This window comes from Onychostruthus taczanowskii, unplaced genomic scaffold (assembly GCF_017590055.1).
Source record: "Onychostruthus taczanowskii isolate IOZ18803 unplaced genomic scaffold, ASM1759005v1 scaffold43, whole genome shotgun sequence".
Taxonomy (NCBI): Eukaryota; Metazoa; Chordata; class Aves; order Passeriformes; family Passeridae; genus Onychostruthus; species Onychostruthus taczanowskii.
This window is the reverse complement of record NW_024501792.1, coordinates 4,400,804-4,544,316: the sequence shown is the minus strand read 5'-3', so window position 1 is coordinate 4,544,316 and position 143,513 is coordinate 4,400,804. Positions and strand designations below refer to the sequence as shown.

Genomic DNA, 143,513 nt, shown 5'->3' with positions numbered 1-143,513 from the left:
AAATGAGAGCCAGAGAAAATGCAGAGGTGCTTTAGCAGATCTGGGATGTAGGATACATTCTAATTCAGAGTGCCAGGGGCAAGCAATACCCAAAGCTTGCTGCTGGCCCCTTTTTGTTGTTGTTCTACTCATCCCATGGGAAGTCTCGAGTGAGCTGCCTCCTGTTCCTTCTCACCATCTTCCTCCATCTCTCTTGAAGTGGTGGAGAAAAGGGATGAGGGAGAATTGTTTGAGAGAATGCTGGTGCATAATTTAAAGGTTCACACAGCGGTGGGGAAGTGGCTCTCAGCAGTGCTGCTTGGGACAGGCTGTGCCAGCACTTTGTGTGCCAGGCACAGCCGCACCAGGAGCTGAAGGACCGGTCCCCGAGCCGACACTGGTGAGTGCTGCTCTGTGCAAAGGCACTTCACAGGTTTTATGATTTCCTTGGCACCTGTGAGCACGCAGTGCACCTCTTGGTGGGAAATGGGGCAAAGAAGAGTGTTTGCTCACCAGGGAGTGCATGGGCAGGCCTTTCAGAGGATGCACACCGAGAGCAGCCCAGCTCACCAGTGACTGATCTCACTTGAGACCCTTTGCCAGCCACTCCAGGCTCCTCTGACTGCTTAGCTCTTCTGTCTCTGCTCCAATGAATTTGCATTCAGTGGCTTGGGCTGGTAAACTCTGCTGAATTTGCCTGCCTGCAGCTGTTGCCATGTTCTAGCAGTTGTGAAGCCCATTTTGGAAGCTCTCTTTGGTTTGGGGGCTGGAGGAGTTCCTGCAGCTGGGATGAGGAGACCAAATTCATGGTATAACTCAAGAGCTCGGTGAACCTGAGCAAGAGAGTTTTCTGCTTCATATTTTGTGAAACGCAGGCATGCTGGCCTTGTTGGTGCCTCCATCAGCTCTCAGACCTTGGTCCTACCTGTGCCCATCCTCATCCTCCTGCATGAACAAAAGCGGGCTGCTGGCTCTGGAGAAGTGTTCTGTGAGCCTGTGGCCAGCCCAAATAAGGTGTGATACAGTCTGTCTTCTGTCCCTCTGCCTCACTTCTCTCTGTCTTATTTTATTTCTCCTCCCAGTAATGCTGTATTAACTCACAGCAACTCCTGTTAATGCAGATGAACAGACTGAAGTGGAAAAAAAGTGAAGCTGCTGGAATCACAGCTTCCTCTCCCTCAACAGAGGAGGCTTAACAGCTTTGAGGCTCTGTCCTGGGCTTGGATGCTCCAGCTGGCATCACAAGTACCAGCAGAGCTGCCAGGCACTGGGGCTTCAAAACTCAGCTCTCTGAGACTGCTGTGAGGTACCAAGATCTGGCGTGGGATGGGGAAGCTCCATCCCTTCTTGGCACCCCTGAGGGACCCAGACCCTTGGGATGGCAATTAAGAGAGGCATCTTGGGGGTGAAAGGAGGTAGCAAAGGAGGCAAAGAGGGAGAGAATTACATATATAACAGTGGCCTGGATATAACACCTGGCATGAAGGCAGCAGCATGTGCCCAGAGGAGGTAGAATTTGCAGAGACCTGGACTCAGAGGTCTGAAAGGCAGCACTGTGTATGCCCATAAATATCCATTTTGCACCCTTAGGTGCAGAGCACGTCTGTGTTTCCAAGGCTTTGTCTGGATTAGAGTCCCCAGCCTCGCGGTGCCGATGCTGTCTGTAAACTGCGGCGAGGTCTTCTAGTTAATAGCCTGGTTTTGGTCACTCGGGTGTTTCCATAGTTACTGGGCTTTTTATTTATTTTTGGGGGGTAACTGATGTTGTCATGGCGATTGTCATATTGTCAGGCCAGTTTTCATCTCTCGGTGGATGAAGGCTGGGATTTCTTGGCTGGGAAAAAGCACAGCACTCTGGGCCACCAGGCTCAGGGTGACGCCAAGGCACTGGCAGAGAGAGTAGCACCACGTTGAGCTATCCAGGGGATATTTATCTGTGCTGCAGACACAAAACTAGTCATGCCTCCCATTAAGCTTGGGAAATGTGCCAAGGAATTGAAGTGAAGGATCTTCCAGGAGGAATGAAGGCTCAGCAGCCTCTGTCCCAGGAGGAGCAGGCACAGTTTAGCAATAATGATGAAAAGGGCTGTGTGGGCAGACAAGTGGGGTTATTGTGCCATGGCAGGGCCAGAGGCACAAGGAAAGGGTGTAAACTGGGTGTGTGCATGCAGATCCCTCCACTGGCTCATCCAGCACCGCTCTGCCACACACAGACATCCCGAGCCAGAGGCTGCATCCAAGTCAGCGTCCTTAATGACCCTTGATGGACTTTTCTGCCATGGTTCTATCTAATTGCTTTTTGATTATTGCTGTAGTATGATGGATTCTGGTGTGAGGCTTAAGACAGTGGCTGCCAGGGTAGGAAAACATTATGGTTTGGCTGATGGTGTATTTACTTGTAAGAGGTCTGATCGAGAGGTCTATGTGGTGGGAATCCCTCATTAATCTCAGGATTAAGCTGGGTGCTGAAAGCTGGATCCTGTGCAGAGCTGGAGTCCTGAGCTGAGCCCGAGCTGTCATTTGTGGGGCAGGTGACACCTCAGTGTTACAAGGCAGAGACTGGGGAGATGCCTGGAGATCCTAATGTGGCCATATCCAGGATATCCCCCATGATCAGCCCATTTAACCTCCGTGGCCTCCCTGGAAGAGGAACAATCGCAGTCCCTCGTCTCACAGAACTGCAGGAGGGTAAACACATTCCAGACGTGAGGCACTCAGACACAGCAGTAATCACAGCTCGTATACGCACTTAAGATAGATGAGACACGGTGGCCTGATGTGGCAGAGGTCTCATGAGATCATCTGTCTATACATCAGCAGCAAACCAGCAAAGGGACTCTGGGAGAAGTCTGGTATATTTGGATATATTGATTCTCTCTGGCTCTTGGCAAGGAGGACAAACATCTGCAAAAAATATCCAGCTTGAGGAGGTGCTTGTCCCTGGGAAGGGGAGGCATCCTCTGGTCTCAGAGGTTTGTCCATTAAGCACATTGCCTGTCATCTTCATCCTCCCTGGAGAGGAGGCAGAGGATATTTATAGGTTGGAAATCAGATCTGGAGCCCAGCTGAGAGGCACAGGGAGAAGGGGGATCCACTTGGGTGGGAAAATCTCTGCCTGCTTCTGTGCTGCCTTGTTCCTCCCCAATCAGCTGCACATGCTGTGATCTGCTCCCATTAGCCTGTCCTCACATTACCTCATTAATGGAAGACCAGAGAGCCGTGTCCTCTCCTGGCCCTTTTAGCAGGGAAATACCTCTCAGAGGGAGCAGATGGTTTGTGTAAGGCTCCTTCTGTGTTCATCCTGGGTCTTGTGTCTCTGCTCTGCCTCTTTTCTGCTTTGGAGATTTGCTTTGAGCCAACATGAGTGGTGTGTCAAAGAAGGGAAGTGAGTGGTCCTGCTGTGTGATGGAGCACAGAGCCCAGCCTGAGCTGCCAGCTTGAGATGGGATGGGATGGGTTGGGATGGATTGGGATGAGTTTGGATGGGATGGGTTGGGATGGCCAACATGTTGTACATGCTGTCCTACCTCACTTTACTGTGTGTGTCCCTCCTGTCTTTCGGTGTCTGGGTGACTCAACAGAGGTTCAACTGACACACTTGATGGCCAAGCACCTGATTCTCCTTCCTAGAGGCCTGGGTTCCACTGTTTTAACTGGAGCATTTCAAGTGGCTCCAATCCTGTTGGCAGCTCAACCGTCCCCTTGTTTACTGTTGAAATAATTACTGCTTTGCCATAATATTAGCTCTGAGCCGTGACTCCATTACCATTATCGCCGGAATATTACCCATTTATTATCTCCCAGCAACCCTGGAAGATGAACACTAGGCTTCAGAGACCAATTGTTTTACAACAGACAGGATCTTGGTGTGCATTGTTTAATGAGGTAAACTACATTATGGCTGGCATTAATTTGGCTGCGGTGCTCTCCACTAAATCATTGTTAACCTGTAAATCTGCCACTACTTTTGATACTCCTTTAATCAACGTGTGCCAGACGGAGCAGCTGGGCAGAGGGTCAGCAGTGGTCCAGCTCTGCTTGTATATGTATACAAATAGGAGAAATAAATATTTCTGTGAAGTGACCATGGAGAAGCAGAACTTTGGGATGGACGCTGTTTTTTTATGTGGTTGTGGTGATGGAGGCAACTGGCATTGCCATGGGTTGCTTGAGAACAGTGTGGACCCATATGACCACCAGCAGGATCCTGACAGGGATCAGGGGAAATATTCAGCCTGTTGAGTGCCAGCAGCTTCCCCATCGGCTCCCGTGGGGGAGGGATCTGGCCCAGCAGGAGACAGAATCTGGTGGAATCATCTCATGGTCTCCAGGTTGTTTTTTTGCCAAGGAATGACTAGAACTTGGTTAGCATGACATGTGGGGAGCTTCTTTTAGCATTTCCCTTCCTGATGCATCCTAGCTCCTCCTGCTTGTTCAAAGCAATGGGAAGATTATGTACTTTTATGTGCATAAAAGTAATATTTTTGGTTCCGTGCATGGTGGAAATGAACTCTTGGAGTTGATTTTGCATATTTGGCATAGCTACCTCTAAAATACGCATCTTGGTACAAAAATAACAAGACCCCTTCCAGCTACAAATAAGGCAATGTCTTTCCTTTAAGAAAAGGGTGGGAAGAAACCCTCTTGGTTTCAAGACATTCCCTAAATGTAGCTTTGCAATGTCACACTTTCCCAGTTTGCCAGAGGCAGAGAGGGATCTGCTCCTCATCACAGTTTGGGGAAGCAGCTGCCTGCTGCTCTAATAGGGGGCAAAACCAGGAAGCCCCCTGCCTGCATCCCAAAATTTTATCCTGTGTCTTATTCCCTTGGTCCTTGACCACCTTTCCCACAGAGTTGAGATCCACTGAGGAGTTGCAAATGCCCTGATCTGTGCTCTGCATGGCATCTCCCTGCAGGAAGAACAGGATATGTTAATGGTGTGGTGGGACAAAGCAGACAAAGCCCAATGCACCAGCAATGTCAGCTTGTTGGATTTTCCATCTCTTCTTTGCTGCTGAACACAACTCCCTACTTCTCTGATAAATGCGTGGCTTTGTGCCGCTCCCTGCCTGGGACTCTCCTTTCATTCAGCTGGCCTGGTGAAGAGCAAGGGACAGGAGTGTCTGAGATTCCAGAGATCTCCACGCAAATTAAAACCTTTTATCAGCCCCTAATAGCTGTGCAAACTAATTATATTTGGGCCAAACTTTGCCAGCGACTCCCCCGAGGTATTATTATAAAAATCTGAGCAGTGGATATGCGTCCCCATTCTGTCAACACCAGGTCGCTCCAGCTATAGAAAACTCTGCTCTGGCTCCTTTTAGCTCCCGTGATGTGCTTTGCATAAGCTGCTGCTGTTGTTTTCAGGAAGGAGAGAGCCTGGCTGGACTGTGTCACACGTGGCCCAGGTCTGCTGAGCCAAGGACAGGATTGTGTGCTGGGTAACAGCACTGAAATATTTATTTGCACAAGCCCTGCTGGCCTGGCTCAGTTTGTGGCCATCAACATGGCTTTGGGGCTGTGGATGCACAAGTACTTCCATCCCTGGAGAAATGGGATGTGGTGATGAGGGGTGGGAAGGATGCTGGAGAGGTGGGGATGCTCAAACGCAGCAGGCAGGAGATGGGAATGAGCAGCCCAAGGAGAAAGCACATAAGTCTCTCTGTGGATGGTTTTCCCAGTGCCAGTTCCTTGCTGGGTGGTGTTCCTTGCTGGAGCCTTGCTGGTTCCCAAGCTTGCATGGGGTAGGGCACCAAAAATAACCCCGATGTTCACCCACCCCCACTGTCCATAGATGGAGGCAGCACGAGGAAATGCTTTGAGCCAAAGTTCCCAGTGGGAATGAGGTTTTTGCCCTGTGCCACCATTCCCCCACCATCCTTGCACTCTTCCTGGGGCGCAGATTGCCAGCTAATGGGGTGGAGCTACTGAGAGCACTCTCCATTAATGGAGCAGAATATAAACAGAATAAAGCCTTCATTTCCCGGGCTGTGATTTCATTATTAATATACTTTACAGTTCACAGGTTGTTCATTTGCTTCCATGTTTTCTCAGCTGGTGTAATCTGCTGCGTGGAGTGAGAAGAGTCATAAAATTTCCATTTCCAGTTGAATGTGCGTCCAATTCGCCATGAAATGTTTCTCTCTGTCGTGAATATTAAGTGCCCAAGGAGTCAGTGGCCCTGGGATTAAGTAGGGCAGGTTGCCAGCCCCTCTCTGTGTCCTAGGGGTGCAGCAGAGAAGTGGGTGTAGGGAAGGAAAGGTGACAAGAAAAAGTGAGGAGACTGAGGGAAAGACTATGTGGCAGAGGGAGGAAGAGGGAAAAGAGGAGGAGAGAAAGTGAGGATAGAGGGAAAGGGAGGAAATTGAGTGGCAAAGAGGCTTTAAGTAGGGATGTGGTTGGTGAAGGATGCTCCGACAGGACTGACCTACACTCACCTCCTCGTTTTCCTGTCCCATCACCTTGACACTTGTCAGGGAAGATGTTGCACCAGTGTCTGCCCCAGTTTGTAAATCAGTTATTGATGTCTGTGCTCAGTCACTGCCATGGGCCTCGAGGCTGTGCCCTTCCCCTGGCCTGAATATGGGTAGAAAAAGAGTCTCCTTGTCTCTGGTGAGGCTGAGAAATGCTGCTGTGCTTGTAAGGGCAAGGAGCTGGAACGTGCTGGAGAGCCAGAGTGGCTCAGCTGCCCCCTACCAAGCTGGAGAACAGCAGTGAAGCTACAGCCACGGAGCTGTGACACCATTGCAGACACAGAAAAAAGGCTTTTCACATGAATTTGGGGAGAAAAAAAAATCACGTTCTGCTCATGTTAAACAGCCAGCAGGAAATTTGTTGTGTATTTAGGGTATTTAATGGCTTGTAGCCAAGCAATGGGTTTCTGGGACAAGGAAACAGAAATTTGGGTAGTTGTGGCAGGTGGTCATGCCCCAAGGCTGGGAAGGTGGTGGGACCAGCAGTGCCATGGAGGGGTGCCCACAGCTGCAGTGCCACTGGCAGTGCGCACATCTGGTGGTACATCTGGCACGTTGCTGTAGCTGGAGGTGGTGAGAGAGGTGTGTCCTGGTTACCCCTCCCTGGCCTTGCAATAGAAGCACAGGATGTTGTGTCACTGCTGGGAAAGGGGACAAAAAAGCAAATCATGGTGGCATACCCAGGCTGTGGAGGTAACTTGGGCGCTGCCCCGAGCCGATGGCATCGTTTCCTTCCGACTCTTTGCTGAAATTACTTCAGCCACAGCATTCCTCACTGCAGGGAAAAAAAATGCCTCTTCCTTTCCCATCTTCTCTCGGTTGAGTCAAGATAATAATAGTCTTTTTCTGATCCCCTGAACTTTCCCATCTGCTTGGTAAAACAATGGCAATTCTTTTTCCTCCTGGCCTCTCTCTCTGTCTTCCTCTCTTTTATTTTTATTCTCCTACGGTATAATTTAAAGCCAGAGCAATGCTGTAGCCCATGGGTTTTTCCCCTTCCTGTGACACACTGCTGTTATTTAAAATAGCATTTCCCTTGCAGAGCAATGCCTCTCGCTGCCCTCCCAGCTCCTGTAGCAGGGCCAATACCTACACAGAGGCCTGAGGAGGGGTTGATGGGCTCCAAGGAAGGGGCTCAGCCCAGCCTCCAGTCCCCCAGTCTCAGCCACCCAGCACCACACATCCCTGAAATTCCTGTCACAACCACTCCATCCCCCTTCCCGAGGCTCAGGGCATCCTCACCAGTCCCCCAGAGCCCCAAACCCATCCAACACATCACCCCTGCAATTCCCTGGCTTCTCTCAATAAGCTACAATATTGTGAGTGATCCTGCAGAAATGGAGACATCAGTGCCATAAAACACAAGGGACAGAGCAAGGCCACTGGGCTGGAAAATAGCGTGTCTGAAAAAATAAAGACGGGATAAAGATGATGGAGAGGCGACAGTGAGTCTCACCCTGCCATGATTCAGATGACTCTGGGGGGTGAAGAGTGGTCAGGGGGTCCCAGGAGAAAAAGAGGGATGGAAAATATCCCCCATTTGCAGAAAGTTGTGGCAGCCACAGAGTCCAGGCTTGCCATGAGCTGCCTGCTGCGATTTGCGTGGAGAAAGGAAAGTTTCCCAGAGCCCCATGACTTCTTGCCAGCACTGGGGATGGATTTAGCCGGCACTTGATGCTTATTTTTTTACTCTAATGCCATTATGCCACTTGCTTCCCATCTGAGGGATATTTCCCTAATGCGGCTGAAATACGGCTTAACCGAGGTTACAGCCATTTAACGCTTTGCATTGCAATTGCTTCTTAAGAGCTTGTCCTGTGGAGAAAGCCTTGGGGTTTAAATTTCCAGCCAGAGGGACCCTTCAGTCCTGGCTGCCAGCAGCTCTTTTTCACACAAATCCAGAGGAAAGCAGGGTGCCTCAAGTTTGGCAGGGTTGGGAATGCTTTCTCCTGCACAGCAATGTGGTCACATGGAGTTGTTGGGAAGGGATGTGGTGGATCTCCCATGGAATTTTTTGGGGTTCTTTACAAAGCACCTGCAGATAAACAGGCAGGAGCAACCTTGGTTCTTGCTGTCCTCACCAAGCCCTGTGCACCACAGCTTCTCCTAGAGCCAGCGAGGAAGCTGCCAGAAATGGGATGAGCTCCAGAGGAGCCAAGTTGCGACAGGATTTAATGGAGGAGCAGCGTTCCCACAAACAGGATGCGTGTTTGAGTGATTTTCTCCAGCAGCATCTGTTGCTCTCCAACGTCTTGGTAGCATTGCAACAAATTATTTAACCACTACCTACTGTACCCCATCTGTTAGGCAGCCCCTCCACATGGATGGGGCCCTACTTCCCACCTTTCCAGAGGAACTCACCGGCAAAGGCTGAGCGCCAAATAACAGGACAAATTAAATCAAAAGCACAGCTTCGGCACCCAGGGGGAAAATGCACATCAGCTTTGACTTATTGCATGGCGCACGCTTACAAGAGAGAAGCAGCGGCTTTTGTCACTGCAAGGGGCCATGAAAAATGAATTAGGGCCGCTGCTGGGAGAGGGCATGCAGGAGAATCTTTCATTCCAGCAATGCTGTCCTCTCTCACCTTGGAAGCAGCTACGGGGAAAAAAACATGGGAAGGAAGGAGGGGTAAGGAAAGGAAGGAGAGAGGACTTTTGGATGCTCTGGACTGTGGAAGAGACCGTGGCTGGAAGAGTGGTGCCAGGAGCAGTGTTGGTGCTCGGGCAGGAGCTGCTGGGAGATGCTGTCTCTTCAACAGCTCTCTGGAGAAGGCTTGGCTCTGTGGGAGCCTCGACATTGATTTTCATGTACCTTTTGCATTTGCATCTGCAAGGAGGCAGAAAACCTCCATGGGAAGTGGCTCCATGCCAGTCACAGCTTCTGCCAAGTATCAGTCCCTCCCAGTGTCACCACAAGGGTCACCCTTGCTTTTCCAGGGCCAAGGAGAAAGGGATCCAGCTAATGCTGGTGATAATGGGTGGGTGTCATTAAGAACAGCAGCCCTCTGATGAGCCCTGCACCCTTCTTTGCTGCAAATCTGATGCTGTTTAAGCTCTTTGTGAGCTGTAGCCATTGCTAATTTGCTCTAACAGGGTGACACATGCCCTCTGGACCTTTTCCTGGGGTCCAGTGTCCTTACCATCACCCCAGGAGGAGGCAGAGGTTGGGAGAGGCTGAAGACAGTCGCTGCCACTTTGCTGAGCCTTGAGCTGCCTCTGAGCTTTCCCTCTCACTGAAATAAAAGAGCTCATTCTTTATTCGACTCATTTACTCCTGAGTTAGAGCCTCGTTCAAGGGTGGTTGGTCCCTGAGTTGTTTTGTTTTGTTTCTTTAAATATTAATTTCCATAATCCATTTATTTCCCAAGGAACTACTTCTTGCAAACAAAAGGTTTAATGCTCCTCTTTTATTCCTGGTAACAAATAAGTTGTCTGAGACGTGCAAAAACCTCAGCAGCAGCGAGCCGTGTGCTGGCTGATGCCACAATCCGCACTAAGGATGTGCAGGGACAGGGGAGACGCATCCCCGAGGGATCACAGGTGCCACAGCAGCATCTCCCTGGAGGTGCTCACCCAAAGAAGGAGGGCAGCAAGCCCGGCCAACACTGGGAAGCCCCCACAACTCGGGATTCCAGTCTTTTGCATGGAGGCGTCTCTGACATGCCTTTTTGAGATGGAAGATTTGAGAGCCGAAGGCCAGGAAGCACAATAGAAGATAGACTGCTTGTACCTCATTGTCTGGAGAATAGATGGGCTGCAGGCTCCCAGAGAATAGGAGCTGCCACTCAGGTGGCTTTAATAGAACAGGCGGCAGATAGATTTCAATAAAAGAAATGAGTATAAATATTGTTAGCGGAGAATAGAGGGAAAGTGAAAAAGATCTTGTTTAACGAGTCACAGTGGGAAACTTTCAAGGACTTTTAAGCTAAAAACTCTTCACAATGGTGCTATAATGGATGGCTCAGGCGACTTGGCAGCTCTGCATAGCATCGGTGGGGTGAGCAGAGTGGGCAGGTGTCCCCGGAGCACTGTGGGAAGAGCGCAGCAGGGAGTCAGAGACTGGTTTGGGTTGGAAGGGACCTTGAAGACCATCTTATTTCTTACACCCTGACATGGACAGGGTCACGTCCCACTAGACCAGGTTGCTCAGGGCCCCAGTGCCTTGCTTTTGCTGTCCCTGGAGTTAATGCCAATAAATTGACATTTATTGTGACCACAGGCTGAGTGACCAGGAGATGCGGTGGCATCTGGAAGGTCTCTGCAGGTCACCTATCCCTGTGACTAGAGAGATGTGTGGCATGTGCCCACCTAATAGTAAATATCAGAGTTGTGTGAGATATGAGCCCCGAGGGTGATCTCAAGGATGCACTGAGCAAACGGAGCCACAAATGTGGGAGCTGTCTTAGCTCTGGCTCTGCATTGAGCAAGAAGGTGAAGAACATGCCTTTCCAGCCTTTGTGACGGCTCCATGTTGGAATGTGCCTGCCAAAATCCACGTGTCCTGACCCTGTCATCACGGGCGGCCAGAGATGGGCCCTTCAGAAATAGTCAGCTGTGCTCATGTCAGTACAAAATGAGGCCTGGGCGGGTCCTCCCTTGTATCTTGGAACAAAATTCAAGGCACCCTCAGTTCACCTATGCCCCAAAAAGTTGGAAGGGGAAGAAAAGCCACAGCACTGTATGGCCAGAGGCAAGGAGAGGCTCCCACAGTCCCAGGGAGGAGGGGACACTGATACTAGTGGAGGAGAAGGACTTTATGTCAAGGATTTTATGGCCACCCCTCTCCTTCAAAGCCTGTGCTGCCATGCACAAGGAGCAAAACTGGCTGTGAGAATTCCTCAAATCCAAGGTAATAAAGGGTCTGAGTAAGGAAAACATGATGTTTTCTCTCTGTTTGGTGACACCAGACACAACTGGTGATGGTTGCCACTCCTGGGGCATGAGGATGAGGAGGAACCTCAGACTGCGGCAGTGGAGTGAGCTCCTGCCAAGCTCCCACATCCCCTAAGCACCATGCAGTGCCAGGCAGCGAGTGCAGCATCCCCTGGGGCTCCGCACAACATCAGGCCATGGAAACATGCTAATTAACATGGAAAAGCATGTCAGAGGAGAGATTTCCTTCCTTGTCATCAGGAAACTTCAAAAACAGTGGCTTGGCCCCATGTAAGCACGACACAGACTCTGATATGCTGTGTGCCCGTTTCTGGGGAGACGGTCCCGCTTCTGAAGACTTGTGAACATGAAGAACAGGAGGTGTGGACCCCGTACCTCATGTAGGTGTGCTTCCTAAGTGGATTGCTCAACTAAGGGGGGGTCACAGATAGAAATGGGCTTGAGCCTGTGGTTCAGGGATGCAATATTCGCAAGAGGAGGAGAGGAGTTTTTCTGGGTCGATAGGGTAATCTTAAAAAAAATCATTTTTTGAATGATTGCTCTGGATGGTTTCCAGCAGGTTAATTATCCCTAATCTTTGTCCACTGGAGCATGGCAGCTTCAAGCTGGCACAGGGGGACTGAAAAGAGGGGGTGCACGGAGGAGAAGCTGCCCTAGCTGAGGTCATTCACCTGATCAAACAAAAATGGGGAAGGGAATTTCAGAAATGCCTGAACTTTGTTCCTTATGTGTTAACGAGCCATCAGGAGAGAGTAATAGTGGTTAATAAGAGGTGAAGCAGGTGCATCCCCCAGTTTGGCTGTGGCATGTACTGGAGGCAGCCTTAGTTCTTGTTTAACCACCCACCTGGGGCTGTGTCCTGCCTCCTTTGAGAGGGTTTTGTGGTGGTTCCTTTCTCCACCTCTTTCCCCTTCTGCTCTGATTCTGCTAAATCTCCTATCCTGCTCCCATCCCAGCAGCGCTTTTCCTCTCGCTGCTGCATGAAGGAGAGGTGAGGCAGGTCTCGGGTGCCAACAATTCTCTTATTACCTTTGTGTGTTTTATTTATTTACCATAAACTGTTATAGGATGGCCATCAGCACCGCATCGGGGTGACGTTTGAAATATATGGCTCTCGGGTTTAGTGCGTCACTCGGAGCCGGGAGTCTGCACGATGTTAATTTTTATTGCCAGAAGTAGCCATAAATTGATAGTTGAGAATTGCTGTAGGGACTGTAATTAACTAGTTACTATTTCACCTCCAAAAGGAGCAATGTTTCACGCTCTTACTTTTACTTATCTGGAATCAGCTGCTGTCAACATCCGCTGAAGCCCGTATAAAGATTTATAGACCTTGGAGGTAAATATTGACTAATGGGCAGCTTGGCTTAATGTTCACCTTGAAGGACAATAAATTGTGCTATTGATTGAAGCGAGATGTCAATATCTGCATTGTTGTAAACATTTTAATAAAATTATCTCCATAAAATATTCTCTTTCTTTGGCTCACCCTGGCCACTGGGATCAGTGCCTGGAAAATGCAGCAGCACAGTGTAGAGGGCAGGGCAGTGCTTCGGGATCACTGGTGGGATTTTGACCACTCAGAGACCAAATATGTTGTGGGACCACTGTTGAGGTTGTGTCTTTGGGCTGTAGAGGTGAAAATCTTGCAGCCCTGGGCAGCTGGGCTGGCTCAGCTTGATCTGAGGTGCAGGGAGTTTGTATGGACACTGGGAAGCGCCCCAAGGAAGGTTTTTCAGTGGCATCACAGGCAGCCTTCAGCCAGGGAAAGCTGTGAGCAGTGTCCTAGAGACCTGAACATGGCTGCAACAGTGACCCAGGGGACAGTGGCATGTAATTAATTTGGGAACATGTGTTCACTTTCTGGTGAGCTATTATCTTGTCAGAGGCTCAATGGAAGCAAATGGGGAGGAGGAGTCAGAAGGGAGATGAGTCAGGATGGGAAAGCGAGGAGAAGTGATGGAAGGAGAAATGCATGGAGGGAGGAATATGGATGCAGGAGGCATTTGCCCACACCTCATCGCATCCATGCTGTGTGGAACCCCAAGCACAGCTTGGCCATCTGTTGGGTTGCCTTGGTGCTCCGTGCCACACCAGGACCTCACCTCTGTGGCTCCTCCACTGCTGTGATGGTTAAACTTCCCCTTCTCTGAGGTTTTTAACAGAGATCAGCATGGCAAGTCCCAAATAGTACATGGTGGTCTGTGTGCAGCCTCCTGCTCACCGAGCACAAGGACTCAGGCTCTGCTTTTCCATCTCCCTGGCTCACACTGGGTTAGTTCATCATCCTTGGCTGATGAGCAAGGATTACACTTGTGCATCGTCCATGGCCATTCCATTTCTAGCCTGTATTATATTATTAGTATTAATAATAATAATGATGGGTGCTGGCTGTGCTAGTTTTCTAGCTCCTGAGGAGATGAGAGAGCTCTCCATTAATTCCCGCAATATTTCAGCTCCTAATTGTGCTCAAGCAGAGGCAGCCTTGAAAGTTCCCACCATCAGTTCAGGCAGAGAAGGACTGGTACCTCTGGCAGGGCTCCTGGAGCTGCAGGGCTCTGGTCAAGCCTTGCCCTGAGCATTCCCAAGTTTCAGGTGCTTCCAGGATTTGGTCCAACAGAGTGAAACAGCTTTACAGATCTGGTTTTCCTGCAAAGCCACTTGTATAGGAGAGGACAAAGGAATGTTGTGTTAGTCACCTGGTGTCACCTGCTTTACCAGGGGGCAGGGACTCTTTATGTCACCTAAATATTTGAGATGCTGTAGCTGGCACTAAGGGGGCATCCCTGGGCCAGAGCCTCTTGCAGGGATGGTATCCCTAATGCTATTTTCATCTGAGCAGGACTTACATCAGGTTGTGCACAGGACAGAAACTGGAGTCATCTCCAGCTCACAGCATCCTGTCTCAGTCCGGGGCAGGCTCTGTTTGGCTGTAGCCAAATTCCCAGATGCCAGACCCTGAGTCCCTGAAGTTCAAGCTCTGCCTCTCCATCAGCTGATTACGTGCACATATTTCAGACTTCAGTGCAACACAGGTACGGAGGAAACCTTCATCCCCCAATTTCCTGAGCTTTTGCAGGTGGAAATCTGACCCTCGCAGTTACTGTAATGAAGTCTTTTGCTGGGGAACAAAATGCACTCGAGCTGCTCCCTGATTAAACCAGGCACACAAATTATGGCTTGACTATGGCAAGTGCTAATTCTTGCTGTGTGTGAGCCGACTCTGGAACTTGGGAAAGGGCCTTTGGTAAGTTGGGAAACAGTGTTATCTGAGCCTTTGCACAACCCAGAGTCAGATTTGTGCACAGAGCATCTGAAGACCACCGGCTGTGTCCTTACTTTATCAGCAGGCAGCGCTGTGCTACAGAGAAGCTGATTCTAGGTCAGCCACAAAAAGGAATTTTTTTTCCCCTCTCTCCTTTTTTTTTTTGCAGTGCCGCAGGGCCGCTGGATGTAAAGCTGTAATTTTTGTGTCTCTAAAGGATATTGATTTTGGGGTAACGCCTTCATATCTCACCCTTCAGTTGCACTAAGTACTGATGAGCTCAGCGGTTTGCACCAGCAGCCACTCGGGTGGGAATTTCAGCACAGGGCTGAGGACACTGGAGGATGTCAGCAATTCATCAACAGGAAAACTCACTTCACTCCTTTGTAATGCTCACAGGGCTGCCTTCCCAGTTAGGTCAGCCTGGAAAGGTGGGATGTATGTGTTCATGCAAGGGGTCCTCAGTTCAGGGTGCAGTGGACGTGCAAAGTCCTGGGGATGCTGTGTGGAGGTGGCAGCTGCAAGGTCTGGTGCAGGGAGAGAGAGCCAAGGTGGGATTCCATCACAGCTGAGCATATTTGCACAAGTTTGAGTTGACAATAGTGGCACCTGGGACTGCAGCAGCAGGATCCTGGCAGGTGCCTGGGGTGCTCACAGTGCTGAGCTGTTCCAGGGCATTACAGGAAGACCATCAGTGCTGCTCGGGTCTTTCCGTGGTGGGTGGTAGAGTCTGACCACACTACTCCTGCAGTGTGGGAAGAGATGCCATAAAAGCATCAGCCGGTGGGATGCAGTGGTGTGTGCCCGGCTGGGAGCCTCCCACGTGTGGATTTTGCATGCATTTGTTAGGAGCAGGATACACACGGTTGACCGGTCAAGCACGGTGAGTTGTGGCCATCAGGTCACGCCAGCACAGACAGCGGTATCCGGGTGGGACGTGAGGGCTGGCCGAGCTCATGGCATCCCCCTGGGGACCAGGGACCTGTGCTTGGCCTCTCTGCCATTGGCACTGACTCCCAGAAACAGCTGTCCAGAGCTAATTTATTTCCTAATGCTGCAGCAATGTTAATTTATAAATTACACTGGTAATTCGAGCTATTATTAATTTCAGATGGTGTAGGGCAAGCCTAATTAAAATATGACACCAATTGCCACACATATGTACCAAGGACTACCGTTTAAAATTTATAGGAATATTAAGTGTGACACAGGGCTTGGAGATGTTCCGTGCGGTAATTACAGCATCCTGGATGCAGGAGATCCAGTGGGGAGATGTAAACAACAGGAAAGGGAGAAGTTGTCCCTGTTTTGGGACTGCAAAAAGTAATTTTTGCTGCTTGTTTGGGGGAAGAACCTGGGGAGTCTTGTGCCCCAACCTAATCCCGGCCAGCCAAGCACTGTATATTTTCCAGGAGTGTGTCAAAATAAACAGAGCTCCTGCAAGGAATGGGGGCTGAAAGATGCCAGAATGAAGAAAATGCCATTTATTGCATCTTTCCTGCTTTGAGTGGAACAAGAAGCTGCATGGCAGCCTGGATGGGGAAGAGGGGAACAAGTGCAGCCCACCCGGAAATGAACCTGGGATGGCACAGGGATGAGGTGTTTCAGTTAAAGGGAGGTGTTGGCACCACCACTAATGGGAATAGACTTGCTGTGAATTAATTGAAACTGAAAAATTAGAGAAGAGTGTTTATGTGAGCTGAGTTAGCCTGGAGGTATCTCCCAGCAGGGGGATGTGCAGAGGTTTGCTCAGGTAATTTTGCAGGGGGCAGGTTTGCCCACTTTGCACACCCTGAGCACCTCAAGGACATTATCTCCAGCAAGTGATGCTCTCAGTGAGGCCAGAGCTGCTGGGGTAGTCCAGTGTTTGCAGAAATCTTTCTAGCAATGATTTTCTTAGAATGGAGGGGCACAGGCACAAGGGCATTTCAGGCTGGGACCAGCAGGCTGGGTGTCCTAGTGCAGAGTGACATGCTCACAGATGGTGACCAGCCAGTGGGCAGGGGTTTGTTGTGCCTCCCCATCACTCAGGGCTCTCTGCCTCTGCAGCTGTGGGCTTCATCAGCGAGGATGAGTACCTGGAGATCACGGGAATCACGCGGGAGCAGTCGGGAGAGTACGAGTGCAGCGCCTCCAATGATGTCTCAGCGCCCGTCGTCCAGCGAGTCAAAGTCACCGTCAACTGTGAGTCCCTGGGGACAGGGATGGGGCTGGAGAGGGTCACCATGCTGCTCCACAAGGGAGTGGCTCTTGGAAGTGAGGCACACAAAGGCCCCAGAGCGAGACAGGCGGCAGCAGTTTTTCTGAGCAGGTGGTGTTTTGCCCTATTTTCCTCTTCTTTTCGAGCTCCATTTTTTTCCACCACCTCCTCCTCAGCTGTCTCCATCAACCTGGGTTTTCTGCCCATGGAGAGATGCTGTGCTGATAACCTCTGAGGAGAGGAGAGAAGTGAGCAGTAAATAGAACTTTTTTTTTTTTCCTCTATTAGAAAAAATGAGAGGAAGAAAGCAGCATATTTCATGTGTAGACGTACACAAAGACCTTCCTAAACCCCTCTCTGGTCACTCCATTAGCTGAACATGTAACAGCCATGAGTTGGGGGTCTGTTGTTTTTGGAAGAGAATCCCATGAACCTGAAAACCTCTGTATAGCAGCACCGGAGTGGCAGGACCTGAGCTCAGAAATGGGCTCAGAGATGATTTTGCCTCCTACCCACGTGCAGGGAGAGAAAGGAAATCTTGAGGAGCAAGGGGAAGGGATAGTGCCATAGTTGTTGTTTGTTTTTTATGTTGTTTGCTTTATTATGCATACTAGTAAAGACCTGTAATTCCTATTGCCGTATCTTTGCCGGAGAGCCCCTTACTTTCACAATTCTAATAATTCAGAGGGAGGGAGGGAGGGAGTTTACATTCTCCTTTCCAAGGGAGGCTTTTTCTGCCTTCCCTAGCAAACACATGTCTTGTAAACCAAGACAGATAGGAGTCCCAAAGGCTGCTGGTGTTCACCCCAGGTTTCTCCTCTTCCCGCAGACCCGCCGTACATCTCAGATGCAAAGAGCACCGGGGTGCCGGTGGGGCAGAAGGGCATCCTGCTGTGCGAGGCCTCCGCCGTCCCCTCCGCCGACTTCCAGTGGTACAAAGATGACAAGCGGTAAGAGCCTGGGGGGCATGACAAGGGGGAAGAGACCAACCCCTCGTGGGCTGCACACAGTGCCAGCAGCTTCAGCTCATAGCCCTTGGCACAGGTCTGGTTTGGACACTGAGGCAGGTTCCCCTGATAGCAGCAGATTGTGCTTGTCTGGGGCAAATCCAGGCATTCCATCAAGCAGCCAGCATCCACAGCTGGAACTGCCACCACCCAGGATCTATTAAAGGCTTTTTATTTAACTCATCAAATTTGTGGAGAAGGATTTTCCCAGCAACCTCTTTCAGCCCCCTTTGGGGGAGGATTGTTGCTGCCCATGCCTTTGTTTGAAGGTGTTGTGGTAAATCCCTGCTTGGGTGAAGCATAAGATCCAAAATGGATATTGGCAGTGCAAATCCAGGCACTTAAGAGTGGATGAAATCTCTGTCATCTCTTTAAATGCTTTAGCCAGAAGGCAGCTCTTGGAAAAGCAAAAGGAATGTGGTGTCAGTCAAGAGATGGGGTTTGCTATGCCCCAGAGACAGCCTGCCCTGCTTTGGGGTGCAAGTGGACCTTTTAGATCAACCTGAAACTTCTGTATCCTTCCAAAGCACAGGGACATGGCTGGGGAATGAGAAGTGGAGCAGCACAGCCTGGAGTAGGTCCCATTCTGAAGAAATTGCCTCTCTCTGACCCCAGGAAAAGTGATTTTAACCAATTTTTGTGTTGATTAGCCCAGGGGGGCCATGGTGTGGCCAAACACAGGACAAGCCACACCGGTCACTGATAAGGAGGGATGTTTTGGCCAAAAAAGATGCTCCAGAAGCTGGAGGGAAGTCTGGGTCTGCCTACCTCACCCGGTTGGAGAGGAAAGGAGCAGAAGAATGTACAAAGCTGCGGATGTTTGTGTGGCAGATGAAAGGCTCCGCTCAGAACTAGGTCAGATCACGAGGGCCTGCGGAGCAGCGGCAGGAGCGGGCTCAGCCCGCCTGATCAGCACCCAGCATGGATCATTATGGGAATCCAGCACTTCCCGTGAGGAATTAGCAAGCAAGAGCTGCAGGAGCTAAGCAGGACAGGGACACCAGTACAGGGAAGCCCGAGCACTTGGTTAATGCTTCAGCATTTGTGCTGGCTGAGAAGCCTCCCTGCTGTGGTGGGTGCCTATTGCAGCACTCATTGGGGACACACAGGAATGAGAGAAGAGGAAGGTCATGGAAGGCATTCTGCAGAGCAGAGAGGACTGAGAACATGAGAGGGAAATCAGGCTCTTCTGTCAGGTGGGAATGAGCCTTTCCCAGGCACAATAGCATCCCTCTCTCTGCACAGCATTTGGCAAGTCCCAGCACCATCCCATGACCCTGCAGCAGTGAGGATGCCTCTGGCATGGGCTGGCAGCTGGAGACCCAGCAGAGCAGCATCCATCTCCTTTATCTTTCACAATACCTTCCCCTCTCCCTCTTCGCCAAAGCTCCATGTCCCCATTCACATGCACAGCCAGAGGATAACTGGGCATGGAAAATAGCGAGCACTTCCCTTCCTGATGCCATCCCCATGACCTCCCTTTCCTCTTTTCTCCCAGACTGGCTGAAGGACAGAAAGGGCTGAAAGTGGAGAACAAAGCCTTCTTCTCCAGACTGACTTTCTTCAACGTCTCTGAGCAGGACTACGGGAACTACACCTGTGTAGCCTCCAACCAGCTAGGGAACACCAATGCCAGCATGATCCTCTACGGTGAGTAGGGCTGAGGGAATCAGAAAGGAAGGGGGAATGGCTTCACAGTGACACCACCAATGGCAGAGACATGGTGGGTCCCATGTCTTTTGGGGGAGATGTGTATTTGCTGCTGGTCCTTTCTGCCCTTGACATGTGGGCTGGAGCTTGTGGTGAGTCCTTGGGAAGGGGAGAACCTCCAAAGCTGCCTCCTGATTCAGGTCCAGTGTCTTCCACCATTCAGATGTGTTTGGCACTGTGTTTGTGACCTGCCATGAATGCAAAATTAGGACCTGTCTGCAGGTTTCCATCTTCTTGCTCTGATGAGTACCTAGGAGAGCCTCTGTGTGAAGGCATCCCCCTGTGTGGATGGGTGGGAGGAGAGATGCTGCTCAGGGTCATTGCTGCCCCATTCCCACATGAGAACAAACAGGCTCCCTGCTCCATCACCTTCCAGGTCATGTTTTCTGCTCCTGCCAAGCAAATATACCCTTATTGTAGATGCCAAGGGCGATGGGAAGGTGTAGAGGGCAGGAAGGAGGAGATTTGTACCCTGGTCCCTGGGCTGTTTTCCCTGTATGCTGGAGCTGGGATGAGAGCAATGCTGATGCTGCTCATAGATGGGAAGGGCTGTGATTGATTGACATATTTGTCAAACCTCTTAAGGTGGCACCAAAACCAGAGCAGGGGCTGTGCTCTCCAGGAGTCAGAAATGGATGACAGATCTCATCCCTGGGCACTGCTTGGGGATATTTCTCTGCTGGGCTTGGGTTGTGTGGTTCTTGCAGCTGAACCATACAGGAGAAATGAGGACTGGGGACCTCCAACCTCTCCCTGACATTGTCCTCCTCCTTGCCACCCAGTTGTGCCTGGTCGTCTCCTTGTCTCTTGTTATTTTATGGTCAGAGAGAGCAGAGCAGAGTGACAGATGAGCCTTCCTCGTCCTCACGTCCTGCAGGGCATTCTGTGCCCTGGCCATACAAAGCATACAAAACTCCTGGGATATGGAGCAGTCCCACAGTATGTTCTGGGTTCTGGAGTGTGCTGGGGAAGTGGGAGGCATCTGGAGACCCTGGGAAGTGCTGTCCATGTCTTACTGAGGGGCTGGATGGATTCCAAGGGAGAAGTCTCTTTAAGGACAGTAGGGGATGTCAGGCTCTTCCAGGGTCCATACCACAGCTGTGGCGTCAGGGTGGCACCACAGGACAGGCTTATCCTCCCCTGCCACTGGTACTGGCAGCTGTGCCACATTCCCCTGATCTGTTACAGAGGAGTTCATCCCATCTTGGAAGCTCAGACCCATTTGCTCCCCCAGTAAAGTCCAAGCTGTATGTGATGAAGGGTCACCTGTGCTAAGCCATCATTACTGTTGCTTAGGAACTATCTCAGTTCTCTTCCCTGCCAGCCTTCCTGGTAATCCAGTAACCCCATGTTTTAGGGATACCGATACCTCTGGCACTGCAAAGCCACTCAGGCCTGGCTCTGCCTGTGCTGCAGGCGTAGGCTATGCCAAGTGCCCAGCATAGCCCGAGCCACATTCTTAGCTGTGATGTTGCAGCCTTCCAATGTATTTGTGGGGTTAAATTCTTGATTAATGGAAGCCTTCAGTTTGGCATCTGCAGATCCAGGCTGGATGAACAGCCTAAAAGTAAAGATGACATCTCCCTGCTGAAGAACTCTTGGTTCTTTGGGTTCTAACCTATCTGTGGGACTCATGCTGTGAAGGCAGGGTCAGGTGGGAGATAGGGAAGCATCCCACAGAAGTCTTAAATTTATTTTAAAGCTTTGAGGTCTGACTGTGAAACCTGTCAGGGAGTGAAATCAGAGTCCTTTGACCACTCATAATTTCCATAAAGGCTGCATTGATTGAATTATCCATTCAGTCTTTAATAATTGAGTCCCCTTGGGAGGTGACAATTTCCTGAGGAGACTGTGACATGTGGGGTCCCTCATCTCCTGGTGCAGGGCTCCCCCATCTCCTGGTGCAGGGCTCCCCAGCACCCCCAGGAAAAACCCCTCCCCAATTACCAGGAATGTGATGGCCCCAGGCATCATAGGGCCGAGCTCACCCATCCCTAAGCAACCAGTGTTTTCAATCTGGGGATTAATGTGTCTTTATTTATCAACATATTTATTTCTTTAATGCAAGATAAGAGGGAAGTGGATGCAGTGGCTGCACTGACTGTGCATGAGAAATATCTCTTCTGTGAGGTTTTGGGGGACAATTTTGTGAGTGGCCCCTTTTCCCTGAAGCTGAGTGTTTTGGAGTTTTCCCCCCACACATGAAGTTTAAATCTGTGCAGGTACTGTGACATGAGCCTTTTTGGGGTTGTGAGAGAGGCTAATGTACCGTTCATCTTCTAATCCTTTTTTTAATCTAATTTTTCATGGAGGTCAACTAGTGCTTTATTTAACATGTAGCACTCGTTATTCCAGACCTGCCGTCTCATTCAGCGGCTCATTTGGTGCTGTCTGGGATGTGATAGAGTGCTCAGGGAAACCACATCATTCTGTGGAGTTGGGGAAAAAACCAACCCTCTGCTTCTCACCCATCACACAGTCCATGTTGCTCCCAGAGGCGGCTGTCAGGCCATAAATCTTTTTGGGATGTTGCAGGATTAGCAAGAGGGATGGGCCCTGAAGTACAGGGGAGAGCTGAACCTCCTGTATCCCCATATCCCAGCCCCTGTGCTTTGCCTTTTGCACAGGGTGCAACTACAGGCTTTTCTAGGTCTAAGGTCCCACATTCATCTCATCTCAGAGACGAGAGGACCATGGCCCCACCCCATGGCAGTGGGGTGTGATTTGGGAAACAGATCCCATTTCTACCCCATCCGCTGGTTTTCCCACCCCAGGTCGAGGGCAGGCTGAGGGAGGTGTCTCAAGCCTGCGCTTTCCATTGCCCTTTTGCCTTAACTGTCACTTGTTCTTTAATTTTTAGAAGAGACAACTACCGCTCTGACACCCTGGAAAGGTCAGTAATTTGGGGGTCCCCTACCATGTCAGTGCTTCCCCTGCTGTTCCCCTTGGGCCCCTCTGGCTCCCACCACAACTCATCTCAGTGGGAGCCACAGCACCCACCACCTGGATCTCCTGCCCCACAACCCCACTGCTTTCACTGGTGTAGGGATGAATTAGGGCTTTCTTAGCCACCCTCCCATCCTGTCCCCTCCCAGCCAGCCTACTGTGCCTGTCTGGTGATGGTCTGTGCCCTCTGCATGCCTGACCCCATCCCATGGTGTCCTGCTCCCTTCCCACTGCCAGGGCAAAGCAGGGATGTCTTTGGGCTGCTTTCCCAGTGCTACAGTGTAAGTGGCCTTGTGGCAGGTCCTTCCTCCTCTGGGATGCTTCTAGTGGATTTTTTATGGGATGAGATAGGGGTGGACAGGCATTTGGTCCCTCTCCTGGTGTTTTTCCTGGCCAGGACATCCTCCTCTCTGCTGTGCAATCTTACCATCTGGCCAGCTGGCTTGGTGTCATCTTGATTTTGGAGTGGCTTCATTTGTGATGAGTCGAGTGGTCAGTCCTGGGATGACTTGTAGATGTCTGTCTTGGAGATAGTGTGTGAGACCTGGATATCTGAGGTGTGAGGTGTCTGAATGTGCTGGAGAGTGTTACTGATGGGAAACCAGATGGTTACTGATGCTCAGTGCCCCAGTCAGATTTTGAAGTGAGGGGACATGTCCTGGGGTTTCAAAAGCAGTTGTGAATCAGACCTTGTGGTCAGCCCTGCTTCCAAAGGACATGAGCATGGATGCCTTCCTGAGGTCTTTTTCCACCTTAGTCTTCTCCTGGGCCAACTATTTGGTGGAAAAAATGGTGTTTTGGTGAAAGCCATTGGCTAAGACACCCTTCACATCCTTTCCCACAGTGAGCTTTGAACTCCTTACTTCTTGTGGTCCCCAAAGACAGGTGGGCTTGGCTCTTCTTGACCACCCTCCTCATCCCATCTCTTTGAGGTGGTCTGGGCCCATACTGAGCCCCACAGAGACACTGAAGGGGCACAAAACACCAAGTCCTCAATGTAGTGCTGCTGGCAGTGTCTCTGCAAGGTGGGCAGGTGGTTACTGTCCCTCCCAAGGGACACTAGAAGGCAACAGGGTGGTTGCCCTGGGGCGAGCAGAATGTGCTGGGCAAAAACTGTCATCTCCCCTACCAGTGTGACTGGAAAACTGGGACCACTTTGGAGGAGGGTGAAGGGGACTGGGGGAGGTCGGATGGTGGTGATGCACACAAAGTGGGCTTGGGATGGGGACTTCAGGATGAAAAGGGGCCGCAGAGGATCTTGTCCCAAAAATCAGCACTTGTGGGGACAGGGATGGCTGTTCCTATGTTCTTGAGATGGCACAGATTGAGGGGGACACACTCAGCGCAATCCCACCATGTGCAACACCACCGGGGCCCCAAATAGAGTGATTTATTTTGGTTTTAATCTTTATTTCATGGTTTCTGCTATTTGTTGACTTCGTGACCAACCACACGGGCGTTCCTGTCCCTTCCCACAGGCCCTGGAGCAGTGCACGACGGGAACAACGGCGCGTGGCGGCGAAGCGGCTGTGCGTGGCTGCTGCTCCTCCCCCTTGCCCACCTCGCCCGCCAGTTTTGACCCAAGAGCCAGCCCGCGGAGTAGCGGCAGCGACGACCACGGCCAGTGAGTGCAAGCAGAAAGGAGAGGAAGAAAAGAAGAAGAAGTGTTCACCGTTTCCTAAAATAATCATAAGAATTGAGAGAGTATCCGGCCAGGCCACCTGGGGGAGGGGGAGAGAGGAAAAACATGCAAAAAAAAAAAAAAAAAAAACAAAAAACCACTACGGGAATTTGGAATGGAGAGAAAAAGGAAAAAATTAATAATCCAAGGCTTCCTGCTGAAGATGCAATGCGACTGAGTCTTTTTCTTTTCGCCCTTTTTTTTTTTTTTTTCCCCTACCACTTTTTCCCCCTATTTTCGTTGTTCTCTGCCACGGGCCAGCGTGGAGGATGGACGGGGCCATCGGAGTGTGGCACTTGTCCCCTGCCCTGTCCTCTTCACTGCCGCCACCCGCCTGCTCCCTCCCGTGGGACCCTCCATCCAGACACACCGGTTTTCTCCTTTGCCAAGAGTTCCCCGTCTTCTCATGGACTGTGCTGCCATTTGTGTTTCAGAATATATATACATATATATATATATATCTCCATGTATACATATATATATGTATAGATATATAGATCTTCAACAGTTACCACAACACCACGAAAGGAAAGGGAGGAAGGAGACCGGCGTCGAGCCACACATTCATCGTACCATCCGCGGACATCGTGAATGATAAGGGATTCTGAGTCATGGTTGATTTTATTAATTGTATTTTCTGATATGAGCCTAGAACTCTTAGTTCCTAAAAAACAGAAATGCAAAAAAAAAAGAGGGGGAAAAAAAGAAAAAAAAGAGGAAAAAAAAACAATCTAGGAGAGGGGGAGCAAGCGGAGAGAAGTTTGTTTGCCTAGGAGGCGACCAGCCAAGGAGGTTTGTGAGCCCAGCGAGGAGGATGAGGAGGAGTCCTGTGCTGAAACACCCCCAAAACCGGCCCAAAAGCGGCCGTCTGGACAGTTCCTGCCGAGGGCACAGACGACACTCGCCGCGCGATGAGGTGGAGGGAGATACTGAATCTTTTTATGGGATATATATATACAGTATATATAAATATACATATATATATATATATAATTTTCTTTTTTGTTAGAGTTCTAGCCACAGTTCCCAGCAGGGTCCTTCCGCTGCCATTACTGCATGCTGTATATGGAGTTAGGTGTGTATCGGTTCTCAACGAGACAAGCATCTCGGTCCACACATCCCTGAACCCCCTCGCCTTTCCACCCTCGGGTCACTGGGGACAAAGGGTCATGGGGGACCAAGACCCCTCTCTGTCACTTTTTGCCGCATGGCCCTGGCCTTTTCGCGGTGGAATAAAGCAAGCCGAGGGACAGAGGGAGATCTATATAGCTCAGTTTTATATTTTTATATATATATATATATATAAAAAACAACACAAAAGAAATAAGAAAAAGAAGACGAAGCAACCGGCCCCTGCCGAGGCGAAGGACCTGTTGCCTCGCCGTCCATCTCAGTGGGGGTTTCTCCTGCAATTGGTTTTCCTCCTTCAATTTCCTTTCCTTCCCTGCGGCCGGCGGCGGGGGGCACGCGGGGGGCCCGGGCGCGGGCAGGCAGGCGGCGAGGGGACTCTCTCTGCCTATCCATTAAAACGATTGTTCCATGTGGCCGCTCCGTCTGGTTGTGGTGCTCATTGGCGCGGGGGCCAGGGCCACTCCCCTTGCGCCACCAGGAATGGGGAGGGATGTGGGGAGGGATGCTGGAGGGGGAGTGTCAGATGGGAGCACCAAGTCATCACAGTGGGCCAGGAGAGCATTGGAAAGATGGCCGCTGGATTTCACGGATGAGCCCAGCAGGAATGCTGTCACAGGTAAGGTTTTGGTGAGTAGATGGAGACAGTGTGAGGCACAGCTGTGCCCAATTTTCCTGCTCAGGACCCCACTCAGTGCCCCCAAGCTCTGGTGTGGCTCTCTAGCCCAGCTGCACAGCATTGCTGGGGATGCTTGTGGAACAGCTGAAGCGAATCCTGTGTGGGAAGGAGGCACAGAGTGATGAGAGGTGGGTGCAGAAAACAGGGTCTCTCATGCAGTACTGCATACAGGCAAAGCACGGCAGGATTGTTTGGGTGTAGGTGCATTTTGCTGTCCATGGAGCCTTGTCTCGGTCAGTGTCTTGTTTTCTGGTAATCCTGGGAGGTTGCTTAGTGAGTTTGGTCCTCAGCCTCAACTGTAGCCTCCAGGGTGCCGGTTTCTCCATGTCACCTGACACATTTACATGATCAGAAGTTGGTTGCTGTTGATGGTGTGACAGTTTTGTGTGAGCATTTTTGATTTTCTGACCCTATAATGTAACTCAAGAGATGAGCATGGAGAAGAAGGATGGGAAGGTGTTGCTGTGAGGTGTGACATGCAGTGTCCAAGTGGGGTAAGGGAAGAACCATTCTCAGGCTTTGTGGCACATCCCAAATAAGGGACAGGGCACTGAGGGTGAGGGGACAGGATAGCTGGGCACAGGTAGCAGAGTGAGGATGGCAGAGATGATGGCGTTGGTCTTTATGCAGCTCCTGCAACTCGCAGGTTGGACTAGCCAGCCACAGTAGAGAAAACCTGGTAGGAGGGGCAATGCCCAGATGCTTGGGGGTAATGGGGAGGGATCCAGGGATAGGTATGGAGGTAACAGGGCTCTCTCCCTCACCTCCTCTCTGTAATTGTAACTTTTTTGGTGTTCTAGGTGAGAGATCAAGGAGTGCCAGGAGTCCAGTGCCAAAGTAGCAGACAAAGAGGAAGTTAAAGAGAGAGAGGCGGTTTGATGGATGCGTTTACGTAATAATTTATTGACATAGGTAAGGGTGTCTCTTGGTGCTGGGGAGGGATGGAGGTCACGGTCTGAAATATGCCCTCCCTCCCCCTGGATGTAGCAGCTGAGGTCCATGTCCTTAGGCACAGGTTGGGAATTGCTGGGGGCCATGGAGAAACATCCCTCTCAAGCCAGGAAAGGGAGATGGAGGGTATCACATGGGCAGAGAGGGGCTGATTGCCTCCCCATGCTCTGTGATGGGGACAATGCAGACGAGGCATTAGGATGTGTCATGAGCAGGAGTGTTTGGGCATCTGTAGATATTCACTCCAGTGGAGGCAGGTCCAGCACTGGGTATCAGGCAGAACTGGCATGGGAAGATGGTAAGCATTAGGGAAGCTCAGATGGTGGTGGGATCCCCAGGGACCACATGCAAGGGACAAGTATTGCTTTGTGGCATCTGAGTTTCATCAAATCAGCCCTGGCTCCCTGATGGGTTGGGGTTTTTGGAACAGTCTGAAAGCAGAGAGTCTCCCATGGAGGTCACCAATGCTTGATTCACTGCAGGTGACATTGAGGAAAGTGGGCAAGGTAACACATCCCTCCCAGATCCCTTCCCTCAGGAGGTTGTTGAGTTTTGGGAAGCACTTACCTGTCTGCTGGGGTCACTTGAGGGGGACAGCAGAGGTGTTCCTCTGTGCAGAGGTGTTCCAGATGTGCAAGGTCACAGCAGCTCATAGCAGTGCTGGGATGGAGCTGTTTGCTTGTGGCGTTCAGGGAAAACTCTTGGGACTGGGCTTTTCATTCCCACGTTGGGGAAGATGAAGGGAGGTCTCAAAGTGAGCAAGATTCTGATGGCTCTGTCACAGTCCCACTGCCCCCAGCCTCCAGGTAGCAGGTCTCACACTAGAAGAACTTGTTGAATCTTTTCTCCTGGTTGATGGTGTGGAAAGGTGAGGCATCCCCTGGGAGTGATGGGCACAGCCTGCTGAGATTACAACCATGTCAGGGAGACACTGAGGGTCACAGGTCTTCTGTTCCTGGTCCTCATGGTTTTTGTCCTTTGACAAAGACATTTGGTCTCTGTCACACACTGCCAGATCATGACAGGAGCAAACCTTGGGAGCGCATTGTCTGCAGAGGCATTCCTTCATGGGGGCAGGTTTAGTTGTCAGAGTGAGCGTTGTTGCAAGATGACGGAGGAGATGCTGGGAATGTCTCAGTCTTGGAAAAGTGGCCCCCAGTCATGCTGCTTCCACAGAAGGTAGGTGAGTGACAAGAACTAAGACAGTCCTTACCCTGCAGGGCCTCCGTCAGCAGGTGTGTGCTCATTGCTCATCAGCAGACACACGTGGGCAGGAGCTGAGACTCACTGGTGGATTCCCAGGGGACATGCATGGATGGGGTGAAGGGTGGCCCAAACAGCAGCAGGCCCCCAGCTGTGGGGCTCCAAGCATCACTGTCACAGGGGACGATCAAAAGAGGGTCCAGCCAAGTGCTGGGTGGGACCCCAGGAGTGGCAGAGGTCCCAGGCACTCAGGAGCCCTCCCAGCTCAGCTCAGCAGGCGCCCAGCACTGCATCCCTTCCCTGGGGTGTGCGGGACCCGTGAAGCAAAGCCCCGAAGGTACAAAGTTCGTCAAACTTTATTGATACACTGCACAATCACAACCATCTCTTATTCTTGCCGAATTAGAAAAGGTTACAACTACAATGTAACATGCACAAATCTCAGGTAGTATAGCCACCCTTGGAATACAATGATCGACAGAAACTCAAGACCGGCCGTCACGGCCGTCAGCTGGAGAGACCCAAGAGCCACACTGCCCCCGCCCTGGGCACCCGGCCACCCCCCGGGCATCCAAACATGAAGAGCAGTGATCACAAATGGGTCTGCCACCCGGCAGAGCCGCAGCGGGGCCGGCCTCAGACAGCCAACACGTTCCTCACAATGGCACGTTACATGGCACGAGAAAGTCGAATGCCGTCCCGGCAGGGTACAGGGGAGCCCACCCAACCCAGGGACAAGGATGGGATGGGGGCAGCCCTGGCACCAGGCCCGCCAGCCTCAGTGTGCGTCGTGGCATCTCGTCGTCGCCACTCTCTGATTTGCCGTGGCCTCCTGCCCTGTGACTCTGCAGCATTTCTGCTGTGGGGACAGAGAAGTTTGGGGCTGACCAAGGAAAGGGCACGGGGTGGCAGTGGGGGGTGGTTGTGGGGCAGTGCGGACCAGTAAAGGCATCGGGGCAAGGTGTCTCCATCATCCACGGTATTTTGGAGTGAGCATGTGGGGAAGGATGTGCGTGTTGCCGTGCTGGCTGAAGACAGTGCCATCCCCACTCGATAAACATGCCCGGGGCCATGGGATAGGACCCGAATTGCTGACAGTGCCACCTTTCTTGGATGCCAGCGGAGAAGCAGAGCAGCACCGCAGGGACCGCAGGACGCGGACTCACCCAGTCAGTACCGGATCCCCATCCACCAGGTAAGCCAGCACCTCAGGCCAGCACTGGGGCAGCCCCTGCCTGGGACCAGGCGGTTTTTGTCAATCAGCCATGGTACATGTTGAACATCCAGGATGGGCGGGCAGGAGCATCCACTGAGATTTTGTAGCAGGTCCTGGGCAGCCCACTGAGAACAGGGATGAGGATGGGCACAGCTGCATAGAGGACACAGTGGTGGCCCATCATGGCCTCTGGCTCAGGGTGGTTTTTCCATCTTGTGTGCTGAGGGCTGGCACCCCAGCTTCCTTGCAGCCACGAAAGCAGATTTGGGCAGCAGCGGAGTTTGCAGGGGGAAGACAGCGTGTGCGTGGCCGTTGTTCTTAAGTCATCTCACTTGTGGAGGGAGAAGGAAGGGACAAGGCACGGGGAGGTGCTGGGTGAGGACAGGGGACACTCTGTGTGCTTGCTCAGTGCCTTGCTGTAGTAGAGTCTCCCTGTCGCAGCAATAGGGTCCGGTGCCACATGTGACTTTTCAGGAGCAGGATGGGAGTGTCCATCCCCAGACTGTGGCACCAAAGCATTCCTGGGTGGCCATGGAGTGACAAGAAGGCTCAGGACTGCCACAATGTACCAGGCAAGGGGGTTCGTGGTGCACGAGGCTATCAGGAGCACAATTCCGTATGTAGGGTGATGACATGGCTACTGCCACCGTGGGTGGCAGGTCCCAGGGTGGCTAGAAGAAGCAGAGAGGGCAGAGTCTGGGTGTGTCTATTTTGGTGTCACAGGCAAGTTGCAGCAGGGAGCATTGGAGCCATTCTTGTCCCTGCTGTGCCAGCACAGCAAATTGACAGAGCCCAGGCCTCCTCCACACATCAGACTTTCCTCAGGCAGGACACGTGATGGGCGTGAAACCAGGCAGAGTGAGAACATTGTAGCTCAGGGCCCCATGAGGGGCAGAGATACAGACGGTCATGAACGTCAGAGCTGTAGCAAAAGGGCCTTGTCAGCTGGTGTTTCGATCTGTTGTTCAGAGCCTCTGCCCCTCGCTGGTGATGCTGTGCTTTTGATATGCAGGTTGGAAAGTGCTTGGAAAACAAGCCCAGAGAAATGTCCCCAAAAACTGCTGGCAGAGCATCAAGGTGAGAGCCATGGGGCAGCCCCTGCCATCATGGGGGCAGCAGCAGAGTGGGCAGGGATCTGGAGCAAGGAGTGATTGCCTGGCTGTCCAATGCAGCAAGAAGGCTCTAGTCTCTAGGAGAGCTGGTGGCAGTCCCCAGGGCTCACATTCCTGGGAGAGCAGCCTCATGTCCTCAGGAAGGTGAGGGGGTTTTAGTGGGAAGCACAGGGGTATGATGTCAGCTGGAATAAAGAGTAGTGGGAAGTGTGTGACCCTTGAAGGACAACTGGTTATATCGGGTGACTCTCTCCCAAAGGGCCAGAGAGCATCCTGTCAGGAGCAGAGGCAGGTGATGGGGGGCTGGCAGCATCGGGGTGCTTAGGGAGGAGCTTTGGCGACGAGAACTGACATTCAGGACCAAGAGGGCTGAAGGCAGAGCCAGGAGGCTTCAGCCTTGGGGTCTTTTTGGGCATAGGCGGCTTAGTGAGATGACGAGACGGACATCCTGGTGAAGGCTCTGGGCGGCACCCGCCCCGACGGCTCCGTGCCCCCGGCATTGGAGATGAGGCAGCCACAGGGGCACCGTCCGTGCCGGGCCACATTCCCGGGGCGATGGTGGCGGGTGACAGTCTGGTGGCACGTGGTGGGGTCTGTACAGCATAACCGGCGGCGAGAACGATCCCGGCACATGGGAGACGGGGCCATCCTCGGACGCTCGGCACCGCCGCCCGTCCTCTGGTGCATCGCCCGTCCGATGGAGAGGAGTCCCCAGGCGGCGCGGCGGCCAAGCCCGCGGCGGGGGAGAGGTGCGGCGAGGCCTCCCGGGACCCTCCGCTCCCTTATCAAAAGTCGAGAAGGAGGCGAGCAAGGAGGGTGGCCCAGAGGCAGAGGCCAGCAGCCACCCGGGATGCCGCGTTGCCGCCATCGTGCACTGCTCCGGGCCCTGCAGGGAAGAGAGAGGAGGAAGACAAAGGAGAGCGTTAGGGCCAGTGCTGAGATGATGTGACAGCACAAAGGGAACCCACCTCCCTGTTGTCCCTGCACATCCCACCCCTAAGCTGACCAGGGTGTTGTGTTTCCCCTTGGAGGGGTGGTGGATTTGTCCATAATTTGAAGAGCATTGTGAGTGCTGAGGAGGAGGTGAGGAGGTTTGCAAAGAGCTTGAGGAACACTTAAGGGAGGCACAATCCTTATATGAGGAGGAGGAGGAGAAGGATGCCCTGGGCAGGTGTCAGTCCAGCCCCACCATGCTTGAAGTTGCCCTCCTTGGGGAGTCCTGATGCAAACAATCACGTGAGAGCCATTGGGATTAGAGGCCTTGGTGCTCTGGAGTGGCACAACTCGTGACCGGTAACAAAGGATTGTCGGCTCAGGAAATGGCATTGTCCAGATGTGGATTCTCAGGTATGCAGGAGCATTTTGGGGTTGCTGGGGGGTTCTTGGCAGGCAGGTCAGGCAGGGAGGAGGCTGCTCATCTGATTACACTGCTGGACTGGAGTTTGGTTGTTTTGTTCTTGTTTTTTTTTTTTTTTTTTTTTTTTTTTTTTTTTTTTTTTGTTAGGGCTTTTATTTGGGCTCAGGGCACACAGGGGGCCAGTCAGGATGGGATGAGACAGCTGGACAGAGTGAAGGAAGCAGAGGCAGCCACCACATATTCTGCCACAGGGCCACGGGTCTGTGTGCACTCCCCACAGCCATGGAGAGGAATTTGAGGAAGTCACAGGTCTAATTCCTAGTACTGGCATTCTGAAAGGGAAGAAACAGAGAAATACGTGCTTAGCTGCCTTAGCATCAAAAGTCAGGGCAAGGATGAAGTGTGAAGTTAATGGGATTCTTATGCATTTGTGAACATGCTCTCAGGCCTGCAGTCACCTGGAATGGGTTCATCATAGAATCTCAGAATGGTTTGGGCTGGAAGAGATCTTAAAAAACGTCTCGTACCACCCCCTGTCATGGGCCAGCAGCCCTTCCATTATCTCAGGTTGCTTATACCCTATCCAGCCTGGTCTTGGACAATTCTAGGGACGGAGCAGCCCCAGCTTCTCTGGGCAACCTGTGCCAGGGCCTCACCACTCTCAAAATGAAGATTTTTTTTTTTTTCCCCAGTATCTAAACTCATTCTCTTTCAGTTTAAATCCATTCCCCCTTGTCCATGCCCTTACCAAAAGTGCTTCCCCAGCTCTCCTGTAGCCCCTTCCAACCCAAATCATTCTGTGATTCTATGAAATCATATCCAGTTACAATAATTTCCTCAGGATGGTGTCATTCCTTGTCTTTTTATCTACTGATTTTTTGTGAGCATTTATCTTAATTTAGGAAGAGGCAAAGGAGAGGCTGAGATGTTAAATCCAAGCATTGCCAGAAGGTGAAGGAAATGATGGGAAGATTGAGTGATGAGCAAGAAGCTGTGTCATGCCCATGCTCAAACAAAATTGATTATAAGAACACATGATCATCCAAGAGGGGTAGAACTATGCCATAATCAGACATTTCCTTGCTGAATAGACCTTGTGATATGAAAAGTGGAAACCGACATTTGTTAGGGGCAGGTAGAGCCTTTGCAAGTAGAATAGAAAGGGCTTCTTAGCTTGGTTTTCCTTAGACCTGTTACTGCTCCCTCTTTGTTTTTTACCCCTCAAACCAATGGCAGCAGCTCAGCACATCATCCAAAATCATAAAAATAGTGGAAATTTCTGCAGATTTAATACTAAATGCTGATTAGCCTTAAACTTTTATGTATTTACACCCGCCCAAACACTGCTAATTGGTGACTTTCTCTAGCATCTCTATAGATGTGGATTTTAATGTGTGACTAATTCTTATCACTATTTTCTAGTTCACAGTTCTGCACTGGTTATTGGCTTTGATTTAATGACACTTTTAGAAATTTCATAATCTATCCTAAAGCAATTGCATTGTGGCTGAGTTGGAGAGCTCCCAAATAGATAAGTCACCTAACACAGAGAGGAAATAAAACTAAACATGCTGGTCATTACTAGAAAAAAATAAACATTTTCTCTTAAATTTATTCTTTACTGTGGAATAATGTATTCTGGTATCAGACAGCTTGGCCTTGTAAAGATTGTAAAGATACTCTACAGAAGAGACAAGAATAAAGATACAGGGACAAAATAAAGTAGTAATTAGATATGATCACAAAATCAGGGCAGATGGCTCATTTCATCACAGGCTGCCTGTGACTCCTGTGTGTTCTCTGAACTGTCACTCTCTATGGGAAAGGGACAGCTCCTACTGGGACAGGCAGTAAACTCAACTGAGGCTCCCTAGCCCTGCCATCCCAGCAAATATTTTGGCTCTGCTTTTCCCAAACCCCAGGGCCTGGGCATTGAGGTGTGAGCACACCTGGACTCTGGCTGCCCCTACTCAGCTTATTTATTATTGCTGTTATTTATTATTGCTTGCTTTTAGTTTTCTTCCCCTTGATTTATTTTGTGTCCACTTTTCTGGCTATTTTCTTCCTTTCCTGGCTATTTTCTTCCTTCTCCTTGAGGCAACCTTAGATTTTTTGAGACCTTGATTTGAGTACAGATGGCAAGGTTGGGATTTTGTTTCTCTCCTAAGATCTTGAATACAAAGGTCAGAAAGAATCAGTGGATCTGTGGTGAATGGATTTTCTTAGCCTGTGTTGGAGGCACTCTCAACTCCAGTGTGAGCCATGGGAATAGCACAAATGCTTGCAGAGCCAAGCAGTCCCTCCACATGCACAAAAAAAAATAGCTTTTACTTTCTTTTTCTGCCTTCTTTCTGCGCAGGACAGAAGTCCCATGCCTTCCACTTCATTCCTCCCATTTTGTTGCAACATTCACCCTTCTCCAGGTAAGACACAGACACATGGAGATGAAGAATTTAGAATGTGTCTCTTGCTGCTTTTCATCTTCAGGACTCAGGAGAACAGGAAGGGAGCGTGCCCATGCTCAGGGTGCTGCTGGAGCCTCTCTTTCCTAGAGGGCTCAGGAAAAGACAACAGTTCCTCTCTGCTTCCCATGGTCTGCAACAGCAGCTGATGGGGGAAAGCCTGTCCAATTCTTCATGTCTGAGGACAGGAATTACTGCAGGAAGTCTGGGGGACCTACTGTGAGGAAGCCTGTCCAGTTACTCATGTCTGAGAGCAGAGGCACCTACAGTAAGTCTTGGCAACCTCCCCAGGATGAGATTTTTCCTGATATTTTTCCTCAGGTAACTGCATGGTCCTTCAAGGCCTGTTCCTGCTCATTGAAGGGGGGTTGGACTAAATGACCTTTAAAGGGTCCCTTCCAACTCAAGTTATGATTCTAAGAAGACTCCAGCAGGGATGTTCACCCCTGTGACTGAACAGCCACCCAGCGCAGAGCAAGGAACAAAAAGTGGTGGCTTCTTGCACAAAAAAGGAGACAAAAGTTGAGCAAGATCTAAGGCTTGCCACAAACACAGACCCTGGAACACAATGGTAATGTGAGCAGTGACTGTAGGTAAGCATTTTCTAGCATAGTATAAAATATGGATTATTTACAGCATCTAATGGCAAAGTCAGCAATTGGCATTTCATGAAATAGTAAAGGGAAAACACAAAGTACCAAACACAGGAAGACAACTGCACATATGAAATACAGGGACCGAGTGGAAATAAAAGTGCAAAGGAAAAAAAAAAACATACATGTATAGTAGGTAGAGAAGATAATAGGGGAAGTCAAAGTAACCCCACAGGACAACAGGAAATGTGCTGGGGAAAACCCTACAAAACAAAACAACTCAGTGAAGAAGAGGGAGTTGTCCCTCATCCCTTCACAGGAAGATGGAGAAGAAGAGAACACTGATAAATACTGAGGAAAAAGGAGATATCCCACTTCAGCTCTGGCTTCATTCACCAAGACATAAAGGAAGGTCTTTCCCCTCACCTCCCAAGCTGCCCAAACCACAGTGCCACGGCAAAACCTCTGCCCCCCCATGAAAGTGCCCCTATTTGAGATTCACAGCTAATTTAGGCCAAGTTTATTAAAGACTAATTATTTACCTGTGTGTTGATGATGATTAAAGCTTAACCCTGGGTGATGTGCCATGTTAATGATTGTCTAATAAAGCCTGGTTTAAGGTTTCAAGCTACATTGGTGTCTTTGAAACATCTCACCAGATCTGCAGCTGCAGAAGGAAAACATCAGTATGGACAGAGGGACACAGAGAACCAGAGGTACCAGCCAGAAGAGGTGGAGCTGGAGAGCTTTGTTCTGCTCCAGATCCTCAGGATCTACATTTCCTCCCAAAAAAACAATGCAGGAGGAGCTCATGTACAGACAGGCCAAGAGGGGCAGGTGCTCACAGGAATGGGTGGGATGGAATTTGGAGGCACAGTCAGGACCAGGGGACAGAGGGAAGGGCCAGGGAGCCTGGCATGAGTAACTCATGGTGAAAAGGAAATTGAAGTTGGCAGGCAAGCTGGGGTGAGGGTGGGACTGGCACAACACTGGCACCATGGTGGGCAGGCGTGACACAGCAACAGCACACAGGGGTTCCTTGGAGTGAAATGGAACAGAAGGAGCCCTGACAGGGACACAAACTCGGGTCCAAGCTCTGGTGTCACTGCTGGAGTTGGTGACCTCAAATACTGGAACAAGAAGAATGGCTGAACTCAGTGAAGCCCAGCACGGTCCTCAGAGATGGAATGCAGCCTCAGATAATCCCATGCTAATTGGCTGACCTCAAGAAACCCCAATGACCTAAAGTAACCCCAAAGTGCTCTGTAGAGAGTGAGTTTGACCTCTAGTAACCCCAATGACCTATAGTAACCCCAAATAGTAACTGGCTGACCTCAAGTAACCCCACCCTGACCTCAAGTAACCCCAAAATGACCTCAAGTAACCCCACACTGACCTCAAGTAACCTTAAAGATCTCAGCACAGAACAAGTTTGACTTCTAGTAACCCCAATGACCTAAAGTAACCCCAAATATTACCTAGTTGACCTCAAGTAACCCCCAATGACCCATAGTAACCACCCCCCCCAATGACCTTAAGTAACCTCAAATTCCTCTGGACAGAGCAAGTTTGACTTCTGGTAACCCCAAATATGAACTAGTTGACCTCAAGTAACCCCCCCAATGACCTCTAGTAACCCAAATGACCTATAATAACCCCAAATATTAACTGGTTGACCTCAAGTAACCTCAAAGTGCTCTACACAGAACAAATTTGACCTCTAGTAACCCAAATGACCTATAATAACCCCAAATATTAACTGGTTGACCTCAAGTAATGACCTCAAGTAACCTCAAAGTGCTCTACACAGAACAAATTTGACCTCTAGTAACCCAAATGACCTCTAGTAACCCAAATGACTCCTAGTAACCCCAAATATTAACTGGCTGACTTCAAGTAACCTCAAAGTGCTCTACACAGAACAAATTTGACCTCTAGTAACCCAAATGACTCCTAGTAACCCCAAATATTAACTGGCTGACTTCAAGTAACCTCAAAGTGCTCTGCCCAGAACAAGTTTGACCTCTAGTAACCCCAATGATCTACAGTAACCCCAAATGTTAATTGATTGACCAAATAACACAATGATCTAAAGTAACCATAAAGTACTTTACAGAAAGTGAGTCTGTCCCAGGTAACCCCAAATGCCAATTAGTTGACCAAATAACCCAAATTAACCCCATGATTTAGCCCTTTCCAGCTCTCCTGGAGCCCCTCTAGGCACTGGAAGGGACTCCAAAGTCTCCCCAGAGCCTTCTCTCCTGCAGATGAACACTCCCAGCTTTCCCAGCCTGGCTCCAGAGAAGAGCTGCCATTTCCCAAGGGACGCTTGGAGCAGAAGATGCTGAGGGGATGGATGGCTCAGTCCAGAGTCATGAGGCACTAGCACAGCTAGCACCAGACACCTGATGGACATCTGCCCTGATCCCACCCAGAACATCCACACAGCATAATCCACTCAATTAACAGGAAAAAAAAAAATCATTTTATTGTTGACCAGAGAGAATGGAAGCCTTTTTAAGTCCCCACCCAACTGTGTTCTGTTCCTTCCACTGCTTCCAGCTGGGCTGGCTGTGGCACCATGGCACAGCAATGTGTGGCCACCAATCCCTGAGCTGTCCACTAGCACATTCCTGAAGCAAAATAAAGCTGAGGATAGCAATTCCCAGACTCTTTGGCAGCAACTACAGAGCTTACATATCTCAGCCTTTTTGTGGGGTATTAATAATGGCAGGTGGCAACTTGAAGAATGATGAAATGAGGTGTGAGATGCTCCCTTGACCCAAAAAGCATTACTGATGGCAGACACAAAAGAGCAGTTGGACAGATTCACCTGCCCTTCGAAGTTCCTGTAATGCACAAAAGTAGATGTGGGGTAATTGCTTTCTCTCCTGTACAAAAGACCTGGTTCAGATATTTATACTCCCTGAATACAGCCCTGCTTCCTTCTCCTCTCCTTACTAATTTCCACTCCTAATATCTCCTAGTTTTGTCAGATTACTGGTTTGTGTGCACAAATAAACACAGAAAATCACTGCAATCAGAGACACTCCACAGCAATAGGTAAACAGGGCAAAGATGCTTTTTTTTTTTTTTTTTTTTTGCATATGTTTTGCATTGATTCTCTTTTTGCAAAATTCAAATATTTGTAGTGAGGCTCTGGCACAGGTTGCCCAGAGAAGCTGTGACTGCCCCATGATCCCTTTAAGTGTCCAAGACCTGGCTGGATGGGGCTTGGAGCAGTCTGGGATAGTGCAAAGTGTCCCTGTCCACGGCAGGGAGTTGGACCTGGATGAGCTTTAAGGTCCCTTCCAGCCCAAACCATTCTGTGATTCTCTGACTTGTGTTTTAAGTGCAAAGTGTCCTTGTCCACTGCAGGGAGTTGGACCTGGATGAGCTTTAAGGTCCCTTCCAGCCCAAACCATTCTGTGATTCTCTGACTTGTGTTTTAAGTGTTTTAAGTCAAGCAGTCTTTAAATATTGAATCAGGGCTCTTATTCTTAAAGACATAATTGCTTTCCCTTGCTTTTATGTATTTAGTCTGAAGCTGCTGATTCTTAAGAGAGTGCACAATAAAGCATGAAAAGATTTTATCTCTCCATAGAATAATTGGTTTAAATCACATCTAACACTTGGTATTTTAACTTATTTTCAGTTAACTCACCCAATCATCAATCAAAAAGATTACATACTAGAAATGAGACCCTGAACATTGGAAAAATGCAGATGGCATCTTTTATAAAACATCTACATCTCTCTTTATTCCAATAGCTCTTCAATGGAAAGGGCCAATAAAAGGTCCCAGAGCTGCCAGTTTGGAATGGGGGCTTGGGGGAATTTCCTTTGGTCACTGAGGGACACGTTGCACTTAAAAGAGATGTAAAGATCCAGGTTTGGGTGATTTTTCCCCCCTATCTCCATATATAAATAGCAAGTACAAAATGCAACATGCTCATCAAAAAGTGAACCCAGACACAAAATCTTTAAATAAAAGAATTAGCAGATTTCCAACCGCTTGTGCTCCTCTCCCCTTTGGCAAAGGCTGGTAGAGACTGTCCAAGAAACACCACGCACATACCCAAATAGAAGCTCTCCACAGAGCCCATCTTTTCCACTCTCCCCTGTGTTTCCAAGAAGCTGCAGCTTTGACAGACAAGCTGTTGAATTTCACAACATGTTCACAAAATGAAAAAAAGCGCAATCCTTGAGGAGGGATGGAATCCCACCTGCTTAAATTCCTTTTTGAGCTCACTTCATGGCCTGCTCCTGACTGCTCCAGTGTGCTTCACTCACACTCTTGAAAGATGGGGGGGGAAATACAATATGAATGTTTGCCTTTTTCTCCATTAAAAGTTATGAAATTGAAATAACTTTAGGTATCCTGAGTCTTCACACATCAATATCCAAAGGACGTGCCAATATCCTTTCAAAGACAAATTTAGGCTTCAGTGTTGGTGCAGCTAAATACCCACATGAAAACAAACGGAACATTTTAAGTTTTAACTTTTCCTTCCTAATGCTTTCTTTCCTAATCTTCCTTATATAAAACAAGGATTATTAGATTAGGATTATACTAATATTCAGAGGAATATTAGTATTCCACTGAATAGACTATTACTAGCAGGAGTTGCTACAAAGCAGAGAGAGCCACAAGACTGGGCTCCTACATCTCAATTTTATGGATGATTTTTAATATTCCCGTTTTGCCATCTATGCAATCACCTCTAATGTACTTCACTTCAGCCTGCTGGACGTGTTTGTGAGATTAATTTATTAAAACAAGGTGAAATTTTGTTTTCTCTGCATGTTGGCATCAATTAATAACCGTTGTGAGAGGATTGCTGTGCTGTCACAGGAGGAGTGTGTAAAGAGCAACACTATCTGCTGAGAGAAGGAAAAATGCCTGAAAACAGATGTTGTCAAATAAAAGATAACCATGTAATAGCTTGGAACAAAACCAAAAATCCCTAATCTAGTCCCCTCCTGAGTGGAGGGAGTTACCTCCACTGTGACTTTTTCTTTAGTCTGGTTTCAAGTAATGGAAAAAAGACTCAGGTGATGTTATTTTGTCTCACATCAGAGAAAGAGTAAGTGCAAGAGTGACAGCAGGATAGGGAAACAAAAAAAATGGATATTGGGAAAACTGGATTGGAAACGTAATGTACTTATTTATGTACTAAATATCAAAAATACAATATTTACTATATACAGTAATAGAATCATCAGGGTTGGAAGAGACCTTTAAGAGCATCAAATCCAAGCATCAATTCAGCACTGCCACTGTAACTCCTATACCCCAAAAACATATATATATATATGAATACCTCATATACCTTGTAAGTTATATATTGTACTATGTAAAAACTAATAATGTATACTAGATATTCTATAATTTATATACTATGAGTATAATACATAACATATAATAAAGAATAATATGCTTATATATAATAATATGTGTCAACAAGACACTATTATTAAATATATGAATAAGAGTTGTTTTCACATCTATATATATTTATTATTGATGTATCATTATTATTAATAATATGTACTACACTGTATTTTTATCCTATTGTATTATATATAGTCTATTATACTATACTGCACTATACTGGATATTGGGAAAATTTCTTCACCAAAAACGTAAAACAGAAGAGAACAGAGGAAAGGGAACAAAACCCAGAGCTTTGACCCAAAGAGAAGAAATCAAGCCAGGGCAGAGGAGAACTGGTAAGAATAGAAAGGCCTGGACCAGCCCCTACCCAAACACAACCCTACAGAACACAACAGAAGAGAGTGGAGCAGAGAACTCCTGAATGGGCCAGCCAGCCCCACTACCAAAGTCAAAGATGTGCCCCTCCCACCACCCCAAAACAGCAAGCACCCCCCAGGCCCCCTCCACAGTGTCCACCCATCCAAAGTCCAAGCTGGTGTGGAAATTTTTCTCCCTCTCAACATTCCCTTGAGCCTGCTACCTGACTTCCATCCTTTCCCTCCTGCTGGGGGAAGGCAGGCTCCTGCTCTCCACCCTTGGATTGTGACAGCTCCCTCCGTTTGTCAGAATGCCAAAGGGACATGCCACAGGTACATGCCACCTTCCTCAGTGACAGCTGTCCTTGATGACAACATTCCTCAAACACCTTCCGGCCCTGGCCACCGGAATCACCCAGGCTGATGTCACCCATCCTGCCATTGCTAGTACAATGTGATCACTGCTGGCAGTCCTGCCAGTAGCAAACAAGGGAAAACCCCACACCGTGCACCCAGAGCATGTTCTCACCTGTCCCAGGCTCCCTCCTCACCCCTGCTCCAGCAACAACAGGGCTCAGCCGACTGTGGCCAACTGTGCTGTGCACCCAGTGTTGGGCTGATACAGATCTCATCCTCTGAGCATCCTCTGGCAGGACCTCACTGCTCAGGGTTTGTGCTGTTTGGCACTTCGATGGACCAGGAATACCAAATACAGCCAGCTCTGCTCCATCACTCCACCACTGGCTGTCTGCCAGCCTCCTTCTCTTCATCCTCCTCATCATGCTCTTCAAACTCCTCTTCATCCTCCTCCTCCTCTTCCTCTTCTTCATCCTCCTCCTCTCCAAATGCCTCCTCTTCACTCTCCTCTTATTCCTCCTTGTCACCTCACCTTACTGCAAAAAACCGGCACCTACCATAGAGGATGATGCTGGCGTTGGTGTTGCCCAGCTTGTTCGTGGCCACGCACGTGTAGTTGCCATAGTCCTTCTCCGAGACGTTGAAGAAGGTCAGCGTGGACAGGCGGCCCTTGCTCTCGATCCGCACTCCCTCCAGCCCGTTCGCTAACCTGCAGGGAAACACGGATAGCTGGGAGAACAGGGCTGGGGTGGATCCCTGGTGCCCCCCTGGGCACTCCTTTGCTTCCCACCAGCCAACACCACTATGCACCCACATGTGCCCCCACTGAACTTGTGCGTTGCAGTTTTGAAGATAAACTCTCCATTCCACTCTCCATCCCATAACCTAGCCTGACCCATGTGGCCCACAGTCACCATCCCTGGGAGAAACAGCTCTGGGATCTCCTCAGCCCTTAGCTGAGCACCCACCAAAATGAGTGGTGAGTGCTGATCCCTGCCTTTCTCCACATGACGGCCTCAGACACTGTCACCCCCCTCTACCACCTCATCTTGTCACCCCAAGGCTGTGGCAACCCTCCCATCCTCCACCCCCTCTGCACCCCTCACCTGGTGTCCTCCTTGAACCACTGAAACTCCGCCACGGGGACGGCCGAAGCCTCGCACTGCAGGATGCCCTTCTGGCCCACCGAGGCGCCCGTGTTCTTGGCGTTGGAGATGTACGGCGGGTCTGCAGAGACATCTTGCTGCGTCACACTGGGCCACGGGCACCCACCACCCCCCCATTCCCCTGTGCCCTGCACTCACAGTTGACGGTAACTTTGACTTTCCGCACATCTGGGACGGCCACGTCGTTGACGGCACTGCATTCGTACTCCCCGGACTGCTCCCGTGTGATGCCCGTGATCTCCAGGTACTCATCCTCACTCACAAAGGTCTGCCCTGGGGGATGTACTGAACGTGTGGCACCGTCACCCATGGACACCAACATCAGGAACTTCCCTGTGCCCCTGCCCTGACACCCCCTGCCTGGACATCTGGCATCCCCTTCACCCAGAAAGCACTTGACAAGGATCCTCAGCCCCATCCCAGGTCTCACCAAAATGTCAGCACCTCTGACTGTGAGCCACCTTAATGCCACCCTGACCACCTCTGTAGGGACAACCATGCATCCCACACAGGCCAGGATGGCCCCTCCTCCGACCCAGGAAGTTCTTCCACCAAGGAAGGGCTCACCTTTCCCGGAGAGGTGCCGCCACGTGACGGTGGGCTCCGGTCTCCCAAAGGCCAGGCACATGAGGGTCACACTGCTGCCCTCGTTCACGGTGATGTCCGATGAGATGTTGACAATCTGGGGGGGCACTGCAAGACACAAAGGCCACCAAAGGCACCATCAACACACCAGCTTGCCAGGCACAGCTGGCAGGCCCCAGTCATGAGACTTGTCCCATTGTGTGATGCTGGTGTCCCCTCCATTCCCCTGTCTAGTCAGCAATTCCTTGTCTCCAAACCAGTATCTTGGACTGGAGCCAAGCATAGATCTGGGGTGTGGAGGGGTCCACTCACTGTGCCAGTCCCCCACTCCATGGCCGAGACCCCAATAACCAGCTCTCGTTATGGTCTGTGACAAGGCTCATATTTTAGCATATTTATTAAAGCTGTTTAAATTACTGAGCGTCTGCTCCTTCAATACCGGCCAGGGTGATTTATATTACTCTATCCCCAGATACTCCATCTAATAAATAACTTGGCAATCTCTGTACCCATAAATATCCCTGGCCATGGCAAAAAGCAATTAAAGCTCACTTGCCGATGCTGCTGCCTGGCACTCTGGGCTGTTGGACACAAAACCCTAAAGGGTTTGCACCCCAGGGAGCAAATGAGGCCATATTTAACAACTCTCCCTAAATGGAACACCATACCTACAATGCCAGAAAGGATGTTCTGTGCCCCCTCCCCAAGGACACAACATGCTGAAAGCCCAGGTCAAGTGGCATCTGATGCCCAACCCTTGCACCCAGGGCTCTCCTGCAGCAGTGGGATACCAGGATAATCACCTGAAATCCACTGTGGCCAACACCAGCACTGCCTGCAAGGGAAAGTGGGGCTGCCTGGCTCTCCTCACACCCCCAGGGAAGCTCTCCTCACACTCCCAGAGAGGTTCTCCTCTCTCCTGGCGTGGGAGAGGCGGCACAGTAGGATGAGCCATGGCAGAGATGCGGTGCGGGCTCTGCAGCCCTATGGGTTCTGCAAAGCAGTAAATTTCCCAGCAACTTGACACATTAATATAGAAGTACAGTCTGTTATAGCAGAGGGAGATTGTCTGAGTCCTTCAGGGGAAAGCAGCAATCCAAAAATGAAAAGTGTGTGCTGGCAACTGCTGGAAAACGTAGTTAACGCTCGGAGCAGAACTGGCCAACTCCGACAGCGCAGCCACAATGAGCTGCAGGAAGGCTGTAAATGGCCCTTCCTCACTCAGACAAGATAACACTAATCCATATTACCAGCATCCTTGCACCTCTCCCCTCCTAACAGCTCCTCAAACTGGTACCAGGAACATCTGCAAACGACAAGAACATCCAGGACAAAGGTTCCCACAACTGGGGCATTTTTCAACTGCTCCTGAACCTGCAAACCAGCCCTCCTTATGAGCAGTTTTGGTCCGAGATGATATCACCATAGTTAGTGGATGCTGAGACCTTGGGATGCCACCCCTGCTCCAGATGGCAGCCTGTCTCTTCCTTGTGTGATTTTGCCTGCAGATGCTGGACTAGAGCGATGGTGTGTGATGCAGGGCATCAGCAAAATCACAGTCATTATTCTATTCTTGCCCTCCCAGACACCTCCAGTTCAAGGCTGACATCCCTTTCCTGTTCCCTGAGTCCCAAACCACAAGTACAAAATTAGACGCAGAAACTGGTGCTCTGGGCACAGATGTGAGCCTGTCCCCGTCCTGGGAACAGAAACACTTTCACTCCTGCGGAAAAAATAACCACTACCATAACCACGACAGTCCCAGTGCTCCCATTTGGAAAACCCTAAGCCATACAAACCCACGTATCAGCCCGAAAGCCCTTCCCTTAGCAAAGGATGCTGACACAGACATGCCAGCAGGTCTCACAGCAGGGAATTGCATTTCCTGAACATCCAGAGGCCAGGGAAGCATGGCCGTGCTTCCACTGCCTGCCCTAATCCAATCAGGAATGCCCCTGTGAGCCAGCAGGGACACCCATGGACAGCACGGGGACCCCACTGGGCAGCTCAATACCTGTGACTGCGATCGTTGCCTACGAGGTTACCAGGACTTGGAGAAGGACATCAAAGGACCTTGATTACATTTTTATAGATCCCACTGACTGGGCTGTCAAGGATGGTGTCTCAAGGACACACTGGTTTGCCATGGGAGGAGCAGGTGGAAAGTGGGGGGATTTAAGGATGCAGGCAGGGCGAATTTGATGGCAAACATGACAGGTGGATAAAGCCAGCCTGCAGCCACACCTTGTCAATACCATGAGATAGGGATGGCCAAGGCATGCCTGCCCTGACAAGCACATCCCACCAAAGCTGCCTTGTCTCAAGGTGGTGACAGCTTGGGATTGGTGCTGGGCATGGAGTCCAAAGTCTCTCCCAACCTCCATAGGTTTCTCTTGGTCCCCTCACAGGTCAGGCAGCCCTGCTAATGCCTTGCAGCTCTCCAGCATGACTGTGGGTGCTGTTCCTCGTCCTTTACCTGCTGACAGCATCCTTTTCCTAAATTACCTTTGTTCTCTACATTTCCCTCCCCCTGCTCCATACAGCTGCAGTGAGAAAAACAGGGCAGAACACCATTTCTATCCCCTTTTATCCATAGTCCTTCCTTGCAGAAGTCTTCAATTATAAGCAAATGGAATAAAGAATAAATCCCGAGGAAGCGACGAGCGGCATGGTCTCACCGGAGCGACGAGAGGCGCGCAGAGGGTTTCGTCAGCCCTGCGTAATATTAATCACAGGGAAGTTAATGTATAAGGTTTGGTAAGGCAAAAAATACATTTGCTCTGTAATTTCTTGTTTGTTGGGAAAGCCGGCGAGAGAAATTGAATGTGAAAGCGATGCCACTAAATTCAATAACAATAAGCCCGTGATTTATCTCCATCCTTTACCACTTGAGACCTGCACTGCCTGATGCGCCAATCCACGCTCTCCACGGGGCCTGGGCACGTGCCAGTGTCTGCCACTATCTGTGGGGACTGTGAGGTGCCATCCCTCCCCTCACCTCACAGACTGGGCCCCATGGGGCTGGCCACGGCATCACACCTTGGTGACACTGCCATGTCCTGTGCAATACTTGGGATATCTGTGGGACTCTCCCCAGTATGTTCCATCCCACCACCTGCTCCGGGCACCAGTGGTGGCTTTGCATTTGTTGTCCCATCTGGGGACAAAAGCAACGGGAAAACTCGGACCTGGCGAGCCACTACCAAACACCCAAGCGTGAGGAGGGACGGTCACTGCCCGCAGGGACGCCTCTTCCCCGCTAAACCATGCGGGGAACAAACAGCGCCTCGGGAATCGCTGCGTGATCGGAGGCTGCACATGACGGTGACGCACACGACCGTGTGCAGGCTGACTCATCCCCCGGCCGCTCCAGAGCGCCGGTCCCTACCGGAGTCACTCGCCGCCGTGGCCCTGGATTATTTTTAGCTGCCAGATCATTACTGCTGCACGCCTCGGAGCGGAGAGCCTGCATGAGCACAGTGGCTGACACATGCAACTGATGTCCCTCCTCCACATCATTAGCTCCTAATCCATTAAAAGAGATGTCTTCTTACACTGCTGATAAGGGGAGATGACAGATAACTATGGGTTCTTCAAACTGCCAGGCAACAGCCACTTATCCACTCCTACTTGGGGGGCAGGTCCCCATAGGGGCAGCAGAGAGGAACATCTCATCTTTGTAGCTCTGAAGCCTCCATGGACACTGTCACACCTACAGCACATTGTGTTTGTGCCCTGGCACCTCCCTTTCCATCCCCTCTCACACATCTCCTAGTTTGGGGAGATGCAGCATTCATGCAGCTCCCTCACCTCTGCAGCTGCAGTGTCCAGCTGTGTCCTGTGACAGGTGATGCTGTCACCAGCAGGGAGAGGGACTATCACCCTAGCAGGGGTCGGATGCCTGCAGGAGATGACACTGCCTCCCTTCCCAGCACCCCAGCTGCCTATAGCCCCAGGCATCTCCAGCTCTGCACAAGCCTCCCCGGCACAGGCAGGATGGGGCTGTCAGAGGTGTCACTGTGCAAGGTCTCATTAGCGTACAGAAAGTCAGCACAAAGGAGGCAAATATGCTGAAAACTCACATTTTGCCTGTGCTTTCCATCTCCTTCACTGATGAGAAGCACAGCAGGGTGGGCACCAGGCCTCCTCCAGTCCCTGTGTGTCTGCTGAAGGCACCAGCAATACGAGACCTTCCCTGGAACAGCTGCTGTGTGGGGCTGATGGCATTAAATGGGGCACCTGAGAGCCAGCTCCTGGCTGGCAGACAGAAATGGATGTTTTCCCTCTCTGCAGCTCATTGCTTTTGTGGCACAGGAGATACCTGCAAGGACACACAGGTAACCCTGTGAAAATGCACCTCAATGTTCCCACAGGGGAAGTGACTGGGGCAAGGAGGTAATATCAAGAGTTTTAACAACATGTTGCTACTCAGCAGCGATGATGATCATCTCTGATCGAACCGTTCTGGTGACAGCCCTGTCTGAGAGGCTCATCAGAGCTGATTTTATTGAGATAATGGATTAAGCACTTCTAAAAGCTACAGTTTGGTCAACAAAATGATTTTTGTCAAATTTCCCTGCCAAGCGAGCTGCGTGTCATGGCCTCACATTTTCTGCAGGCACTCCATTTTGGTAATATCTTCCTTTTCCCTTTGCTTGAGATCTTGAGCACCCTCTTTTCATAGCATTCCCTGGGTAAAACACTCTCCGTGGGATCTCTGTAGGATTTACAGGAAGGAACACAGCAAAAATTAAATACAGGCACAGAGCACCCTTTTCCAGGTGGAGTCACCTGACTGCTAGTAGTGCATCCTTTTTCTCCAAGTTTTCATGTTAAGACAGGGAAAGCAATAAAAACGAAACTCACAGTGTTATACCTACTGTGTAACCACCTGTCAGTAAATTTATGAACAATTAGGAAGTGAGAGTGCTTCCCAGGGAGCTATTTGTGCACGAGCTAAAACGTTCTTTCTGCTCGGAAATATAATGGGGAAACAATTTCACCAGTTCTCCCTCCTCTTCCCCAGTTTTGTTTTCTTGCAGTAATTAATCATCTGTTGCTGCTGGTCCCTGTGGCACATCCTGACGGCTCCTCTTCACCAGTTTCAGGCAGCTTTGAGACTGGGAGCCCAAGGATGCTGTCAGGCGGACCCCATCCTGTTCCTTTCCCATTCTCCCATCCAGATTTTGGGTTGGCATGTCATGGCAGGCACTTTAGGGGCAGTGGCTGCTCCTGTCTGGGCAGTGTGTGTTGTTTTCTGCCTGCCAGTTTGACTCTTCCTCCTTCCAGACCTTCCCCCTCTCCCTACCCTCACTCTTTCACTGCTCTTTCACTTCTCCCCTTTGCTGCCTCCTGCCCTTTTGATGCTCCAGTGCTTTTCTGTGTGTGCACATTTCCTTCTCTCTTTCCTTTGTTCTAGGGACTCTGAGCTTTTCTTCTCATTCTTTTTTTCTTTTTTTTTTTTTTTCCTTCTAGTTGCTTCCTTCTTCAAACTTTGCTATTCCTTCCAGATTTTCTTTGGGCTGTTTTGTCATTGAATTCACTATCACATTGCTCCTGCATCACCTTCATCGGGCTGTTTTCACACTCTTGCCCATCCTCTGCCTCTTCAGGGAGGAAGGAATGTTGAGATAGGGTTCTGACTGCAACTTTTCATCCAACCTTTCCTCTTTGGAGAAAAAGATCTCCATGGGGGTGGCTTGGGGGGGGTGGGGGTGGCCCTTTGAGAGCCCTAGGGAGCCAGTTGTTAACACAAGGGAAAAATAAACGTCTCAGTTTGGTTTTGAAACACTCATGGAGAAACTACATCTGCACTGGTGCTGCTTTGAGAGGTGGCGAGACACATGACCAGCTCCAGGAGACCATCCCTAGGTGCATCTGGATAATACACCACATAAACAAAGGCCATGGCTCTTCAAAACCTGGCCTGGTTCCCAGGGCGAGGAAAGTAACAAACACCAAGACAGAAAATGGATTGTGCCAACCAGTAAAAAGAGAAACAATGCCAACAGCTGGGAGAGGCTTCAGTATGGCAAGTACGATTAAGGCAGGAAAGGGAAGGGTTCTTTAAATGAATCAGAAACAGAGGACATCTGAGAAATACCAAAGACCACTGTTAGGTAGGGATGGCCAGTACCAATGTTCACCACCGAAATCTAGACCAGAAGGGATCACAGGCTCACAGCCTCCACCAAAACACTGACCCTGAGCTCCACATTTCAGACTGAAGTACAACCTGAAGCAGCCCAAGCCATGAAGACAGGACTGTGTCCTGACTAGGGTCTACCCCTCCAAAACCACTGCAGCATGATGCCATTCCTCACTGCAAAACCATCCTGTAGCATGATGCCATTAAGGGCTCCCGGCTCTCCTTGCAAGCCTGCACCTTCCAGGAGCTCTCCCTTTGCCCCTTTTTGAGAGGTGGCCTTCACACTGCTCCCCCCAGAGGCAGGAGGGCTCACCAAGGTCCACCCCACTTCAGCTCCACTCCAGCCTTTATGACAAGAGGAGGACAGGGTGGCTCATCTTCTGCTTATATGAGCTTAAATGACTGTTCTCTCTGCATCCCAAACTCCCCCCAGAACACACTAGCGTGCCATAAACACCACACATATCTCTGAAAGCATCCATCCCTTCAACACGAGGCAGCTCCTGACAAAAAGAGGAAAAGGGAGACAAAAAAAACCCCTCTGGCTTCCTGCCATCTACGCTCTTATAAACCCTGTTAACGGCTGTTGCAATGAACCAATGCAAGAGACATATTAATAGTGCTACTAAGAGACACATTTACTGTTGACGGCGATTCCTTGGCAGATTTATTGCTGGGTTGCTGGGAGGGAAGGCTGGGCCCCTCAGTAGCACAATTAAAACCCAATTGAACATGGGCACAAAGAATCAATACTCTCTCCGGCCAACTTTTAGTTTTGCAAAATACAAATAGAAATTAATTGACCTGAATATAGCTGCTAACTAGTCATTACTGCTTGTTTGGCATCTTGCTGGCACAGTGAGGGCAAAAAACCAGAGGACAGAGCTAAACCTCAATTTTGAGGCCAGAAACAGGGCTTTGCTCCCATCCCTGTAAAGTGTGTGCTCTGCTTGCAGTAACAGCCAGGACTAAATCCATCTTTGGAAAATCATTCCTTTCCTCTCAGCACTGAGCAATGGACTGCGTGTTGTTCACCCAAACAAAAAGCACAATTTAGCCACTGAGGAACTGCAGTGGAGCTGAATGATAGAATGGCTTGGGTTAGAAGTGACCTTAAAGATCATCTTGTTCCATCCCTTGCCATGGGCAGGGACACCTTTCACTAGACCAGGTTGCTCCAACCTGACCTTGAACACTTTCAGGGATGGGGCAGCCACAGCTTTTCTGGGAAACCTATGCCACAGCCTCACCACCCTCACAGGAAGGAATTTCTTCTTCACATCAAGCCTAAATTTCCTCTCTTTCAGTTTGAACCCATTTTTCCTTTTAACTACAACTCCTGATGAAGAGTCCCTCTTAACATCTTTGTAGGCTCCTTCAGATACTGGATGGCTGCTATGGCACCTCTACACAAACTTCTCTTCCTCAGGCTGAATCAGGAACAGAACACAGGAGGATTTGCCTCTCTCATCACCACCATCAAAGGCACCTACAGATGGATTTTCTCAGCTGGGAAAACCATGTGGTTTGAGCTTAACACATTGAAAGGGAAGTACAGACACTGCTCTGCATGGACCACTTGACCCGTGCCTGCACCCACAGTTCCTCTCTTGCTTCCCTCCAGCTGTGCAGAAGTGACACGGCTGAGAACCACAGTCATCACTGCAGTGGGAACAATTCAACAGGACTTGCTCACACCAGGAAAAAAACTTTCCCCAGCACAGTTACAAATGCTTCACCACCAGACCGTCACTCTGGACACAAACTCTCTCTCACCTTCACCTGGCTGTGCCTGGCAAGTGCCTGCATCACCCTGAGAAAGGGGTGAGGGCAGCGGGTTCTGAGCTTCACTGCCAGTTCACCTGATTTCATTAGGTGCAAAGCACTTGGATACTTCACCGGTGTTGACTGGATGGATTAGCACGATTAGAGAGCAGACAGGATAAACAGATTAAACCTCACAGATGGACAGCTCGCACACAGCTCGAAAAGGAAGAGAGGGACAGCTCCGAACAGGAGACGGAGGGATCTTTCCAGTGGATCTCCTCTCCCCTCTTCCCGAGATGAGCACTCCCCTTCTTCACCACAGCCTGGTGCACACGATCTAGGGTTTCCCAACACATTCCCACAACCACCAGGCAGGAAAACCTGTTGGATAGGTGACCACAATCAACCCATGCCTCTAGCCAATGAGAAGGGTACATAAATACATACATAACTCTGCTGGGGGCTTCTCAGAGACGTGTTGAGGCTGAGAAAGTTTTCAGATTTGCTCATTGCAAAATCAATACCCATCAGCTGTTTGAAATTAAAGGAAAGATTAGGTCCTGGTTTTATACACGCTTTATTGTATTCCGAGAGCTTTTTACTCAGCCAAATAAATCTTCTTTAAGAGGATTAGGAAACTTTCATTATCTTTATCTAACCTGAACTAACACTAACTCTGAAAAATTAATCTAGAGACCGGACAAAAGCCAGTAGCTGGTGCAAAGCCGCAAGAATCCAGAGGTAGCATCCATCAGAGAGCTACTGGCCCCTCTGAACTGCCAGCACCTGGATCCCCCCATCAGAACAGCTTGAGGACACTGCTTTGCAGCCCAACAGCATCTGCTACATTGATACAATTGTGCCAAGACCTTTCATGGCCCCACAGTGATTTCGACCTCTCTCCCAAAACCATGGAGCCTTGTGCTGCTGGTCCCTGCTTCTCCTCTGTGCCTGGCAGCATGTTGCTTTTGGCTCTCCTGAAGCATCTTCGAACACGTGCTTGAGAACTTCACTACCGAATCCCTGATGGAAGGAGCTGAGCAACATGGTTCCAAGCAGTGGAAACAGGTCAAATTCACAGCACAGACAGGCAAAGGGGAAATAAAGAAGAGCTCAGCAGCCCCACTGCCAGTTCTCAGGTGTCCTGTGCCCCATGTGAAAACTGTACAACACAGCAAGGCTGACACAATACACACTCATCTCCTCCCTGGCATGGTGGGCACTTGTCCACATCACTGTTCCCATGCCATGCAACCTCTGAAGCAGCTAATGCTGGCTCCAACTCCCCTACCAAGAGGGCCTCCAAACCCTTCCCAAGTCCAGGCAGCCTTCCAGATCAAACCATCCAGCAACAGCACGAGGCATGTTCCGACCTACCTTGCACGATGAGATGGACGCGTGAAGTCTTGGGGTGATTGTCTGTCTGCACAGAGCAGGTGTAGGGGCCCTCATCGTATATGTCCACATTGTGTATCTTGATGCTGTACTGGGTCTTGGTGTTGGACAGGATGACCACACGGTTGTCTATAGACCACTTGTCATTGCCGGCATACAGGATGGTGCTGCGGTTCAGCCACGCTACCCGCGTGACCCGGTCATCCACAGTACACCTGGAGGGGACACACAGAGGGTCACACACCTGGAACAGGACATGCACAGAGCATCCCAGGTCCTAAAAAGGGACGGGAGCAGGATGGGAGTGTGGCTCCCCAGCTCTGCCAGTATGGAGATGCTGCATGCTGTGGCCGTGCTCCCTGTTTCCACATTCCCCATCACGTGAGATTTCACATAAACAGTGGGTTCACCAGAAATAAAACCTCCCTTTTTCTTTTACACACAACTGGGGAACCACAGACAAAATTCCCATTGTTTGACCTCTGTAAGCCAGGCAGACCATCTCTATCCTCCTTCTCATCCACCTCCACAGCCCCCCTTGCCTTTGCTGTGCACTGAGAATTCCAGATGAAGCTGTAAAATGTGCTGACAGTTCAGCTTGTTGGCACAGGCCTCAAGCCATCCCCAGGGTTATAAACACCCCCACTGCTGGGGACAGGGGCCACAGCACATGCACAGGGAGAGGAGAAGAAGAGAAACAGCCGGAGACAGCCAAGCCAGCACACGAGGAAGGGAAGGGAACATTTGGATAAGCAGCTGTAAATCCTACAAGTGCCTTGAAAACACAACACGGTCGTTTCCATTATTTATTTCCTGTCTGGCTCCCACCCTCCCTGTTCTGAGAAGTGCAGGAGCTCGGCAGCTCCGGTCCACGGCGTTGAGTTACACTTGGCAAAGAATGGGATGGGGGGGAAGGGAATTAAAATGTTCCTGGAAAACATGGCTTTTTCATGCTCTTTGATAGATTCTTCTCCATCTATCTACTTGCGACCTTCTCAGCTGCTGCCATGGTATCTGCAGCAAAAGCTCTGAACGTTTGGTTAAATTAAGAGCCCAGCATCCCTTGGGAGCTTCACCTTTGCCACCTGAGGACCAGGCTAGGGAAGCTTTCTCTTGGCATGAAAAAAAAAAGGGAAAATCAAGCTAGAAGTGAGCTAGAGCCAGCAGTGGCAGACCTGCCGCAGCTTTGTGCAGCCAAGATTGTAGGAAAAGGCACCTACAGTCAATCAAGGAACTCGTGTGAGTCCCTCTCCACATGCCTGTAAATTCAGAGAGCAGCTGGGAGGCTGTTCCTGTCCTCATCCCCATTGCAGTGCCTCTCCTGCCCAGGCTCTGGGGGTGTTATATGCCTCCCTTGCTGAGATTGCAGAGCATCACCTCGATCGAGATTATTAATCGGGCGCAGGGAAGGGGCGATACTTGGCATGCTTGAGGGTCCCCCCGGGTGCACGGTTAGAGGAACGAGCCATATATTCTCCTGCAAACAAGTAATTTTCCCCTTGCAGGAGCTGTACGTCTCTGCCAGCCACATCACGTATGGACGCCGGGAAAGACGGATGGCGCTCCACGCCTGCTGTGGCACCGCCGGCATGAGGGGAGCCTGCCTGGTGTCAGACATGCCCCGGCGCCAGCTCGGCTCTGCCGGACCAGGGCAGCCTTGTGCCGGCAGACAGCATTGTCCTTGTCAGGAAGCCGAGCCCTCTCTTCCTTCAAATTAACTGGGGGAGAGCTAAGCACAGCCGAGTAAAGTTCGGCCCTGGGGGATTCCAGTCTAGTGGACTATTACTGCTGTCTCACTTCATTATAATGAATAATAAAGAGATACTTACACACGGCTTCTGTAAATTATTCATTGCGTGCACTGAAAAATCAGGGCAGCAATATGTAAAACAGACAACTTGCATGTCTGCGCTCATATAAATATCCAGACTACAGCCCTGCGAGGTACTCTCGGGTCCCCTCATTAGGGGTGAAGCACAAGGACTTGGGTTTGAAGTGACAGGGATGAGACGCTCGTGCCGGCGCTGAGTACGTTCGACTGTTGCTGCCCAGCTTCGCTGGTGCATATGGGATGTGCTTCCTGAGCAGAGCTGGGGCCGGTCCAGGACATCTGAGAACTGGGGTGGTTCATTCTGCATTTACATCTCACACTTACATCTCAGAGCTGCACTGCACAAGCACCCAGAGATTCTCCAGGTGGACACTCTCACAGGAGGGAGGGCAAGGACAGCATCACCCTGCCTTGTCTGTGGCGCTGGTGACTGGTGCTGCCCTCAAAACCACTTGGAATGAGTGGGCAGAAGCAACATGGAGACCTCTGTAACAAACCCATGCTAAGAGCAAGAAGGCAAAGGCTCCTCCTTCCCAACCCTCCAGCCCTCTCTTCAATCACTGCCACTCAATAGCAAATTTAGGACCAAGCTCCCCTCCACCAGAGCCCAGACTGTCCCTTGCAGCTACAGATGACTAGACAAAAAAACAGCCCTCCTGTGCCTCCTGGGAATGTCAGAATCACCAGCAGCAGAAAAGCCCCATCCATCAGCTGGTACAGAGCACATGGCATTCCTGGAGGCACCTTCTCAGCTAACCTCAATTTCCCACCACCAGTTTTCCCGTGCCCTGGCAATTGGCACTACAAAGAGAATACTGATGGATACCCTGCCACAAGGATCACCTCATCAGCTTCTTTACCTGTCTGGGAAAGTGATCTCCATTAGCTGCTAAGCTGACGGCACTCACTTGTCTGCTGAGCTGTCTTTGCTCCCCATTTCCAATTGACCAGGATTATGATAATGTCTCCGGTAAGCAAACAGGTAAAGAGACTTCTGCAAAGTGTTTAGATAAAGCAGACAAGCCCTGACAAAGCTGGATAATAAAGCAGGCCAGGAGGTTTTCCCTTGAAGGGATCTAATTAAAACCAAAGACAAACCCCCATTAACAATTTCCTGAAGGCACTGTATCCATCTCCAGAAACTGCCTTACGAGTCCAGAAGGGACAAAAGACAATAAAGCGCCTGTCACATGGGAGGGAAATAAACTTATCCTGGCTCTGCAGTTCACCTGGAGAAAGCCCATCAGCAAGGTAGGAAGAATATATCGGGAATGATATCATCAGCCCATAGCATACACTGCATCCCCATCCCAGCTCTCCCACGCACCCCTTCTCTGCAGAATGTGACCAGTGCCATCAGCTCCTCCATCTCTGCATCCCACTTACACCCTCATTGCCTCTGAGCAGAGGCTTTTCACCATCAGTGCCTCCAACCACTGCTGCTCTCCTCCAGAGTGCTGGGGAGCTTTGGATGCCAGGCTTTGCTGGAGCTCTGGCCCTCACAGTGCTCACAATGATACATGTAGGCTCTTGAAGGCTCCAGCTCCTGAGACCAATATTGATCCCCTCACTCCGCAGGAGGACGAGAGCTGCTGCAGGGATCCCAGTGTTCCACCAGAGATGAGGGTGATGAACCTGAATGCAGCAGCGTGAGAAGATGCATGAGGGTGGGAGCTGGGGGCACCGGCACTGCGCTGCTTCCCCTCTAATTGCCCCTATTCCTCATTCTTAAATGCTAATTTTGAAGTTTGCTGTGGGATTATTTCACTTAGTGTCAACAATACAGATAGCTTTCCTGACATGCTCCTTGTGTGTGGTGGCACACAGTGCCCATCTCCCTCCTCCTGCACCTATTAGGAGAGACCCCACATGGCTCCCACAGCAGGCTCCTTCCCAGCCCCATCAATGAACACTGACAGTGCCTCTCCTACGTGTGGGTTGAGCACAGCACCCTCCATCTTCATCCCCTGCCTTCTCTGGCCACATCACTGACCTTTTCTGCACTGCTGACTTGGCTGAACACGAGGGAGAAGCCTGGGGCTGCCCTCAACACCTCCCCCATGGTGAGGGAAATACTGTGTCCAAGGTCAGCACAAGTTTTATGGCAGTAATTTGGAGGGATAAACAGGACACAAAGAGTTGGAATGCTACAGGAAGTCTTGCAAAACCCTCTCCCATGGGTGCAAAATATTCTGAGGAATGGGATACATGGGACCCCAAAATATTGATGCACATCCTAAGAAACCCAGGGGACATATTTGTACCTGAAGAGCCAACACCATCAGTCCCTGTCCATGCCAAGAGGCTGGGAGGACGGATCAACCCAAATTTGTTGTCCATTTGTTTGGACACATGGTGGGATTTTGGGGTTGTCCAGTGCAGAGCCAGGACATGGACTTAAAGATCCTTTTGTGTCCCTTCTAGCTGAGGATATCTGATGATTCTGGGATTCGAACCTCTCCTGTTTCCTTGTTCAAACCAACAGTGCTCTACTTTTAAACTCCTCTATGGCCCTTCAACCCCAAACTGCTTCTCTCTCCTGTAGGTAACGTCTCGTCAGGATGACAAATGGAGATGCCAAAACCAGTTGCAAACTTGCTGTCTGACCCAGTTTTCAGCGGCTAAAATAGCTCACCCAGATCGGGAGTGAAGCCCCTTGACAGCAACCAGGTGATGCTTCACCCTGGGAAACCTCCAACCAAAAATACCTGTCACAGGGGCAGAACAAACACCCTAGTCTTTGAGAAGAAATTGTTGATTACATTTGCCAGGGACTCCTAATGGGATTTCTCCTGCACTTCCAATATGCACCCTGGCTACACAGTTAAGGGGCACCGGATGTTTTTTATTCTGGGCGGCTGGAGCAAAGGCAGAGGAGATTTATTTGTAATCATCGGAAATAAACACATTTCCTCAGAAGTAAACACAAAAGAACAGAACCTGGCTGGGCTCCCACTTCATTCAAGATGCAAATGAGAAGCAGGCCATCAAAACATTGCAGCTCCTCTAATCCTCTCCCAACAATGCAACCCGCCACATTATCTGCAGGGACAATGGCATCTGCGCCATGTGACGGCAGGTCTCACATGGCAGCTCCCGAGGGCAGGACTGCAGCACCTGAGCTTCCGTCAGTCACTGCCATCCGTGCTGTTTATTCGTGGGGGGGGAGTGCACAAGGCACTTTTTCTTTCATCATGCTCTTGTCCACTGTGCCTCCTCTCCAAGGCACCTATAGTGTCCCTTCTCCCCTCTCTCCCATCCTTCCCAGTGGCTGGATGTGGAGTGCACAGCTCCATGCCATCCCCATGCCATCCCAGCACCCCGAGAACAGAAGGCACAGCTCCACGCCAACCCAGCACCCCGAGAACAAAGGGCACAGCTCCATGCCATCCCAGGACCCTGAGAACAGAGGACACAGCTCCACACCATCACAGCACCATGAGAACAGAGGGCGCAGCTCCATGCCATCCCAGCATGCTGAGAACAGAGGGCGCAGCTCCATGCCATCCCAGCATGCTGAGAACAGAGGGCACAGCTCCATGACATCCCCACGCCACCCCAGCACCCCAAGGACAGAGGGTGCTTGGGACGCACCATATGGCATCACCCAGCACTACCACGACCCACCCAGCCTTCACCAACCACTCAGCATGTTCTGATCCATCACCACACCCATACCCACTGTGGGAAAATAAGGAACATGGGGTGTATCAGAGCTTGGCCAGCACAAATAGTTCTCCTTTTCCCCATAACATTCCTCCCTCCCCACCGTACGCCACTCAGCCGCTGCCTCCTGCAAAGCCACACACAACTGCCTCTCACTCTGCAAGTTTAATTAATTGCCTGGCCCCACTGCTACCGCTCCGATTCCCCAAGAGCTCCCAGTGCTGTTCAAACACACTCCATGCCACTGGAAAACCTGTTCCCTGGCAACAACTCCCTGCCCAAAGCCCTCCAAGGGCTATGGGACCCTTCTGCCCTCTCCAGAGGCTCGGGGCTTGACAGGGAGGGTTTGTCCCTGGCGGTTCCCCTGCAGTGGCAGTTTGCCCACCAGCAGGCACCAGAATAGAAGCTGCTCCCTGTGAAAAATCAGAGCACAAATTGATACATTAGCGACTGCTAAATATAAAATATCCATCTGCAAAGATAATAAGCCTGTGAGGGCAGAGGCTGTCGAGTTGCTCCATTTCAGATAGTTTAATGGTGTTTTGGTCCATGACTGCAGCTCCCAGACATTAGAATGATAACAAGATGATGAGGAGGGCGGGAGCCGTCTGCGCGAGGCATCAGAAGTCAAGACAATGCTCACTACGCAGTCCCTGAGGGGTCCATGTCACACAAAACACCGCCTGCTCTGCACTCAGCATCCACAGGGCTTTGGGTGGCCTCTGTGACAGCCCAGGGCATGCAAAGCCTGCCGAGGGGTCACTGCCAAGCTTGAGCTGACATTAATTCAGGGAGGGGGGTCTGAGTACCCTGGAGTCAGAGGTGGACCTGGGTTACAACTGCAGGTGGCACAGAGTGATGCTAAAGCTGATATAGGCATGGCTGTGCTGCAAATGCCTTAAAAAGCAATCGTAGTTTGAAGAGGGAAGGGATGCTCAGTGAGGTGAGCTGCTGCACGGTGCCCCCACTGACAGATCACATCTTCTGCCCAAAGTCATCCACGGGATTTTCTGAATTAATGCTCCACATCGAGCAAATCCAGAAACAGTCAGTTCTGTTAAAGTGAGCCAGGCTTTCCCTCCAGTTCATAAAGCCCTTCTTTCACTCCTCATTGCTTCTACTTCCAGCTTGTGGGGACACACCTCATCCTGACAACATCACTGGCAAGGGGAAGGGGGGCCGGGCAAGGTCAGGTACTCCTCCCAGTACTGCTCCAAACCTGACTTTCCTTGTTTCTGACACAACACTGCATCAATATCTGTGTCCATGTGCCGGGATGCTCCCCCTGTGTGGTAGGGAAGGTCAGAAGGCATTAGCCTAAGCCCCAAGAGCCAACAGCTGTTATTAACTCAGGAGAAATCTTCATAAGGAAATATGAGGTGGCAGCAAAAGAAATAAAGCGGAAGGCCTTTGGATAGAGGAAATCAATGGGAATGTTTATAGAGCAGGTGGCACGCAAATGCTTCCATCAGAGGCAGTCGATGCTGGCGGCCACACCTCATCTCACAAAGGCAGAGATGAAAATGAAGGCACCAAGCAGGGGCAGCCAGGCCAGCAAAACCACAGAAATTAGAAGAAGTGCAGAAAAGCATATTTCCTTGCCCAATATGATTGCACTTTCTCCCTAACACAGCCAGGCACTGATTTCAAACTTCTCCATGGTCACTTGGCCATCCCGTGGTTTGAAGAAGACTGGGACATCTTCCCAGCTACTCTCCAAAAAGACAGTCAGCATCCAGCAGCATTTACCATCAAGGCATCGATACCCATCCTAGGATACATGGGCAGAGAGCTGTTTTCTCACCAGGAAAGGAAAATTCCCCTGTCCCTGCCCTACATCCCTGCAGGGAAAAACCCACCAGTGCTCTCAGCACCCTTGAAGGGTGGAATGTGGAGATTCCCTGCTCTCTGCTGGTGTAGGCAGAGCCCCCTGCTCAATCAGCGCCTGCACCCTGCCTAAATCAGTGCTAATCTCACACAATATAGCACCTGCAACCGGCTGATTTCCAGTGTTCTTCAATCAAAAGCAGCAAACACTGAGTTGATCGCTAGCAGAGCTGAGCAGTTGAGAACCTCAAGTCCTCTATGCCTGTGCTGGGGCTGTAGGGTTGGAATTTTCCTTGCTTTTGCTTTTTTGACAGTTTTTTCATTCATCTTCCCAGGCAGGGAGAGAGAGGAATAATTTTGGCTGTCACAGCTGGACACTCAGCTAAGTGGCGATAATTAGTGTGTGGCAACACGAGGCTCTGACTGCTCTGATTCAGCCATCCTGATGGGACTGGTGACCGTCTCCATCTCAGCTGGATAAGGGGGACACTTTCAACCCAGGAGAATGTGGCTGTGGCACTGGCAGCATCCCACAGTTGCAAAAGAAGAAAGGATGCTGGCAGGCTGATTAAAACTTGGATCAAGGCCTATCCACGAGAGAAGGAGCTGGAGCAAAACCATCGGACACTTGTCCCTGCTTTGCAAGGAGGGGAGAAGCCACCCCAGTGCAGGACAGGGTGGCAATGAAGCAAGGGGGTGGTGTTGTCACCCCAAAAGGGGTTCCTGGGGGAAACAAAAACATGCAGGGCTCTTTAATAGGAAAGCCATCCATGTCTCCATCACATGTGGGCCTCATGCTCTTGGTCTATCTAGCCACACCACCCTCCCCAAGAGTCGGGCAGAAAGCAAACCTCTTCTCACATGCTGCTGTTGATTACCACCAAAAATATATTTGTCATGAGATGCCCACTGCTATCTCTGTGGCTCTTAAGGGTAATGGAGAGGTTTCAGTCTTTGGAGGATAAGTCTCAAGCTCTTGGCTGCTTGCCCGGGAGGATTATTTTACATCAGGTTGAGTTCTGTAGTAATTATCTTCAAAACAGCTGGACTGCTGGATAAACTCACTGTATCTTAATGCACAATACGGGAGCAAACGCAGGGAATTAAACTGCAATTCCAGACAGATTGACGGAAAAACCTCTTGCCGGTGTTTCAGAGGCCGAGGCTCAGGGCTCCTCACACGTTAGGGGTGGGGAGGCATTTGTTCATTTGAAATCAATTCCAGCTTCCCCAGAGACGGAACGGAGGGGGAAAGAGATGCAGGATGAAGATGTTTTACCCTCAAGCTTTCAGCAAAAGAAAAAAGCACTGTTTTCCTGACCCTCATGGTTGGAAATTGAAACAGTATTTGATCCAGGCTGGACAGCTTCATGTTCCACACAACTCCGAGACTTCCATAAAAGCTCTGACATTACAAGGTCTTGGTTTCACATTGCACCATTCACTGCAGTGACAGCGGGCAGGGAAAGCTGAGGGGCAAAGCAGTTCACTCCATCCACACCTTCATATCTGGAAGCCACTCCCGGTGAGTATCCCACCCCAAGAGGATGAAGGGGCTGACAGATGGACAAACCAACTCCCGGACTGGTCTACTGGCATGAATTAAAAGGAAAAAAATCAGGTACCTTCACGATTGTACTGCCACAAGATTTAAGTGTAAAATCCTTGCAGACAGAATTAATAATCTCTAAAAAGAGGGGAATTCTGCCGCTGGAGAATGAAGCTGTAATTCATGGCGAACACCATAGAGCGCTCCTGCCAAACGCGAGATCTGTAAACGACCTGGGTGAGCCATCAGCTCAGGAATATAATTGCCAATTTGCAGGAATTTCACCAGCAATTAGGCAAAATAAAATAACCCACCAGAGGAAATCCTTTGCTCGCTGCTCCCACACCTCCCTGACCCATCTGATTTCCACCTACCACTGCTCTGCCGGGATGAGGGTTGATGCTTCAGGCACTAAGGAGCCAGGTGACAGCTCCGTGAAGATGAAGAAGTCATCTCCAGTGCCAGATAAAGAAGTCGTTATCATTGTGAGGTGACAACAGACACTCCTGGGCACCAGCCAGATGAAGACCTCTCCTGCTGGTATCCTCTCTCTGAGCATCCCTGAGAACCAGGAGCCTCATCTCAGTAACCCCAGGGGCCAAACAACTGCATGCAATTAGGGCGTTTATTTGTTTGAGTTGCACGTGAATATCCCAAATTACATTATCAGATCATAGTCCTGCTTCTGATTTATTCCTTCTTTGTTCTTCAAGTCTTCGTACATCTAAGCAATTAACCTCTCAAAGAGCTGGAGAACACATAATTATCCTCATTTGTCTAAACGTCACCAAGATGGCTGCCTTTCAATTAACCTTCTGGGAATGGAGGGAAGTTGGAGTGATACAGTGATCATTTCCAACTTCAGCCTCGTCTGCACCTTTTTTTTTCCCCTTAAAGTAATTTAATTGAAATATTCAGATGATAAAATATAGCCAGATAACTGTTACTGCAGGTAACGGGATCAAGAGGGGGCTTGCAGTCGAAAAAGAAGTCAAACGAGGTACAGTAATATTATATCAATACGTGGCAATTCCATCTAAAAATATCAAAGCACTCTGTGCTTATTAATGAAGGGAGAATTTCACACTCCCTTGCCAGGCTGAGACTTACATCACTTCAATATGTCACTGCTATCAAAAGGGAAACTGAGGCAGAGGATGTGCTTTGGCACCTGGAGTTTGCAGAGTCAATCCCTATGCAGTCAGGAACTTCCCAAGAACATCCTCTCATGAACCCCTCTCTTACCCTAGCAGAAGTTGGCTTCTTCATGAAGTCAGCACAGGAGACGCGGTGGTGGCTGAGCTGCTTTTGCTTTTATTTATTTTAATAATAATAATAATAATAACCCCCGTTCTGCTGAGCCAGTGTCTGCCATGCCAGCGAGCCAGGGAGCCGCTCCCACCCATCGCCTCACTAATAAATATGCATCGTTCCTGCTGGGAAGTGCCAGGTCAAGCTTTGCACCCGCACGAAGCACGACACCAGCATCGTCTGGCACGGGCGAGCAATATTTATACACACCCCCGCTCATAAATACACAGGCAAAATAAACAAGCCAGCTCTGAAGTTCAGCGCATCTCCTCCCTGACAAGCGTGGCTCCTCAATTCCCCGCGGTGCCACCGCTCCGCTCCCGGCGTGAAATTGAGCTCTGCAAAAAGCAATTTGGGCTCCAGCAATGCTCCAAGCCCTGTTCGGTGCCTCCTGCCACGGCAGCACCGAGGTGGCTGTGGCAGGACCAGCTCCCACACTCCCTGCACACGCAGCGGGTTGGGGGAGGCTGGACAGAGCTCCCACATCAAGGGAAACTGAGGCTCGGTGATGCACAGGACTCATTCCCTGCATCCTTCCCTCCCAACCTCACGTGCGGAGCAGTGTTTCAGCACCAGGCAGCCACTCTGCTGATCCATGCAGGCAAGCGGGGAGGAAAGGATGTGTGAATACAAGAGGATTCCCACTGGGGACACCACAAACCCGTCTCTCCCGGGGCATTCATCCGGAGATGAAAAGCGAGGGTAACACAATAGCCACTGAGTTTATTCTCGGCACAGGCTGGCGGCGACATAATTAAAATGCAGGTCGGAGTTAAGGAACCTTCCTATAAATCTTTGCTTTTGGCTCTTGGGCTTGACAGGAAGCCTATACCTGGTGCAGGGAGTACAGACCGAGGGGGAGGCACAGATAAAGGCTCTGCTTTATGGACGGCCATTTTAATGTTTCATTTGAGTAATGGGCCTTGCAAATTAGCACCCCGGCAGCCTGAAATACATATTTTTCCAAGGACATGCAGGCTTCCTGATCCGACAGGTGATGTAGGCAAACAAGCCCCGAGGGCAGCTGCAATCTCAGCTCTTTGTGGCTGCAGTCATATTCTATCCCAGCCAGGATGATGAAGAAGAAAACAGAGAGCTTGGAGGGGGAATCTGGAGGCTGAGAGAGGAAATGGAGCAGAAAACGACCCTGTGTGAGACCAGCGAGGGGCTGATGAGCGGCGGCAGTGGCAGGGAGTGCCTGCCAGCCTCTGGAGGGAACTGATGCTGCACTGGCACAACACGGTTCCTCTCTCCCTAGAGGGAACCCAGCGAGACACTCCAGGGCATGTCTGCAGCACATGCCTCTCCTTGTACAATCAAAACTATGGATCTCCAGCTCTTGATGCAGCTTGTCTGAGCATCTGGCTCTGGGCTGAACATTCAGAAAGGCTGGAGGTGCTGCAATCACACTGGGGAGAAGGGGGATGCCTTGGTTGTGGGGAAATTAAGCTGACAGCCAGTGGACTGCCCAGTGGGGCTCCAGCTTCTTCAATACAAACATGGTCAGAAAGATGGGACATCCCTGCAATAACTAGGAGAGGAGAGGCAGGAGAGCAATGGAGAAATATGTGCAGCTGAACACGAGGGGGAGCTCAGGCCAGAGTGTACAGGGGAGCACAGAGCAGAAAGCAGAGCCTACAGCTCACCCTCTCTCTCCATCCCTCCTTTTCCACATCCTCTCCTTCTTGTCTACCTGTTCCACCCCACCATGTACATAATCTGCCTAGCCATCACCTTCCCACACCAGCACGAGGTGTCCTGCAGCTTCATCAAACTACAGAGGAAGGAGCTGGTTGAGCACTCTCAGGGGATGTGTCTGAGCTGCCCCATTTGGATGTAACTCTGCACAGCAAGGGGGGAATCCCTTGCACAGAGCTGGCTGGGCATATATCCAAATCAGAGCTGAAAATGTGCCTGCAAATTGTTCTGAACCTCAAATGAGGAGATGGATGTCTGGAATTCTCCTCTTTGTCCACACAGTCTCCTGCAAAAGGCCCAGGGTGACACCTCCCTGTCAACACACATCTGTCTGCCTCTGGATTTCACTGCACAGACCATAAGGGATGGGTGGACAGGATGAAAGCAAGACCAGAGCCTAGAGCAGTAGTGTGCACTTCACTTGGAGGGTCATCATCTTAGATCAAAAGTGTCCAAAAAGGACTTGGGAGCAAGCTGAGCTGGTGACCAAGACACGAACTTTGCATCACAGTGTGTCACAGAACTGGAGATGGACTCCTTCCTGACCGACTCCATGCACAGGGCACAACTTGCTGCATCTCCCGGATGTCTCCAGCACAGAGAAGTTGTACTTTGCGAGCACGCAGCTCTGCCTGCCGCTCCCACTCACCCTGCCAAGTTTCAGTCATCCAGGATGTGATTTGGAGAGACAGCTCTGAACTCGGTAGGAGAGGCAGGAGTTTCAGCGCAGTGTATCCAGCACTCCCGAGGCACTCCAGAGCCGTGGCACGGAGCCTGCGTGCCAGCCACTGGTGCATGCTTTTCCAACTGGGGAGATGCTCCAGGGCAGAGGGGAAGGAGCAGCCTTTCAAAGGTACCACACATTCCAAGATGCTGCTGTTTTATGCACCAGCATCTCCCTCCAGGAGGTTTGACTGCAGCTCACCGGGGTGAGTGCAACAACTTCCACCTTTGTCTGAAGGTGCAGAGCTGAGCTCTTGGGAATTCCAGCCACCCAGAGCCAGTGCATTTCATTTGTAGCCACAAGGAGTGGCCAGAGCCACTATCAGTAAATCCATGGTCTTGTTGCCACCCTAAGAACATGCTGAGAGCTGTTCTGAGAAATCTCTGCAGTTTAAATACCCAGAATGCCAAAAAAGGGACATGGTGCTTCCAGCTATTTCTGCCACCCACTCGTGTGCACCTACAGAGCACAGAGACAGAGGACTGGGCCAAAGCACACGAAAATAATTTTCTGCTGGCAAAGCTGCCGACTCAAGGAGAAACATAAAACCCTCGATGAAGGGCTTGTCTAGTTTATTATAACATCGCCTTTAATTTATGCGCCTGCCTTTTATGATTGTTCTCTATCGCTGTTCCTGGGGCTTATTTATGGAGGGCCATTAGCACAGAGAGCAGGCCCTGATGAGGGAGCATTTGCAGTCTGCCGGGGGACCAGGATATAAACGGAGCTGAGGAGGAGGCAGTGAGCTCTCACATGGGGCTGCCGGAGTCCTCTCCCCGAAAACTGAGAAGGATAATTTGATCTCGGAGAGTGATACAACTTCATTTCACATGGCTGTGGCTGTCTCTGGGCAGGCTGCAGCCTCCTTCACATGCACTTTGCTGAATTCCCTAGTCCCAAACAAACTCAGCAGTGAGCAGAGGGGAAGTAGAGAGCTTTGGATCCAACCATCCACACCATACACAAAGACAGGGAAAAGCCTCTCAGGGGTGTGAAAGAGGTGCCAGGGTGAGGAGAGGGAATCACAGAACAGTTTGTGTTGGGATGGATTTAAAGAGTGTCTCATTCCAACCCCATGCCACAGGCAGGGACACCTTCCACTATCCCAGGATGCTCCAAGCCCCATCCAACCTGGCCTTGGAGACTTCCAGGGATCCAGGGGCAGCCACAGCTTCTCTGGGCACCCTGTGCCAGGCCTTCCCCATCCTCACAGGGAGGAATTCCTCCCCAATATCCCATCTAATCCTGTCTTCTTATAGCCATCTGCCCTTGTTCTGCCTATACAACACCCTTATAAAAATCCGCTCTCCAACAAGGGGTCCCTCCCTGGCTGCATAATGTCCAGGCAGTGCATCCCAGGATGCTGACATTGGCACTCATCCCTGCCCAGGCATCCCAGCTCTGTGCCCATCTCATCTCCTAGCTAACAGCAAAACACTTCGAAGGCTGTGCAAACACCCCATGGTGCACAAACAAACTTCACAAATTATTCCTATTTACAAACATCACTCTCCAATCTTCAACACAACTCAGACAGGCAATCCTATGCTGGTAATTAAAACCACAGGCAGCAAAATGATGGGTTAATTAAAGGTCCAACCCACCCCCAAAATGCATCGAAGTGCAGGGAAAAATGCCTTGGTTCAAACCCAAACGAAGCGGGTAGGTGGGTCTGTTGGCAGAGAGAGGCGATGTAAAATGAATTTGTATGATCAAAACCTTCCCGTACAGTTCGCAGGTAATTTGCGAGGAGAACAAAAGCTTTAAATTCATCCACTAAATTATTCACTACAAATCGTCCTCTCGGCTCCTGCGCCTGTGTCCTTCAAGCTGTTCTAGGTGGTGATTACGTCCCCTCGGTGCACGGGGAGGCCTCGGGGAAGCGGCTGCGGGAAAGACGGAGCCGCCGATCCGACACTGGCAGTTTGATTTACAGAGAGAACTGGGGAGAGGAGACAGCAGCCCTCAGGAAAAAAGAAACTTCAAGCTCTAACCACCCCATCAAGGGGCTTTCTGCCTTCTTTATGTGGAGGATTTTTTTTTTTTTTTTTTGCTCCCTTTCGTTTTCCGCAACAAGCTCCTGCTGCAGGCACAATAGATGATGCTAAATTATTTTGGAATATGCTGAGAATGCCCTGCTTGGCCAAGCGAAGCCTCATAAATCATTCCTCTTCTTCCACTCCCTTTCCTATTCCTGATCTCTCTTTCAGGCAGTATAATGCCAGCTTTCTGGGGAGCCCATTACCCTGGCACCCTGGGCACTGCTGAGAGCGACCAGAGCCATTTCTGCTGTCGAGGGGATAAGGCCACATGACTGGGACAGACTGCAGCCACTCAAGCTGCTCAGGTCTCTACACACCAGGAATCAGTTCTGGAGCCCACCTGGGTGCAAGGCAGCCCCACAGCAGCCTGTGGTGGTCACAATTCCATGTACTGCTGGGAAGGGATGGGAAAAGCAGTTGCATTTATGTGTCGGATGTTCAAACATCACCCCTGATGAAGCTGTTGATTAGGACTGAGCTCCTCTCTTGGCACTAGCACAGGTCCCCTCCAGAGCAGGGGAGATGCTGCTGAAGGACCTGGCAGGGCAGTGTGCCACCAAGTGGTCCGGAAAGAGGGAGAAAAGGAAAGCTGGGGAGAGGAAAACCCTGCATGGAGGAGATGTGGAACTCATTCAGCATTTGTGCTGTAGCTGGAGTGGCTGCATGGCCCAGGGCTGTCAGCCTGGCTCCTTGCACCATGACTAAAATCACACTTTTCACTAAAACCCCCAGAGCAGAGATACCTCAGTCAAAGGCAGAGGCCCCTCCAGCTGGAACTGATGGGAGGAAAACCACTTTGGACCAGGAACCACAGAGTGGCAAAAGCACAATCATTTTCTAATACCTGAAGTGACATTTTCCGAGTCCCTCACACTCAGCTGTGACACTGAAAATGTCATAATAGGGATATGAGTGCTGTGCATCTCTGTGTTGGCCTGGTACCCATCACTCAGGAATGATGGAGAGGCAGCAGCCTTGGGAAGCTGCTGACAAGAAGGAGCAGTGAGCAGTTCTGTTTGCAGCCCTGGGCAAGGACTACACTCCGTTCCCTCCCCGGCTCAGAATAAGGTGGATTGCCATTTTCCATGGCTTGGCTGTGAGCTGGCCTGGGAGGACTCACCAAGACAGTTTGGAGGGGTGGGCAGGATGAGGCAGAGCCCCCTGAGGTCACCCCAGAGAGGAGGGAGCCCCGTTATCCATCAGTGTTTGATGCACCCAGAGCTGCAGGATGAGGCTCAGGGTACCAGAGGCAGAGATGGGGTCCCCCAGCCCTCAGCATCATCCCATCACTCCTTCCACCTCTCTACCCACAGACACAAGTGGAGTTAAGCTTGGGTTTTTTAATAACTGCCCTTCTGCCCTCCCCAGGAAAACGAACCCCAAATGCAATAAGAGGCTCAGCAGCCACCCCTGCCTCTCCAGAGCCTGAGATTTACAACTCTGTGGCCATTTCTCACTCAATGTGTTTTGCACAGACCAGATGTGACGCTCATCCTGAGCAGCCAAATTTCAGGCCCCGTGGTTATTCCTTAGATGGAGCTGCTATTTTAGACAAGACAGACACAAAACAAAAACAAAACCTAAAGCAGAAGCAGAGGGGAAAAGCCCTCTGAGCATCACAATGGTGACAAAAATCCACAATGAGGCATTTGTCTTTGGTTTTTAACCCTGAGGAAGGTGAAAAAGCCAAACAGAGCTGCAAATGTGCCAGGACCATGTACCCCAGCAGCCCTGTGGGTCTGGAAGGAGCTGCTGGAGAGCAGGGAGATGCCAAGAACTCTGCCAACACCAGGATTGGGGATGACCCTGTGGACTCGTTGGACTTGTGCATCACCACCTCTCCCATGCCAGCCACTTTTTTGGGAGAACCAGACAGCCACAAACACATGGCTTCCCTCCAATGCTTTTCCCAGCATGTTTGGATCACCCGGCTGCAATTTCCACCTTTGCCATCAGGACCTCTGCTGGAGTCAAAGTCCCTTCAAGTCAGACCACCCATACCAACGAGGCTCAAGGTACCCAATATTTCATCCCCAGTATCCCAGAAGGGCTGAGGAACATGCGGACGCGCTCCATAAAGCCACCATTAGAGATCCCCTGATGGAGATGGATTATAATTTGCAAATGATTAAAACACAATTAATGGTAGTAGGGAGGTACTCCAGGCTTTGCAAAGGAGCTGTACAAATGAGGAGTTATCAGGACCTTCGGTGTCCTAAGCACCTGTCAATTCTTGGTTGAAACAAGTGCATTAGCCTCGTCCAATATCCATCTAACCTTTCCACTCTCCCTTGCTCTGTTTCCCTGGCAACCAGTTAAAAGTGCTGGAAAAAGGCACAGCTGCTTTCAGAAAAAAGAAAAGGAAGAGGAAAAAAACCCCAGTGTGTTCTTTTAAAGCACGTGTGCTCATCACTCTTTCCCCCCTCTCTCTCTGTCTCTCCTTTAAGCGTCTGTGTTTTCCCTGCCCAGCTTGGCTCCAACTCTGAGACCTCAGCACGAGATGGCACACTCAGAGGGCAATGAGCAGGGTGGGGATGGCTCTGCCGTCCTGCTCTCCCTGGGGATGGCCAAATTAACCACGAGCCATTGCAGAAAACCACTTGGGACTGCTGAGAAACGGAGGGGAGCGAACCCAGGAGTGGGCTCACCATGGGAAGCTGCAGAAAGGGGAGATGCCCTCCCAAACCAACCCGTTCCTGGGGCAGGGGAGCTCAGTGTGCCCCCCCGGTATGCTCCCTGCCAGGCACATCATATCAGAGCCACACACAACCTGCACAGCTCTCCAGAGTGGTACAAGCTGAACACTCCTTATTTCATGGTGCTCCCTGTCAGTCTCTGAGCAAAACAGCAGTTTAACAAAGATCAAGACTTGAGGCTGTCACTAAACCCTGCTTTGCCGCCTGCTAAACAGGGTTATTTTTCCTTTCTTGCCTTTTCTCCCTGCTCTTGCCTGCCTGGGCAGAGCCACACTGATGAGTGTGGCATTTGTCCTGACACCTTTGGGAACTCAGCTCCAAAGGGTGGAAGGAAAATAGCAATGAGAGCTGCCGTCACAAAAGCCACAGTGGGGAGGATAGTGCTCAAAGCCTGTCACTGCCATGTCTCCTGTCTCCAAAAGGAAATGCCAGAGAGGGGCTGGAAACACATCCTCTTCCCCAGAGACAATGCAGCACCTAGAGCAGCCTGCTCTGGGTGAGGAGAATGGGGTGGAAGAGGGATTTTCCAGGTGCTTCAGGAGTTGTCACAAAGGATGGAGCTGGGAATGCAGTCAGGGAAAGAGCAGTGAAGGGGGGATGGGAGTCACTCAGCACCCTCTCATGAATCCTGAGGTTCTTCACAGCACTGTTCCATCGGGGAAGGTACAACATCAAAGTTGTTCCATCCTGGAAAGTGGAATCTCTAGGGAAGGAGCCTCGTGGTGCTACATTTGCAGGAGTGACCATGAATTCTCCCTCCACACCAGAAAGGCTCCAAGGGAACAAAGCCCCTGGGATGGCTCCAGAGGCAATCAAACCTCATTACTCTGCTGCTCAGTGAACAGCTCCATCCACACATGGATTTGCTGCTCCGTGTACCAGCTTGCCTACTGGCACACACAGCTGATAGCCCTGTACCCTTTTTCCTGTCCCTCCCCAGCATCTCCAGGAGCTGGGGCTGAAGACCACCCCCACAGCAGCATCCCTCTTACATGGGGGCCAAGGAGCAGAAAGGGGTGGCAGCAGCATGGGGAAGAGCTTGATTGTGTTAATTAATTGCCTGGTTTGAAGAGCCACTGCCACTTTGCACTCAGCATCTTAAACAGAGGGAGGGGGAAAAGAAACAACCCATTAAACAACACACATGGGGGAAAGAAACCAAAACAAAGCAAAAAATCACCCTAATCTAATGTTTTGCAAACACTGGGCACCCAAACAGCTGATCTTTGTCAGGAACCTTAGTTCCAAGAACCACTTAGAGGCTTTCATCAACACATTATAATATTAATCAAGACTCATAATGCAGAGTGATTTGCATGCCAACAAATATATTTACACTGTAAATTGTTTGTTGAGAAGCCTCAGAGAAATATGCAATTCACTGCTATTGAACTTGGGTAGCAGGGAAAAAAAATAAAAGTACCAAATCCCTGTAGAGTTGGTTCCTTCTGGTTTTGGCAACACAACTCATTAGCATGCACTCACACTTCCACGTGGGTTTTTGCTCCCAGCTGTTTAGCTGGATCACAGCAGTTGGAGATAGAAAAGCTTAGCAAGGTCCTCACAGTTAAATCCAGGTCACTGTCTTCTCCACAGAGGACAAACAGCCTTTGGTAAACTTGTGCAGCAAGAGCCAAGGAGTCAAAGCACAACTGTCACCCATGGGTGACTCTGTCTGACTCTCAGAGTCACCCCCGGCTATTTATGCAGTTCTGTTGTGAAAGCCAAAGTGACCCCAGAGAAGTCCTGCTCCCACAAAGGGGAGGATGGGCAAGCACAGGGAGCTGAGCAGCTGGAGAGGCAGTACCAGAGATCCCAGTGCCCACAGCCCCCAGCTCAAGTCAGCCAAAAAGCCTGAGGATGGTTGGACTTGATCTTAGAGGTCTTTTCCAACCATAATGACCCTATGATTCCGTGATGTCCTGCTGCAGAGGACCATGGCAGCATGTGGGATGTGACTGCTCACTCCTGGGATCTCCTGCATGTCCCTGCCAACATGGAACGCTGCTTAGAGAGACAGCTCAGTCCAGATCCCAGATTTCAGGGGTTTGACCGGCCCTGACAAGCCCTTACAGACTCCAGGGAACTGTGTGGAGAGGCCAAGAGGAGCAGTTATCCTTTTCATCTGCACAGGTTCACAACACAACCTGTATCTATAGCATGGAGGGAGAGGACAAGACGGGAAGCACCACGACTGGGAGGTCTTTTCCTACCTAAATGATTGTATGACTCCAAGAGCATTCAAACAGTTTGCATGCTGATGCCACGCCTCCCATCCCAAGGGATCTTCCCCTCCTTTCTCTCCCACTGCTTTTCCCCCCTGCACCCTGCTCTTTCCCCTGCGGTGTGCGGGTCCTGCCGTGTCTCCGTGCCGCGTGTAAATGAGCACCTGCTGTGCTTCCCATCCGGACCCTCCCCTCCCCTCCTGCCTGGGGCTCTGGGGCTGGGAAGGATGATTAGCAAAGGTGTTAGAGGAGAATTAAACGGAGTGTTCTGTGGTGCTTCTCTAAGCTGCTGAAGAGCGGATTAGCTAGAGACATTGATCTCCTGGTTCAGAGACCTTCTAAAGAGCGAGGCAGAAAAATAATGGGAGGGAGGAGGGGGGAAGCTAATTAACACTTCCAGGGTAGCAAGCCCTCCATGTGGAGCTGGTATTAGTAGACTGGATAGAGGATGCCCTGGTCAGAGAAAGCAGTGTTTGTTCATCCAGTGGTTTTCCTTGTGTGGTGACTGGAAAGGAGCTCGGATACAGCACCAGCACTGAGGAAGGGGAGATCACAAAATCACAGAAAACATAGAAATCACAGAATCCCCAGAGTAGTTTGGATTATAAATGACCTTAAAGTTCATCTCATTCCAACCTCCCTGCTGTGGGCAGGGACACCTTTCACTAGATCAGGTTGCTCAGAGCTCAGTGCAACCCAGCTTTGGACAGTTCTGGGTATGGGGCATCCACAACTTCTCTGGGCAACTTGATGACACAGAGCAGCAGAGAACCCTGTCTCAGGTCACTGCTGTCCCCGTGGAGTTGGGACAGGACCAAAGGCTGCTCTCACACAGGTACCTCTGGCCACAGCCAGTGTCTTTGCTCCAGCTTTTTATGGGAAGTCTGAAGCTGAAGATGCACTCCTGCATCCTGGCTAGTTATCCTATCCCCAGTTAGCAGCTTTTTTTGGATGACACCACCATTGCTGCTTTCAAACCTGCCATGCCACCCCCATGATGAGCAGAGAAATTATCTGCAAGCCCAGGAAGCATTGCAGTAGAGCAGTGAAAATCCCAGGAATAAACTTTGCAGGTCCATCAGGTGGTTTGATCTGTTTGCATTTAATAGTCAGTTTCTCTACGTGCGCGCAGTGCAAGTCCCTAATCCCTGCTCAGTAATTACCAACATTAGAGGACCAGAGCTCAGTCCTACCCATCTGTACTCACTAATGCCTGCACAAGCACCTCCCTAACCCCCACCGTGCCACGACATTAAGGACAAGCAGATGCCTTCAAGCTCTCCATTCACAATGATTGCCCTACAAAAACATCAGGGAAGGAGAAAGAGCTTGGCTGGGGGCAAAGGGGCATTTTATTTGATAAAATCATAAAGAGCAGTGCATTCTGCAGAGGAAGAATCTCTGAGACATAAATGTCAGGTTTATGAACAATTGAGCTGCTCCGTGCTTGCCCGAAATTGCTCTTTAAGGTCAGCACTGTAAGTGTTCCCTCAGGAAATGGACTGCGGGACAAGAGCCGAGCAGGGAACGTGGCTGTCCCACCATCAAAGTGGGGCAGAGACACAGCACCCGGGCGAGGAGCCACAGCCCCGTGGTGTGGCTGCCCACATGATCCCAGACACCCACACACGCTGCCGTTTTGGGAAAAGCCTCAGGAACAGGAGCATCGCTGCCTCCAGCCCGCTGCAGGCCAAGCCCTGTGCTGACACTCCAAGGAAGCATCGACTCCCTCTCAGAAGGCAGATTTATCTGGGCAGCCACAGCACTTGGATTGGTTGTGCCAGGATGCTGCACTTCACCTTGGAATTAAAGTGATGGGACGCAGACAGACTCTCTTCCCAGCTGAGGGTGGGGGTCCCTCCTGCTCCAAGGGTACTGCCTCCATGGAAATTAGTGTTATTTTAGCAGAATTTGGTAAAGGAAGGCTGTGAGTCCACATGGAAACCAAGGAAAAGTCCCAGACTATTTGAGAAGACAACAAGCTGAGCATGCTCCAGATGCATCTGAATCTCAAGGAAAGATCAGCCAGATGTGATATGTCCAGCTTAGCAGTTGGGCTGGCTGAGGGCTGAGGAGGCTGGAGGCAGTGGAGGTGTGAGCCACCAAGAGGCCACTTCATATCAATCCAGGGATGAGAAATGCTGGCAGGAGCAGTAAATGCTCCAGCACACCCTCAGGTGCCAAAAGGGCTCGCACATGATACCCAATTTCACAGCTGCACACATAGGGTTTCCCAGCTTTCCCTAAACCAGGCAGGACGACAGAAGACTAAGCCTGGAGCCACAGATCCCAAGACGCCTCTGCTCCTCCTGCCTGCCCACCAGGGAGGACACCCCATGAGGGGACCCACAGGACTCTGGAAAGCAGCTCAGGGCATAAGTCAGAGCAGGGTGGAGCTGGGGAAGCACTCTCACAAAAGTTACAGCAAACAGCCTTGAGAGGAAGCAGGAAGGGTGAACTAACACAAGGTGTTTTATATTCCTCCGGGTTGTTACGACGGGACCTTGATGGGCCATATGGTCTTGTCTTGACCCTTAAATCATCTTATACCCTTCTAACAGCAGCCATCGCTGTTGCTGGCTTCCATTCCTTGTTATTCTTGACACTGGGAGGCCAGGAACGCAAGGCAGCTGAAGCCCATAATGAGATGCATCAGATGGAGACCATCTGGAAGGAGCATCCAACTTTAACCTTGAGGGCTACTTGGAAAAGGACCTTCAGCCAGCAAAAGTTGCCTTCCCACCGACTAACAGCCGCCTCTCGACTGCTCCTCCTGCAGCATTCCGGGGTCTTGGGAGCCGTCAGCCTCCAAAGAGCCCAGCACTGAGCCTCTTGCACTTGATGCCTACAAGATGGGCTGTCCATCTGCTCCCTGCCACGGCACCGTGTCCTCGTGTGGTGGGGGAGCAGTGAGGCGGGGCAGGAAAGCGGCTGCAGGCACTCGGGGGAAACGGGACAGCCGACAGCCAGGTGGGACGCGGCCGGAATAAATCAATTATCCAACGTTTATCATCTGGAAAGGCAGGAGGAGACTGGGAGGAAGCTCCAGCTCTGATTGGGAAGCTGCAGGGGATGGCTCTATCCGCTGGCGTTTTGGACTTTCCTTGCCATTCCCCTCACCCTGTGCTCCCAGTCTCCTTTCACTAACAGCCAATCTTTTGCATTTCCAGATTCACATCTACTTAAGGGCCACTGACAGATAATGTTGACAAATCTTGCCTGGCCATCCGGAAGGAGATCAACTTTGCCATTAGCAGAGAAAAAAAAAACATTTTCTAAACAACTCAGAGGATTCTGCCTTTGTTTCCATCTCAATTAGAAAAGAAACCCACAAAAATGGGGGGGGAGGGGGGGAAACCTCTTATAACTCAAGTTTCTGTGATGAGAACCTGCTCCAGGTAGATAAAAACACTTCCCATCAATGTGGACTTGCTTCTGGGGTGAAAAAGCTGGAGGGATTTGCACCAATAGCCTTAGGACCCCAATTTCATGGAGCAAAGTCCCAAAACACCTCTAAGCCTGCAATGAAAGCCAGGAAAATCTGTTACTTCAACCATTTGTTGAAGTGCTTCACTCAATTGTGCCTTTGTTCTTTCCATTTTTTTAATTAAGATTGAAAGGCCGAGGCTGTAAAAAGAGGCATTGGGAAGCTGCACGAAAGGGAACAGGGAAAGTTCATTTGAATGGAAATTGAGAAGCCAAATCCTTGGAAAGGCTTTGAAAAGCCACCTTAAATGGCATTCTTTGTTGTCTGGCAGGTTAAACACCTCACTGGAACTGGGATATCTGTCTTGAAATGCCTCTGCACATCTCCCCAAAGGCTGTTCTCCATAGCCTGGCTGCACATGGATGGGTTTTTTTAGGAAAGAGCTTGTGCCAGGGCCAAGCAGGAGCAGGATGCAAAAGGAGAGCAGGAGAGAGATGTACTGTGCTGCCTTTCTAAGATCCAGGGCTTCTCTGACAAAGAGCCCTCTAACAGCCTGAGTACATCCCCACAGCCTGACCCAGACGCCGCTTGAGATTATTTGAGAAGGATCAGGCAAATCGTTTCATATCAAACATCCCCTTGAGACACACTGAGGAAAAAGATTCATTAATAAAAAAATCCAAACGAGCAGCACTTAGGCAGAGAGAGGCTAGGATGGAAATAGCAACCCCAAAGGGCTTCGGGAGGGCAAGCTTTCCTTCACACCAAGGGTGACCGGAGGGGACAGCTGAGCTGTGCCAGCTGCACAGGCAGCTCTGCCCATGGCAAACATTATCAGCTCTATGCTGAAGGATTTATTCCCAGCCACAGACTTCTGCTGTCCAGCCAGGCTGGCTGGCATGAATCATCCACACACCCGACCTTAATTTAGCATCCGTGCATCCATATCAGCGAAGTGGATGCCAATGGATAGAGGCCCTAGGGCAGGATCAGGCTCACAGGATGCACATCTCTAGGAGAAACCCAGCAGAGAAGACCCTGAGAGGTAAAACTCCAGAGATCCTGCTCACAACATCTACAAACTTCAACTCTCCAGTCAGGGCTGGGCAGCAAACAGCACCAGGGCACTCTCAGATGACTTTGCTCCCACCCCTGGGGCTCACACAATTTTCACTTCCTATTTCTCCCTATATAAATCTCTCAGATGCTGTGCCCAACAACCCAAGCTGACTTCTTGGGGAAGGAAAAGGCTCTCCCTGCACAACCATCCATCTCATATTTGTCCACTAAAGATGATTTAAACCTTTCTCCAACGTGCCTGGTGCTGGTCTGGGCCTCAGAAGAGGCACAGCACCAGCCACCATGGACAGGTGAGAGAGAAGCAATTCTTCCAAGACAGGCTGACACCACTTATTAAGAGAAGGGCTAATTAGTGGGGTGGAGGGATGAGCCAGGATGAAAGAGACAACTTTGGAGCAAACCCCCAGCTCCAGGTCCAGCATCTCCAGTGACAAAGCCACCTCTTGGTGCTTTTCAGGCCAAGAATGCTTGTGAAGCTCCTCACACCTGCTCCCTGACCCAACAAAGGCTCCTGGAGCAGCACAAAAGAGCTGGGATTCCTCAGCCTTTTCCATTTGTCTTTCCCTTCTCGCTGACAGCATTCTCATCCCTTCAGGGGGATGAAGGTGCCTCCGCTGGGCGCGGGACGAGGTGCTGATAACAGGGAGCCACACAGGGAGCGCGCGAGCCACCCCGCTGTGTTATTAATACATGAACTTTGCCACCGCCCTCCCACGCTGCCTGCTGATTTTTATACCATATTGCATAATTAATCTGTCAACATTCTGTGACGAGGTATAAATATTAATAATACGATCACACAGTTGGCTGTTCCTTTTAAAATTCAAACTTGGCGAAGATAAATCGTGCACTTAATCTTAGCAAGCTTTGAAGAGTGTATTAAAAAGGGAGAAAAAAATAATAAGGCGGAAAAAAAAGGATACATTTGATTTTGCAACAGGATTGCCTGATTTTACCTGGGTATATCTTTCTCTCTGCCTCTCCCCTTTCTGCACATGCAAGGGTGATAGTAGCATTTTCTCAACTATTTGGATGCAAGTACCAAAATGGGGTGGTGAGGGGAACACACATGCAAGCTGTGCCCAGGTCACTACATTAGGTTTTCCTGCACACATTCGGCTGGGAAAAAAGCCAAACAAACAGGAATGGCTTTAAAAATGCCATCAAGCACTGTTTAAAGGGTAAAGAATAGCAGAAGAGCGCATCCTCACAGAGTTCTGAACTGCTTTTAGTGCCACCCTATAGAGCTGGATGCTAAGGCACTGGTTCCCAGTTGAGCCAACAGGAATGAGAAGCTTAAAGCACCATCAACTTCACAACTGCCTTTAAAAACACAACTCAAGAGGCCTCAGAGCTGCTTAGCACTACAGAAAGTGCCTGTCTTGCAGATATGAGTTGCCCAAGGTAGCACGCAGAGTTTCTGAGCTCTTTGCCACACGTACAATCCTCCCAGACCATTCCCTCGACAGAGGATGCTCGGGCTGAGGAAAGCCTGTGGCAGTTTGCAGCTGAGATTGCTGAGCATCCACCAGCACCTCTGTGACTCCCCAGACCTGTCTCTGATAAACTCTACTAAGCCTTTGCAGAAACAACTTCCCTGCTTGTTCTGGGCTCCAAGACCTCAGTAATGCTCTCTGCGTTCCCTGCTCCAGCCTCACTACCCCAAGACGTTAACACCCATAATTTCCACATTCTGTTCATTTCCAGTTCAGATGTGCCTCTTTCCATTCTTGCTCTGCCTTCCAAGATAAAAAAAAACACTCTCTGCTCATGATGCAACACCTCGTGAACCATGGGAATTCAGCCTTTTCCATGCCCATTGAGTCCCAGCTCATGTGCTCTTTCTAACCCTGCTTTTGTTTCCAAAAGAGGAAGACAGGGACGGAAAAAAATCATCACGCCACCCGCCTCCCTAGTACAAATAAAGCACAGTGATGGCAAACTCTTCCCTCAATACTCCAGTCACTTTGTTTTACAGAGTACTGAAATGAAAGGGATACTTTAGATTAAAAGATTTGTTTAATGGTCTGATTAATTCATTCCAAACAGACAGAGACTGTTCTGAGGATCTCTGTTAGCTCTTAACCTTTCCAGCTTGGGGTTTTTTTGTGTATAAGTGAGGATGTGTTTTAATTTAATATTCAGTGCCTGCTGCGCTCTCTCTGGGCTGGATCACATGGCTTTTCTTCTGCACACGGAGAAGGGACCAAATGCTTCTTAAAATAAACAGAGAGGAGCTGGTAAACAAGGAGGGCAAAAGCAGGAGGGCTCACCTGGCGGCCTGCACATGCCACGGGCAATTACCCCATTCACCCTGGTTCAGTTCACAAAATTAATTAGCACTGAACACTGCTGGTCCGTATTATTTATGAGCTAATGAGCAGGAGAAGCTGCAAATCCAAAGGCAAGCACACCAGGTGGCCAGAGGCAAGTTTCCAGCCCTCAGGAAGGGAGAGAATCCTAACCCATGATCCCAAGAAGAAGCTTTGCAAAGCTGGGATTGGAGCTGGGAATTTGAGTGTGGAGGTTTTGGGGAGGAGAGCTCACCTGTGGGATGACAAGGCCTGAGGGGAAACTGATCCTGTTCCTTGGTTTTTGGAGACTTGGACCAAAGAGCAAGGCGGCTGGGCAGTGCCCTGTGCCCCACCTTCAAGGGCTCCATAGAGCAGCTACACCTGCACCCTGCAGGTCACCTGGTCATGGCCACCACTGTGCCCATGTGCCCTTGGTGCATGCAGGGCAACATGGCCATGACCATCCCTCACACAGGCACAGTGTCCTGGGCCTTCTAATGGCCCTGCTGCCTTCTGCTCCTCCAAGGAGACCTGAGGAATGGTCATCATCAGGCATGGGTACACCCTGTGACAAGTCAGATGGGTTGCAGGATTGGCACATGGGTTAGAGGGGACGGAGCTTCAGCTCCCGGCTGGCAAAGGCCATCTCACTAATGGCTGTCACTGTCATGGTGGAAATCAGGAGGCCTATCATGTTATACCTGCTTCCTGCAGGATGAAGCTGTTTCCTTCTGTGCTCTCTGGCTGTGAAGACAGATTCATTCTCCAAGGGAAACACAGCACTTGCCAGGGGGAGAAGGGACAGTGATAAACAGGTGCAAAAAGCACTCCCACCAAACCTCAGATCAAACACCACACTTTGTCCTCACTGCCACCACCACTCTTGTCCCTGGCTGGGTACATGCTCATCAACCCTGAGGAAAGACAAGCTCAGCAAGGCAAGGGGGAGATGATCCCCAGGCACTGCCAGGTGTCAGCCTGGGAGAAGTGGAAGCAGCATTTCGTTTCCGCCTGACGTGCTATCGCTTACGCGGGATCGCAGCTCTGCTCCTGCCTTCACTCAGCCCCCTCCTCTACAGCTGAGGAGAAATAACACTGCTTGCTTCAAGTGAGGCAGAAAGTTCAGAGCTGGCATCTGCTAAGAGTACTCCAGTCTAGTGCTCATCTCTCACGCAAGCCTCCAACCACAGGCTGCTCCCCTCCTCCCAGAGGACTGAGTGGGTTAGGAGAGGCTCCATTAACATAAATGGGATGATTTTGGGTTGCATGGACAACTTCCCAGCCAGCAGATCATGAGTGCCACCCCTTTTTCAGCCCAGACTCAGAGCTCCCATGAACACAATGTTATTTCCGTGTTCAGCCTCCTGTGTGTTCAGCCTCACAATTAATTTCATCTGACTGATCTCTGTTTGCCTGTTTTACTGACAACATATCCCCCCACAATACCAATTCCAACATCCACAAATGAAACAAAACTGAAAAAAATCAGCTGCCCAGCCAGAACATCATTTTACTTTATTCGCCTGTTTATTATTTTTCACCCCATATGCTCACAATTATTCTTGTTTCCATTTTGCTGCTTAACAAGCAGAGGGGAGGGGGAAATCACATTTTCGAGTTTTTCCCTCTATCCGCCTTTCCCCCTTTTTTTAGCACAGAACAGATGTTACCCACGTCAGTGTCTCTCTTGACAAAGGCAGTCTTTTTCTGGTGGGAAAAAGATACTCGAAAGGAAATTTTCCTCCAAGCTCTACTCCCAAATTTTTTCAGGTTTCCAAGGGCTCTTCCTGTGGCTCCAGCAAGAGCTCAACACTGAGCACGTTCTTTGGGTTATCCCAGCACACCGGACTGCCTGGAGCAGCCACCCAACCTTGCTCACGACCTTCAGGGCAGTTTATACAAAAATAGCACAATAACAGAAACTGTCATTAATGGGAATAAATAACTTCCATTAACGTCAACTGCAACTGTTCCATGAGGGAAAAGGAGTCCAGAATTAAAGGTATTTAATTAAAGATGTTTCAGAAATTTAGGTCTGATAGATGGAAAAAATTCTTTACAGTGAGGGTGATGAGGCCCTGGGTGCCCAGAGGAGCTGTGGCTGCCCCATCCCTGGAAGGGTCCAAGACCAGGCTGGATGGGGCTGGGAGAAACCTGGGATAGTGGAAGGTGTTCCTACCCATGCAAGGGGGTGGAACGAGATGTGCTTGAAAGTCCCTTCCAACCCAAACCATTCTGATTCCATAAAGTGGTGTTTGCACTATAGGAGCAACTCACTCACCTAAAACCCGATGGATTAAAACACATCTAGACTGCAATGAAGGCACAAACCAGCACCAATGGCCTTGACACAGGACAAAGAGAAAGGAGGTACCCTCAGATGCCTTTAGAGGCATCACAGTCAAAACAGTTCAATCCCAGGGCTTGGTGCCAGGACCTCTGGCTATTTTTTGGCTCCTTGTTATCTACTGTTCTTGTGTTCTGACTGTGCCTGAATTGATTTGTATGAAAAATGGGGATGGTAATGGCCAGCTAACAGTGGCAATCTTTGAAATACTGGCTCTGCTAAAACAGATGAGCTGTCTCAGCTTACAGAAGTGACCCTGTGAGCATCACCAGAGATGGAGTTCTCTTTTCATAGTGTGAACAATAAATCACCAGCTCATCTCTGCTCTGGGATAGTCAGGGAATCAGGGCAGTGGTCAGCAAGGTGTGCTTTGGCAAATCCTCCCACAAGCATCAGCTACTGAATATTGCAGCACTGGCAGAGAGAGGAGAGGACTGGGGCTCACTCTGCCTCTTCCCCCAGCTTCCCTCTACATGAAGAGAACCATGTGCTTGAAGAGAAAAGCAAATAAACCTCTTCTGCAGAAAAAGGCTAAAGAAGTACAACCTGTGTGTATGTGGAGCCTTCAAACTTCCATCTGTTCTTGCTTGAGCCAGTGCATAAACTGGCTTCACAAGTGTGGAAATATGGCCAGGACTGAAGGGATTCTACAAGATGGAGAGGGACTTTTACAAGTAAGAGCATGGGGTGACAGGACAAAGGGAAAGAAGCTTCACACTGATAGGGAGTAGTTTTAGATTAGATATAGGGAAAAAAGTTCTTCCCTGGGAGGGTGGTGAGGTCCTGGCACATGTTGCCCAGAGAAGTTATAGATGTGCCATCCCTGGAAGTGTTCAAGGCCAGGCTGGACACAGCTTGCAGCAACCTGGGATGGAGGAAGATGTCCCTGACCATTGCAGGGGGTTGGAACTTGGTCTTTGATATAATTTCCAATCCAGGCTATTCTATGATTTTATGACTCCATGTTTGGCCAAGAGTCCCAGATATGACACTCCAGGATCATTTTCATGCATGGAGCAAACCCCATGCCCACACTCCCCAGCACATTCCCACTCCACGCCCAAATCCCAGTGCTCTGGGCCTGCACCTCCTCCGGAGCTGCCGCGATCGCTGCTGGCACCAGCTCCTTCCCCAGGACGAGAAAATGTGCATTATTTGCTAAAATAAGTTTGACATTAATGAGCAGGAGTCTCGCTGGCAAAGGCTCACACTGCGCAGCAGATGTGATGCGGGCTCACAGCTCCTTCCCTCCCTGCCGGGTGGATGGGAGGAAGAGCTGGAGTCACGGAGCTGGTGTAATGCGGCCAAGAAGACTGCGTCAAGAGGGACTGTCACCACCAGTGCCAAGCCAAGACGTCCTCCCAGCAGCAGCCTGGATGCTTTTTAAAGAGGCAGGCTGGGAAGGAGACAGATGTCACCCCTGATAGATAGGGCAAAGGCAGGGGAGGGCTGGCACCAGGGCTCTGCTCCCCAGAAATGCTGACATGGGACACGGGCATTTGACTTCCTCTGGAAAGTGGGCAGTGAGTGATTGAAGCATTCGTCTGAAAGCACTCGTTCCCTCCAGAACGTCAGCTTCAGATTCAAGCCAGGCAGCTCAATTCCTCATCCTCTGTGCTCAATAAACCCTGGTCCATAAAATTTATTGCCTGCTTCTAGATGACAACTGCAGGAAAAAAAAAAAAACAACCCATGCTGTAGTTGTGTCTTGTGTAGACAGCCTTTACAGATGGCATTGCCATGGCTGATTTACGTGAGACAAGAGGCAGGCCAGACCTGAGTCCTGTGAAAAATCCCATATCTGGTCAGCAACAAACACCTTCTCCTTGGCCTCATTCACTCTGAGCAGTGCCCGCCTCCACAGGTCAGCCACAGCATCCTGGACAAAGTTCCAGTGCATCCAGGGACCTGGGAGAACCAGAGCTCACTTACAGCCACCTGCACCAGCATGTGTGCATCACTATGGAACCCACATCTTCCTGTCCCTGCGTGGAAAACATACAGAGGAGCCAGACAGAAGGCACAGGGAGGACAGACATGGCAGAAAAGCTCTCTCTGAGCCCAGGAATGTTACAGTAGGACCTGCTGCTCTCATTCTTACACTGAGTGGGACAAGGAGCTCAGTCCTCCTGAATTACACACTTCAAAATCCAAGAGTGGCTGGTCAGCCCCAGGGAAGTGCCTGCTCTTTCCACAGCTCAGGAAGGGCAGGTACGAGACAGAATAAAACCAAGCATCCGCTGACCCTGAGAAAAGGGCAAGGACTCAAGTTAAATGGAGTATCTGTAGTGCAGGACAAGGCTTGGACAGATCTGGAGTGCCTGGGAGAGGAGCAGGCAGCAAAACCATACGGGTTGGGGAAGGTCAGCACTGAAGGATGCAGGACTGATATCCTGGGAGACACAGTCCCTTCACTCTCATCCCCACCAAACTCACTGAGTCCATGGAAGTGAGGGTTGTGTAGCAGAGCAATGTCTCTGCCACACTCTGTCCCCCTGTGAAAGCTTCACTGACAACAGGGGAGAGACACTGCAACAGCAAAGTTCAGAGCAGGTGAGGACCCAAACCACACAGCATCCGTGTGTGAACACAAGGCAGTCTCCATGAAGCTGGGTGGAAGTCAGGGTGGGAGTGACCTCCTGAATCCACCTCCATGGCACAGGGGCTAAGGGGCTGGGAGAGTGGGGGAGCAGCAGGAGAAGGAAAAAAAAAAAAAAAAAAAAAAAAAAAAGCCATGGTGAATGGAGTGGAAAGATTCTGAAGGAGCCACGTTTGTCACATTAAAGTGAGTGAAAGGCAGTGCAGGCGCTTCCCTGCCTGTCAAGTGTGTTTGTCTCTGGTCCTGGGAATTTTCATTATTCATTATTTGCCTGGCATGGATAGCAACAGGAGCACGAGGTTCTGTCTAATCCCCACCTGATAATGCATTTCTGATAAGCGTGACGGAGCCGACGCCACTGACCGGATTCACATTTCCAGCGGATAAAATGCCATTTACAGTTGGCAGGCGCTGAAAATTCAGATTGGGGAGATAAGGGAAGGTGTGGGCAACGGGTCCCAAGGGCATGAGGGATGAGCAGTGATGTGTGCCTGGGGACAGAGGTGACATCTGCACTGCTGCCTTGCCATCTGTGGCAAAAATGAATGAATGCAGGTATTTAATATTATAGATAACCCAAGTGAGGACAAATCAGCACAGGAAGAGTTTTGGGTAGACTTGTCCCATGCAATCTGAGTCCTCCTTCTATTATACAGAATCTGAGAAAACAGAGGCTGAAATAAACCCCCAGGAGACAGAGTTCAGAGCTCCAGAAGTGCATAGTGCTTGGAGAGACAGCTAATTCAGAGCTGCCTGGGGTCTGTGTCCACCAGCAATTATCATGCCTCAGATCAACCTCATTGACTCCAATCCTACCACAGTACAAAGCTACAGCAATGGGCCATTAATATTTATCAGACTTCATATGAGGAAAAATGGCTTGTATGATATGTTCTGTGTAATTTATGTCATGTATTTTAACAGTGGGTCATGGCAGAAGCCAGATAACAATAACCTTGTCAACAAGCAGGATTTATAGCCTGGTTAAAATACATATAAAGGCACCTGTATTATTGCAACCGTAAGTATTTCAAGTGTGAACAGTCTAAAGAAGAGGGGATATTGGGAGAGGGGATATGGCCAGAGGGCAAAAACTGAGGCTATTTGCAAGAGAGAGAATTTAGGTCAAGTACATATATGAAAGAAGTTCTTGACGCCAAGATCTACAGGGCAGTGCAGCCATCTCCCTGGAGGAAGGAGGAGATGCTCCGTTGTTTTCAACAACTGAAAGTAGACTGGATGGAAAACTAAATATTGTATATGATATTGCATATGATGGAGAGGAGCTCACACGCTAGCATGGGGAGAGACTAAAATACAACCCACTGTGAGAAGTGGCAATGGGGAGATGCATAGCCCATCCATCCCATTCTACAAAGCAGCTCCCCACACATATCCAGAGCTGGAGCTGCTGATTTTGGGTGACACACACAAGCTTGTAATGCTTTCTGCTCCTGGCAGACATGTGGAGTTAGCCCAGAAGGAGGGAGCTGAGCCTCCCTCCCTGACTGTTGTCAGGGCAGACTGACTGTTGTGATGAGCAGAGCTATTGCCATCCAAGTACTGGTTTTGCAACCCCACAAGAGACAAGGAGGCTGCACAGATATGAACAAGGACAGTATTTCACCTGGAAAAGCCCAGTTTGACTTTTAGGTCCCAGCCTGAGCCAGTAGAAAATCTTTTGCTCCTCATTAGGAGTCAAGAAGCAAATCTACTAAGGCTCTGAGATGGTACGTGTATATTGGACTCAACGTCCCTGGCAGATGGGGAACGCGCCCAGAGAGCCCCAGACTGAATTGCTGCTGCTGGTCACAACACCATGGCATGTCCAAACATCTCGGCCCAGAGCCAAGAGATGCAGATGGATTTACCCTCAGCCAGGCTCTAGCCTTCCTATGCCTATCCCCTAATGACCTCTCAGGATCCAGGGTCAAATGCCAAGGGGCAGCCCCTCCAGGAAAAGGGGAGATGAAGACCAGCTGGTCCCAGAAGACAAGAGCATCCCCGCGGTCTTGGCAGCAGGAGAGGCACAGCGTAACTCCCTCCACACAGAGATCATAACTTTGCAACAGCAGCTCTTTAACAGCTTCCCTCACTAACAAGCTGCTCTTGTTTTCATGTTTTGGAATGGCTTAATCCTGTACATGATAACATCCCCAACAAGCGAGTGCATTAAACTGTGACAGCTTTTCACTGACCTAAGCAATTGCATTGTGAAAACGCCATTAGCGTCTCTCTCTTCTTCATCTAATCCCCCCTTCCCTCCCTCCGCCTCTTCCCTGGCCAGTAAGAGCTATGCTCAACACCACTATTAAATTACCCTTAGAAATACGCTCCTCAAAGAAAATCAATGCACATGTGTTTTAACACTTGTCACAAATAGATCAACCGGGCAATCAAACATACATCATTCCACCCAACGTTTAAATAAGTACCAGGACCACGTGTTGATGGTGCATTCCCACGGCTGGAGCACCTCTGGGCTGCTGCTGTGCCCGACACTGGGCTCTGCCCCACCTGTATCTCCTCTAACAGGGGTGCTGCCTGCACTACTGAAAAGGCAGAAGGTAGAAGAATCCAGCCCCATCTCACCAAAGCTCATTTCATCTGGCTTTCCAGCAATCCTCATGTATCTCCAGTGAAATTTCGGAGAGTGGAACAGGCAGCGCTGCCCATGGCAGCATCAGGCTGTGCAGAAGCTGCTGCACAGGCTCACTTGGCTTGTTTTTCAAACCCTTCTGCTCATTCCCTTCCTGCCACTATTATTTACTGCTCTGGGTGCCAGTGGGATGATTGTCCCCATGTCTGTCTGTAAAGAGCCATGGCTGATGATTTGTATGGGGAGCATGCACACAGGTCTAAAGTGCCTGATAAATAGATTGTGAGCCTTGAAATCTGTTCCTACTGTGAAGATGTTTGCTGTGACTATTTTTACTTCAACATCGTTTTCTGTCTCTACTTTTTTCTTTTAAAAACCATCCTTCCTCTTTTTTTCCTTGGTCAAATTGGGACAGAGAGGGATTTCTTGCCAACTAATTAAAGCCCCACATGTTAATGAACTCCCAACATTTCACTGCCTCAGAGTGTCTGCAGCCCCACAGGAAATTAATAAGAACTTTAATCACAAAGAGACTTGAAAGGTCAGTGCCTGCTATGGGTCTCCAAACATAGAAGGCAAAGGAATCATATAATATTTTTAAAACACCCCGCTGAGAAGCCACGGGGCTGAGGCCGGAGGCAAAATAACAGGCAGAAAATGAGTGTACAGCTGCCGTCACAGGGCTGGGGAAAAGCAGGACAGGAGAGGCTGTAATCACACGCTCTCCCTTTGTCTTCTATTTAATCTGCCCTACCTTTGTTATTCCTTTTTCTCTCAGAGCAAGGCCAAATTACACGTGATCGATCTGCTTGAGAGCAACCCTTTACCAACCTATTTGACAGCTCATCCTCTGACCTTCCCCTCCATCCTCTTGCTAAATGAGCTCTTCCTAATTTTCGCTTCCTTGTTACAAGTGTGTATCTTCCTAAAGCTCCTTTCAAGATATTAAGAGGTACACGGAAAAATTGATATTATAAGTAGATGCTCCATATGGACCAATTACTGAATTAATCCATAATACCCACCTGGCTCCAGCAGCCAGTTATTTACAGCAGGCACCAAGGCACACACATAATCTATTCACTCCCCAGCATAGTATCTAAGTGCAGCAATACAAGCACCAGCTCCACAAGCTATTTTTAGCCCAGCCCCAGTGAAATTTCAGTCTTGAAGGACTCCAGCTCGAGGAGCATTTCCAGGAGGAGGAATGAACTCAGAAGGATTGCTTTAAGTGGGTGTTTCTGGTGCCAGAGAGCACAGCCCCATCAGCAAGAGGACTGGGGTGATGTTTGTACGTGGCTGTTCCTGGGACAAACCTCAGCCTTTCATGGCTTTTAACATCCAGTCCAGCAGCATCTCTAGGACCAACAGGAGAAACCATCCTGAGGTCACAGCTGTGACTTCAGACCTGCTCTGGCCACCCCAAGCTGCCCACAGCACAAAAAACCACCAGACCAATAATGAGTGCCAGGGAAGTCTCAATTGTCACAACCTGGGCAGCCAAACCAAGCTGAAGACCCTTGGCTGTTTTGAGGACCCTCAAAGCTTTGCATCCACACATCTTCCTTGCCTTTCCAAGGCACTCAAGAGGCTCTGTCATTTCTTCGCTCTCCTCACGCTCTCCCCGATTTCTCTGACCTCTGAACCCACAATGATGTGATTTCCTACCTGATGGACTATAAAAGCTTCAGCTCCTCTAATCACAGATCAATGGCCTGTTCTGTGGAGAGAAAAATCATCCTTGGTGGTGTTTATCATCCCTGCAAAGTTCTGCTCTCCTCCTCCTCCTCTCACTCCTCTGCCTCTTTAACCCTTTGCCACCCACAGTCTCCTGCTGGATCCCTTGGCACAGGCTGAGGAAGGAAGTAATTCCCTCGGGATGCACAAGCAGCTGCTCCCAGCCCCCTCAGCACAGCATTTTCTCCAGGAATCTCTGGTCCTTCCTGTACATGAAGCCTTTTATCCCTCATCTCTCTTAGCCTCCTCAACATAGTTGTAATCCCACTAGCAAGATGGAACAAGGCCAGAAGTAAGTCCAAGCAGAAACCAAACCTCCCTGCAAGCTGGAAGGAGGCGCAAGAGGAGCAGGAAATTTGGCCACCAAAAGCAAGCATCCAGACACAAGAGGCAAGTCTGGCTCAGCCACAAAGTGAGCTCCTGCAAGGCTCATACCCGAAAGCGAGGGATCAGACCTAACACATCACCGCTCCAGCCCAGCTCCAGAGTGCATTCAAAGACTTCTGCACTCCAGAGGCCTTTCAGTTTTTAGGTTTACAAGCTAAATCCCAAGTGGGAAGGAGCCCCCAGCACTGCAGCCGAGGCTCAAATAAAGACTTGGCAACGCACAGCCGAGGAGAAAACCCAATGATCCAATGGCATCAGAGACATTTCAGGCACCCTCCTGCTCGCAGGCTCACAGCAAGTGCTTCTTCCCTCGAGTTCAAAGCCTTTTCCCTTCAGGCAGGTTATAATTGAGCACTGTGAGGTTCCCCACACGGCTGCTCTCGGACGAGACCCATCATCGCTCCAGTTTCTCTCCGGCAATTCCTCGATCTCATTTTGACTTACGGTTCCTCGTCCCCTCTAGGGATTTGGCCCCATCTACAGAGATAATTGGAAACACACCCTCTGCATTCTCCTCCTGTCAGGAGCCAGCTGTCTGAGGCTTTAAAGGCAATCTCCCTGTTTTCCTTTCCCTGCTCCCCATGAAAGCGTCTGCTGAGATCCTGGGGAGCAGGAGGAGTCAGCCCCTCTCCCTCCCCAAATATATCATCCTCTGCAGGCCAGCCACAGCTTCTCCCTTAATTTCCAGCCAGATTTCATCTGACAGCACTTTAGGATGCGATAGGAGAAATCACCACCGGAGCAATAATACGATTACAGTCCCTCCACAGCCATAGCTAAGGCTGCAATAACTGCGGAGGCTTTGGCCTCACCTCAACCCATCCTCCTCCAAGCACCCCAATCCCCCTCCCACCATTTTTTTATGATATTCGATTATCTGGCTGCACCAGAGAGGGGGAAAAGCATGCAAACTCATGGGAGATGCAGAGAGCAAACTCTCCTGGTGAGAGCCAGTCCTCCCACTACATCCCTTCCTCCCTGAGACAAGGAATGTCTTCCCTTTCCCGTCGCACTGACGTTGGCCTTCTGAACAACTGGGATATATATACACATACACACACACAAAAAGATACATACATATATATATACAAAAAAAGAAGAACAACCCACTTAATGAGCTCTGATACCCTCCTTGTAAAGAGTGGGAAATTATCTGCAAGTCTAGGAATATCTTCATTAAAAATGCATTTAGCTGTGAAGCGCTCCAAAAAGAGAGACCTGTAATACATGAAAGATTAGCCCCAGATTGCTGATTGGGCTCTTTCACATCGTTATGGTAATTAGACTCACACAGCCTGTTGTGCTGACTCCGACACTTTGCCGGGTTTGCCTTTGTCTGGGATTTAAGGTGGATTTTCCCCCATTCCCCACCCCTTCTCCCTTCTCTCCAATTCCTCTGGCTCGGCCCCCGGCCAAGGAGCGGGCACGACCTCGGCTCATCAATACACCAGAGTGCTGGGATCCCACTCACCCCGCTCCCGGCTGCCTGTGCCAACCCCAGCCCTGTCTCGCAAGAGGAGCGAGAAATTAATGGTAATTATGAGGTGTGAGTGGATATTACAGCTCTCAATCTGATTGCCACTGAAACCAAATAAAAATGCAACTTAATCAGCCGATTATTAAAGCAAGGAACAAACAAAAGGCGATGCACCCTCGTCCCTCCCAACTCCCTTCCCTGCCTGCACACCCTTGCTCCAGCTGGTTGGGGTTGTCTTTGACCCATCTGTATGATTTGAAAGGGAAATCCATCTCAGCCCACCCAGCCTGTGGAACTGAAGCTAAGAGCTGTACTTCAGACAAGGAGAGAGGGGAAGGAAAATGCTCAGAAGGTTTCCAAGGAGGAGCACATCTAATGATTGCAGTTTCCAACAAGTCTCCTGGCTCACTCCTTGTTGTGAAGTGCTGCTTCTCTTTCCTGAGCTGCTGAATTCCCTCCGTGTATCACACGGCTGCAGACCCCCTCTGAGCCACATGAGCTAGGCATGAAGCTGCCAGTGAGCCACTTGTTTAACCCTGAGAAGGAGAGAGGGTCATTCCATGGCACAGAACCTGCACACAGGGAAGCTGGGAATGTGCCGTATTGCTGCTTGGGCACCACTGCAGCTTCTGCCCCTGAACTACAGCAAACAGCAAAACAACCTCTCCTGGGGGTCTGAACTCAGGATTCACACCCTACAAAGTCCTTCACTGCTCCCCACCTCCTGAGAATTAGCCAAGACGTATAAAAATCCCAAGCAGGAGGTCAGCAGCCCCTGGGCTGCAAAGATTTCCAAAACCCTACTTGCCACCAGCTGCTGAAACACCTCTGGGATAGAGAGGGATTCAAAATGCAATGGTCAAATCCTGCCAGCCCAGGAAGCAGGGAGTACAGCCAACTACAAGCTCACCTCACACCACCCCACAAACAACAGGGCACCACTTTCTCCCTCCTAAAATAAGTCTGGGCTTCTGCACTGCCAACATCCCAGATGATAACGCTCCTCTGGTGACCCTGAGCTGGTGCCAGCCTGTATCATCACTTGTTAATCCCAACCACGAAGCCCTCTAACCCCTCTGCTCACCCTCTTATCTCTTGCTCCCCTATCTGCCCACCTTAGGTTTCAGCTGGAGTTTGTCTAATCCGGCTCCGAGCCCAGGGGATCTCGCTGAGCCATTGGCCTTGTATTAACCTTATGGCATCAGGGCAGGTTTGGAGACTTTCCAAATGTGATCTGAGTGTCTGACTCAGAATAATAATAGACAGGAACGATCGTAAATTAATCTTGTCGTCCATCTCTCCCTTCCTCATACATGTATTAATGTGTTTCTATAGCCCCTCTGCATCCTCCCTCCACTCCATTCATCCATCTATCCTGGCATGTCCTTTAATTACCTACCCATTAGGCTTCCTCTTTCCTGCCTCCACATTTGGTTCCCTCTCTGACTGCACTGGGAGATAATGTTTTAACCCTGCAATAGACCATGGGGGAAGATCTGGGGCAAGTTTCTTGTGGCAGGGGGATGCTGACCTCTATGCTTCCCAGGAGGGTCTCAAGAAATTCCTTCCTGGAAGCAAAAGAGCTTTTGGCTTGGTGGAGAAAGCTGCAAGCTGGACACCTACCCCAGGGGACACAGCTGGGGTGCCAATGTGTTCTAAACCACCACTGGGAATAGGAGAAAGACAAGCCACATCTCCCATAAGGCCTGCAGCTTTGGAAACCCACCTTGTTCCTCCTCATCCCATCTCCTTCAAATCCTTCCACCAAGGTCCTGTTTCTCCAAGTCCTTGCAAAAAAGTGAACAGGGAGGATGCAATGAAGGCTGCTGCCTTTGCTTAGAGAGAGAGGCCAGGGCAACACCAGAGGGGTTAGTTTAGATATTAGAAAATATTTCTTCACCAAACAGGATGTCAAGCCCTGGCACAGGCTGCACAGGGCAGCTGTGGAGTCACCATCCCCATAAGGATGTAAAAGATGCAGAGATGTGGCATTTAGGGATATGGGTTAGTGATGGGCTTAGCAGTCCTAGGCTAACAGTTGGACTCAATAGTCTTAAAAGGTTATTTCCATCCTAAATCAATTCTCTGACTCCATCCCTGCATGGTTTCAGGAAGCCGTGGTGGGTGCTGACACAGCCTTTGCCTTCGGAGCAAGCAGATGGGAGTTCTTGCAGTTCCCAGCCCCCGGAGCTAGCGTTCATGTCCAAAAAGCACAGCAGAGGCTCTCTGTGAACAACACCACCACCACCACAAATAAACCCAAGCACCAGCAGGATGACAGCTGTAATGAACCAGTGCATACGTCCCACTCAGAGGTTTCGGAGAGGCTGTTCAGCTGCTGATGACGGATGACATTTGGATTTCAGCGAGACAGTTTGCACAGGAAAGCTGCAGAGCAGCCAGTTTGGAGACACCTCTCTGCTTCCCCCAGTAATTGCTTAATAAGCATTGTATCCCTGCAGCCTCCATCACTGTGCCCACATCTGGCAAGGAGGGACAACATCATTCTGGGAAGCCACCACTTACAGATTGTCCCAGACCCCTCCACAGAGCAGCACCAGCTGTCCCCATCCCACCCCCGGCACCAATTTGCTCATAGAATCCCCTGTCATGAGACACACGGATCTCCCCATCCCCTCCCAGCACTTTCCAATGCTTGCACCAGACTGCTGTTCCCAAATATCTAACCTTGATCTTCCCTACTGCAAATTAATCTGATTCCTTCCTGTTCTGTCTAGCAGCGGACACAGAAAGCAATCGATCGGTCTCTTTTCTATAACAATTTCTGACGTATTGGAAAAAACGAGATCGCATCTCCTTCTTTTCCTTTGGGTCCCACAACATTCAGAGGTTTGCCAGGAGCTCTGCTGGGCTTCACAAACACCCAGCCCTGCTGCACAGATCTGCAGATCAGCCCCTTCCCTCTCCTGCTACTCTGAGAGTTACACAAGGAGCTCAAGCCTGAAGGATACAGAGTGGGGAAAAATACAGGAACTAATGGTTTAAATTGAAAGAGGGAAGGTTTAGATTAGTTACTAAGAAGAAATTTTTTCCCTGTGAGGGTGGTGTGACCCTGGCACAGGTTTCCCTGTCCCTGGAAGTGTTCAAGGCCAGGTTAGATGGAGCTTAGAGCACCCTGGGATAGTGGAAGTTGTCCCTGTCTGTGGCAGGGGATGGAAGGAAATTATCTACAAGTCCCATCCAACACAAGCCATCCTATGCTTCTGTAATATCCAACAGGCCAAGCAGTCATTTCTAGCTTGAGCAACAGAAAAACTCCAAAAAGGCAGCATTGATCCTGTCTCCCTGCACGCACACACAGCTGCATCTCCTTCCAGCCCTGCATTTCTCCCACGAGTGCCCTGTGAGTGGATGCCCAAGCACCACCCTCCCAGGAGGGTCTGTGGCAGAGATGGTTCCCCGGCTGTGAGCCAGCCCATGGTCTGTGGGACCACACCGAGCACCACCACAGCATTTGGGACATCAAAACAACAGAGAGTGGCTTCGTCAAGAGCACTGCTATTTATACCTGAGGGCCTGATGAGCACCAGCAAGGGAGACACAAAGGCAAGCGGCAGGAGCTTGATTACCAATAGGTATTTTTAGAGCATGCTGGGGGTGCAGGAGAATTCTCTGCTCCCAAAGCTGAGGGTTTTCATTCCCCCTTCTGATTCCAAATGGCAGCACTGCTGCTGCTCCCCAGCATTCAACCCCTGCCTGCCAACTCACTTGTGCTCCCAACTGCAAATGGGTAAATCGCTGCAATTACACTCAAAAAGTCACATCCCTGTCCTTCCTTTCTCCCACTTCTCTGTACACCTGCCCCGATCCCACAAAACAAAGTAATGAGTGGCAACTGAAATGCTTACACGTTAGTGGAGCCCACGTCTCGGCCTAGTGGGTGCTGTTCCTTTGCAGCCAGAGCTAGGTGTGTGTGTGGGAGCCCAGCAAGGAACCTTCTCCAGTCAAAGGGGAGGCAGCAGCTTTTCTGACTCCCAGGTGAGGCCAAGCCCCACCGTGGCTGACTCACAGGCAGGCAGGAGCTGCTCTGTGCCAGCACATTAACACAGCTGTGTCAGCTTCCAGGTGAATCAGCTTTGCTTCATCAGACACATCAACAGACTCAGCACTGCCATCCCCTCTCCTGTTCGGATTTATTTTAATTGCAAGATGCAAATAGCATTCCCCTTTCATTTTCCTACCCACGTCCATCTAGAAATATCTCTCAGATCATCTACTTTTGCGTTCATGACTTTTTTAGTACTCCCCTCTTCTCTTTTCTTTCCCACTTTGCCCTGATCCAAGTTTGTAGCAGACACCAGGGAATCTGGAATGGTCTGGGTCTCTGCAGCCACTTTTCCAAAGACGTGAGGACCTGAAAGCTGGGCTCTTACTGACCAAGACCTTAAAAACTGCTTCTCCATTCCATCTTCATCATATGCACGACCCACAAGATGTGTGCCAGCATTCCTGGAGTTTCAGAGCTTCCCTTGAACATCTCGTTCCCACATTAAAGATGCTGGACACCCAGCAGTTTCTACCCATATGGAAAAATACCAGCACAGCACCTCTGGAAACCAGGCTGTGTCTCCAGAGACCCGTGGTGAGTACAGGCACAGAGCAGCTAAGGAGAGAATAACTTCACAGCAACTAACCAGCCACTTCAAAACCTTCCCAAAGGGGTTCCTGTTTCTCAGCCACTCTAGGGAGGGTGTCTGCCAGCACACAGCTCCCCTTGAAGCCGTCAGCTCTTCCCAACTCCCCTTGGATATGCAAGAGCCATTTCAGCCTTGTCCTTGGACACCTCTTACACACAGCAAATTAATACCAGCAATCAATCATTAATCAGAGCTCTCCTCCAGCTACTAGGTAAGGGAGCTGAAGCAGGCCAGGCTCTGCTCCCATTTATGTCAGACAAATGCAAGCCCGTGGAGCGACTCCAGATCTACACAGTGCAACAGACAGCAGAACAGGGCTGGGCACTCAATCACTGGCACCGGGAGCCAAGCAGAGCAGACAGTGGCCCGGCAGCTGGGCCAGGCTTCAGCGGCTCCAGCAAGGCTATTAGCGAGGAGAAAAGGGAAGAAAAAGTACCCCGGTGGTTATTCACCCGCCCGGCCTCGCTAAGAGAATGTAATCATTAGATACGGCTTTTCCCATTATAGCTCGTTAATGACTTGCCATTGTCCTCCAACATGTGAGGAGGGAAGCATGGAGGACAGGATCGGCCTGATTGCTGAGGTGTCCTGCTCTAGCCACAATTGTAATTAAAAGCTGCTATTGCCCATTTCTTATTAAGGCAGGCTGGCAATTAAACCTCCTCTGCCAACAATTGTGTCTTCCCTTATATATACACGCACATACATATAGAGATATAGGTAAATTTTAAATGCAATTATTTGCAAAATAAGAAATGACCTCGTTCTGCAGGCATTTCAAAAGAACTCCCATCCTTCCAGACTGTATAAATATTTTTAATATCCTTAGCACAGCCATCCAGCCTGTTCAAGTGCTGCAGGGCTATTTCTTCCATGCTTCAAGCCACCCATGCCCACCCTGAAATACAGGAGCTGTAATCCACGTGCCCAAGCGAGGCTCCTAACCCACTTATTTTAATTATCTGTGACACCAACTCGAGATATGTGTTGTGAAACTCATGATCTCCTGATTTCCAGCAGCTTTCTTCAGGGACCACGCCACACGTTACTGCCACAGCCCTGCTCATAAACAGCTCTGCCTGTGCTGAGGGGACAGCGATGGCTTTTTTATTTGTAGCTACTGTAAAAATCATGAGGCAACCACCTGGAGAAGGGCAGAACAGCAACTTGGGGGAGATCTGGGAGTCAACAGGTCTCCTAGGAGGATGCAACCTGCTGGGGAATGCATGAGGAATGACCAGTAAAGCTCTGCTCTGACCACAGAACAAACTCCAGGTAGGTGATGCACACTGACACTCACCTGGCTGAGCCTTGCACATCTCCAGCGAGTCAGCAGGGTTTCTTCAGTTCTACCACCACATGAAAAGCTCCAGCAGCACCAACACAGCGTGTAGCCCCCCTGCCTTAGGTCCCTGCAGACTTCTGGAAGCAGCCTGCCATGGCTGCCTTTAATAACTTTGCAATCAGGTTTAAATTGCCACTGCAAAAGGTTTATAAAAGTTTGTGTTGCCTGCTAATTAAATCCATACAAATGCCGGCTTGGCATTAATTTACTGTAAAATTAGTGTGAGGCTACAGTGGGTTATTTTCAAGAAACTTGTCCACGCTGAACTACCACTGAGGAGCAGCTGACCTTGGGAATTATCTCCCCAAAGCCTCCCTGCCACAGATCAGAGGCAGCTTTTCTTCCAGGCGCCACATGCAAATATTGTTGCTTTTCAATTATTTGCTGACTGATCCAGCGGCTGGGAGACAGCAGCTAATTAAAATCTAATTGAAATAAAATAATTTCCAATTCTGCTGCCTTTCATCGCCTCTTGGAGCAAAGGTTCCCTGTCACTCGGACTGGCTGTTCTTGGTTCCATTTGTCCCTTAGCTCTGCACAAAGCTGCCACCCTGCTCTCTGCTGGGGTGTTTCCAGATGTGGGGCCAGGATATAACCCCGTGGGGTGAAGCAGGGACATGGGGGGATAAGGGAAATCTTGAAATAAATAGGGAGCAAAGGAAGGAAAAAGAAGAGGATGGCAAGGGGACATATGGAGAAGGCAGGGGAGGGGGAAGAGAGGACACAGCCAGGGAAGAAGGGAGCAAGCTCTGGCCATGTGGATGTCCAAGGCCAGGCTGGATGGGACTTAGAGCAGCCTGGTCTAGTAGCAGGTGTCCCTGCTCACAGCAGGGGGGTTGGAACAAGGTGAATTTTAAGACCCTTTCCAAGCCAAACTACTCTGGAATTTCATGATCAATGAGAATCTCTTCTCCCAGAGCAGCACCCAGCCAGCATCTCAACCAAGCCATATTTGAGCACAGAGGATAAATACACCCTCGATCCGCTCTGGAGGCACAGCCCCACTGGATGCTCTTGATCTGATTCCACGGGGAGGATGGAGCAGAAATGAGCATGACAGCAATGCCAAAACAGCCTCATCCTGCAAGAGTGAGCTGAGGGATCCCCTCCAGCCACACAGCAGTGGGGCAAGGAGCAGACTGGCTCCACAACCACCTCTATTTCACCCTTAAAACTGAGGGAAAAAATCCTCTGCATAATTCAAGCAGAGGTGGCAGAAATGGCTTCCTGATATAGCTGCACCTCAGCCTCTGAATATAGAACTGGACACACTGTATAAAACCCAATTACTACTGTGAAAACCTCTCTCAGACATACACACTTGAGACTGTATTAACTCCAGAAACACACTATATCTTGTCATGCCAATAAAGTTCTTGACACTGAAATTGAGAGGAGGGAGAGCATCTATATGTACATGGGGACTATGGGGAGAGAGCCACGGAAAGCCAAGGATACAGCAGCAGCAGTTGATTATAACAAACCAGTTCAATTTGCCTGATACGACTGCCCTAGTATTTTTTTTTTCCTTTTTTCCTCACCGCCTTTACAGCTCAGCAGGAGCAATCATAGTAATAATTAAAAAAATCCAACCAGAGTTATAAATAAAACGAGACAAAGGAAGAAAGGAAGAGGCACACGCAGTGTTTTGAGGCAGTGGAGCTGCCACGCTGAAGGCTTTGGAGAGAATTCCTCCTGCGTGCCCTCCCAGCTGTCCTGCTTTATCCCTTTGTGACCAGATTGGATGTTGTACCCCCAGCTGGTCACTCAGCACTACGGCCATGACCAGCAGCACCAGAGCATCCCATGGTGATGCTGAAAGTGCAGGTGCCATGGCCAGTCCCCTGTTTTCAAGGTGATGGGGAGGCTCTGTGCTCAAGTGGAAGGAAAGCTGCCAGCCTTGCCCTCCCTCCCATTGTGTCCCTTCATTGTGTCCCTGCATCCTCCCCCTCCTCAGCAGCATCTCAGGAGCACAGCTCCCTCTGAGACGCCCACCACAAGTCCCTGTCCCTGGAAGTACTGCTCGCAGCTGGCTCCCACCTGGAGCGCTCGGATAACCAAATCTGCTGCTCCTCAGGTTTCATTCCTGTGAAACGTTCTTCATTATTAATCCTCGGAAGAGGTTGCGGAGGATCACGCTGATCAAATGATATCTGCATTAGCAGGAACACAGCACAACTGTCACTACATTACACAGCTCTTTCTCCCTCTCAATATTCACAGGAGCTTAACGGCTAAACAGACTTAATTTGAGGAAGGAAGGGACAGTGGAAATCTTTTGTCTCCACCACATGGAGTGGGCTGTGGGAAATGGCAGCAATGTCTGTCAGCTTGAGTTTGAGGAAGACTTCCCAGGTTGGGATACCTGGGAGGCAGGGGCCCCACCAGGATGGGGGCCCCACCAGGATGGGGGACCCACTGCTGCTCCTGGTGGACACAAACCACAGCAGCAACCTGCCCTCCTTCCAACTTCAGAGACAGAGGAAGCTCCTGGAAAACAAATTTCCCTATCCAAGCTCCCCCAGTAATCATGGGAAGAGATGATGCAGGAGAGGGTGGGGACTATGGATATTGCCACTGCTGTGCTTCTGCAAGGGATGCACAGGGGGGAATTTCACAGCTGTCTCCAGATGTGGGGAGACTCAAATTGCTAAATATTTTGGGGGAAAAAAATCAACTCAGTTTTGGTCTCATTCATTCCCACGGTTTTTTTTCTAGCACAAAACCATATGCCCCAAACTGAAGGAATCTGGAGTGAAGGTCCCCTCACATTGCTAAGGTGGCATTTGGGACAGGCTTGAATGGGTTTTCCTTGTCAAATCAGTCCATGATCAAATGGGGAGCATAGGGCAGGGAGAGAGGAGGATGGCACATGGCTGGACACCTTGCCCAGAAATTTTGATAGCAGGTTTAATTTAAAAATATAAAGAAAAATCAGGAGTAGGACCTAAGGATTTGCACTGGGACAAGAAGAGGCCCTTCTCTACCCCTTGGAGCATTGGCAAAATGCTTCCCATCCTCTTATGCTCTTGGGGGAAGATGATGGTTCTTCATATTAATGATAAGTGTCAGCGTATCAATTTCAGCCTCTCTGCGAGTTGAGATGAAACATGTGCCAAGGTCAGGGCTGGAAGGCTTAAGTGTATCTATTGTCATCCACATAATAGCACACGGATTCATTTCTATCATTTTTATCTCCCTTCTTTTTTAATAATCCTATAGCGAGGATATAATTCTCTATTAATACATTATAGAAGAAGCTTAATGGAAAAAAGCAGGGTGCTGCCTTTTTTTCCCCGACTTACAAGCAGTGCATACAGACAGGCGGGGTCTGAGGTTGCCCATTCTGTTATTTTTTGAACTTTAAAAATGTTTTCACTACTTGACTCGCCTCTTCTTTCTTCCCATTACCTCAGACAAAACAAGAATACAGAGCTGTGCCTCCTGGGGTGGCTCATTAGAGGTTCCCCCAAACTGGAGCTTTTCTGAGCCATTATTTCATGGTGCAGGGTTTAACAAGGACATCTCTCTCATGAGCTTTTCTCCAAAATAAGCATTCCAAAAGGAGGTGACAACACAATCCACCATTGAAAGTGGGGTTTCAAACAGCCAGAGCTACCCCTCAGCCTCCAAAGAAATCATGTCTCAAACAACAAAATCTTAACAAGTTCTCCAGATGTCCTCCGAGCTTCCCAGAAAATAGAAGACAGACATATCTTGAATTTTTAATGTGAAAACACTCCGAAAAGTAAGAAAGCAAACAAAGAGGAACAAAACCAAACAAAAATGAAGCTTTTTAGCCCTTCTATATATGTAAATCTCATCTCACTGATTCCAACATCTGTTTTTTCCTATTTTTTTATATCTCAGCATAGCTGCATAAGAGAAAACTACAGCAAACAATCCAGAGCTGGAGCTACAAGGTCTGCTTTGGGAGAGGATGAGCTTGTCCCTCATCCATGCCATACCCACCAGCACACACAGCTACCAGGACACAAATAAATCCCTGTGAGCCAAATTTTTGGGAAGGTGAGCCCAGGTTTTGCCTGGACAAGCCGACTGCTGTCTGTGGCCAACATGATGTGCCATGGCCCACGCTGCCTTCCCGCTGTCAACTCATCCAAAATGGAAGGAGCTTCCAACCATCACCTTGCCAGGGAAGATTAATCTTACAGCATCTGGAGATGCAAGTGTAGCAACACAGAAGAGACGACAACTGCTGGACAAGTAAAAAGCTGTTTGTTCCCCCCAGCACGGCTGAGGAGCAGCCCACACGCATGGCACGGTGTCAGCTGGACCTGTCATCCCCAACTGGGAGCCCAGCTCCCCGTCACTCACTGCCATCGAGCTGCCTGTCGCCTGCCAGTCTCATCACATTCAGCCCTAAAATGCCACATTGTTCTAAGCGAGTGCTGGCAGCCTGAAATGTCTCAGGGAGGAGGTGGGAAGGGGAAAATGGAGTAATGAGGCACCAAGACAATGACTGCACAGTTGCACACCGTTGCACGATGCCGAGCCTAAGGTGAGGGAGTGTTGTCCCACATCCATCGCCACACCACAAAGCATTTCTTACACACTTGTAGGAGGCAGTAGGGACATCCACCTCCTCTCCACGAAAAACCCCTTCCACGAGGCTTTCTTCTATGACTCACCCTACTCCAGTGGAAAAGCCTTGTGGCTATATATTCCCACCAACACAGCCCTTACTCCTCATTTAAAATATGATGATCAGGGTAAACGGCTTCCAATTCCCTGACATTGAAAGCCCAGAGCAAAGAGATAAACGTTAACACTTCCAGAAAGCTGTAGAGATAGAGAAATTATGACTGGCTCCTCTGTGGCTCCAAAGACCTGGCTGAACTCCTTCTGGGGCCTCCTGCTATTCCCAGCAGAGATCAACACAAGAGCTGTATGAGGCCCAGAGGTCCATGCTCTCAGCTCATTTATTAAGGAGCCAAGGATATCCAGAAAGACAATATTTTTAGCATAGTTTAAAAAAAAATAATAATAAAAGCAAAAGCACCCTTCTATTCATAGCATGACTCCAGAGGATCCAAGTTGTAATTCTGAGTGAAGGCATCCTTGGACGACAGCCCCTGGATCCCTGCTGTTCACAGCAGGGATGAGACTCAGGAAAGCTGCTGCCAAGAAACAGGATTCAACCTCTGCCCAAGCCACAGGCTGAATCCAAATGCCAAAACATCCTGGGCTTCGCAAGCAGGGGTAGGGCGAACACAGGCTCATCTAAAATGCTTTTAATCTCTGCTCCCGAAAGAGCAGCCTCCTCCCATGGGATTTCTATGGGAAAAGAAAGCTGCAGGTGTTCAAGGGTGGGGGGGGGGGGGAAAAAGGGGGGGAAAAAAAAAATTTATTTCCCCCTTTTTTAAAAAAAATTTTATATTCCCGTCTTTGAAAACAAAGTTTTGGGCAAAAGCCTGCCCTGGAGCTGCTGCTTGGCCGTGACTGGTGAGGCGCACTCGCCAGCTCCCTCGGAAGGGACATTGATCTCATCGTCGCATTAAACACCAAACCAGTGCTCACCGTGTTGAATTAGTGCCGGTAGATTTCTCTGCCTAGAACATGTTAGAAATCACAGTTGGGTTACAAGAATCAATTAGGGCCAGATGGGGGTGTGAAGAAGTCAAACAATTTGCCTTATTGCAGGATTCGGCACTCCGGCAAAGGGTTCTTTACATTTTCATTTAGATTTAAAAACCACTCAAGTGCACCCTCTGTATAATTCAATCGAGGAACAGAAACTACCAAGTGGGTAAGAGATATAATGTTCTTCTCCAGAAGATAAAAGTGGGGAAAAAAAAGAAGAGAGGATTAGAACACAGATCTTCAGCAGGGGGAATTCTGTGTGGAGATACAGAAGTTGATTGAGCATCATCATAATCCAGAGAAGTTAAGAGCACATCCTCCATCTGGCCATTGGTGGAAATTCAAGCTGGGCATTTTGCTTAATTTATCACAGAATCCTGGAATGGTTTGGGTTGGAAGGACCTTGAAGATAACATAGTTTCAGCCCCCTGCCATGGGCAGGGACACTTTCCACTAAACCAGGGTGCTCAGAGCTCCATCCAGCCTGGCCTTGGACCAAGGCAAAGGATCCAGGGGCAGCCATGGCTTCTCTGGGCAACCTGTGCCAGGGCCTCACCACCCTCACAGCCAAGAATTTATTCCCAATATCCAGTCTTAACCCACTCTCAGTGTGAAGTCACTGCCCCTTATCCTGTCACTCCACACTTGTAAAGAGTACCTCTCCATTTTTCTTATCAGCTCCTTTCAGGTGCAGAAGGCCACAATGAAGCGTCTCCTTTTCCAGGATGAACAAGGCCAATATTCTCAGCCTTTCAAACTCAATGATTATTTACAGTTTTTTTCCCAACCTAAATGATTATATAAATTAGCAGGACAAAGCATATGGAGGCTGATGCTGGTCACCACCCCATCCCCAGCAGGATGGGAAGGCAGTCACCTTCCCATCAATGGGACACAGACCCACACAGACAGACAGCCCAGCAGAGCCAGGAGTGGGTAATGAAACCTGGCCAAGGTTAGTCAGGGGAAAAAACTCCTCGCTAATATGCAGCACACCACCACTGCAATAAAGACAAGATTGAATTGCAGAACGTGGCTGCAGGTCTTGTTTCTATACATTTCAATGTTGTGCTCCAACAGGTCGGAATATTGTTAACAATTCCGTCTGCGGAGGAGACATTGCTGAGCTGGGTAAAACATGTGGCAAATTTCTTTCTGGGCTCATCTTGGATCAGGTGAAGGCGTTTGATTATAGAGGCTCAAGGGTTATTTGCATTATGGGATTCCCAACACTCCTCCCGAAATGGTTCGGAGCATTATGTAAATCAGCCAGAGGGGAAGCTTTTGACGAATGTCTCAGCTGATGGAACAACTTTAATCTCAAACCTGGCTACTTTTCCAATTACCTCATAGGTCTTTTGCCAACAACAGCTTCATAAGGGAAATCCAGCCTTTATGGGGGATCCCTGAGTTGTTACATTTGAAGAAGGGAAAGGGCAAAGGTCCTCTTCAATTTTCCATCTGTGTGCGTGGGCTAATGTGATGTGCTTCCCTCAGACAAGAGGAAAGGTTAAACGGAGCCCCATCGGAGAGGAAAGCCGCAAGGCTTAAAGCTGAGATCTGCAAAGGAATCTGAGAGCCAAAGCCCACTGAAAGTCAAAAGACAATGAACATCTAAGCCCACAAGGCCGTTCTGAACCATCTAAATGGAAATAAGTCCAGGTCCTTTCATGCTTGGGCTTGTCTGCTCCAGAGAAGTACCAAAGGCAGAGGGAGATGTGATGGGGTCTATCCTGTCTTCCACATGATGCAAAGCTGGCAGGGATCAGCAGGAGGAACTCCAGCATTGATGGGAAGGAAAGGGATGAAAAAGGGGGGCATAGAAAGGAAGTCTCTGTCTGTGCCTCAGACAGCTGCCCTTTTCCAGAGCCCAGCTTGAATTTGCATCCACCCAGCATCACTCGAGATGTTCAACTCCATTACATTTTAATATCTGCCTTTCCTCACCTTTTCCACCCACCAGACAAGACTGGAACAGAAGCACCACAACTTTTCCATGAGAAGTCCCTTTCTTGCTCATGGACAGCTCTTTCTGGGCAGCAGTGAATCCTTCAGCACAAAATCCCAGAACAAATCACAGCATTTAAAGGAAGAGGAACACCATCTAGAGACTCCTGTCTGGCTGGTTTTTAGGTACAACTTCATTTCTGTTCTATGTTGACAGTTACCAAGCTGCTCCCGAGCTCCCTGCACTGGAACATCCATTCCTTCCCCTTTGGATACACCTTGATTAATTTTGCTTCATTTATTATTTAATGCTGGTATCTTCATGTAAAATATTGAAGACCTGACTCATTCTTTATTATTAAGCCCTGCCATGCACCCTTAGGAGGCTCTGAGGTCTCCACAGCCTTCAATCTGCTAGAAGAGAACAAACTCATATCAATCCCTCAGTAAATATGAGGGATTGCTGGAGGGATGCTGTCAGCATCCTGCTCCCTCTTACCTCGGCTGCCGTGCTGCCTCACCATAGAAAACACTCTGAAAGGCTAATTCACTCTCCAACACCTGCACGGCTCATTTCCTGCTCTCCCTTCTCCCCCTCTATTCCTCTGCAGCTGGCATTGAAGTTGGTTGGCTCCCAGTAATCCCCGTTTGTGGATATAAATGGAGCGAGCCGGGAGCTGCGACTATGGCCAATTAGACACCGAGGGCGGCTCTGCCAGCAAGGCCACGAGGAAATCCCACTCACCCAAAGACAACGAGGGGGATAGCATGGACCCAAAGCACCTCAGATGCTTTCAGAGTGGTAGTGGGGCATCATATGGATTTTTTCCCCCACCAGAATCCCAGTTGGGTCCCATAATTTTCTAACTTTCATTTCTTTTCCGTCACAGACACATTTTGGAGGCAAACATAGCAACAGCCCAGCTTTAAGAAGCTGAACATGGAAAAAATGTGGCTTCCCACCAACCCCACTCCCAGCTTGCATTCTGGATGCAGAAGGATGACAGTCAGTGATCACTCCTACCTCCAAGGAAGCCATTCCCAAGTTTCCATCCTGAGCTCCATCAGAGCTCACCAGCTTAAAAAACTGGGCAATCAAACCGTGTCTGGTGGTGGCTTAGGAGGAATTTACATGTGAATTTCACAGCTTGGTTCCAATTCTGTAATAGGCTGAATGGGAAAAGAAAATGTAGTGAATGTTTCCCTCCTTTGAGCACGGATCTACACCTCGAGATGAAACTCCATGGCTAAAATTCATCCCTACTTCAAAGGCACCTGCGTAACTCAAAGGCAATAAACCCAGGAAGCGGAAAGAATAAAAATATTTCAATGGCAAAAGACAAGGCTTTGCATCTCTACAGCTCTCAGAGTACTTTGAAACGTAACAGAGCTCACAGCCAATTGCAGGTCATGAGAGAAGCCAAGTTCACACCTTGAAATCAAGCCCAGCTGATGGAAAGGGAATTTTGGAGCGATAAAAGACTACTGGTGGTGCAAACTCCAGGTGAGCACCTTGCACTGAGCACTCAGGGTAGCACCGAACTCAGCTCAATAGAGCAGTATGGAAGTCACATACCTTGTGCAGGTTCACATTCAAAGCTGTTCACAGAATGGTGGCCAACTCCAATCAGAGAACTGTGGAGGTTGGAAAAGACTTTTAAGCTCATTAAGTCTCGTGGTTAGCCACCACAGGTTTGGGCTGGGAAGACATTTAAAGCACCTTTAAGGGACTGTTTAAGAGGACATGGCCTCAAGTTGCACCAGGAAAGGGTCAGGTTGGACATCTGGAGGAATTTTTTTCACTGAAAGGGTTTTTAAACATTGGAAGGGGCTTCACAGGGAGGTGGTGGAGTCACCATCCCTGAAGGTGTCCAAGGAAGGCCTGGACTTGGCACTTAGAGCTCAGGTCTGTGTGACAAGGTGGGGATCAGTCACTGATTGGACTCAATGACCTTGGAGGTCTTTTTCAACCTAAATTATGTGATTCTGAAAATGAACACCCCTTAAGCAGCTTTTTAGGGTGCAATGAACTGCTCTCCTGACAGACGCAATGACCACCAAGGAGTCCAACAGCTCCCACTGCAATTTCAGCCAACAAACAGGAAGACTTCTCCCTGTGCCCATATGCAGCACTGCTGACAAGTTCACACCAAATCCAACAAGGAGCAAATTACACATCTGTAAATATCAAAGGCAGGTTGTTTTGTGAGAAGTTCAGCATCCTGAGTTCGGGTTTTCTTTTTTCTCCCATCTCCCCCTCCCGCCTTTTTAAGCTTTGTCAATACCAACTGTGTTTTTCTTCCTAGAAACTGTATAATGATGAGAGAAGCTGTTTATTTTTCTCTTTAAAGGGATGAAGTATTTTTCACCAATATTTTACATGTCTGTAAAAACGATTTACAGGATTCAGTGGATGGGTTACATCATGCCCTTTACCTGCTCAAGGGAAGGGGAAGAAAGGTCACCCCAGGGTGAGATTTCATGAGCTTCTTTGCTTCTCAAGGGCTTTTATGTGAACACCATTCCCCTGCTTTTCTGGCCAGGGAAGAGAGAACGGGATTGTAAACACTGATCAGCATGGGCTCATCTTGAGAAAAAAGATGATGCAAGACAAATATAATTGCATTTGTTAAGGGACTAAAGCAGACAGACAGAAGGAAGATAGTGGATGTGCTTTTCTTCAGTGTCAGCTAATCCTCTGGAATGGAGCATGTGCAGCATGGAGAGCAGCACGGAGCCCCAGCATGGAGAAGGGAGCAAGAACAAATCCCTGTTATGCCTCTTTGGCATGTGGTTACTACCAAAAACCACTGGGCATAATAGAACACACACACTCCCTAAGCAAGGCAGATTGGATCTCACAAGTGCAGTGTTTTCTGCACCCTGGGATAGAAAGGCAGCCAAACTCCAGAGAGCATCCAAAGGAAGCAACAAGCACCGTGATAAGGGAAACGGGGAATTTTTCACTGGATAATGAGCAGGAAGGGTGGAAGATACTCATGTGAGGATCCACAGCTGATCCCGGAACCCAGGAGTGTTTCTGTACCAGTATTTACCTCTCTTCCTCCACCACCTCTGCTTCTCCTCCCGCCCACTCCAAATGAAACCAGCACATCTTATCGGCCACGTAAGCCAGAGACAGCTGGAAGGAATAGATTTCCTCCCTTCTTTCTCTCTCCTTTTTTTGGATTTATGACAGAGAGCTGCAAACCAAGAGCCTCTATTCCTGGAAGAGCAGTGCTGGCTGGGAAGCCCTGCGGCTGGCAGATGCACGAGGCAATTAACCCCTGTGCAAGCAGGAAGGGATGGAGAGGAACTGCCTGCAAAACACACGGCAAAGGACAGCTCAGCTGATGTCCCTGCATCCCCTGCTCACTGCTGTGGGGCGCAGCTGGACAGGGGACCGGGGACATCACCTCCCCAGAAGACAACTCTGTAGGAGCTGCCATATGAGCTGGGGCTTGGATCACCTAAAGTATTTAGACAGGCAAATATCTTGTAGGTCCTGAGCCCCTTGGAGCCTCCTCATGCCTGAATCCACACTCCTGTACCATGGAACCAAAGCCCCACAGCACCTAGCAAGATCAGCTGCTAATTAAATCGTTCCCACGACAGCTTGCAAGTTAGTTATGGCTCATTATCCTCACTTAACCGACTGGAGAAACTGAGGAAGGAGAGAGATTAAAGGATTTGCTAAATCTCCGGCAGCAGTCAGTGGCAGAGGCAAACCCGGAACTCATAAACATTATAAATTCCCCACCCCAGGGCTCCCACCCCCCCACATCCCTCCACTCACTGTTTTTACTACAAAGTTTTGCTTATTAAGTGCTGAGTGTATGCAAGAAGCAAAGCCTGGGGAGCACCTTGCTCAAGAGCTCATGTCTGGAGGGCAGGTATGAAAGGGAAAGGATGCTGAAAGCCAAAAGACCCTCAAACCTCTCCAAAAACACGACCCGCAGGAGAGCTCACCCAGCCCAAACCACAGCACTTGACTGTGATCCTGAAAACAAACCCAGCGCCCTTTTAGTGCTCTCCCAGCTGCCGGCAGCATCTTGGAGGCACAAATACCAGCCCAAATTTTCTCCGTGTGAGCCAATAAATCAGTTCTGGGAAGAGACAGAGGAGCGGAGGGCCCCCGGGAGAGGCTGCAAAGCCTGGCGGCGATGGAGAGGATGCTGAGAGAGGAGGGCTTGGGAGAGAGAAGCAGTGATGAATTTAAAGGGAATAAAGGAGATAGGAGAGCGGAGGAAGGGAAAGGAGCTTTAGAATAAAGGCAGAGATTGACAGAGCAAAACAAAGATGGAGGAGAGGCACAGAAAGGAGAAAGAAGGAGACAAAAATAAAGGAGAAAAGCAGGAGGAGGAGGAGGAGGTAGGGGGGGAAGAGGGGAGGTGGCGAGACAGGGAGAATTAAAACAGTGACAGCAATTTAGCAACCGACTTTTATCTTCAAGTTTAATGGGAGAAACCAATCCACTGCAAGGGAAGGTGGGTTCTGTCTCTGGCTGTCGCTGCAGCATGGCCACTGAGGAAGGGAAGAGCAGAATTGGGTCCTTCTCCTCCTACCAGCAGCGCTGCTGTTCATTAAAGATGGGATACTGCCTGCTCCCCCTCCCTGCTCCTCTGCTGCACCGGATTAAATTCTCATTACCCCCTCAGTGACAGTTTGCCAATCATAATTTGGTTGTTATTACTCTTGATGACGAACTCTGGCAGCTCGGGCTCCCTTGACAGAAAATTCCTACCTCCCATATCCTGCCCTGCCACAGGGAAGGGTTGTTTTTTCCATGCCCCAGGGATTAAAAAAAACCCAAAACATTTCAAGTGCAGTTTTGTTGGTTTTTTTGTTTGTGGTTTTTTTTTTTTTTTTGTTTGTTTGTTTTTTTGTGTTTTTTTTTTAACTCAGCTTATCTCTTTTCTTGTGTTCTGTTTGTTATTTCACTGCAGATGGGCTTGGTTTAGAAACAGCATTGGCTGTGGCACCAATAACTGCCACCTCCCCAGGGAAAAGAGAAACCTGTCAGAACTGGTGGGAAGTTGGGATGTGGGGCTGCCTGGCCCTGGTCTGGAGAGCAGCTCTGTACCTCCAGCCACCCCATACTCTGCACATCACACCCTGAAGTCTGCAAGCTGTGCAGCTGGAAGAAACAAAGCAGAAAGAATGGATTAGACCTTGGGTCTGAGACTCCTTTGGCCCTCTGGTTTTATCTAGTAAGAGAAACAATTCCTCAGCTTGTCCTGGAGAGCCCATCTGCTCAAAAATGGGGGTCCTGAAAAACCCCAGCTTAGGAAACTCAGGAAGCTAAAGTCCATGGAGATGTCATGAAAGGGACTGAAAGAAATATTCTTCCCAGGTATGCTGGGGCTCACAGCAAGCTGCTGACCTGCAGAGATTTGGGGTGGCAGTGGGATGCTGATGCACATCCTTCGGGGCTCACAGTGGGATGCTCACCCACACAGAGACCCAGCAGAGAGGTTTTGGGGAATTCCAGCCCTGGAGGCAGGAGCACACTGCTGTGACCTCTGCCCAGACTGAAACCAAAGAGGTATTTATGGGGTACAAGCACTGCCAGGATCACAGACAGCCCACCTGCCAGAGAGCTCCCCTGAACAGGGACATGGATCCACAGGAAGACAAGAAAAACAGGAAAAACTCTGAAAAACAAACCAAAAAACAATCCAAACAGGATCAGTATGTCCCAAAAACGGCTTCCTTCTTATGATCTCTAAACCCAAGGCTCTCTCTCCCTAAGGCAGCCTCTCACCACAGGCACAGAGCAGCAATTTGAGGACAGACACTGCATCTTTCACTTGTCCTCCCCAGTATCTCAACAACGCTGACGAGCAAAACCACAATGCAAAAAGATCCCTCTGGAGATGGGAAATCGGGGGCAACCAGTTTGTCTCCATAACAGTATCAGGCAGGGCTGGAAGCACTGCTCCTCAGAGCTTCACCTTGCAAATAAATAGCTCTGAATTGCAGCCAGAAGCAACGGGATCTTTCAAAGACATTATCTGGGAGCAGTCAGTGGAATGCACCTAAAGTCTCATTAATCATCCCGCCGCTTACAGTACTTCTTAATGGCTTTTATGGTTTATCCTTTGAACGCCAACAAAGAGTGTGATTTCTCCTGGCTTATTCTATTAAACAGAAATCAATATCTAACACAAATGTGCCGACGGTGGGAGATTTGGAACGGCCAAGGAGGCACCTGTTGGGCCTTTTCTCCTCTCCTCTGGTGTGGGCAGCGAGCTCTCCAAGGGGCAGGGGTCTGCTAAGCCAGGCTCCTCACTTTGCAAAGCCCAGCCTAAGCAGGAGAGGGTGCTCATACAGGGACCCTGAAACACGGTCGGTGACAACTTCTTTTTCCTGGTGCTTAAAACTTTGTAGGCAAGTCTTGTGAGTGTGGAGGAGAGAGAAAATAGAAAAGAAAGAGAGGCAGAAGCAGGATAGAGTAGTTTTCATCTCTTCTTTCCATGAGAGCTCTTGTGAATTTGAGTGATGCATGTGAGGCAGCTGAATCAACACTAAGCACAGGTATAAATAAGCTTCTGGGAACACGGGCTCGGGAGCTGAAGCTTGTTATTAATTTTTGCAGCATGAGAGGCAGGCAAGGAGAAAAAGCTTTGGGTCTTTCACTCTCTCTTGCACTGCTGGAAACGGGACTGGAGGGTGAAAAAAAGAGGGAATTTGCTGTGCTGAATTAGTTGAAAATGGGTGCAGCTTTAGGACAGAGATGGTTCTTCATCAGCAAGGCTTTTCAGCCCAGCTCAGTCTAACTGAGGCCCCCTGGACCACACCAGGAGCCAGATGTGAGAGCAGCCACCAAAGTGCATCATCTCTGGGGTTCAACCTGCAGGATGCAGGGCTGGCTCCTACACTCACAGAAACAGAACCCAAAACAACTACAAAAAGCAGCATTAACCACCTCAGAAACCAATTCCAAGATCCTAATAGAAAATGAAATTTGTATTTGTTAAAAACCACTTAGAAGCTTTGGAGCCTTCTCTTTATGCTCCTCTCAGAAACATGCTGTTAAGTAATTAGCAATTTACCAGGTTTAAACAGTTAGAAAAATCCTCCCTGAAAACACCAGAGGCAAATCACATCACTCCAGAAATGAGCTCTTTCCTCCAGAGTCCTCAGTGGTACCAAGCACCTCATTCCAGAGAAGGAACAGGGCAGAGCCCCCCACACTGCTGCCTCAATGCACTCCCAGTGTCCCAGAAGGAATTACACATGAGTGGGTTTAAGTTTGTTTGGTGCCACAGACATCTGGAGCTCTCCATCCCAGCACATCCCAGTCCAATCCGTCCATGCACTGGTGTGATCAGGAGCAAGAGGATTCTGAGTCCAGAAGCATCTCAGAGGCACCGAGTGCACCTTTCTTGCTGCCTTCCTGAGGGTCTACCAACACCCAGCTCCAAGCACTTCCCTGCTCTCACAGATGCCAGCAAAAGGATCCAGAGGAGATGAGAGATGGAGGGTGTGAAATTGGGGAAGGAGCCAGCCCAGGCAGCCCACACAGCAGTGCTGATGGCACCTCCTGCAGCACCCTACGGGATTATTTAGCACGGCTGATTGCACTCGCTTCCCTCTTCAGAAAGTTTCTCTTCATGGAGAAAAAAAAACCAAGGAGCCGAATAGTTGGGGATGCTCGAGGCACTTAACTACACTTAGCAACCCTGAGCCTGCCAGAAACATCCTTGTGCAAGTGACAATTCCAGAATTAACTCCCAGCTCTTGGTGTGCTTGAAAAAAAATAAAAGGAGAGAAGCAGGCAAATGCTTCAATGGCAGCTCTTGATTCAGGTTCAGCACCAGTTCACACTCAGCTCTTATTCCACCAAATGCTGCCTGGATGGGGAACAGCATCTGACCTGCTGGGCAGCACCTTCACCTGCCAAAACCAGCTGGAATTTTGGTGGTTTGGGTGAGCATCTGGGCTCCAGGTGCAGCTGCTGGCTGGGCTTGTGGTACCTAATTCAAGAGGAATCACACAGCAGTGCAAAGATGCAGGTAAAGAATCAGCAGGTTAAATGTGTGTGGGAACATCTCTGGATTGGGTTGGGAAGGAGCTGCCCCATGCCAGCTTGCTGGAAGGAGAGAGAAATCACCTGCTCCTAGCCTCTTAAAGAATTAAGGGAGGCAATGAAAGAAAATACCATTTCTCTAGCAATGCAACAAAAGGTCATTATTTTTTCATCTCTTTCCCAGGGAAGGGCATCACCAGCTTACATAATTAAAGCTGTTGGGATTGCCCTTACACCTATCTGGATCTTTTAAATTATTTATTTCCTTGGCTGATGCTCTTCCAGCCTGAACATGACCACAGCATCAGAATCCTTCCAGAGCCACTCCTACTCCTGCCACCCCAACTCAGAGGCAGAGCCCGCAGCCAAAGCAAACAGCTCCAGCATCTCTCCTCTGAAATGAACTCAGTGTTAATAATTTAAAGCTTTACTGGTCCTTTTGGTTGCGTGGTAAATTATTCACCGATTTCCCCCTGCTAACAGCACCCCCGCCCACGGCGCGCGCGGAGCAGGTGCACCCACACAAAGAGAGATGCTCTTTACAACTTCGGAGATGCTCTATCATGTCAAAGAGAAGGGATGAAAGGCAGAGGGAGGACGCCAGCCTCAAAATCACATCCTCCGCTATTGCTCTCGAACAGATAAACGCTCCAGGAGAGTTTCACGGGGCATGTGATGATAGGAGACGTTTTTGTGATACACAGGTGTGAAAAAGGGAGACAGGCGGGAGAATAAAACCTGATAACACTTCACTCAGGCAGCGGCAGCAAAGGCAGGTGCTTTTTATTCCCCAGCTGCATGAACCAAGAGGAGCAGAAGGAAAGCGCGGAGCAGCCGAGCCAGCTCAGATCCCAGGCAGGATCTCACCCTGGATGTGAGAACCTCCTGCAGCGAGGCAGCTCTGTTCTTCCTCCACACAGGTATTGCACTCCCAGCAGCTCAGCTCGTGGGCTTGCAGACTGGGGTGCGCAACGCCTGCCTGCTCCTGACAGCCTCCCAAGGGTTCCCTGGAAGCAGCCACGTTCATTTGCACCACCAAAGATGAATTCAACTTTTTTGCAGAGAAACTGGAAGTAGAAAATGGTCAGAGACAAGTTTGCTGTAGGAAACATGGAAAAAAGCCCACCTGCTACAGAAGGTGCTGTCTGATAAGCTGAGGGGAAGCCCTGTCCCTTGAGCCCAGCCTGAACTAAACCAGAGCAGTGCAGTACACAGGGAAATCCCAAAGGATGTGGAAATTAGAGGGAATATTATTATTTTTAACTCCAAGATTAGGAGTAACAACTTTTAGGATTTATCTGGGAACCACCTATGCATGCATACACCTACACACAGGTGTGTGTGTATTTGTAGGAACCACTTCCCGAGACACCTGCACCTTTGTTTCCGTATCACACTGTCCTTAATTTCTCTATATCCAACACTTTCTTAATAATCAGCATGTTTTGTCCTGATTTTGAACTTCTCAGGGTCCATTTCATCCGAAGGAACCTGTCTAGAGGAGGATTCCTCCAGTAATGTGCTAACAGGGAGCCTGGGGGATCATTCTGCTGGTCACATCCCACTGGGAGATCCTCGGAATGGTCTGGGAAGGCCAGCAACAATGACAATACCAGGGTCCTGTGGGGCTTTTCAGACATCCCTGGGGGACAGTGCATTGCTCCACTCCCCACTGCTGCAGCTCCCAGGACAATATTCTCCAGCACTGCTGTGAGAAGGATGGCGCTCAGGGGTGAGGGACACAAGTGGGATTTATCACCCGACACACTGGGAAGAAAAGCCAGTCCAAACTCAGCTGAGCACAGAGGTTTTGCCTCAGCCTGGGCTTGCGAGGGACATGACCTTTCTGAAAACTCTGGTTATTTATTTTGATAATCCTTTTGTTGGGATAAACGCTTTGCTCTTGCCACAGCCTCAAGGTCATGGGAGTTAATGAGGAGAGGAGAAAGGCCAAGTGAATGGGATCTGTCCTTTGCAACTGAAGGCATTAGTGAATGAGAGGTGAAATGAGGGGGCTGGACTCCTTCTCCTCTGCTTTTCACTTGAAAAAAGCCAACAACAGCAACAAACAGCTGCAAAATAAATCTTTCCTTCTATCCCTTCTTTATTCTTTTACTCCCATTACTGCCCTCATTGCTCTTCCCTAGGTAGTACCACCACCTCCATACTCCAACCCGTTCTTCACAAGCTACACCCTGATGGGAAGAGAAGAGGTTCATATCCATACCCTGGACCCTCACACAAACACCCCCAAGGCAGCACAGTCCTGCCCCCTCCAAGGATCCCACACCTTTTTACAGACCCTAACAGGTGGCCTTAGAGCAGAGCAAAGGGCTGGAGGGGAATCTGCCAACCCCTCCCTGCTTGGATACAGCCATTTTGGTGCAGAGATCTGCAAGAAGAATATTAAGCTTGGTCTGAATGCAGCAGTCTCGCTCAAGATTTATGAAGGATGAAGGAAGGAAGATTCTGAGGCAAAGCATCATCTCAAAAATAACTGCCGAGTCCTAGCGGGTATAAAAGATCTGTCCATAAACCAGTTTGTCATCACCAGTCAATAAAAATTCAAGTCATGGGAGGAGGAGGCGGTAGCTGAGGTCCCTCTCCTGCCATGCTGCCCCTGCATGATCCCGGCTGGATCACCTGCACACGCAGGTGGGCAAAGGCAAGGCCATCTTCAGCCTGGGTCCCAATGCATTTCCCCTGCCCCAGCATCTCAAGGTGGGCACAGTTACACCCATTCAGGGTCTGATGGTCAGGCAGGACCAGGACAGCAGGACCAGAACAAGATGAAATGGCCTCACGTTCCAGCCATTGTTTCTGGCCTTGGCTATTAGGAATGAGTACTCTGTGGAAAGGGTTTTCAAGCACTGGCACAGGCTGCCCAGGGCAGTGATGGATTTAAAAAGTGTGCAGATGTGGCCCTTGGGGACATGGGTTAGTTGTGGATTTGGCAGTGCTGGAGAATAGTTGAACTTGATGAATTTAGAGGACTTTTCCGACAGACACGATTCTGTTATTTAAGGGAGAATGATGGAGTCCTACAAAGCCGATCCAGGGCATGGTGTCAGCACCAAACCCAAGTGCTGGTACCTATCAGATGTCCAGGAGGACCCTGTTTCTCTCTGCCACCTACTGCTCACACTTCAGCTACCTTCTGAGCCAGAGAGAGGAGGATCTGGTGCCAGCTCAGATGACCCATCTAGGGCAAAGCCTCCTGGCCATAAGCTGTATCCAGGCAGAGCTGCCCAAGGCATAGGAAGAGGCTCTTTGATGAGCTGCACCGAGCTGAAGGCAGTTGGCAAGCAGAACAATCCATTGCTGTGATAAAATCTGTCTTTAAAGGAGCTTGGTGCTGTTTCTTTCACTTCTGTGGGTTTTTCAACACTGCCAATACAAAGGAAAACACCCCAGCTGGTAAAAAATTAAGGAAACTTCTCTCATCACCTTTCCCATCACAGGCACTTCTGCTACCTGGCAGGCCTGGGAGCCTTCGCATCTGATTTCCCTGTGTTGCTCCTTCAAAGACGGGACATCCCCGGGAGGTGACGCCGGATCAGCCGCCAAGGGCTGACGGCAGCAGAAAGGGAAGCGCCAAGGCTAGGAAGAATCTGTCAGAGTTCTCCAGGCTCTCATCCAGCTGGGGCAGGCTTGTTGCTTTGCTGTAATTCTCCAGTGCTGTATCAAGTCAAGCTTTAAATAGCTCAGGTGATGGAGAGGAGTGTGGATGCTTCAAGTTCTCTCCAACGGGAGGATTTCTTCCTCTGCAAAATAATTTATTCCCTAAGGGAACATCTCAAGCTAGCTTTTGCCCACTTCAGCCTTTCCTCAGCTTCCAACCTGATGGATCATGTCCCTCTACCCCATTCTCCCGTAGTGTCTCTTGCCAAACTCCTTTGCCCATCATGGGCACAACCTCAGTGCTACCAAGCCAGTCAGAGCCAGCACACCCAGAGAAGCAGGAGCAGTACCGACATGGGGAGAAAAACCCCTTTCCTACCAATCCCCAGCCATAAATTCAATTATTTGGATGCTTCTCTGCTGGAACAAAAAGGAACATGCAGGGATATTACTGAGGTTAATTTAGAGCCACCACGAACTGTGTGTGACCAAGCACACCAGCCGTGTGTGTCCTTGCTTCTCCTCCATCTCGCCACGTTTTTCATTCCCTGAACCTTCTGGCTAAAAAAAAAAAAAATATTTAAAAAAACTACCTCTCCATCCCTTCTCATTACTAATCATTCCCATCAGCCTCCCAGGAAGCACTCTGGGGCCACTTGACCATTAACAGGGCACTAAATGCAAGGCAGAGGAGGATGTATTAATATCTAATAAGAGTGATAGATGATCTGAGCCACTTGGGCACTCTGGCTCAGGTACTCATGGCAGGTCCTGGAGCTAATTTAAAATAATAATAATAATAATAACAACAATAATGGCAGCAGCAGCAGCAGCTGCCTTCATTTTCCAAGTCAATTGATTCCTCAGCAGGAATGCCATCTTGACAGATTTATTTTGATCGAATTGTCTAATTGAATACAGTTCTTGTTTCCCTTCACTTTGTGACCTTTCACGCCTATGAAATAAATGCAATTTGGAGAATTATTCCTCAGCATCAAACTCAGCTCCTCCAGGGCTGAGGTGCCTGCCTTGTATCACCAGTTTGCTAACAAAACACTATCAAAGGATGCCAATGCAAAGGAGGTGCCCAGGCTTGGGCACTCTGCCAGTATTTCATTTCCACTTCACTTTAAAAAATGTTTAATAAAAAAACCCCAAAACTATAGAAGGTTTGGAAGAAGCACAATCAAACATCCTGGCTGTTTGGGCAGATTTTATTTCCTGCCTATTCAGGTCCCCAGCATTTACTGTACCACAGCTCCTTGCAGTTTAATGGAAGAAGATTTGCTCCCAGTCCTACGATGCTGCTGGAATAAGATGTACCAAGCTCTTCCCTTCATCCAGCAGAGACACGGGCTCCAACCCCCACCAGCCATTCATCCAACTTTACCTCCTCCCCAGGCCCTCCCAGCTCCTGCCTGGGATGCTCTGATGTGCCAGATATGAGATGATGCTTCCCATAAATTTCACAAGAACAAGTATCAAGGATTAAAAATAACTAAGCCACGTCCCTCACAGACAAACGCGCTGTCTGCGCGCCAAGAGAGGTCCTGGTGAGAAGAGTTGCAGCTGAATCTTTTATAATAATATCAATCAATATTAAAAATGAATGGCCTGCTCAATTTTTAAAGCATCTTAAATTAATCTTTAAACACAACTATTTTGCTTAAACCAAAGGCTTTTGGTAATCTGAGAATGGTATTTCCATCTGCTCCCTCGGGCTCGTGCCAGGTACTAGAAGAGGTCTAATAAATAAGCAAATAATATACATCCAGCACAATTCCCTTGAACCTCAAAAGGGGGAAAATGCAGAATTTACAACTAAATTCGTTATTGATTTAGCTGCAAAAAACATCTTTTCCAGTGCATTATGATAGGCCCTATGGAGACTATTAAACATGCTAAATCCACTGGGTTTAGCCTGGATAACAAACCTAGCTGCTACCCCTGGAGATCAGGATGGTGTGGGACCACAGAACCACTTAGGCTGGAAAAGACCTCTCAGATTGGGTCCAGCCTGTGGCTGAACCCCACCTTGTCACCCAGCCCAGAGCACTGAGCGCCACCTCCAGTCCTTCCTTGAACACCTCCAGGGATGGTGACTCCACCACCTCCCTGAGCAGCCCATTCCAACGTCTAACATTTCTATGAAAAAAAATCCTTCTGATGTCCATTCTGAAACTCTTCTGGCACAACTCATGCTGAAAAAGCGAAGAATGGGGGCACAGGAAAGGCTTGGGACTACAGTGAAGTTGGGCTGAACCCATCTAATCCCCTCCAACAAATGCCTACACCTAAACAAACCAAAATTTGGACATTACTCCATGGGCTGCCCCAGAATTTCACAAGATTTTCCCAGCACGGGAAAAGCCACTCAGTCAGGCAGCAAGCTTCCCAGTGCCAGTGTTTTTAATATATTCAGGAGAATGTGGCATTTCTGATGGCAAGACTTCTGCATCACTTGCCGTTTAATGTTAAGAGGCTTGTACAGTCAGCAGCGTTTAAAGAGTAATGACTGTTTTCATGGTAAATGCTCTGTTAAATAACCCAGGATTATTGTGTTGTGTTATTGCATATATAAAATGGCATTTCAAAAAAAAATAATAATTGTTTTAGAGCTAATTGATGTTTTTAACCAGCTCCGTGTGTGGAATTTTTATTTGGCAAAGGGTCGGGCTGCTGTCAGGAAGAGGCAATAAAGGCAGGGAGGTTTTGACCTGCCAAACTCACTCTGTCTGGGCTTTGTATGGTTCAGGTGCTGCTTGTGGTCGAGCAACAGGAGCAGGTTGAAGCTCTCTGCTCTAAAATGTGAAATTTAGCCACAGGCAGGCACCTCTGCACCCCAAACCCGAGTGTCCACCCATGGCTGGAGCATCCCTTGACCACATATGGTCAGTGTAACACTGGAGACCCACCCTGCCAGAAGCACCCCTGCCTCCAGTCTGCAAATCTCCTTCTCTGAACCCCCCAGCTTTGGTCAGTTACCCATGTGGTGGCACTTCAGTGCCACCCAAATGTCCCTGGGGGGTGACACATCCCCCTCCCCTGTTCCCCAGTGTTTTTTCTGCAGACAGCAAGGGAGAAGCGCCCTAATGCTCAGGCTGATGAATCACTGATGAGCAATCCTGCTGCGGGAGTTTAACTCTGATCGTTCCAGAAGGGATTAGGATGGCTCAGCTCCTTCCCCTCACCCACCTCCCACAAGGGCACTGTCCTCACCACATCCTCAGTAAAGCCATCACTGCCATTTGGGATCACTCATCACACAGTGATTTTGGCACCTACCACAGCCCTGCCCTGCTGAGCTGAGAACAAACATTCAGTGACCTTGTGGCTGCTGAGAGCCCAAACCCTGTTTACACCCTTCAGAGTCTGTGGGTGCTTCAGTCCTCAATCCAAGGGTGGGGAAGTGCTCCTGCTTCTCCAGCCTGGAGATTTGGAGCTCCTCTGACAGCAGCTGCCTTGCTGAACCTTGTCTGGGGCTCACGGGCCTCACGGGAGCAGTCAGAAGCACTGGCAGGTCCTGAAGTTTCAGAGAGGCAGTGACTTTGGGGATGTGCAGTTAATTACAGGAGCTCTGGGAGCTGCTGGAAGGGAGAGCAGGGCATCAGGGCCCACAGTTAAAAGCCTCGACCATCTCCTAAGATCCCTGAGTCCACACATGAGGCCAGTGCCAGCGTTCTCAGATCACAGGGTGAGAGCAGGGGGTGACACACACCTCCCAAAGAGACCCAGGGTGTCACTGAATGTCATCCCTTGCAATCTGGCAGTTCATTAACTCAGAAGAGTCCCCAGCATCTCTCCTCTGCACCACGAACCACCTCACAACAGCTTATAACAAACCAGAGACCCATAGTGCAGAGGCCAAAAGCCACCAGCTCTGAATCATCACAGGGAAGGAGGGATGAAAGCCACCATTGTGCCCCAGACCCTGGCAGCAGCAGGGAACAGGTAAAAGGAAAATGTTCAAATGAAGCACACGATGAGGCTTGCAGACGGGCAGGGAGGAAAGCTCTACACTCCTCCAGCCTGGGAAGGACAGCACAAAAATAATTGGGCTGAAATATCTAAGGGAAGACTGCCCAGAGCAGAGAGTTCAAGACCACGAGCCTGCTGATTTGAAGTTGTTCCTCATCTTCAGAAGTCACTCCCAGACCTGTCTTTGCTGAGCCATCAGCACTCAGGGTGTACCCAATGGACAGCCCCAGACCTGGCATCCTCAGGGCTGGCCAAACTCACCCTGTATTAAGAGTTGCCACCTTCTGCTACAGCTTTTCCCAGCCCACAAAGACAAGCTTGATCTGATCTGGGAGTTCAAATCTTGCTTTAGGGATCACAGAGAGGTGACAGGAGTCATCTCCTTTCTTAGCATCACCCCATGCTCCGCTCACGTCCCGTGATGCTACAGCAGCTGCACAGCCCAGGAGGTGCTGGTTAAATGCAGCTCTGTGTGTTCCAGCAGTGCCAATAATATCGCTGGCTGCACACACAGACTCTATAAAACAAGATACAGATGTGAGAACCTGAGGCCAAAACAGTCTCATCATCATTTTCTCCCAACCCCCACTCTGCAAAAGCCACAGAACCCTGTCCCTTAGACAGGACAACTCCTCAGTTCATTCTTTCCTTCTTCAGAGGGAGCCTTTTCCAGGTCCTGGGGCTCTGTCTGATCCCTCTCCCTCCCTTGGAGGCACCTGGATCCCACAAGGACACTGCCCTAATGGGTTACATCTCATTACAGTGACCTCAATGTCTCTCCACGTCTCCCTCTCCCTTCAGCATCTGTCTCCACGGTACCCAAGTGCCTCAGATGAGTAGAAAAGTCCCTTTGTGTGTTTTCCCAACCCTTGGCTGTACAAGTACCGTTTAATCAAGCTCAGTAATGAAGGCAGAAATGAGCCAGAACAGGCTGTGCTGCCACAGGCAGGATCAGCACAGACTTTGAATCAGAGGTGGGGGCTGACCCTGCTACCCTCAGGTGACAAAGGGGACAGGAGCAGCAGTGGAGTCGGGCACCTCTGTGATGTTCCAAAGGATCCAAGCAGCCTCAAAGTTTCAAACAGCCCATGGGCACATTAGCTATAATGCAAGTGCATGTGGTAAATCCCAAATCTGTTCCTACACATTAACACTGTGGGATATTTAATTCTCCAAGGTTCCCAGGCTTGAGTTTAACCCTCCATAAAAGCAACACTCGCCTCAGGACCCCTAAAAGATATTTAGGACACAAAGTCTGTGCTTTGAAGTGCACTCCTGCCTGGCACTGCAAGCCCAGATGCTGCTGCCAGCTCCCAGGCTCACTTCTGAATGTGGTGCCTGCTCTCCAGGCTTGGCTTTCTCCCTCTCTCCAGGATCCTCCTCACATGGATGCTGTCACCATGTGCTTTAATTAGCACTTCCCTCCAGCCTGGCCAACTCCTGCTTCCAGCATTTGAAAGATGACTTCCCCATCTGTAAATCAGGCATCAGAAGACATCTCTCCCTCCCACACCATCCCTGACATGAGTTCTGCCCTGCTGAGCATCCATCAGATGCTTTGAGGGGAGTCACACACCTGATTTGTGGTGACTTCTGAAGATGAGGAACAACTTCAAATCAGCAGGCTCGTGTGCTTGGGACACACAGCTTTGCTAAACCCAGCTCCTCTGGCCAGAGCTGTCTCCGTGTCTGGTGTCACACTGTCAACTCCCACCACTTGCTGCTTTTCCCTCTCTGCTCAAATCTGCCAGTCCTGGAAATGGCATTTCATGAAGATCTCACCTTGTACAGAGCTGAAGTGCATGTGTGGAGCTGTGGGAACACGGTTAAAGGTTTGCAATCACAATCGGAGATCATCTCAGGAAAGCCACAAAGCAAATAAAAGGCACTTCAAAACACAGAATACCAGAATGATCTGGGTTGTGGAAGGACTTCAAAACTCATCTTGTTCTAAGCCCTGCCATGGGCAGGTTATCTTCCACTACCCCAAGTTGCTCAAATAATTGGTAATTTAACTAATCAAAACATGTGGGGTTTGTTCACCCCCTCATGGTCTGGACTTTGCCCCTCCTCTTGAGACTGATTAACCATTACTACCACTAGTAGGGAATTACTATTTCCCCCTACTCAAGAGGAAGGAGAAACACATTTGCAGCCTGTGCAACACAGGTGCAAATGACTCCAAATAACTTTTATTTCTTGGAAAAGCACATTCACGATCCTGCTGCTGACATAAAACTCCCTGCAAGCTGTTCTGGGCAGGGACTATTTCTGTGCTATACGCTCACACAGTGCCTGTCCCAGCCTCCAGGCCCTACTACAATATAAATAATGATAATCCCTCACTCAGCAATACAATGAAACACTTGCACAGTATTAAAAATTATTTAAAATTCATACCTACATTGGGAAATTATTCAGTAAACTCTAATTACTTATCAAAAGCAACGATGATAGTTTTAAGGAGAAGGAGTGCCCATAAATACAGAGCCATAAATAAACTGCTTCTCGGTAGCACGAATTAATTTGTATTTAATTGCTAGAAATTGCTATCAATTACTAAACATTCCTTGCAGAATAGGCAAATTCTTTTAAGAACAATTTCAATTGCTAATAGACAGTCTTTTTTTTTTTTTTTAATTTTTCCCCTTTCTCATCCCTGCTTCTGCCAATTGCAGAAGACCTCCCAGCCAGTGAGGTTCTGCACTTTTGGGGGGCAGAGAGAGACCTGTGAGGAACCAAGGAGCTGCTCAGGCTTCAGGAGGTTTTACACTTGTAAAACTCTGAAGAGACAGGAAAACCAGTGCTGAGAAACATCCCTGACACAGCAAGGAGAGTGATTCCTTGCAGAGGATTGAAAGGAGGGAAGTGAGAGCTGAAGTTACGCATTCATCACACATCCAGGGAGAGAAACACCTCCCAGGGACTTCATCTCCCCTGCATGCCACAGCAAAGCCATGGCAGATGCTGAGGGAGTCTCTCTGTGCTCCACTGCCCCTCTCAGAGCCAAACCCTGCCCTCCTGCAGGAGGCTGCTCCCACTCCTGCCGTGTGGCAGGACACGAGCCCAGCCGCACGCCTGGCTGCCGCTTCCCGCCTCTCCACACTGAACAGCCCTGCTGTCGCTCCTGACTCATTTTCTGGTGTTTTCTGCTTTGCTGTTGGCATAACATCCCATCAGCACAGTTAATTACATCCACGCTGAGTGTGAAGGACAGGCTGAGTCTCACAAGGAGCCGGCGGCTGTGCAATCCTTCCTGCTGCTCTCGCAAAACAGCTTCCATGGATGCTGACAAACCGCAGCGCGGGGCTGCCGTGTGCGAGACGGCAGCTCCCGAGGGAACTCCTCCCTGCAACGCCAGGATTCTGGATTGCTCTCACCCCCACACCACTCCAAATTCCCCCAGTGTCCCTGCTGTGAGCTCAGACTTGTGGCTGCAAACATCTTGTGTTGGGGATGTCCCATCCCTGGAAGTGTCCAAGGCCAGGCTGGAGCAAACTGGAATAGTGGAAGGTGTCCCTGCCCATGGGACATAAAATGAGCTTTAAAGTCCCTTCCAACTCAAACCATTGTGGAACTTTCTGATCTCCTGAGCCTCACTGCCCAAACAGAGGCTACAAAGACTCCCAGAAAAGTTTGCACAAGGCACAAAATGCAGAAAAAACATCTGCCCTCTGTCAGCAAAGAAAGCCCCGGTACAGAAAGCCCTGTTCCTACACAAACCCACCCTGCTGGTGGAGACCCTTGTACATTCATGGTGAGAGCAGGCTGGAAGCTGAGGAGGGTGCTGGGAAGAGCTGCTCATGTCTACAGCTCGATTAAAGAGAGACCCAGGGTCTCCAGGACTGTCAATCCAACATCCAGGCACCGCTCCATCACCGTCCCCTCAGGAGCGGGCTGACAGTCACAGGGAGCCATGTGCCAGCCATGACAAGCAAAGCAAGTGACACACACATCTCCTGCTTACAATAACAGCCCTTCCGTGTCTAATCCATCATATTCGATGCAGATCTCTTACCCTGAAGTGTTGTCAATGAGGATTTAATTTAGTGCTAATTAGACAAATATTGCATGTTGAACAGCCATTGATTATTAAGAGACAGGGAGCGTGGCTTGGCTCAGCAGTGTGCACGGACACGCTGGATTATATCCGGGATGAGGCTGGGAAATGTCTTGCTGTTTCTAATCATCAGATAGTAATTAACGTCCAATAACTTGTAACTTGGTTTATCATTATAGATTTAGGAAGGCAGTAATAGTACTGTATGCTAATTAAATATCAATTGATTATTTAAGGCATATAAAGATTTAGCAGCAAGGTAATAGATATACACAGTTGTTAAAGTTTAATATCCATCACACAGCATTCTCCTGTTCTATTAAGTTAGTGTTTAATGAGAAAGAGTGTTGTCACTGTAGGAAACTTTTGGATGGGAGTGTCCAAAATCTTTGGCAGCATGCGAGGTTTAGAGTCTCTCAAAGGAGCAAGAAGTCATGAAATTCAGAGCCTCAGGTGAAGTGAGGTCAAGCAAGAGGTGGTGGCCGAGCCCAAGGCACTCCTAAACCTCCTGTCTGACATACTGCATCTCAGCTTTCCCCTCAATTCATGCAACCCCCACCCAAAAAGAAAGACAAGTTATCAATTCCCTGCTGGAAGAAAACTTTCAAACCCCAGCCCAGAACCTTCTGGAATCCCACCAGCCCACAGGGCAGCCTCACTCACGTGGAAGACATGCACAAGAAGCTGAATTTTGGAGCAAACTTCCCCAAAAAATAATGGGAAAGAAATCAATAGAGCCCTGGCACCCCATCTCCCACGGTTCCCGCCCCAGAGCTGCCTCTCCTCCCAGGATGGGGTCTGACCCCGTGCCCAGCACCAGTGATTTGGGAGAGCTGGGAAGACTGAGCTCCTTCCCACATGAGAGATAAAACCAGAGATGAGAGGCAAAAGCCCAGCATCTAAAAGGGAAAGGATAAATGGCTTATGAAAGGAAATAATCTGCTGGACTCCATGGGTTTGGCAGCACCCTGCTAAGTGCAGCATCAGTCTTGAAAACCGCTGCAAGCTCAGCAATCGCAGGACAAAGCACAGGATTCTGTCAGGGCTTCTTCCCAGAGGGAGCCAAGGCCCAGGACTGTCTGGTTTTGACCACCCTGGATGGCTCCCAGCTTGGGGAGGTGGGCTAGGAGAGAGATGGAGCAGGGAGAACACCTTTTAGTACATAGAGCTGCTTCCTGCAGACAGGCTGGCCCCGTCACTGATTTACCGGGCAATAAAAGCAAAATCAAGGAAAATGCCTCAACTGCACCCCTGAGAGTGTCCAGCCTCAGTTATAGAGTCTGGGCAGGCCCCAGCTGCCTCTTAAAAGCTTGTCTTGTACACAGTGGGTCTGACGTGACTGGAGGAGGGGTCCAGAGATGGCTGGCTCCGTGATGGGTGCTGGAGCATGACACCCACAGCAAGGAGAAGAGGAAAAGTGCTGCTGCTTGAGAACACCACAGAAAAAGGCAGCAGGAGGCAGCAGGACAAGGCCAGCACCCACCCTGCAGTGGGCTGGAAAACCCCATTGCATGGAAGGAAAATCAATTCACTCCATCATGGACTTTCCCATTTGGGCCACCACAGGATGGGATCTAGAGCAGGACATCAGCAACTGCACATCTGTACTTCAGAAACCTCCAGAGTCCTTGGTGGCATCTCAAAATGTCAGTCCTGCAGCACAGTGATGCTATGAACTCCTGCACAGGCAGATTCAGGGCATAAAGCCAGCTCCCCAAGCTCTCTGTGCCATCCAGCAGGATGCTACCAGCCAGCTGCAGCCTGAACTACTGCAAAGGTGGCTTTTCCTACCAGCTGGGAATGGATTTTAGACTGGGCTGGGTCTCAGAAGCAGGGAAGCACCTTAGAACTTCCAGCCTGCTTCCTTACAGCTGTCCCTGACAGTGATTCCCACTCACTCACAGGCAGCTCCAGCCTTGCCTGGGTCACCATCTGAGGCACCTCCTGCTTCCCCCCTGCCCACCAGGCTCCTTACTCCATGGTACAGATGAGATTCCATTCATCTGACACCATTTCTCCTTGACAAACCTCTACTGGCTGTGGCACAGTTTCTAGTTCATTCTAGCTGATCACAAATAATTTTGCTTGTTTGCTCCAGAGCATTGCCAGGATGGGAGGTGAGTGATCTCCTACAATAGTTTCTCTCACTTTTCTACACCAACCACTACATCTGCCCTTCCCCAGGGGTCTGGAGCATCCCCTGCCCTTTGGGATGAGCAGCAGCAGTCCTGACATCACTCCAGCCACTTTCCTGCAGAGCCAAGCAGGAACAGCATCAGCCCAGGTGATTTATACCAGAACTCCAGCAAGAGAGCTGAGCAAAGGCTGAGAGAAACCTCTCTTAAATAGTTTTGCAATGGAGTTTACCCGAGCTGCAGCAGGCAACAAAGAAACGTCAAGAGCAATGAGACAAGGCAGGGGAGGCGTCGTAGCAGATAAAGGATTCTTCAGGTATGAGACAAAACCAGCTTTGGAAACCTTGCAGAAGTGAGTTTAAAGTCTCCAGAGGATATCAATTGAGAGTCTGTCACTTGGTGTCAGGATAACTTTCTGGACAGCTCTCGGAGCTTGTTAAGCTCTTGCTTGGGCTGCATTTGAGCTCTGGTGGCAGTGCTGTCTGCAAGCACCAGTGCTGAAACCAGAGATGAAAAAGGTCTGCTGAGTCCATGCAGCTTTTCCATTATCCCTCCAAAATTCCCCACCATGACCTGCAACACCCCACCAGTGTCAGGCATGGGGAGCTCAGACAGGACTGCTCCAGGACACACTCCCACAAGGAGAGGATGTCTCTAACCAGGGGCAACACTGTGAAACTGGGCTCCTCTCACCCCAAAACAAGGGCTGGGGTATCCACGAGGGATTTGTGACACAGGGCGGGAAATGCAGGATGAGATGCAGCAGCCCATGTAAAAGCAGGTGGCCAAACCAGACGGTCGTAACACTGTCTCAGCAACACAATCTACGGCTCTGGGTAGGAAATAGCCACTTCCCCCACAGCAATCATTTCATCAAAAACCCTGCAAGACTCCTGCTGTTCCCACTAGCCCTGGATCCCTAACTTTAATTAAGTCCAAAGAGCCTTCCCGCAAGAACAAGGGAGGAGAGGGTGACTCAGACAGCAGTGGGACCAGTCAGTGCAATTATCATACAGTTAAGAATATTAATTAAAAACAGCCCTCCCCCCAGTTAAAAAAAAAAAAAAAAACGAGCAAATGAATCAATTCTACTTAAAGGAATATATGGGGATGAGGAGAAGGAGCAGGGAGGGTGACAGAGACAGAGATGGGACGCATTGTGAATGCTAAGAGCTTCCCACCATGGCCGCTGCCGCAGTCAGCCCCAGGCCTGGCTGCTGCCAACAGTTACTCCGAGTCTCCTCAGAAATGGGCTCAATCTTTCCTTCTACCTACTGCCGCATCAGAGCAACTCCTGTGATCACACAAGGACTTTAAATCTTGGCTTTAACTGCCTTGATTGAATTAAATGCAACACCACGGTAAAGCAGGCTCCTCATTTCAGGTACGAGCAAGGAGCCCTTGCTCTCCCGCTAACGGCACTCTCCCTCTCTCAGAAATGATGAGTTGCTCATGGGTTATGCTCTTTAAGAAAGGAAAAAAAAAGTCATCTGATAAAGTGGGTTATAAAACCGGTGGTGGTAATAAACGGAGAGCAAGGAGCCTGATGCAAAGCCTGCAGAGAAGGCAGAACCCGCTGTAGGGACACAATACCTGAACCATGATTAATATGTGATCATGGGTGACAGCTCAGGAGCAGCGCAGGTGCCACCCACGGCACAGGGGACAACAGCAGCAGGGGGAAGTCACCCAGACACCAGAGGGAGGGTGTCAGGGGGGGATGATGAGTGACTGGCTGCCAAGTGTTGAAGCTGAGGGAGTAGAGGTTCCTGGTAGGCACCTTCAGCTCAAGAGCCTGCAGCCCTTCAGTGGAGATGCTTCCACCACTGTGATGCAGCTGGGCTAAAACCCAGCCAAAAGTTCCAGGCAGGATCAACCCATTGGGATGGCCAATCATGACCTGCCAGCAATGCCCCCACAGCAAACCAATGAGCAATGTGCAGGGAAAGCTGTGACTCAGTAGCATTCTGCCACCACAGCCTCTTTGACTGCAAGGCAGCACACGGGAGAGGCCACGGGCACGAGGGGACAAAGCCAAGCAGTGACATGATGAGATGGGAATAGGCCTGCAGTGATTCATGATCCTCCAACAAAACTACTGTCCCATGAGTGAGAGTGGTAGGAAAAGGCATCTCAGGCACCTGGGTTTATGAGAGGGAAGGGAGGAGACACTGCAGTAAAAGACTCTGAGTGGAGAAAAGCTGATGAGAGCACAACTCTGGCACTCCTAATTCCTGCCTGAAACTCCCTAGGCCATGTCACTCCAAGCCAGACCTGCAGGGACCAGCACCACCACACACTTACCACAGAGGGTGGAGAAGAGCTCAGCTCCCTCCTCTCCTTCCAATTTCATCCTCCTTTCCTGGGACTTGCCTCTTAATGAAACAGGGATAAAGAGGAGCATGCTTCTGTGGCTCCTACGAGCCCTGACACAGAGCAGGATCTGTCACAAGAAGGTGCCCTGGGAGCATAAACCATTTCTCTCTATCAGCCTCTATTATTATCGCATTAATGGAACCTTCACTGGCAGGATGGATGCTCAAGTGCCCAGGAAGCACTCCTGGCTCTTTCCTGCCCCTCCACGGGAGCAGGGCACTCTGCCGACAAATCTCCAGGAGAATTACGGCCGAGTTCCGGGCACAGACACGACTATTGGTTCCTTTTTATGAGCCTTCATTGTTATTACCACCTATTTCTTTTTACATTCCTGCCAAAATACCAAACATTAATCTCCCTCGCTCCCTGCAGGCAAAACATGGGTAATTGGATTTATATGGGTTAGAAATTTGTTAGAATTTTATATAAATATATATATATATACACATGCACACATGCACACACACAGAGAAGATATAAAAAACCCAATGAAGGGATACTCTATCCCACTGGAACTCGGGTACCAACTGGCTGAAGTCACACCCCCCACATTTCTGTGGCTGCTGCTGGGCTTTAATTTAGGAGCTCATCCCTCAATGCTGAACTTCACACATTGAGAGTTACCAGTCGTGGATTTTTCTTTGGTGCACCCTTTGCAACGTCCTGGTTTTACCTTTACTCATTCCCTTCTTCCACCTACATTTTTCTTTCCCCCTTCCCAACTTTTCTTTCTCTTCTTCCACTCTCTCCCTTCTGGAGTGCCATTCCTCTTCTCTCCAGCTCCAGCCTAGAGGTGACACCACACACAAGCCTTGGCACACTGAGAGAAGAAAAAGCAAGACGTGTGACATGTCCTCAAGTGTCCCCACTCTGAACCCATCAGCACTGGAGATAGCACAAAGTACCTCATCAGCATCAGCACAATTTGCTGATCTTTTACAGGATGAGAAAAAATATCTTAAATTTACAGCTTACACCACAACAGATGTTGTTCTCATTATCCTCCCCCTCCACAAAGAAACAGACTTGGAGACCCATTTGTATCCCAAGGAACAAGTCCATCAAGTGAGCATAGTCATGGAAACAACTCATTTTAAGCAAATCTTGGGAAATATTCATAGGAAAACAGAAATATAAAATGTGAGTGTTTTGCACTGAAAAGCCGACCTTGAAGGGTTCTGTCAGGAAAGACAAGACCTAAATATCAAATCCAACCTGCAGTAAACAACCCATTACAGGCTAAAAATTGTTGACAGGGGCTGTGGGGAAATTATTTTTCTCATTAAAAAAAAAAAAAGAAGAAGAAGAAAAACCAGCACATCCTAACCCTCAAAGGCTGCACACAAGGACAGAGGAAGAAGTGATAGTCACTGAATCAGATATTTCTTATGAACTGTCTGCTAGGCTGCAGTATCTAAAGATTATCACTTAAAACAATATGTCCAGCTGTTGTAAAAAGCATCCGTGGTTTAGAGCTGAGGAATGCAAGGAGGAGGCAAACTGTGAGAACAGCCAAGGGAACAGAGAAAGTCTTTGGAAAGCAAGAATGTGAAAGACAGCCACTGTGCCCCCGTTTGGTTTTGCAGCGTTAACACCTAATCCTGTTCCAGAAACAAAGCCCTGAGCTCCTGGAGGAGTGTGCGTGATCCAGGGGAAGGACAGCTATTACCAGGGAGTTTATTATCCTTGCAAAAAGATCTCTGTACCCTATAGCGCAAGGATTACCAACAGTTCAGTCTCATCCCCGGGAGGTAAATATCACCACTTGGAAATATTTCTGCCTAGTGGAGCTTAAAAACTTAGCGTGGGGGGTGGGTTTTTTTGCTAGACAAGAGGATCTTCCCAGGGTTTGAATCCTGGCCCTGGGACATATGACAGTGAGGGTCCCCTCCTCCCTCTGCAGAGCCCCACCAGCTCGCTGTGCTCTCAAAACCAGCATTTTCTACAGCAAACCCACAGTGTTGTGGTTCCAGCCTGTGTCAGCAGGACTCCCCAGCTCTCTGACACTGAGCCCAGCCCTACACCCACATAAAACCTGCCTGCTGCTGGCTCAGCAGGAGAAGGGTTGGCACAGGCAGCAGCCCCAGCCTTGCTGGCTGAAGGTGAATTCCCCAAAGCCAGCCCTGAATCTCCTCAAAGCCAGACTTGAATCTTCCTCTTGCACAGCAGGACTGCACTTTTGGAGCAGAGACAGCCAGTGTTGGGGACAAAGAGCTGCAAGGAACAGGGACAACCAGCCTCAGGGACAACCAACCTCAGGGACAATGAACCACAGGAGCATCAACCTCAGGGACAACCAGCCTCAGGGACAACCAACCTCAGGGACAATGAACCACAGGAACATCAACCTCAGGGACAACCAACGTAGGAACAACCAGCCTCAGGGACAATAAACCACAAGGAACACCAACCTTGGGGACAATTACCCCAGAACAACCAATCTCAGGGACAATCAGCCACAAGGACAACAAAGCTGCTGGGAACACCAGTCTCAGAAACAACAAACCTGAGGAACAATGAACCACAAGGAACACCAACCTCCCCTAGGGACAAGCAGCCCAGGACCAACCAACATCAGTGACAACCAGCCTGTCAAGGCTGTGAGGCTGCTCCAGCCCCACCAAGGTGGGAAGGGGCACAGCCAGGGACATTGGGTACCAGCCCCATGGGCTTAGCATCTGCATTCTGACAGCATCATTGGTGCAGCAGGCTGGGGAGGAAGGAGCCCTCCTGCAACCCCCTGACCTTTCTCCAACCACCCTTCCAGTGGCTGCAATATTACAGCGAAATTAGCGGGCACTGTAATTACAACTATCAGGAGCAGATAAGACAAGTTAAATACCAGCTACCTAGGGAGAAATTATTATGCCAGCCAGGAGGATCCAAATGCCAGAATCCATGGCTGTAATTTCCCTGAGTCGCCAATTACAGCTCCGCCACGCAGCGAGCTCTACCTTGGAAACGGCAGGTATATATTTAGCTGCTCCAGAAAAGTTTTTGGATAGGAGAGTGGGGGAAGGAAGGGGCAGCAACGGAGCAAGTCCTCACTAATCTGCTCTGCGCTAATCCCCACGCTTTTAGCATTTGCACACAAAGAGCAGTGACTCTCTTCCTGCTCCCCAGCAAGGATTTAACAGCAGAGATGTGGATGCATTAACGCTTCTTTTCTCTGCCAGGTCCGTGGCTGCTGTTTCAGGGCGACAGGTGAGTGTCACAACCCCCATTAACAGGTAGGCACATGGAATATCAGCAGTTTGACTGAAAAAGAGGCAAAAAACCAGTGATTTCCTGACTTCCCAGACCCATGCCTGGAGACTGTGGTCCTGCTTCCTGCTCCTGCTGGTTGTATTTTACTGAGGTCTTGTTGCGTGCTGGAAAATAGACTGTGGTAGGTTATTATACCAAAAGAAAAAAAGAAGAATCAAAGCAGCATTGTCAGAAATAATTAAAACCATAATTGTGAAAATAAATGGAAGAACAGCATCTCATGATGTTTTATTCGGGCTTTTTATTTTTAATTGGAATTGTTCTCACACTTGCTAATTGACAGAATACAGCCAGGCACAGAGTCTTGGATGTGAATAAGCAAAGCTAGCCTGACTTCTTGGTCTCCTCCATGGACAAGCAGTAGGAAAGGCCATGGGTTCACCAGAGGCAGACAAGCCCAGGGGATTTAACTTGAAAATTTGCCCTTATATACAGAGATAAAGCAGCTCTGTATTATTTAGTTTGGAAAAAAGCCTAGTTATACCTGCCTTAGCATCACCCATTCCTCTAATCATCACTGATAAACCACTGCTGTTGGGTCATTTTACAGATGAGGAAACTGAGGCTGAGAGCAACAGAGGGGCGTCCTCAAGTCCTGGTGTCCCTATGGTGACAGCCATGGAAAAAACTCAGCACAGCCCATCTCCCAGCTAATCCCTCCAACCTCTAAAACACACTCTCTCCCTTAAAAAAACCAACAATATTTCTTAAATACAGATAAAACTATAAAGCCTTGAAATTTTGAGCAGCTGGTGGTTTATGTCTTTATGAACTGTACTGATGGCTGCTGTAAAGGTCGGTTTGCTGGCGGCACAGCGGGACGATCCCATTTCCATCCCCATTTTAACACCGTGGGAATATTTGCCACAGCTTCCCCTTTGGCTCATGGAGATGCTTCCACCATTACAATGCAGCTGGGATAAAACCCAACCAAAGTCTCCAGGCAGGATCAGCCTGTGGGGATTGGCCAGCCATGACCTGCCAGCAACGCCCCCACAGCAACCCTAGGACGTGCATCCAACGAGCAGCATGTGGAGAAAGCCAAGACTTAATGGCATTCTTCCCAAAAGAAGGAACTTAATCCTTGTTTCCACATCAAATGCCAACTGGGAGATTAAAAAGTGACCATCTTCAACACCCCTCGTGGTTTCTGGTGTGCTCCTTGCTCTGTTTCATGTCCCAGACTGGTGGGTAACATCAATTACTCCTGCCATCTCAACACCCGAGTTTTTTGTTCCTGAGTCAGGAAAGAGTTCTATTATTAATAGTACACAGAGAATTTCCATACTGCCTTTAGTTCCCAGGAGAGGAAAGGTGCCTGAGTATTATGGGAATTGTTTGTTCTTACAATAAAAAGGAGTGAATTACCAACAATTTCTGGTTAAAATGGAAATTATTTGTTGCTGATCTAAGATGACCTGCAAGTTGCCTGTAGATGGAGCCTGAGTTTCTGCAAGGATAATGCTGAGCCTCCCTTGGAAAAAGGGTGGAGAGCTGGAAATGGAAGCGCCCAAAATCCAATACAGGAAACCCACAGCAGCCTGAAAAGCCTCCAGGTTTCCTCCACCACTTTCATACAGGGCTGCTCGCTCTCCCAGCTCCTTTCTGCAATGCAAGGGGTGGTTAAAGGGCTGATCTTGGAAAGCAAAGATCTTCCACCAACCCTGCAGGAGCCAGGGAGATTTGCAGGCTCTGTCCATCTCACAACCAGGATGAGGGAGAGGACCTGGCCATCCAGACCTAGCAGGACTGAGGCTAATTCTGCAAGAACTACACAGTGGAATTACAGCTCTCAGTTTTTCCAAGCCCATCTCCTTGGTTTGATCCCAAGAAAAGTGCCATTTGCAGGGAGGACAGCAGAGAACACCACCACCTCCTCCTGCGGGTGCACGGGAGTAAACACCATTTAGCAATAACACCAATCACTGGGAAAGACTTCTCAGGGCACTTTTCCCTGCCTGGCTCTTCACAGGAAATCACAGCCTCCAAATAAACATCAGCCCCATCCTCAAGATGCTCCACCTTTGTCCTCCTGCCTTCAACCCCCCACTGATGCCACCTCTTTGGTTTGCTGTGTGCAGTTCCCTGCCCATCTCCAGATCCCGAGGGAAGATGGAAAAATATTTGCCACCCAGAGGCTGCAGAGGGGCAGCAGCAGGGAAACGGGGAGAGGAGGGAAGAGAAGGACCACTGGGAAACAGCAGTGCAAGAAAAGATGGAGCAGACTGGGAGCAAATGGGAGCTGGAGGCAGAAAGCTGCCTGCAGCAGGGGAAAGCTGGACTTGAGGAGGAGAAGGGAGGGGGTAAGAGCATGGAAAAGATGCACTGGAGAGCCTGGGTAGGAGCAGATGCCAAGTGGGGAAATGGATAAAACCAGGTGCTTTTGGGGCAGGGGCTTCCTCTAAGTGTCAGCACTTGGGGGATGCAGAGTTTCTTAAGGGAAGGCTAAAATCTCGCACCCAGGGCTGCTTCACAAACATCCCCTCCTGTACACAGCACAGAAAAGGGGACAGAAGGCTAGAAATATATATATTAAAAAAAAAAAAAAAAAAAAAAAAAAAAAGGAGATCCAAGTCAGCCCTCTGCTGGCAGCAGGCTCGGCTGGACTTGCAGGGCCTCCCCAGGGAGCAGGCACAGGCACCCATCCTGCTCTGACCAGCATCGCCCCCGAGAGCCCCAAAGCCCACACTTCACTACAGAGACAAGTTCCAACAGTGAGGAAAAGAGCACCAGGGCCAAAGGCACCTCTCTGGGGAACTGTCCTTCTTTAAACTGCCTTGCTCACACAGCTCAGGTTAATCATCATTGCAGTTCAATTAGGAAGAGCACAAGGAGACAGCCCTCTGCTCTCCAGCTGTGCCACAGCCCCCAGGAACACGGGGTGATGACAAGAATGTCCCAGGGTACAGAAAAAGGGACAGCATCCCAAAGTCTGGCAGTGAACGTGGTGGGAAGAGGGCAGACAGGCAACCAACACCTCCCTCTGCAGCATGGAACCCCCAGAGCCCCAGCCAGAGCCTGATTCCCAAAACCACCAAACACTTCTCCCTGCAAAGACCACCTCAGGCACGGAAACCTGCCCGGCCACCCAGGTGAGCACAGCAGCCTCTGCTCAAAGCAGCACCAGCTCCTCAGCCCTGCGCCGGCTCTGCTGCTCACGGAGAGCGTGACAGGCTCTGCTTGTGCCATCCCCGTGCCTGGCTTTGGGAAGAGCAGCTGCTCTCTGCTGCAGAGACCCTGTTCCTCCGGGTCTGAGCCAGGGAGCAGCCAGCCTCGGGTGAGGGGCACACGCTGCTCGCTGGCGCAGGCAAAGCAGACAAACTCCTCCGAGCTCTCTTGCTCCACGCTCACGTCCCACCATCCCCGAGCTCTTTCCCCACATCCCACAGCTCCCAGATTAACCGGCTCGGGTCCTCCCGGGGCTGCCTGAAGCACGCACAGCACGACCCAAAGCCCCACTGCTGCCCCACTGCCCTCCAAAAAAAAGGCTGGGCTGCTCCCTGCTCCTCTGGCTGCGATGCCTGTGGAGGGCTGCTGAGCTACCTGGGCAATGCACCTGTAACTCATTCAGGGAATGAAAGGGATGCTCGGCTGGGCTGTGCGGCACAGGAGTGACCCATCTGCATATCAGCCGCCTGTGTTTCTCCTACAGCAAACAACGTAAGGGAAAGCATCCATCAGAATTCATAAGATGCACCCCTGGAGTAAAAGATTGATTTGATATTAACGGATTCGTGCAGAGACTATAAAGCGATCGAGGAAAACACTGACACCTCGGAGGCATCGCAGCCCTGGAAAGCTGCTGGCAGTGCAGGCTGGCACCGGTGCCAGGAGCACGGACCCCCCTCCCCTCCCCTCCCACTCAGGCACAACTTTGGGCTTTCCAGGCAGCACTAACTCACTGTCTGCCACCTAAACCCCTGTGTCGTCTCCACGTCTGGCACCCGCAGCCCCCCCAGGAGGTTGCCAGCCCCGCGCTGCAGCCCGAAAAGCACCGGCGCATCCGTCCCTCCAAAACCGCTCGCACGGGGTGACCCCACCACAACGGGGACAAGCTGCCACCCGGAGTGTCCCCTGCCACGATGGGGACGAGCCCCTGGGACACGTGCAAAGTCTCCCGCTGGTCCCAGGACCCTCCGGCAGCCCCGCCGGGCACAGAGCATCCCCCAAAAGCATCAAGCAGGACCCCCGACCCCCCCAAGCCCCCGTCCAGCTGCTCCTACCTGAGCGTGGCGCTCTCCCCTTGCCGCACTGTCACGTTGTCCATGGCTTTGGGGAAGGTGGCATCTCCGCTGCGCACGGGCACTCCTGCGGGCACAAGGAAGAGCAGCCTGAGACAGAGGACGACCAGGCACCTCCAGGGCAGGGCCAAGCACCCACCGACCCCCATCCTGGGCAGCGGGGACTTTTCCAACAGGCAAAAAACACACCCGACAAGGCGAAAAGGGGGAAGGGGTGGGTGGAGAGGAGGGATGGGGGGGAGCAAAACCACCGGGGCGAGCGCTGCGGAGCTCCACGGAGATCAGGAGAGCCCCCGGCAAGGCTGGCTGCGAGCGCTGAGCCTGCCGAGCGGCATCGGAGGGAGTCCCGCTGTCCTCGGGCGAGGGAGGAGGACGGGAGGGCCGGGGGGAGGAGGAGGAAGAGGAGGAGAGAAGGTGCGGAGCACGAGATGAAGGTCACAGATGTGTGGCTGCTGGAGACGCTACTTTCAGCTGCAGCTGGGCAGGCGCTGCGGAGATCTGGCATCAAAAGTTTATAACCCACGGAGGAAACGTGAGTGTCTGTGAAAGGAAGGGGAGGGCGGCATCGGCACCGGGGGGGACACAGCGGGCCGGGGCTGGGCTGTTCTCCGGCTCTTGAGCTTTTGTTTAAATCACAGAAAGAAAGGAGAATTTTAAAAAAAAATGCAGAAAAAAAAATTTAAAAACCCAATAAAGCTCCCCAAAATCCCGGTTCTGTCGCAAGATCGAAACTTCCCCGCGGAGCTGCAGGCGATGTCCCCGATGCTCCTCGGCTGTGTCCAGAGGGTCTCGGAGCCCCCGCGGGGCCGGTGGCTGCTCGGGCTGCGGCTCAGGCGCTGAGCGGGGCGGGGGAGATGCGGGGGGGCGGCGGCGACAGCAGCACCCCGGCCCCGGCCGGCAGCATCCCCGGGGTTGTCATGGCAGCGGCTCCAGCGCTGCCCGGCGCCTCGGCTCCCGCACGGCCCGAGCCCCGCACACGGGCGGGCGGGCGGGCGGCAGCGGGGCGGGATGCGCAGGAGGACACGCACATTAACCCCCGCCGCGCCGCGCTCCCGCAAGGGGACCGGGGCTGCCACCAGCCGAGGGACCCCCCCAACCCTTCGCCCGCTTCAGCCCCGCTGCAGAGGGGGCTTTTCTCGCGCCACGCACCCCTGAGCTTGCCCTCAAGAGCAGCAGGTTGCTCAAACCCTCGCCCACCGCAGCATCTTTCCCTGCCTCCACCTGTTGATGCATATCCCCGGGGGAACTAGCTCCAATTCTCTCTCCTTGTGAGAAACAGGGTCCTGTCCCCACGTCCTCGCCCCGTGGGATGCTGTAAGACAGCTCCAAAGCTTCTGTCTTTCCTGTCCCTGCTCCCTGACACTGAGATCCTTGAATTAGGAAGCCCAAGGGCTTTCCACCCTGACGCTCACAACAGAGCATCAACAAGAAATTTCAACAAATTTCTTCCTTTGGAGACACCCACAGACCACCATTTATCTCCTCAAAGAGCAGCTGAAGCACCAAGACCTTGGTGACTATCCAGACACACCTGCGTGTGCCCACAGAAGAAAACTAACCCCATGCTGCCAGTGTTCCTCACACAGCTCCTCAGCCCAAGCTAGGCTGGACCTTGGCTGGGTGCCTTCCTCCAAAGGACATCTGCCTCCTCTGCTGATGTATCCCAGGGAACCTGTCCCTCCCAGGGGCTGGAGGAGGGAAATAACCACCAACAAGGGAGTTTTAGCTAATTCAGGACACCAACCTCATCCAGAGATCCAAACACTGTTAAAACTGATAAAGGGGCTTTACAAGGGGTTTTCAGTGATCCCAAGCCAAATTTTCAGCAGAGCAGGTTCTTTGTACATGGCAGTGGGACTCAGTGACCCTAAACAGCCACTAGCCATGGGCTGGCACTGCAGAGATGTGTGTTGGCACCCAGCATCAGCTCCAGCACAAGAGGGATGGAAGCTGGTGCTGGGTGGATATCTATCACTGCAGCTGGGTAAATAGGGCAGCCTGGGAGCCCAGGGAAGCACAGAGAAAAGCGGGGCTGAGTTTTCCATCAGAAAGCTCTTCAGCTGCTGAAAAGTTGCCTTAACCCCATACTTCCATGCCAGGGATTCTTTGGGAGGGAAGATGGGAGACAAAGAACACTCCACTCCTTCCTGAGCTGCTCCACTCTGGCACAGAGGAGGGGAGGGAGAAGCAGGAGCCAGCACAAACCCAGGGCAACCCCAGCAGTGAGACCACGGGTGCTGCTGAGCCTCACCCAGCAGCAGGATTAGCTCCAGGGGACAAGGATGCTGCAGGGACCATGAGCTCTGCCAGGTAAAATTGTGTTTACCCCTTGGGATAGAAGATGTAGATGTAGAGTGAGTGTAGCACAAAGCCTGCCACAGCCAGAGCAATCCAGGAGAGGGAAGATTTATAGGGGAAAAATGCCTGTCTGCCTCACAGAGAGACTCTGAGGAGGCTGGAGAGCTATGGATCCATGAACGGATGCAAAGGCAGGGAATAAATGGACAGACAGAGAACTGAACTGGCGGCTGCTACAGACAGGTAAGGGGATATGGGGCATCAGGGAGGGGAGAGAGAGAGGGCTGGGAAATGAATGTGAGACATATTTATGTAGCTGGGTAGGGACCCAACAGCCTGGAGTGGCTGTGCAGGAGACTGCAGGAGACATGGCTCATCCATGCTCATCCCAGAGGCCACTGTGGGCACCCAGGGAACCAGAGCAGCCTCTCCTGGTTTGGAATTCTGGGCCACCCCATCACAAACATGTGCCAGTCCCACTGCTGGGGTTAACAGTACCTCCCCGGTGACTGCACTGCCATCAAATGAAGGGAGCGAGATGGGACGTGGGAGAGAAAAGGGCAAGGGGGAAAAAACCTGAAATCCAGGAGGCTGCAAAATGTGCATGAAGCACAAAGTCAGCAGACACAGAGGCAGAAGCACTTTTGCACCGAGACAGTTGCAGACCTGAGGTTGTACAGGGTGGCTTCAGTTCAGGTCCGTGGCTAAAAATATCGCCTGGCTGAGAGCGACTCAAGGCTGGCACAGGCCCTGGGGGCACCAGGCATATGGCAGTGGCGGATCCTGCTCCTCACGGTGACGTTAACAAGCCCTGACCTTCTCTCATCATCCCAGAGGCTCAGGAAGAAACTGAGCCGGCAAGGACGAGTCCCTGCACCTCCCCGGCTGTCGCCTCCCAGCCCATTGTCAATCTCAGCTTTTATTAGTGGTGCAGTTTAGCCTCCCTCTCCCTCCGAGATTTCTCCCTGGTTGCTCTAATCAGGAGCTTGCAAATGTCAGGAGTACAGGCCTGGAAGTAATTAGTGAGGGACCAGAGCCCGGGGGCCATGAGGCAGCTCAGCCACAGCGCTGCTCCAGCGTCATACTGGGAAGCAGCCTGCAGCCACTGGGACCTACGGATGGCCATGCTGGGTTTCATTCCCCAGCCTCATTCCTGCTCCCAGATTATTTCCCTTTTCTCCACGCAGCTCAGGGCACACTGAAATGCTCACTGTGAGAGAGTGAGTCCAGCTCCTTGGGATCAGTGCAGTGAGGGAGGGAGTGACTGCAGTATCACTGGGACCCTGCACACTTGGCCAGCAAGTGCCACCTCCTCCTTTGGGACACTGCCTTTCCCAGAAAAGATCCAAGGACCATTTCTCACTCCTTTTAAACCTGCCTGGGTAGGGCAATGCTAGGAAACAGCTGTACCACAGAGATGTGCTTCACCCTAGTACAGCAGATTTTCTCTCAGTGGGCACAACAAACCATGTGCTTGTCACAGTCCTCAGCAGGCAAAGAAAACTAAATCTTAAGGCACAGATAATGAGAAAGAACTTTTTTTCCTATTTTTTCCTTTTCTCTGAGATGAACTTTGCTGTCTCTCAGCTATTCAGCCTTGTTCAAAACAGAAGGGGTTAATGCTGCACCCAGGAAAGCAAAAAACCCGGCAGAGCTGTAGGGAAGAGCAGTCCTTGGAGGCCTTGTGCTTGTTTAATCAAAGAGTAATCTTTGCTCCCAGGGATTTGCCCTCCAGCACCAGTGGAAGTGGAAGTTCTCCAGATCTCCCTCTGGAAACCCCAGACAAGATTTTCAACAACAACAGCTCCTCTCTGGTCCCCAGCTGGCAGACAGCCACAGGCACTTTTTTCACAAAATTGGGCTCTTTTAAGGCATTGGGCTCTTTCCTGGAGCACGGGGAATTTCTAACCCTGAGCATCTCGAACACCCTACCTGGCCAAGACATATGTGACACCTCCATGGTGAAGGTGGAGCTGTGTCTCGGTACCCTGCACCATCCAGATGGTGTTGGGGCTTGGGGCTATAAGATTTTTAACTAATTTCTTTCCACACTATTATCTCCTCCTCCATCTCCTCCCACCTTCTCTTTCCCTCCCTCCTTCTCTCCATCTGTCTCTACCCCTTTTCTTCTCCACCTTTCTCTTGCACACTTGCAGCTGCTAATTTTTCCCCAGCATATTTGGCAATCCGTCCCGACACCTCTTCCCCCACACCCCACAGCTCTGCTTTGTGCTTTTCCCATTTGCTGCCGAATATTCACATTTCTTCACCCAAAAGAGATGGCACGAGCACAGGCAGGAGGAATACACACCCTCCCCATGCAGGGAGAATAACATCTCACTCTCCTGGGACAAAACTGAGCACCCACCAGTTTGTGGGAGGGGGTACAAAGCAAAGCATCATCCCTTTCCCAGGTGGAAAGCCTTGGGAATGGGATTCACAGCTGCACTGACCACTGCCAGCACTGCCACACACATACCTCCCCCTGTCTCACCTCGGCCTCTTCCCAGCAGAATTTATTTATCCCACTTAATTTTTCCAGTTGTTTTACCTTGTTTTATCTTCATACTAAATCAGGCTCTGTCTGCAAACGGAACTTTTATTTTCCGTGCTGTTACATTTAATGCATTTTATCGCATGAATTCAGCAAAAGAAAAAAAAATTAAACAACCTGCTGAGGTAATTGTGGGGAAAAAATGTGACTTGTTCTTCACATTGATTGTGGTGCTTGAGCTCCAAGGGCAGAAAATACAGACTGGAGGCTCAAGCTCCTCACTTACAACTGGCTCAGGGCTGGTTTAGTCCCAGGTAGACCCTCCAACACCATCCTCATGCCCTAAATTCACACACAAATCCTTCCCTCTTCCACAAAATCCCCCCAAGGCCACACAAACCCAGCCTGGAGTCAGGATTACAGCGTGGGAAGGCAGGTCGTGGTTGAGCAGGACCCACAGCAATCCTTGGGGATTTTAATGGGATTACTCTACACTTAATGCTCAGCTACAATCCCCGGCTGAACCCCGACATATGGCACGTTTAAAGAGTGTGTAAACCTGACAAATGAAATCCAAAACGGAGGCAGCTCCACAGACACCCACCTGGAGCAGTTAAATCAGCCTCTTTCTTACACCAAATATTAAAGGAATAAAAAATACCAGCTCTGAGAACACCCAGTGCTGCTCAAGCAAAGCTTGGAGGGGCTGGGACACCCAGGGGCAGCAGAAGCATCACAACATCACCCTAAAAGCTTGAAAAACATGGATTTAATTTTCCTGAAGCATTTCTGACAACCATCCAGCATGGTTTAGGGTTTTTTTAATTTTTTTTTCTAAGGAAAGCAAAATGTTAAGATTTTCTCTGCGATGCCAAGAATTTTTTTGTTGCCATTTCTGATGGTATTTAGTACATTTGGGCAAATTTTCCACTCCTGTGTGGTCCCTTTCCCTGAAAACCCAACTTTAGAGGGAAGGGATCGGGGGGAGCATTACAGACATGTGACATTTTGCTTCATTGCCAAAACATTTCCATATCAAAGCAGCCAAAGTTCAAGCTGCTTCACCAAGGACATTGTCTTGGAAAAAAAACAAAACCAAACCGAACAGCACAACAAAAACCCTATCACAGTGCACAGTCTCTGCCAAAGAGATGCTTCCAGGAGCCCTGTCCCAATTTCCCACATCCCTGGGAAGCAGACAGTGACAGGACAAGGGGGAATGACTTTGACCTGACAGAAGGCAGGTTTAAATTGGATATTAGGAAGGGTGAGATACATTGCATATTAGGATGTGAGGGTGAGAGGCACCGGTCATCTTCCCCTATCCCAGGGTGCCCCAAGGCCCGTCAAACCTGGCCTTGGACACCTCCAGGGATGGGGCAGCCACAGCTTCTTGGGGCAGTCTTTGTTTAGCAGCTTTTCACATCATTAGTACCTAACGACCTCTCCCTGGGACAAGGTGTGGAGGCACAATCACATTCCTAAATTAGTCCAGGAGTAGGAGAAACACCAGAAAAAGGGCTCTGGAGCACAGATGCTGAGCCTGGGCATCAAATAGGCATTTGAACCCTACCAGCCATTACAGTCTGGAAATGGAAAGCAGGATCTGGAATCCACCCCTGCATCCACCACGGTCTCATCCTGGCCATGGATACACAGGGAGGGTGTTGGAACCCTCAGCTTCCCTCACCTGCCAAGTGGAGCAGGAATGCTTCTCTCCTCTCCTGGGAACATTACAAGGCTCATTTCATAGATGCTCACAAAATGTTCTGTGAGCTCTGTGCTGAACTAATAAAAGAACAAATAAATAGATATCACATCGCCCTGTTTATCCTGTCTCTAAACACGAAGCCATCGCGTAGCCTCGGGGCTTATTTACAGAATACAGAGATGCAGGAATGATCAGAGAGCAGCTGTGCCACCTACACTCCGTGCTGGAAGAGGGAAACACCACGCCCTGGGCTGTCCTGGGAGGCTCCAAACGGCATCCCCAGCACAGGTAAGAGAAAGGAAAATCCTGTCTTCCCATCCTCCTCGGTGTGTGCTGCTCTTTTTCACACCTGGATGGCACCAGAACCTCTCTGCTCATGGAGCTGGCTGGGCTGGCACCACCAGCTCCTGTGGTTGGGGGCAGCAGGACCAGGTGTCCCTCCAGCAAATCCATCCTCATGTGATGCACAGCTGAGGGACAGCACACCCTGGAGCCCTGCTCAGACTCAGGGTTTGTCTCCCCAAACCAAACCTTTTATATCAGCAATGCAGCCAAACCAGCAAGATTTCAAGATAAAGAAAAAAAACATGCTTGACTGATGATTCCATAGAGATAAATGGGGCCTTGAAAACTTGTATTCTCCTGAAGGAATAGCTTGTGCCCTGCAGCCCTGAAGTGCAGCACTTGTGTTCCTCTGCCCACCATGCACCCTCATCCCCTCCAACATGGTCCTCTCAGCTTGGGCAAGACAATCCCAAATGTCCCTGGGGCTCTCACCACTACCCAGGGCAGCCCTGCCCTGCCACTCATATTTAATGCTGCCCAGAGAAGTTGTGGCTGCCCCATTCCTGAGGTGCTCCAGGCCAGGTTGGACAGGGTTTGGAGCACCCTGGGATAGTGGAAGGTGTCCCTGCCCATGGCAGGGAGTGGGACTGTATTATCTTGAGAGTTTCCAACCCAAACCACTCTGGGATTTTCACCTCTGCACACACACCCTCTCTCCCAAACCAACCAACGCAAACCAGCCTCCAGAACATCTCACTGCTGGGGCAGCCCCTGGGAGCTCTCAGCTGCTGCCTGTGCTGCTGCTGGAAGGGGCAGAGGCAGGAGGGCTGAGAGCTGCAGGGAGCTGGGTGGGATCTCTGCAGAGCTGGGGAGGAAATTGCCCTGCTCCCACTCCTCACCCTCCACACTCCCCTTGTCTCCAGGCACTGCTGGGCAGGTTTGGCAGTCGTGTTGTGCAGGTAAAGGTCTGAACACTTGTTCTCAGCCTGTCTGAACTACCCGGACTGCTCATGCTGCAGGTCCCAGGAGAAATAAAAATTCTCAGCATTTTCAGTCTTCCCCTCTGTGGCCGGTGCAGGTGATGTTTTTTCAACTTTGAAATTCCTACTTCTAAGGGCTGAAGTGAGGGGGAGAAAACCATTAGGTAAGGGAAGGCTCTTGGTTTCTGCAGGCTTTGGAAAACTTCCCTGGGAGTTTGATGGGAGCTGTGGGCAAATGCTGGTGCAGGTCTCTGCTCTCAGAGGCAGCAGAGCTGCTCCCTGCATGTCTCACTGCTGATTTATTCCCAGTGGTATCGGGCACAATGAGATAAATATGCAAGTGGCACAGCCGGGGTGTGGATGGGAACATCTCCATCTTCCCAGGTCAGCTTTAATTCATCTGTTTCAGTCAGCTTGGCCTCAGCCATTCACTTCCGACTCCAACCCAATTCTCTTCAAAGCCCAGCTCTGCCTGGATGCTGGGATTAAAATCTAGGTTTGCAGCAAACAAAACTAAGAGTGTTTTATGAAGAATAATAACCTTGGGGGAGGGTTTGACTGCGGTTTCAAAGGCTGAGCAAGGTTTCTGTGCACAGCTCTGAGTGAGTTCTGCTTGCTGTCAGCAATCCCTGCTATCTCCAGGCTGCTGACAACCCAACAATCCCCGATACCACAGGAAGGAAACAACCGGCAAGCTGCAAAACCACTATCCCATTTTGCAGAGAGAATGACAAGGTAGGAAAAGACAAAGGAACCCAAATACCTCTGGGGAAATAAGAGAGCTGCCCACAGCTATCCTGGAAGCCCCAGGTCCCTCCAAAGCATTGCTCCCCATGGACACATGGCTTGGAGCAGCCTAGGTTGTCACCAGGAGCTGCTGCTCCACAAACAAGCAACCCTGAGGCTCCTACTTCCTTAAAACCCTTTTAACCCCAC

The 143,513-nt window shown here is 50.0% G+C and overlaps 2 protein-coding genes across 4 annotated transcripts in view; one reads left to right on the top strand and one right to left on the bottom strand.

Moving 5' to 3' along the window:
- Positions 1-25,142, top strand: part of LOC121340818 (protein CEPU-1) — a 356,426-nt gene extending 331,284 nt beyond the window's left edge. For 2 of the 3 annotated variants that reach the window (XM_041413820.1, XM_041413819.1), the window contains 5 exons: positions 16,662-16,796; positions 17,642-17,762; positions 19,318-19,469; positions 22,390-22,422; positions 23,954-25,142. In XM_041413820.1, coding sequence (XP_041269754.1) covers positions 16,662-16,796; positions 17,642-17,762; positions 19,318-19,469; positions 22,390-22,422; positions 23,954-24,054 — 542 coding nt within the window. In that variant the 3' untranslated portion in view covers positions 24,055-25,142. The remainder of the gene's footprint in view (positions 1-16,661; positions 16,797-17,641; positions 17,763-19,317; positions 19,470-22,389; positions 22,423-23,953) is intronic. The other variant, XM_041413821.1, reaches the window with a different exon arrangement.
- Positions 25,143-30,757: 5,615 nt separating this feature from the next.
- Positions 30,758-134,958, bottom strand: LOC121340837 (opioid-binding protein/cell adhesion molecule homolog). Its single transcript, XM_041413863.1, has 7 exons — positions 134,792-134,958; positions 52,012-52,244; positions 42,702-42,827; positions 42,273-42,407; positions 42,075-42,195; positions 41,526-41,677; positions 30,758-31,331 (listed from the first exon to the last, which is right to left on the bottom strand). The coding sequence occupies exons 1-7, from the start codon at positions 134,956-134,958 to the stop codon at positions 31,231-31,233; spliced, it is 1,035 nt and encodes a 344-aa protein (XP_041269797.1). The 3' UTR covers positions 30,758-31,230.
- Between the last annotated feature and the right edge of the window lie 8,555 nt (positions 134,959-143,513).

Bases quoted from the DNA above. Each gene is read 5' to 3' on its own strand.
- LOC121340837 (XM_041413863.1), bottom strand. From the start codon at position 134,958: ATGGGGGTCGGTGGGTGCTTGGCCCTGCCCTGGAGGTGCCTGGTCGTC. The intron at 52,245-134,791 runs GTAGGAGCAGCT...TGTCCCCTCCAG, and splicing joins GGGGAGAGCGCCACGCTCAG to GTGTACTGTGGATGACCGGG. The intron at 42,828-52,011 runs GTAGGTCGGAAC...TGTGTCTTGCAG, and splicing joins CGTCCATCTCATCGTGCAAG to TGCCCCCCCAGATTGTCAAC.